Below are 144,179 nucleotides of genomic sequence, written 5' to 3' on the forward strand. Positions count from 1 at the left end.
ATTTCGTCAGAAGATTCATCTCTAATCTGTCATGACGAATCGAGCCGTTCATGGGACTGGTAAAGATTAAATCTGATGACGAGTTTCGCTGGGGGCAGAGCAACAATGAGCGTTTGACGAGATTAAAGAATACCTAACGAAGCCACATGTGTTGGTTCCACCCCAGCAAGACAGACCATTCTATATTTACTTGTCAGTAGCTGACACTTCCATCGCCTCAGTGGTGGTGCAAGTTTATGATGGTCTGGAGAGAGTCGCTTTCTTCCTCAGCAGAAGGATGTTAGATGCAGAGACGAGGTACCCTGAGATTGAGAAGTTGTGCCTCTGCCTATTTTTTACCTGCACCAAGCTTCGTCACGTCTTGCTGTCAGCGGAAATTGTCGTCATATGCAAGTCAGACGTCGTCAAACATATGCTGTCGGCTCCTGTGTTGAAAGGCCGACTCGGTAAGTGGATGTTTGCATTATCGGAATTTGATCTCCGGTATCAGCCTGCGAAGGCAGTTAAGGGACAAGCGTTGGCCGATCTTATTGCTGAATGGATTAACACTGATATAGCAGCACTGTCGGTACGTGCATGGGCCATGTTTTTCGATGGATCGGCTTGTGACGATGGTTGCGGCATCGGCATTCTACTCGTGTCACCCCGGGGGGCGACATATTCCTTCTCCATCCGGCTACCTACCCCTTGCACCAACAATGTTGCTGAGTATGAAGCAATACGCAAGGGAATGGATTTGCTATTGGAAGCCGGGGCAGAAGGAGTGGAACTTTTTGGAGACTCAAAATTGGTGATTTCCCAACTCACGGAGGAATACAAAGTGTGAGAGCGAGTCGCTCTTCCCATTATGGATGCAATGCCGTGAGTTGATGGCACAATTTAGGTACATAAACTTCAATTGGATCCCGAGGTCGCAAAATACTGAGGCCAACGATCTCGCGCAGATGGCGTCAGGCTACAAGGACATAGCAGATGGAGCCGATGTTCAGGTACAGTTCCTGGAACAGGATGACTGGAGAGCCGATATCTTCAATTACTTGAAAGATCCGGCTCGGGGGGCACCTAAACGGATAAGGTACAAGGCCATGAAATATGTCCTTATAGGAGATGACATGTTCTACAGGACTTTGGAAAGGTTACTTCTCAAATGTCTGGGACCAGCCGAGTCAAATCGGCTCTTACACGAGGTACACGAAGGCGCCTGTGGAACTCACCAATCGGCTCATAAGATGAAATGGATGATCAGGCGATCAGGGTTTTGTTGGCCCACCATGCTTGAGGATTGTTTAGGTACTATAAAGGGTGTCAAGCGTGTCAGATGTTTGGGAAAATTCAGACGGTACCCGCATCAGCAATGAACCCCATCATCAAGCCTTGGCCATTTCGAGGTTGGGGCATGGATATGATCGGCAAAATCAATCCTCCATCAAGCAAAGGCCACGTGTGGATCTTGGCCATTACAGATTACTTCACTAAATGGGTGGAGGCCGTCCCTATGAAGTCAGTGAAATCGGAAGATGTTATCAATTTTGTGAAAGAACATGTCATTCATAGATTCGGGATCCCCCAGACTATCATGACCGATGGAGGTTCGGTCTTCATTTCTAAAGAGTTTAGAAAGTTTTGCGAGGACATGGGAATCAAGTTGATCCGATCGTCTCCATACTATGCTCAAGCAAATGGACAAGCTGAAGCGTCCAACCAAAGCCTTATCAAGCTGATTAAGAGGAAAGTCGACGAGCACCCTAGACGTTGGCACGAGGTACTGTCAGAGGCTTTGTAGGCATATCGCATGTCATGTCATGGAGCTATAAAAACCTCGCCATACCATCTGGTCTACGGACAAGAAGCCGTATTGCCCTGGGAAATTACGGCTGGCTTGAGACGTGTTAAGTTTCAGAATGATTTAACAACTGAAGAATATGCAGCCCTGATGAGTGACAGCATTGAGGATCTAACGGTACTCAGACTTTGGTCGCTCGAGAAAATTAAAGAGAACAAAGCCAAGGTAGCTCGTGCATACAATAACAAAGTGAGACCAAAGGAGTTCCACGTTGGTGATCTGGTATGGGAAGCTGTACTGCCATTGGGGACTAAGGATGCAGTGTATGCTAAATGGTCTCCAAATTGGCACGGGCCGTACAGAGTCGGCCAAGTTTTAAAGGGTAACGCATATATGCTCGAGGAGCTGAATGGTGTGAAATTCCCAGTGGCTGTCAATGGTCAGCATCTCAAGAAATATTTCCCAAGCATGTGGGATGACGGACAGTGAAATATGGGGGCCGATGCATGAAATCGGCCAGTAAAAAAAATGTACATACGAATCACAGCCGGTGCACAGACATCGACTTTAGGAAAATGTACAAAGCAACAGGACGCAAAGTACAGCCGATGCACAAACATCGACTTCAGACTAAAAAGCCGATGCCCAGCCATCGACTCTAGAGGTACAAACAATTACGAACAGTTATCAGGGTACATGGATAGACTCTACTGGAGGAATGCCTCGAAGGCACGGAGGGCGTCAGCACGGACACGATCCACCTCGGCGATCTCGGCCTCGTCATCTTCGTCCTTGCCTGTCACCAGCTATTTGTTCACGGCACGTATTTCTGCCAGATCAGTCTTCAGTTGAGCTTTGAGGCCTTCTGCTTCCTCTTGGGAGCGGGCAATAAGAGCTTCCTTATCTTGGATAAGCTGTTTGGTTGCCCGGACCCTCTCTTCGAGGTCCTCCAGTTCCTTGCGCAAGGTCACAAGTTCGGCGCTGCTGACAGAGGTGTTAGTTTTGGCGTCCAAGGCCGCCTTTTTCTCATTGAGCCGCTGACATTTGTCTGCAATATCGGCTTTCAGCGGAAGTTGGGCGTGGCGTAGGTCGATTCTCTGACGAGCCAACTTCACCCTTGACCTGTAGGCGACGTAGTCACAAGCGCCGAGTTTCACCTGCAACGTTACCGGGAGATGAGGCTGGATTTCTTCAAGAACGCTCTTCACTTCCTCGGGGTCCTCAACCAATGTCTCGATCGGGGAGGAAAGCAGGGCTTTGAGGCGCTGGAATTGACCAAGGATGGCGCTGGGTCCTGGTTCATCGCATGCCGTCGAAGGAGCTGGTTCGATGGATTCAGGATCGAATGATAGCAAGCCTGAGAGGTCACAACCCTGACAAGAAACAACGAGCAGTGTCAGTATGCAGCAAAAGGGAAGGGCAAGCCAAACAAAGGGAGCATACCTCTCCTAAGACTAGGGGGACAGCCGATGATGAAGTGATCGGTTCTTGTGTTTCTGCTGTAGGCTTGGCCAAGTCGGCAACCTTGTCAACGACACCCTTAGAGGTTGCTAGATCCAGGTTTGCGGAGGACATCAGTACTTCCTCAACTTCCCCACTAGAAGTGTCATCAGTCTGCAAAGGAAGTGGTTAGCCGATGCGAGCAGCAATGGGTTAGCATGAAATATGAGCCGAGGGGAGTATGGAGAGTAATTACATTTGAAGCCTCTTGGTTTGATGAAGGGGCTTGCGGTTCCTTTCGAGCTCTCTTGATACATCGGCTCTTTGTGCGTAGACCGCTCTGCCCTGCTTTGATTGGAGCTTGGGGGACAACAGGTTCAGGAACTGACCTTTTCCTGGAAGCCGATGGTGGCAAATCTGGCTGGCTTTGCGTGGTGGTTTTCCCAGAGTTGCCCGAGCTCGAATCCCTTCGACTGGACTGCGTTTCCTCGCTGGAGTCGTCTTCGGTGGAGGCCTATAAAAGAAGAGTTAGTAAACACAAGCATGTTGCAGAAGCCTAGAAGGATAGATGAAATCAGTCAAGGCATGGATCAGCTTACGTGTAAACTTTCTTGAGCTGGAGCAGGGTTTTGGCGCTTCAAGGTCTTCCTGGCAGCTACTTTCCTCACTGCTTTTCTCGCCTTGATTGAGGCTCGGGGGGCAGCTGGCCCGGAAGATAATTTGCTTTTGGAAGCCGATTTTGGTGAAATCGGCTGGCTCTGCATCACAACCTTTTTCAAGGGTGGTGAGTTTTTGCAGAAGAGGACCACCGGAGCTGGTGGGAGAAATTTGAAGGGAGAGCCGTCATCATGTACAGGTTCTGGACCATCTTGTTGCTGCAAGGAGACAGAGCAAGGTTATAAAAATCATTGTAAGCCACTGCAAGAAAATTTGTGAGTGGTGGTACCTGTGCTGCAGGGATGTCATATTCAGCATCAAGTTGTTTCAGCAACGGTCCCAGAGCTCTCCTGAAGGCATAGGTCTTCCACATTGGCCACCAGCTCTCAAAACCGTCAGTTGATGAGGTGAAAGAGAGGTTGTGAGGGACTGGGATGGCTAGAGCATCAAAGAAGGAATAACACCTCTGACTGGTGAGGACATCGGGCAAATCAGCTCTGCTTTCTGTCAAGTGGTGGAGGAAGAAGTGTGGAGACACCTGCCCAAGACCAAACTGCCAGGCTGCTACGACCGGCTGATAAGACTCATAACCAGGTTTGATGATCCTGTTTGAGGTGCTCATGCCAACTGGAAGGAAGCAGGGACGGATCATGGTGGAATACAATTGCCGAATGCTGGCGTCATCGGCAAAGCTGTCTAGCCTGAAGGAGACTGGATTTTCGAAATTTTCAGACTCCGTGTAAGGAAAGAAGAGAGGATTGTCTAGGCCTTGGAAGAAAATTCTGAACCACTCTGATGCTTCCTTAGGGATCAGTTTACTGCCTGGAAGGCTGTACAAGGCTTGGCCATAGCTAGTGCATCGGATCTGCTTCCCATTGTCATCTGGGAAGGTACAAGTGGCCAAAGGTGGAAAGTTTGGGATCTGGTTCTGGAAATACAGCTGAGCCCATAGCTGAATAAACCACCAGGGACCTCATGTTTTGACTGTCTTTTGGGAAAACAAATTGACAGACATCAGTTGGAGATATCGATAGACCTCTCCAAGGAACAGTTTGCCAATACCAAGCTGGGTGCCTCTGGCAAGTTCATAGGCCAAGGAAAGGTAATTCTTGGTTGGAGCAAGTGAAGGGCCACAAAATATGAAGTGTTCCAGCCAGAAGTTTAGGAAGGCCGTGTGTTCTTTCTCTGATACAGGGCCTTTGTTTTTCATGTGGCGTCTAAGGTAGGCACCCCAGTTTGTGCACTCTGTTTTGGAGGAAAGTTTGAAAGGGACCTTTGGCATCATGAAAGCAGAGGGGCTGGGGGATGAAATGTCTAGACCAGTGATCATGGCCACATCTAGCAGAGTTGGTGTCATGGGGCCGTGGCCAAACATGAAGCAGTTCAGAGCATCAGACCAGAAGTAGCCGATGGTTTTTAGAAGATTTTCATGCTTCTCAAGGGGATACAGTGATAAAGATAAAGCATCGGCTATTCCGGTGGTTTCCCATTTGGCTTGGTGAGTCTTGGATACTCTACTGTACCATGACACCCAATCTTCAGGAGGGTTAGGCCAGGCTCGTAAGCAGTCGGCCCAAGAAGTTAGATCTAAGTTCTGGTTCACGAAGGGAATTCTATTGGCCTCGCAAGAAATCAAATGGGCAGGACTCTCGACAGAACGAGGACCAAGACAAAGAGAATTTGGAAGAGAAGGATGCGGCAATAGAATGTCTGAAACCTAAAATTAATGGTGAAATAAGGCATTAATTCAGGTGTTTGCTGTTAATTCTAACACTATGCTCGGATGATGAGGAGCAGTTAAGGATTACCTTCAGGCCAGAGACCGTAGCGTTGGCGCTGGATGATTCCGCCATCTGATTTGCTGCAGAGTTGAATCTGCACGATTGGGATCTAGGATTCGCGGGGCTGTAAGTCGAATCTGTTCGATGGGCGATTTGGGGATCTAAGTTTGCTCCTTCAGACAAGGGTCGCAGGTTACCGTTTGAATAGGCAACTGAGTTTGGCCTTACTCCCATTTTATGGAAAAGGGCCGATGCGTTGCCATCGGCTCTTTGAGCGTTGACCTAGTTTGACAATCGGCAAAATCAGCATGAAAACATTCTTCATTGATGGAGAGGGTTTTTTACAAAGATCTACTGCCTAATCTACTACTACTAGCCCTATTCTAGTAGATGCTAATCTAAGGGCCGTCGCTGCCCTCGTCGTCGCCGTCGTAGCTGCCATCGGCGCTGCTGCCGGTGAAGTCCTCGTCGCTGCTGCCGAAGCCCTCGGCAGGGGCTTCTTCTTCCTCCTCCTCGTCGTCGTCGTCGTCCTCCGACCCGGTGCGGAAGCGCTTCGCCGGCGGGTACTCGTCGGAGGAGGTGTCATCCTCCTCTTCCTCCTCCTCGTCGGAGGAGGTGAAGTCGCCCCAGGAGAAGAGGTCATCGTCGCTCTCCGCCTCCAGCTCCCCGTCGACGAGGAACCGGAGGTCATCCTCCCCGTCGGTCAGGGGTTCGTCGTCTTCTGACCCGACGGCGGTCAAGGGTTCGTCGTCTATCCTGACGGCGAAGTCCCAGTCCCTCTCGTCCCAATGCTCGGGAGCGCGGGCCTCGTACACCGCTATCGGGTCGTACTCCGGCATCGGCTCGCTGGAGGAAGAGGACTGGAAGGAAAGACCCGAGGAGGCAGAGGAGGAGGAGGAGGCCATGGTTGCAGAGGAAGGGTTTTTTTGATTGCTAATGTGGAGCAAGAGGATGAAGAGGCGAACTGCTCGATGCGGTTAAATAAAGGGGATATAGTGGAGATGATTCAATGCTCCGGCGGTTCCCGAGGATGTGGTGCCAAAACTGTCAAATCGTGCAGAGAAGTTGAGAAGACAAGGCATCATGATGAAAGGATACTGTGGCGGTTTTGCTCTGCCACGCGTGACCCGACGAAGAAAAAGCAGAGTGGTTTTGGAATTACCATTGCCAAAACCAGGGGGCATGTGTTATCGCCGGATTTTAACCAAGTCAGGAGATGGGCCGTGATTGAGATGGGCTTAGAGGATATGCACGTAAAATATTTCTGAATCGGCCTCATACGAGAGTTTGGGCTAGATTGCCCGTGTATTTGTACATTATGGTAGATTTAGAATTAAGAGATAGAGTTTAGTTCGTACGGAGTTAGGTTTATTCCAAACGTAGAAAGTCCACGGACTATAAATATGTACCTAGGGTTATTGAGAAAGGAGGACGATCACGTTCGCAACAAACCAATGTAGGCGCATCGCCACCCCTTGTTTCGAGGGTTTCTTCCGGGTAAGCGCCATGCTGCCTAGATCGCATCTAGCGATCTGAGCAGCATCTTGTTTATTCGTTGTTTGTGTTGCTCGTACTGAAGCCTTGTTGATGGCGAGTAACACCATTATCATAGATGTGTTAGGGCTAGCGTTGATACTTTTCTAATATGTATGCTTAGTTATGCTGCCCCTAGACATCTAGCTGCCCTTGCACCTATCTTAAGTGTAAGGGCAGCATCTGGCTTAGTCTTTATTTAGTAGATTCGATCTGTTATGGATGTTCCTTGTTCTTCAAGGATTAGTTTGATATCCATATGGTTAGGCCTTGCAAACGGGTTGAATGATCCAGTAGTGCGTAAGGGATGGTTTGCTGATCCTAGAGGAGATGTTCCGGGAATCAACTCTATGTTGGTTTTTAAGCCTTGTCTAGGGCTGGTTTTCTAGTATCTTTCATATCTGCCAGGCTCAATTACGTGTAGGATGTTCCGGTTATGTGGTGAAAACCCTAGACTGTCGTAGATTGATTTAACTTAATATTGATCAAGCAGGACCACCATGTTATCGTAGATCCAATACGAACCATGGGTGGATCGGCTCCTTGAGCCGATTCACAGGATAACCTGAGAGCCGATCGAGGCTCGGATTTAATGTTTACATGTCTGCCATGCAGGAATTTAATCGAAGCAATCCATCACCTTCCTGACCAGGTATAGGTCAGGTGGCACGCCCTTGCACCAGCCAGGACGTGTGCCGGAGTTTTGCGGGCCGTTGCCCGAGGGACCAGGGCCCACCAGCAGTTCTGGGAGCCTCCCGACTCTTCGTGTTGCTCGTCGCTGCTCGCCGGTGGGTTTTGGCAGGCAACAGGAGGATAAAGTTTATTATGACTATACCATGCCTGCAATTTATGATGATTACAATGATGGTTGTGATAGTTTTACTCCCACTATTACTAATAAAATTGATTATGCTTATGTGGAGAGTAATGATACTTTTATGCATGTGAATAAGAATGCTTTATGTGATAGTTATATTGTTGTGTTTGTTCATGATGCTACAGAAAGTTATTATGAGAGAGGGAAACATGGTTATATGCATCTTAATAATATTAAGTTTCCCCTCTTTATGTTGAGAATCTTGAAGTTGCGCTTGTGTTGCCTTTCTATGCTTGTTGCGTTATGCTTACATGACTTGTTTATTTACAAGATTCCTTTTCATAGGAAGTGGGTTAGGCTTAAATTTGTGTTGAATTTGCTTTTTGATGCTCTCTTTGCTTCAACTCTCATTTTTATGTGAGCATCATTAAAATTGCTGAGCCCATCTTAATGACTATAAAGAAAGCACTTCTTGGAAGATAACCCATGTTTTTATTTTGCTACTATTTTGTTGTGTCTTGGAAGTTGTTACTACTGTAGCAACCTCTCCTTATCTTTATTTTATTGCATTATTGTGCCAAGTAAAGTCTTTGATAGTAAAGATGATACTAGATTTGGATTACTGCGCAGAAACAGATTTCTTGCTGTCACGAATTTGAGAAGGATTCTCTGTAGGTAACTCAGAAAAATCTGCCAATTTACGTGCCTGATCCTCAGATATGTACGCAACTTTCATTCAATTTGAGCTTCTTCATCTGAGCATGTTAAGTGCCTCTCAAAAATTCGTCTTTACGTACTATTCTGTTTTGACAGATTCTGCCTTTTATTTCGCATTGCCTGTTTTGCTATGTTTGATGGATTTCTTTGTTCCATTAACTTTCAGTAGCTTTGTGCAATGTGCAGAAGTGTTAAGAATGATTATGTCACCTCTGAATATGTGAATTTTTGATTATGCACTAACTCTCTAATGAGTTTGTTTTGAGTTTGGTGTGGAGGAAGTTTTCAAGGATCAAGAGAGGAGGATGATACAATATGATCAAGGAGAGTGAAAACTCTAAGCTTGGGGATTCCCCCGTGGTTCATCCCTGCATATTTCAAGAAGACTCAAGCATCTAAGCTTGGGGATGCCCAAGGCATCCCCTTCTTCATCGACAACTTATCAGGTCACCTCTAGTGAAACTATATTTTTATTCCGTCACATCTTATGTGCTTTACTTGGAGCGTCTGTATGTTTTTATTTTTGTTTTGTTTGAATAAAATCAGATCCTAGCATTCTTAGTGTGGGAGAGAGACACGCTCCGCTGTTGCATATGAACACATGTGTTCTTAGCTTTACTCTTAATGTTCATGGCGAAGGTTGAAACTGCTTCGTTAATTGTTATATGGTTGGAAACAAAAAATGCTTCATGTGGTAATTGGTATATTGTCTTGAATAATTTGATACTTGGCAATTGTTGTGCTCAAATAGATCATGTTTAAGCTCTTGCATCATGTACTTTGCACCCATTAATGAAGAACTGCCATAGAGCTTGTTGAAATTTGGTTTGCATGATTGGTCTCTCTAAAGTCTAGATATTTTCTGGTAAAGTGTTTGAACAACAAGGAAGACAGTGTAGAGTCTTATAATGCTTGCAATATGTTTTTATGTAAGTTTTGCCGTACCGGTTCATACTTGTGTTTGCTTCAAACAACCTTGCTAGCCCAAGCCTTGTACTGAGAGGGAATTCTTCTTGTGCATCCAAAATCCTTGAGCCAAAACTATGCCATTTGTGTCCACCATACCTACCTACTACATGGTATTTTTCTGCCATTCCAAAGTAAATTGCTTGAGTGCTACCTTTAAAATTCCATTCTTTGTCTTTCCAATATATAGCTCATGGGAAAATAGCTTAAAAACTATTGTGGTATTGAATATGTACTTATGTATCTTATTTCTTATAAGTTGCTTGTTGAGCGGTAACCATGTTCCTGGGGACGCCATCAACTATTTCACCTTTGTTGAATATCATGTGAGTTGCTATGCATGTTCGTCTTGTCTGAAGTAAGGGTGATTTATCATGATCAAATGGTTTGAGTATGCATATTATTAGAGAAGAACATTGGGCCGCTAACTAAAGCCATGATCCATGGTGGAAGTTTCAGTTTGGACAACAATCCTCAATCTCTTATGAGAATGTTATTTTTTGTTGAATGGTTATGCATTAAAGAGGAGTCCATTATGTGTTGTCTATGTTGTCCCGGTATGGATGTCTAAGTTGAGAATAATCAAAAGCGAGAAATCCAATGCGAACTTTCTCCTTAGACCTTTGTACAGGCGGCATAGAGGTACCCCTTTGTGACACTTGGTTGAAACATATCTTATGCAATGATAATCCATGTAAATCCAAGCTAATTAGGACAAGGTGCGGGCACTATTGGTAATCTATGCACGAGGCCTGCAACTTATAAGATATCTTATGCATAACACATATGAATTATTACTACCGTTGACAAAATTGTTTCTATGTTTTCAAAATAAAAGCTCTAGCACAAATATAGCAATCCATGCTTCCCTCTGCGAAGGGCCTTTCTTCTACTTTTATGTTGAGTCAGTTTACCTACTTCTTTCTATCTTAGAAACAAACACTTGTGTCAACTGTGTGCATTGATTCTTATATACTTGCTTATTTGCATTCATCATATTACTTTGTGTTGACAATTATCCATGAGATAAACATGTTGAAGTTGAAAGCAACTGCTGAAACTTATATCTTCCTTTGTGTTGCTTCAAAGCTTTCTACTAAGAATCTATTGCTTTATGTAAGGATATTTTACCGTTATCCATTATTTTGGTAACAATGACACCGTGCTAGAGTATTTGACCTAATACGTTTATAAGGATTATCTTAGGTATTAGGCAAAGAGGCATAAATGGTGTACCAAAGGAACAAGAAGGCTAAAGGAGACCCCCCACTTCAACAACAATCGAAAAGGGGTCTACAGAAGAAATCCGGTCTGTCACCCGGTTGGACCGGGCCACAGACCGGCTGGTCCGGCGCACGGTCCGGTCGACCGGGCGCCAACCGGGCGCCAACCGGGCTGCAAACCAACGCCAGAAGAATCCGGTTTGCCGCCCGGTCAGCCGGGCCACAGACCGGCCAGTCCGGCGCACGGTCCGATCGACCGGGCGCCAACCGGAAGAGCCCCTGGACGAAGAAAAGGAGGATCCGGCTCAACATCCGGTCACAACCGGCTGGTCCGGTCACTGGTCTGGTCGGACCGGATTACAGACCGGACAGTCCGGTCACTGGCCCGGTTGACCGGGTTTGACGAGAAGAAAGCTGAGGTGGCAAGTGACCAATGGCCATATTTCGAAGTACACTATAAATAGGCCTTCTCCTACCTCAGAACACTTAGGCACTACATTACAAACTGTTCTTGAGCTCTCTCTCTCTCTTACTCCATTATTAGAAACACCAAAAGCCTCCGATCTCCCTCCTCCTCCACCCAAACTTAAATCCCTCCGGGGAATCACTAGAGGAGGACCCGATCTACTGTTCTACCAAGCCAAATCTCATTCCCCCTTGTATTCATCAAGAAGCTTGCTTCCTAGGGTTCCTTGGAAACCCTAGGTGGGCAAGAGGAGTCCGGAAGCATCCGGGCTGTGGATTTGCTCCGGGCAAGATTGTGAAGGTTTGGAGGCTACCTCAAAGTCTACCACAAGTGAGTGAGCTATTCCTTCGTGGGATAGGCTCCGGAGAATAGGGTGAGCCTTCGTGGCGTGGGGAATCCTTCGTGGGACCTCCACCCCTCCAAACGTGACGTACCTTCTTGCAAAGGAAGGGAACACGGGAATACATCCTCGTCTCCGCGTGCTATCGGTTATCTCTAACCGAACTCCTTACTTGTGATTTAACTGCCTGAGAGAGCCTTCGTGCTCGAGTTAGTTGTATCCTCATATAGGTTGCTTCACCTAGTTTGTATTAGGCTCACCTTTATATTCCGCAAAGCCTAATAGTGCAAAAAAAAGAATTAAAATCTATAGAAACCTATTCACCCCCCTCTAGGTTTACCATCTCTATACTTTCAATTGGTATCAGAGCCTGGACTCTTATTAAGGGCTTCACCGCCTTAAGAGTGAGATGGATAAACTATTCGAGGGTCTAGATGAAAACTCTAACCTTTCGGTTAAAGAGATGAAATCTAGATTCTTGGCATATGATGCCGAGAAGAAGAAAAAGGAGGATGAGCTACAAAGCCAAATGGCAGAGATGTCTGTCATGCTTAAGAACTTGACTAATGGGTCTCCTAGTACGGCTTCGGCCTCCCTAGGGCCCTATCGTGAAGTCAACTATGACTATCCCAAAAACACTTCACCCATGCCTCATATAAACCATAGTGGGAATGTTCTCCATTTTGATGGAACTCACTTTCCTTTTTGGAAATCTTCTATGGAATCTCATATTCGCAGCTGCAGCGTGGAGTTGTGGGAGATCATTGTTCATGGATACCGGGAGCCTCAAGATCCCATTCGGTTGACCTCCACCGAATTCTACAACCGTCAACTCAACGCCTCCGCACGTGACAAGATTAGGAGTGGCATCAACCGCAAGCTCCTTGATCAAGTCAATGACATAGACTCCGCTAAAGAGTTGTGGGATCGAATCATAGTACTCCAAGAGGGAACAGATTTGATCCAATCCGCTCTTTATGAGACCGCAAAGCAAGAGGCCCATCAATTCATGATTCGAGAAGGAGAGTCCGTGGCCGATGCTTATGCAAGACTTGGTGCTCTTAGAGTAAGGGTCAAGGAACTTGGTGTTGAGAAGTACAATGACGGCTTCGAGATGAATGAAGCATTCATAAAGTCCAAGGTCATTGCTATGATTGCCGTCAAACAAGAAGACACCAATCTCGCACTCAACTTGCAAATCATGACCAAGAGTGCCGACCTCAACTCCGATGATCTAGTCTCCTATGTGGCCGCCAATGAAAACATGGCCAAAGCGAGAAAGAGGCTCATGGCAATGAACCGTGTTGATGAAGCCTCACACAACCATGAAGCGCCACACAACCTTGCTCTCAAAGCTAGGGCCGATCATGGAAGCAAAGAAGACTATGAAATTGAAGAAGAGGAAGAGATGACCTCAACTAGTGATATGGCTACCGACTTTGCTTTCTTTGCCAAGAAGTACAAGGCAAAGTTCCCTATGCTCCTCAATGACAAGAAGAAGAAGAGAACTTGCTACAATTGTGATGAAGATAGCCACTTTGCAAATGAGTGCCCTTATGAGAAAAGGGTGGACAAGCCAAGATTCATCAAAGGGGTCAAGCCAAGATTGAAGCCAAACCCAATCAATGATCGATACAAGAAGAACAAGGGAAGAGCCTTTGTTGGGGCCAAGTACTTGTCCGATGATGAAGAGGAAGATGAGGAGAAGGAGGCCGGGGTGGCCGGTTTGGCTTTCTCTAAGCCCGGGTCACTCTTCACATATGACTACTCCAAGGACTACTCCACGGAGAATGATGTTGGATCCTCCTTCATGGCAAGGATAACTCAAGATGATGACTCCGATGACTCTACCTCATCTACAATCACTGGCTCTTGTTTTATGGCAAGGGAAACCAAGGTAATGGAACCTCCACCTTCCCTATCTAGTGTTCTTGATGATGAAAACGAAAATCAAGATGAATTAATTGTGCTTAAGGAACTCTATGATGTTAGATGCACCCTTCGTGGTGAAGCTCTTGTCAAGTTTGATTTCTTGATGGACTCACTCAAAGAAAAGGATGAGTCCATTGAGGAATTAGAATATCATTTGAATGAGAAGGAACGGAGATTCAATCTCCTAAGACAAGAGCTAAAAACCGAAAGGTGCCTATCTCAAGGCCTTAAGCAACAAATTGAAACTTATGAACTTGATAAAGTTAAGGACCTAGAAACTATTGATAGGGCTCAATTATTGACCCAAGAGCTCAATGCCTCAAAGGAGGAGCTTGAAGTTGCTCATGCTTCTCTCACTAGGGATCTTGACCACCTTGAAAAGGCTAACAAGCTTGTAAAGGATGAGCTCAAGAAACTTGGAGAGAACCATGATCTACTCCAAGAATCCTACAAAAGGCTCTTGGATCAATGAAGGATCCCATTGATGTTGAAAATCTTGCTTGTTCCTCCACTTCCTTTACTAGTGAGCATGCTAAACTTGTTGAGGAACATGTTCGTTTAGAAGAGGAACTTTCTTTGCATGTTGAGACCAATGCATATCTTGAATCATTGGTGACCAAATATGGTCTTGACTATCATCCTAATGAATCTTCTTGTGAGCAAGCATCTATTCTTGAGGAAAATGTTAGGTTAACAAAGGAACTTGCAAAGTTCACCACCGCCAAGAACAAGATGGGATTGGATGACCTCTTGAGTAAGCAAAGGTCAAACAATCAAAAGTATGGACTTGGATATGTTCCCAAGTCCCACAAGAAGAACAACTACAAGAAGGAGAAACCCGCTCAAGATAAGAACAAAAAGGTCACTAATAATGGCAAAGCCTCAAAGGGAAAAGCCACTAGTGGTGACCGCACGGGGCCAAACAATCACTATGCATTATTTGTTGATTATTATGGTGATGTCTATGCTAACTATGTTGGCCCTCCTAATGGCTATGCTTATAGAGAGTACTCAATTTGGGTACCAAAAGATATTGTTGCCATTGCAAAGGAACCCATTAATCGATGGGTTCCTAAATCCTCTACTTGATTTTGTAGGGGTATTCCTCCGGTGGTCCAAAATGGGTGTTTGATAGTGGATGCACCAATCATATGACCGGAGGAAGAGGTGTGCTTGATCAATTCATTGAAGATATCAACAAGAAGTCAAGCATCACTTTTGGTGACAACTCAAAGGGAAAGGTACTTGGGTATGGCAAGGTAGCAACCTCTAAGGACTTGTGCCTTGAGACGGTTATGCTTGTTGAATCCCTTGGCTATAACTTACTTTCTATATATCATCTTGCCGATGCCGGTTACAATTCATATTTCACTAAATATTATGTGCAAGTCTTTAGGAGTGACAATCTCAAATTGGTCCTTGTTGGATATGTGGAGAACAACCTTTACGTGGTTGACCTCTCGAAAGAGAGCCCCTCTTTCTCCACATGTCTAATGGCGGCCAAGCATGACGAAGGTTGGTTGTGGCATCGCCGCTTGGTCATGTTAACATGAGAAATCTTAAACAACTCCTAAAGGGTGAGCACATTGTGGGACTAACCGGTAGTTCTTTTGATAAAGATCGTGTTTGTAGTGCATGTGTAGCCGGAAAGCAACTCAAGAAGAAGCATCCTATCAAGAGTATTGTTACCACATCTAGGCCTTTGGAGCTCCTTCATTTGGATCTCTTTGGGCCATCACATTATGATACTCTTGGTGGGAGCAAGTATGGACTTGTCATTGTTGATGATTACTCAAGATACTCTTGGGTCTTTCTCCTTAAGTCTAAGGACGAGACCCATAGAGAGTTCATCATCTTCGCCAAGAAAGCTCAACGTATGTATGAATCCGAGATCAAGGCAATTATGACCGACAATGGCACCGAGTTCAAGAACTACACTATGCAAGAGTTTGTTGATGATGAGGGCATCAAGCATGAGTTTTACACTCCATACACCCCTCAACAAAATGGTGTTGTTGAAAGGAAGAACCGGACTATCATTGAAATGGCAAGAACCATGTTGAGTGAATTCAACTCACCCCACAACTTTTGGGGAGAAGCCATCTCTACGGCCGTCCACTACTCCAACCGGCTCTTCCTCCGTCCCCTCCACAACAAAACTCCATACGAGCTCCTTATCGGTAACAAGACTAATGTCATGTACATTCGTGTTTTTGGATGCAAATGTCTTGTTAAGAACAACAAAGGAAAGCTCGGTAAATTTGAAACTAGAACAATAGAGGGTATATTTGTTGGATATGCGGAGAACTCTCACGCCTATAGATACTACAACCGGTCCACCGGGACTATTGAAGTATCTTGTGACGTGGTGTTCTTGGAGGATAATGGCTCCCAAGTGGAGCAAGTTGTTCCATGTGTTGCAGGTAATGATGATGATCCATCTAGTGCCATCAAGCATATGGGCATTGGACACATCCGGCCCATGGAAGTTCATAATGATGATCAAGATGATGGAGTAGATGTATCAAGCACGGCTCAAGTGGAGCCTAGCTCAACTCAAGCCGAACCATCAAGTGCAACTCAAGAACCATCCTCTACTCAAGATGAGTCACGTTCCGAAGAACAAGAAGAAGATCCTCATTCCACGGAGCATGACCATGATGATGATCAAGAAACATCCTCAACTCGTGATCAAGCTCAAGTGATCCCTCATGATCAAGCACTAGCAAGAGATGAATTCATTGATCATGAAGGAACCGTTCGGAAGATCAAGGCCGCTACAAGGGCAAGTGACATGAAAGTGGATCAAGTCCTTGGTAGCATCTCAAGAGGAGTGGTAACTCGTACACACCATGCATTACTTATCACTTATTGTCAACATCATACTTTTGTGTCTAGTTTTGAACCACTTAAGGTACATGAAGCCTTGGTCGATCCGGATTGGGTAATTGCCATGCAAGAAGAATTGGAGTACGTGTTTCACTCGTAATGAAGTATGGTCTCTAGTTGAGAGACCCAAGGATCATCGCATCAATGTCATTGGGACCAAATGGGTATTCAAAAACAAGCAAGATGAGAATGGCATTGTCATACGAAACAAAGCAAGGTTAGTGGCGCAAGGGTTTGCCCAAATAGAAGGTATGGATTTTGAGGATACCTTTGCGTCGGTAGCCCGACTTGAAGCTATTCGTCTTTTGCTTGCATTTGCATCTTTCCACAATTTCAAATTATATCAAATGGATGTGAAAAGTGCATTTTTGTATGGTCCCCTAAAAGAAACCGCATATGTGGCTCAACCCCCGGGTTTCGAAGACCCATGCCGACCCAACCACGTGTATTTACTCCATAAGGCACTCTACGGTCTCAAGCAAGCTCCACGTGCTTGGTATGAGTTCCTTAGGGATTTCTTACTACATGATGGGTTTTGCATGGGTACGGTCGATTCCACCCTTTTCACCAAGCGGGTTAAAGGGGGTGGCCTCTTTATATGTCAAATATATGTTGATGATATTATCTTTGGTGGAACTAACCCCAATCATAACAAAGCTTTTGAGCTATTGATGACTAGGAAATTTGAGATGTCCATGATGGGAGAGTTGAAGTTCTTCCTAGGCTTCCAAGTGAGGCAACTTGCAAAAGGCACCTTCATCTCTCAAGAAAAGTATGTGAGGGACATGCTCAAGAAATTCAACATGACCAATGCAAGTCCAATGAAGACACCCATGCCCGTAAAGGGGCAACTTGGCTCATGTGACGGTGAGAAGGATGTGGACATAAAGGTATACCGCTCCATGATAGGATCATTGCTCTACCTTTGTGCCTCTAGGCCGGATATCATGCTAAGTGTAGGGATGTGTGCTCGTTTTCAATCCGCTCCCAAGGAGAGCCATTTAATGGCGGTCAAACGGATTCTAAGATACCTTGTTCTCACTCCTACTCTCGGGCTATGGTATCCAAAGGGGTCAACCTTTGAACTCATTGGCTATTCGGATTCCGATTGGGCCGGTGATAAGGTTGACCGGAAGTCTACCTCCGGGGATTGCCAATTTATTGGCCGGTCATTGGTGAGTTGGTCATCCAAGAAACAAAACTCCACCGCCCTATCCACCGCCGAAGCCGAATACATATCCGCGGCATCTTGTTGCACTCAATTGTTATGGATGAAGCAAACCTTGAAAGACTATGGTGTGTCTCTTGGTACGGTGCCTCTTCTTTGTGACAATGAAAGTGCAATAAAGATCGCCAACAACCCGGTTCAACATTGTCGCACCAAACACATTGACATTCGCCATCACTTCCTATGTGATCATGTTGCCAATAAGGATATTGATCTCACTAATGTGGGAACAACCTACCAATTGGCGGATATTTTCACTAAGCCTTTGGATGAAGCCCGCTTTGTTAACTTGAGAGGAGAACTTGGTATTCTTGATCCTAAAAACTTGGATTGATTAACTTCTTGCACTATATTCTTGCATTTATCTTGCTATCTAGCTTAGAGGCATAGCACATATGGGGATAGTCATCCTACCATGTCTTGGTACGATGCATACCTATGTGTGCAACATAAATAGACCCAATGTCATTATATGGACCCAAGCATGTCTCTTCGAGGTCTCATGACACTTGCGCTTTCACATAGGGGGAGTAATCCCCCGCCCCTCATTGAGCCTTCATTACAACTTGATTTGAGTATATAAGGCCAAATGATCTTATTGCAAACATCATTTCCAAATGACTTATGATTCTTGATATATACTTCGAATCATGCCCATTGTTGCTATTCACATCTTTTTTGGATTTTCTCTCCAATGGGTATGCCTAGAGAACTTTGTGTTTCCAACCCCATGTCTATGCTCATCTCATCTATCTATCTATCTATCTATCTATCTATATGTACATGTCATCATCTGAGCACTCACACACATTTACACAAAGCATAGGGGCAAAACGAGGCAAAACTAGACATATCTGGGGTGGCCGGTCCCTGACCCGGTTTGGACCGGGTTCCTGACCGGATGGTCCGGTTGACCGGGCGCCAACCGGGCTCTGGGCCGGATCAGCTGGCGCCAGGTCCGGTCGACCGGGCGCCCGACCGGCCGCGCGACCTGATATAAATTGGGGAAGGGATACCCCTTGGGGTCATCTTCCCCATTATTCCCCAACTTCCACACCTCCATGGTCGGCGCCCTGCTCACCTCCACCAAGATCTAGGCCGTTCCCACCACAAGAACCCCCCCAAACTCCACCAAACCATACATCGGGCTCTTTGGGACATCTCCACCAAAGGATTTGATCCCTCTTAAGCTAGTTTGGGAATTTTTGGAGTTCTTGGTTTTTCAAGCCCTACCTTGTGTTCTTCTTGTTCTCTTGATCAAGGAGGACAATTTCTTCGGGTAATGTACTCTCCCTTCCTCCCTAATTTCTAGTCCTCTTCACACATTGCTAGTTCTTGACAAGATTTGAGGAGATCTTAGGGTTAGGGTTAGGGGTTGCAAGTCCTCATGCCTTTAGAGTGTCTCACAACACAAAGCACATACTCCACTCTATTGCTATAGTCTATGTTCAAGTTTTTGAGTTTTTGCATGAATTTGTGGTAGAAAATATGGGCAACTCATTACAACTCGACAGATCCGGTTTGCCGCCCGGTCAACCGGCCCCACAACCGGCCGGCCCGGCGTGACGTCCGGTCTGACCGGATTGGCAACCAGCTCGTCCGGTCTGCCACCTGGTTGGACCGGCCTGTGCGCCGGATCGCCCAGTTTTTTCGCACAATCTCATCAATACACTTGAATATATGCTATGCTTTTTGGTTCCCCTCTTATTGATGACATGTACACTTACCCAACTGCTATCGTTGCTCTATTCTCTCATTCACAGGAAGTTGGAGTGGTGAACCTGAACGACGGGGCACTGTTGCCAAGAGAGCCCGTACTACTGAGAATCCTCCCCGCCGGTCTAGTGCTCGCGCACCTCCTGCAGCTCATCAGACTACTGACACTGGCAGCTCGGAGAGGAGAAGAACCAAGTCAGTGGGCGGTAAGAAGAAGGATAAGCATGCCGCCCAAGAAGATGATGAAGAAGTGCCAACTTTCAATCTTGCAGATGCACACCGCGGTGAGTGGTGGGAAGTGAGGTTGGTGAATCCATATCGCCATGAGCGCTGGACTTACATGGGTGGGGACAAGTTCTTCTGGACCAAGACACAAGCAACCCTATGGCATGGTTTCTATGATGATCACGACAGTATGAAGAATGGGACTGTTGTGATGCCCAAGGCCATCAATCCTCAGGAGCTTGCCTTGCATGAAGCCACAAAGTACCGCTTTGTGGTTGAAACCTTGAAGGGTCTGGGCCTATATGACCTTGTGATCCTCAAGCCTGATGATACACAAGAAGATTCCACCTACTGTCCTCTGCTAGTCCGGCAGTTCCATTGCACTATCTACTTTCATGAAGATGAAGACCGCACCATGACTTGGATGACTGGCAAGGAGAAGTACTCTTGCACCTACACACAGTTCTGTGCGGCCTTGGGTTGTGGTGGTGACCGTTCTCCAGGGTACAAGATCCACTCTCGGTCCAAGATGACTAGGGGTGACATCTCCTTTTGCTACCCCACTAACCCAACAGCTGGGCCTCCCACCATCTCCGAGATGTACTATTCATACCTTGTCCTTGCCAAGCTATTCCGTGAGAACCTCATCAGCAAGTCTGGAGATACTAGTGAAGTCAGGAACTATCACCTGAACCTGATGTACTATTGCAACCCTGCCAAGATAAGGAAGATCGATGGGTGTGATCATATTTACTGTGAAATCAAGCGTGCAGTGATGGACCGCATGACTCCAAACTATGCTCAGTATATTCAGCGGCTCATCAACACCATAGCTCCTGCTCCTCTCAACGTTTTTGGTGAAAAGATCATCATGGAACCATTCAGATTCCCTACTCAGGATGGTCGCCAAGAAGTCCCTTCCATGATGCCCAACACTGAGCGCCATTCCAAGGAACTGTTGACTGCCAGAAACCCACCGGCGGGCAGCGACGGTCAACACGGTAGAGCCGGGAACAACCTAGAGTTGCGGCTGGCTGAGGTCCCTCCGAGCGACGGCCCGCAAAGCCTTCTGGTCACACGTCCGATGCTGATTGCAAGGGCGTGCCACCTGACCTATACCTGGTCAGGAAGGTGATGGAGATGCCTCGCTTAGCTTCCTGCATGGCATACACGTAAACATTAAATACGAGCCTCGATCGGCTCTCAGGTTATCCTGTGAATCGGCTCAAGGAACCGATCCACCCATGATTCGTACGGGGTGCACGAATATATGGTGGTCCTGCTTGATCAAGATAAAGCTAATTAGATCTACGACGATTTAGGGTTTTCACCGCATAATCGGATCATCCTACTCCAGGTTGGGCCTCGCGGCCACGCACGGTGATCGTAAGCCGATCCTAAACAAGGCCTAAAAACCAACACGAAGTTGATCCCCGGAACATCCTGTTTAGGACTAGCGAACGACACCCTGCGTGCCGCTGGATCCTCCCCCCCTTTGTAAGGCCTAACTATTGCAGATATTAAACTAATCCTTGTAGAACAAGGAGCAATCGTAACGGATCAGATCTACTAAACAATGATCAAGCGGGGTGCCGCCCCCACACCTAAGATAGGTGTGAGGGCGGCTAGACATGCAAGGGTTGCACTACGATAGCATGTTACGCGAAGAACTATGCTAACCCTAACACATCTATGATAACTACGTTGCTCGCCATCAACAAGGCTTCAGTACGAGCAACGCAAGAACAACGTGGAGCTTGTGCTGCCTAGATCGCAAGATGCGATCTAGGCAGCATGTCGCTTACCGGTAGAAACCCTCGAGACGAAGGAGTTGGCGATGCGCCGAGATTGATTTGTTTGGTTGAACGTTGGTTGTTGTTTATTCCATAAACCCTAGATACATATTTATAGTCCAGGGGACTGTCTAACGTGGGAATAATCCCCACCGTGCACGATACAAACTCTAACTTTTAATCTAAGATACAATCTACCATAATTAAAGATACACGGGCAATCCAGCCCAAACTCCTCGTGCAAGGCCGCTTCAGAGATCTTCCACGTGTAATCTTCCAAGCCCATCTCTCTTACGGCCCACCTCCTGATTTGACCAAAATCTGGTGATAACACATGCCCCCCTGGTTTTGGCAATGATAATTCCAAAACCACTCTGTTTTTCCTTCGAAGGGTCATGTCGTGGCAGAGCAGAGCCTTTTGCAGCATCCGTCATCATTATGCCCTGTCTTCTCAGCTTCTCTGCAAAATTCGATAGCTCTGGCATCACCTCCTCGAAAACTGTAATGGCATTAAATCTCCACCAGGCTCCTTATTATTTAACTGTGCCGATCGATTAGCCCTCTTCATCCTCTGTTCTGGCCATCGGCACCTAAAAAACCCTCCTGCGCCACCATGTCTTCTTCCTCCTCTTCCTCTTCTGGTCTTTCCTATGGGTCTTCCTCCTCCCGCGAGACGCCGCCGGACGTACGCGCACCAGAAGAATGGGACCAGGAGGACCACGCCTCCTCCACCTGGTCCGAGGATGACAAATCCCTGACCAGCGGGGATGAAGATCTCCAGTTCCTAGTCGATGGGGAACTGGAATCGGAAAGCGAGGATGACCTGTTCCCCTGGGACGGCTGCCCCTCTTCTGAAGAAGAGAAAGAGGAAGACGACGACGACTCCCTCGAGGGCTACCCACCGGCGAAACGCCTCCACATGTGGTGGGACGACGACAGCGATGATGATGAGGAGGATGAAGCTCCCGTAGAGGGCTACGGGAGCAGCGACGAGGAGCCCATCGGCAGCAGTGCCGATGAGAGCTCCGAGGATGAAGACGAGGGCAGCGACGGTCCGTAGATAGGATCTACTAGTGTAGGTCTAGTAGTAGCAGTTTGGTCAGCAAATCCCTCTTTTGTACCTCTCCCCTTGAGCAATTGACTCTTCCTTTGTAAGAAATCTTGCTTATTTATGAAGAACTTCTCCAATTTGACTTTGCCGATTCCTTTGAGTTTAATTTAGCCGATTTCTCCTTATACTGATCTTGCCGATTTGTCCCCTTTGCCAATGCGTAATGAGCCAATAGCAACGCATCGGTCCTTTAAAAATCACCCTTCCATCCTTCAACTGATGATTTTGAAATCTGGTGGATAATGTAGAATCTTCAGGGAAGCCTTTGAATTCTTCCAACCAAACCTAATGGTCTTCTTTAATACTCATCATTTGTGAAGAAGGTGGCGACGAAAGACCAGCCGATGGTATCCCAATCGGCTTCTGAACAAAGCAAAACAGAGTATCCACCAGGCCTGCTGCCCCCCAAGCCTTACTCGAGGCGAGAATGTCAGAGAGGATGCGCCAAAGCCGATCACCTCTCTTCCTTAGACAGCCGATACACCCTTTTTGTCAACACGGCTGAACTAGTATCAAAGACTGGAAATCCTCGACAAGAAGGTTCAGGAACCTGGATCGGCTCGAAATAGCTGAAGAAGTTCTCATTGTTTTACTCCACGAAGAAGCAGAAGGCCCCACAGCTGAACTGGATTTGGTGGAGATCCGGTAAACCTCGCATAATTGCACTAGAGTCGATGGCCGCGCATCGGCTTCGTCTCTTAGTTCTAAAGTCGATGCCCTTGCATCGGCTGTAAAAAAATTTTTTTTTACTGGCCGATTTTCTCCTAATCGGCCCCAATATTTCATTGCACACATGTTCTCCTGCACCTGTTCCCATGTTCATCGTGTTTAGGTGCCCCCCGAGCCGAATCTGTCAGGGAATGGCAGATATCGGCTCTGTAATTCGTACGTCGGCTCCTGTAGGAACTAGGACGAACACAAGCAAAACATGTGGTGAGGATAATTTTGGCCGATTGCTGGGATCGGCCTCCATGTTGATTGAAGTGCTGACTGAAGGTCCTGTAATGTCCCTTCATAGATTTCTGTGGACGATCACAAGGATCAGCCTCGCCGCGTTTGCTCGTCGCTTTGCTTCAGTTACATGGTCAGGCCAGTGGATAAAACCAGCTTAACCCTTCCCTTTGTTACGTCGATGCGCTCGCAGTCATCCAAATTGATACCTGAGAGGGGTTCTTGGCCTGCTGCTTCCCATGCGTTCATGCCAGCCATTGAAATTTCGGCTGAATCATCGGCCTGGACGACTTCTACCTCATCTCCATCCCACTGTATTATGCATTGGTGCATCGTAGAGGGAATGCAGCAGTTGGCGTGGATCCAATCTCTTCCTAGCAGAACAGCATAAGTGCTCATGCTATCGACGATGAAGAACGTTGTAGGGATAGTTTTTCTTCCTACGGTCAGATCCACATTCAGAACTCCTTGTGCGTCAGACGCTTGGCCGTAGAAATCGCTCAATGTCACGTTGGTCTTGATTAGATCTGAGCTAGAGCGTCCCAGCCGACGTAGCATAGAGTACGGCATGATGTTGACTGCCGCTCCGGTATCTACCAGCATCTTGTTTACAGGCCTCCCATCGATATATCCTCGCAGGTACAGGGCCTTCAGATGCCGGTAGCTTCTTTCTCGTGGCTTCTCAAAGATAACCGGCCATGGGCCGCAGTCAAGTTGTGCCACAGATGCTTCGTCAAACCCTGGAGCACTGAACTCCGAAGGGAGGATGAACACCATGTTTGTACCAGCCGATGTTTCATCATCGGCTTTCCTCTGCTTTGGGCGCCACTCCATTTTCCGTGGACGACCCTCTTCATCCAGGGTTCGCCGAACTTTCGCGGCCAGATCGGGTCGCGCCTTCCTTAAAGTATGCAAGTACAACCTTTCGGCTTCCTCCAGGCCGCGCAACCGCTGAACCCTGCGCTTTTGGGAACGGCTGAGTCCGTCAGGGCACCACCTTGGCCGGTGGTACCTGTCTTCTTCTTCTCCCTCGTCTTCTGAATCCTCGAGATCTGCCCAACGAGGTGACTCAGCGCGTTTGCTTTGTGGTGGGAGAGGCCCTAAGCGCCTGAACACAGACACGTTGGCTGCCTCCTTCTTCTTCTGGTTGCATTCTGGGCAATTGCCGATTGTGGGCAATCGGCTCATTCCTGAATCCCAGCAGTGTCTGAAGAAGGGGCAGTCCCAGTGCCTGTCGTTGTCGTCTTGCTCCCTTGATTTTTCCGTGGCACGGCGCTCGTGCTCCTCCTCATCGCGATCGTGCCGACGATATCTTCTGGCTTCTCTAGCCAGACGATCTCCTTCATCATCATAGCTGGACCGTCGGCGTTGGTCATACTGCCTTACATACTTGTTGAGGAGGTGATCAGAGAGGGGTCGCTGATATCTTATGTTCTTCACTTCTCCCTCTGTGACGTAGCGCTTGCCATCATGACGGAGCCGATCGCGTGGAGCGGCCTCCTCTGTGTCCTTGCTACGAGAGCAGCTGCCCTCGTCTCCATCTTTGCCAGAGTGGTGCCCAGGTCCTACCATGTTGATGCTGAACGAGGATCCTGGGCTGGCAACCTTCAGGGTAAGTGCAGTCTACCATGTTAACGGCGGGGAAGGGCTGGGTGTCGACCTTCATGGCGTACTGGTTGAAAATTAGACGCCCTTTTTCTATCGCCGCTTGGATGTGCTGACGCCATACCCTGCAGTCGTTGGTGGCATGGGAGAGCGAGTTGTGCCATTTGCAGTATGGCTTTCCGTTCAGCTCTTGCACCGTGGGGAATTTGAGACCTTCAGGAATCGTCAACTGTTTCTCCTTGAGCAGGAGGTCGAAGATTTGCTCAGTCTTGGTCACGTCAAAATCAAATCCCCTGGGTGGGCCTGGTGGCTTTACCCATTTGCAGGACATGGGGGTTCCTCCCCGAGTCCATTCAGCCACTGCTACCTCTTGGTCTCCCGCAGGAACTTCGTCTTCCTCTGCATCGACCAGGACTACTGCACGCTTGAACTTGTCTTGGTACAGGTCCGGGTGGCGCTGTTCATATGCCGATAGTTTCTGAACCATGTGCGCCAGTGAGGGATAATCTGCTTGGGAGGCCATGTCCTTGAGCTGTGTTGCAAGGCCTGCTAGTGCCAACTCGACTGCTTCTTTTTCAGTTATACGAACCGAATAGCATCGGTTCCTAAGATTCCTGAAGCGCTGGATGTATTCTGTCACAGTTTCTCCGCGCTTCTGACGTAGTTGTGCTAGATCGGCAATGCCAGACTCGGTAGCCTCTGAATGGTACTGCATATGGAACTGCTCTTCCAACTGCTTCCAAGTCCGGATGGAGTCTGGTGGCAAAGAGGTGTACCACCCGAAAGCCGATCCCGTGAGGGACTGTGAGAAGAGCCTCACGCGTAGCTGATCCGACACTGAAGCCGGTCCTAGTTGCGCCAAATATCGGCCGACGTGCTCGATGGAGCTGGAACCATCTGATCCACTGAATTTGGAGAAATCAGGGAGCCGATATTTAGGTGGCAGCGGGATCATCTCGTAGTCGTCGGGGTACGGCTTGGAATAGCCGATGGCCCTTCTTTTCGGCACCATGCCGAACTGGTCTCTCAGTATGGTACTGATCTGATCCGCTGTCTTTGGCTGCAGGAGTTGAACTCACGAAGATTCGCCGGGGTGGCGTACTTAGCCAGCCATGTTTGCTTTTCCAGCTCTGAGCCAACTGCAGGAGCTGAGCTCTGGAGGTTCGTCGGGGTGGCGTACTTAGTTAGCCACGTCTGCTTCTCAAGCTCTATCGCTGACGTCCCTCCTGTTTTCCCAGAAGTCCCTGATGTTGTGGCCTGGTTTGTGAGTGCCCAGTTGCCACAATCTGGCACATACGTGCACGTGTACCCGTGAGGGATCTCCTTAGGTGCCTCAGGCAAGAACTGGTAGTCACTAGGGTCACCACCAATCTTGTAGACGACGAATGCCGGTGTAGCCGGCACTTCTGGTGCTGCCAACGCATACGGCAGCGGTGGACGGGACTGGAGTGGCAACTCTCCCTGATGCGTCCCGAGAGCTGGTCCTGACGGCGAGTACTGGTGCCTCATGATCTCCTGGATCACGCGAAGAGCGACACGCCCCAACGTGTTGACCAGGTTCTCAGAGTGACGGTGTAGCGAGTGAGCCACCAAGTAGTTGATCTCCTGCCGCAGGGACCTGGTGCGTTCCTCCGACGGGGCAGAGAGGTCTATCCCATCGAGTGCACCTTGTGGTGAGAACCCCTTCCATCTGATGCCATGTGAATGGGTCCTCTGAAAAGAGCCGATGAGGTCGGCTTCGAGGGTGACTTTGATCTCGTCATACCTCTTCTTGAGCTCGTCGGGCAGCTCCTCGTAGGTGACTGGCGTGCCGTCCGCCATCTCAGATGTAGATGGCGATGTGGTTGATGTAGAAGCTTGTCCCACCGGGCGTGCCAGAATGTGTTGACTGCCAGAAACCCACCGGCGGGCAGCGACGGTCAACACGGTAGAGCCGGGAACAACCTAGAGCTGCGGCTGGCTGAGGTCCCTCCGAGCGACGGCCCGCAAAGCCTTCTGGTCACACGTCCGATGCTGATTGCAAGGGCGTGCCACCTGACCTATACCTGGTCAGGAAGGTGATGGATATGCCTCGCTTAGCTTCCTGCATGGCATACACGTAAACATTAAATACGAGCCTCGATCGGCTCTCAGGTTATCCTGTGAATCGGCTCAAGGAACCGATCCACCCATGATTCGTACGGGGTGCACGAATATATGGTGGTCCTGCTTGATCAAGATAAAGCTAATTAGATCTACGACGATTTAGGGTTTTCACCGCATAATCGGATCATCCTACTCCAGGTTGGGCCTCGCGGCCACGCACGGTGATCGTAAGCCGATCCTAAACAAGGCCTAAAAACCAACACGAAGTTGATCCCCGGAACATCCTGTTTAGGACTAGCGAACGACACCCTGCGTGCCGCTGGATCCTCCCCCCCTTTGTAAGGCCTAACTATTGCAGATATTAAACTAATCCTTGTAGAACAAGGAGCAATCGTAACGGATCAGATCTACTAAACAATGATCAAGCGGGGTGCCGCCCCCACACCTAAGATAGGTGTGAGGGCGGCTAGACATGCAAGGGTTGCACTACGATAGCATGTTACGCGAAGAACTATGCTAACCCTAACACATCTATGATAACTACGTTGCTCGCCATCAACAAGGCTTCAGTACGAGCAACGCAAGAACAACGTGGAGCTTGTGCTGCCTAGATCGCAAGATGCGATCTAGGCAGCATGTCGCTTACCGGTAGAAACCCTCGAGACGAAGGAGTTGGCGATGCGCCGAGATTGATTTGTTTGGTTGAACGTTGGTTGTTGTTTATTCCATAAACCCTAGATACATATTTATAGTCCAGGGGACTGTCTAACGTGGGAATAATCCCCACCGTGCACGATACAAACTCTAACTTTTAATCTAAGATACAATCTACCATAATTAAAGATACACGGGCAATCCAGCCCAAACTCCTCGTGCAAGGCCGCTTCAGAGATCTTCCACGTGTAATCTTCCAAGCCCATCTCTCTTACGGCCCACCTCCTGATTTGACCAAAATCTGGTGATAACAGGAACAGCATGTCCTGCAGCAGGCCCCAGTTACACTCGGCGCCCTCAGCGTGGTGCCGCTCGCTTCTTCACTAGCATGTGGCAGATGTGCAAGAACACCAATGATGTTGCACATCAGAGTCTTGCCATTAACCAGGAGACACGGAGGAGACAGAGTGAGTTCATGGTTGCATGGAATGCTCCTGTTCCTCCTTCTGGCCCTGAGATGGAGCCTGTGGTTGCACCAGCTTGGGAGATGCCTCCCATTACCGATGAGATGCTCCAGAACTTTGACTTCTCCATGTATGCTCATGGTGGCCCTCCTCCTCGGACTGCTCATGCTCCCTCTCCTCCTGCTGATGATGATGATGAGGATGGCCGTGGTGCGGCTGCGCGCGATGATGACGAGAGCTCCTACTCCGTCGGGCATCAGTTCTATTGATGGGTGCGGTAGCTTCTCTCCTCTTTTCTTTGCCTTTTTGGTGTCCCGATGCCAATGGGGAGAAGAGAGTAGAGTCTAGGACTACGAGGTTCCTTGATTCTCACAAGCCATGGGAGTTGCTTTATTTGGATCTTATATGGCTTGTGCTTATTTGTTTCGATTTCTCGAGAATCATTTGCTACTTTGAATAATTTGTGTATGGACGTGTATGGACGATTATGTGTGTGCTTATTCACTCTATTAGGATAATCATGTTTTATGCTTATATATCTTGATATACTTGTCCATACCATGCTTGTTTCCTAAAGATATTGGGGGAGCTTCTCATGTTACACATATGGTGCACTTTGCATTCAAACGCAAACTCTCCAAGTGCACACATTATGGGGGAGCTGTCATAATATCTTATATGGAGTCAAGGTTTAGAGCTTATCATAAGATCTATATGTGACTCTAGCTCGGTTTGTCATCGTATACCAAAAAGGGGGAGATTGTAAGGGTATTTTACCCTTATTCATTATTTTGGTAACAATGACACCGTGCTAGAGTATTTGACCTAATACATTTATAAGGATTATCTCAGGTATTAGGCAAAGAGGCATAAATGGTGTACCAAAGGAACAAGAAGGCTAAAGGAGACCCCCCACTTCAACAACAATCGAAAAGGGGTCTACAGAAGAAATCCGGTCTGTCACCCGGTTGGACCGGGCCACAGACCGGCTGGTCCGGTGCACGGTCCGGTCGACCGGGCGCCAACCGGGCGCCAACCGGGCTGCAAACCAACGCCAGAAGAATCCGGTTTGCCACCCGGTCAGCCGGGCCACAGACCGGCCAGTCCGGCGCACGGTCCGGTCGACCGGGCGCCAACCGGGCGCCAACCGGAAGAGCCCCTGGACGAAGAAAAGGAGGATCCGGCCCAGCATCCGGTCACAACCGGCTGGTTCGGTCACTGGTCCGGTCAGACCGGATTACAGACCGGACAGTCCGGTCACTGGCCCGGTTGACCGGGTTTGACGAGAAGAAAGCTGAGGTGGAAAGTGACCAACGGCCATATTTCGAAGTACACTATAAATAGGCCTTCTCCTACCTCAGAACACTTAGGCACTACATTATAAACTGTTCTTGAGCTCTCTCTCTCTTAGTCCATTATTAGAAACACCAAAAGCCTCCGATCTCCCTCCTCCTCCACCCAAACTTAAATCCCTCCGGGGAATCACTAGAGGAGGACCCGATCTACTGTTCTACCAAGCCAAATCTCATTCCCCCTTGTATTCATCAAGAAGCTTGCTTCCTAGGGTTCCTTGGAAACCCTAGGTGGGCAAGAGGAGTCCGGAAGCATCCGGGCTGTGGATTTGCTCCGGGCAAGATTGTGAAGGTTTGGAGGCTACCTCAAAGTCTACCACAAGCGAGTGAGCTATTTCTTCGTGGGATAGGCTCCGGAGAATAGTGTGAGCCTTCGTGGCGTGGGGAATCCTTCGTGAGACCTCCACTCCTCCAAACGTGACGTACCTTCTTGCAAAGGAAGGGATCACGGGAACACATCCTCGTCTCCGCGTGCTATCGGTTATCTCTAACCGAACTCCTTACTTGTGATTTAACTGCCTGAGAGAGCCTTCGTGCTCGAGTTATTTGTATCCTCATATAGGTTGCTTCACCTAGTTTGCATTAGGCTCACCTTTATATTCCGCAAAGGCTAATATTGCAAAGAAAGAATTAAAATCTGTAGAAACCTATTCATCCCCCCTCTAGGTTTACCATCTCTATACTTTCACTTTTTGAGTTAACTCTTATGCAAGACTTATTGATGCTTGTCTTGAAAGTACTATTCATGAAAAGTCTTTGCTATATGATTCAGTTGTTTAGTCATTATCTTTACCATTCGTCTCATATGCTTTGCAATAGTATTGATCAAGATTATGATAGCATGTCACTTCAGAAATTATCTTTGTTATCGTTTACCTACTTGAGGGCGAGTAGGAACTAAGCTTGGGGATGCTTGATACGTCTCAAACGTATCTATAATTTCTTATGTTCCATGCTACTTTTATGATGATACTCACATGTTTTATACACACTTTACATCATTTATACACATTTTCCGGCACTAACCTATTAACGAGATGCCGAAGAGCCAGTTGTTGTTTTCTGCTATTTTTGGTTTCAGAAATCCTACAAAGGAAATATTCTCGGAATCGGACGAAATCAACGCCCAGGGTCCTATTTTCCACGGAAGGTTCCAGAGCACCGAAGAGGGACCAGAGGGGAGCCAAGGGGGCCCCACCCCACCTGGCGGCGCGGCCAAGGGGGGCGCCCCCCTATGGTGTGGGTCCCCCAGGACCCCTACGAGGCTGCCCTTCCGCCTACTTAAAGCCTCTGTCGCGAAAACCCTAAAGAGATAAGCCACGATACGGAAAACCTTCCAGAGCCGCCGCCTTCGGGGGACAGAAGTCTCTGTTCCGGCACGCCGCCGGGACGGGGAATTGCCCCCGGAGTCATCTCCATCGACACCACCGCCATCTTCATTGCCGTTGCTGTCTCCCACGATGAGGAGGGAGTAGTTCTCCCCCGAGGCTGAGGGCTCTACCGGTAGCTATGTGGTTCATATCTCTCTCCCAAGTGATCTTTATGTGATCATGAGCTTTGTATCACTATTAATCTATGTGCTACTCTAGTGATGTTATTAAAGTAGTCTATTCCTCCTCCATGATGTAATGTTGACAGTGTGTGCATCATGTAGTACTTGGCGTAGGTTATGATTGTAATCTCTTGTAGATTATGAAGTTAACTATTACTATGATAGTATTGATGCGATCTATTCCCCCTTTCATAGCTATTGTTGACAGTGTGTATGCTATGTTAGTACTCGGTCTAAATTGCAACGGTCTATTATGCACTCTAGAGGTTACTTTAATATGAACTCCGGATGTTGTGGAGCTTGTTTACTCCGGCTTGAGGTGTGCTTTTATAGCCCTACACAATGGATGGTGTTTGTTATCCAACAAGAGAGTGTAGAGTAGTTTTATTATGTGATCATTGTTGAGAGTGTCCACTAGTGAAAGTAGGATCCCTAGGTCTTGTTTCCAAATATCGAATCACCGTTTATTTACTGTTCTACTACATATTTACTTGCTGCCATATTTATTTCAGATTGTTACTACCACTCATATTCATCCATATCACTTGCATCTTACTATCTCTTCGTCGAACTAGTGCACCTATACATCTGACAAGTGTATTAGGTGTGTTGGGGACACAAGAGACTTCTTGTATCTTAATTGCAGGGTTGCTTGAGAGGGATATCTTTGACCTCTACCTCCTTGAGATCGATAAACCTTGGGTATCCACTTAAGGGAAACTTGCTGCTGTTCTACAAACCTCTGCTCTTGGAGGCCCAACACTGTCTACAGGAATAGAAGCGTGCGTAGACATCAGGGTTCTAATGATGTTCACCTAATGGCATATGGTTTGGAACTCAAATGTGAACTAGGTTTTTGTTTTTGATCACCTAAATGATGCACAAACTAGGGTTTAGTCTTCCCTATCCATGATAAGGTGGTTACTTGCTTAATAGTTGATGTTCTCCTTTAGTTACTAAGGACTTGAGAATTAGTTTTGTTTTCTCCCAATCAATTTATCATTAAAGTAACTAAAGTGGTTATGGTTCTTTTTATAGTTAACTTTGGTTATATGGATGAATGGTTTCTCACCATATAAAGTATGGAGTTTGACTCTAAGGTTTTCTTAGGTCCTTTAATTTAGGCATAAATGGAATATAGATGTGATAGGGTTCTACTTATGATCACCAAGTGATTCACAAGTTAAGGTTGGGATAGAAGCCTAGGGTTGCTTACTAGTTACCTCCCTAAGATTTCATGTGGTGAATAATATCTACTTATCCTTTTAGGATTTAACTTATCTTCACATACCTCAAGAGTATGATCATGTATTAGACATGATCAACTTATTCTTAATGGCTTCTACTTCAAGTTCTTAAGGTTTATGATCATTACCCAATGGTGATGATCATGCATGGTATGGGCTTCCCAAAGTATCACTATAAGTATTTGGCTATGGTTATACCATTTACCCCACTCACTCCACAAGTACTTGGATTATTATCTAAGGTTCTACTCAAGGAATGATGATGTGATTAGCTACATATGTGGTCTTCCTAAGAATTCTACCTTGCTATCTTCTGTAGCTTGTTCTTCAGGAATTCTGATAAACCTGCATCTTGTGGCATGCCTCCACCTCCTAGCTGCTTCATCTTGATCCTGACTATTTTATGGAGTGGCTCAATGTGTTGGTTTTCTTGCATCATGGTGCAAGATGATGAAATGGATGAAGTGTGAGGCTCCCTTTTATAGGCTTGAGAAAGCTCTAGTATCATGACACATAGGTGGGTGGCTCTTGTTTTGATTTGATGAGTAAGGTGCTTGGTTGTCAAGCTCTCATCCATAGCAATCCTTTAAGCATGAGGTGGCATAGCTTAGGATTCAAGTTATGTAGATATTTTCATCCTATGTGGCATGGGTATTATCCTCTCATGTGATTTGTTTTTGGAGAGCCAAGTGGCTTTTGTTAATACAAATGAAGCTCGGTGATCACATGGGTACATGAGCACGCTTTCACTATCCGACACGTGTCTAACACTGTTTGTTTTTCCGTTAGTTCATAATCATCAGGTGGGAACGAGAATATGATCCTAAAATAAAAAATGGTCTGCTTCTTGTCCCCTTTCCTCTTCCACATACGCACACGGGACCATCCATGCGCCGCCGGCCGGCCGAACCTACTATTCCTGCTGATCTCCCCGCGCGCCCCAGCTTCCCTTCACGCCACGGCCGACTCAGGATTTAGAGGAGGCCTCCCTCTCTCACCTGGTCGACGCCGGAGATGCCCTGCTCTGGTGCGGTTCCGGGGCACGCGGCGCGGGCGATCCGGAGAGCGCGATGGGCGTAGCAGAGCCAGCCAAGGCCGCGCGGGCCATTGCCGGCCAGGGCGGCGCGCGAGACCCGACAGGGGGCGCGGTAGGTGGGCGCACGGGCCGGCGCCATCACCCCAACCGCTGGGAGCATCCGCGTCCGCCTCCGGGAGAAATCGCACCCAACCTTTCCGCCACTGGGAGAAATCGCATCAGCGCCACCGCAAACAACGCGTATCGATTCACCTACTAGCTAGGTTGCTTAATTAGCTAGCTGACTTTCCGCACGCGCATCCAATCAAAAGAGAAAAATCAGCAGTACAGGCAGAGCCAAACCCAAATCATCTTGTTTTCAGCAGCACCAGGAAAATAATTTTCCTATCTAGCTTAACCACCAATGATTAGCTACCAGGAGTGGGGCAAGGGCGGCTTGGTTGCTGGCGCTGCTGCGCAAGCTAGCTCGCATGCGCTACTGCTCATGCTACTTTTTGTTGCTGATGCGCTATGTAGAAACGGAATCGCGCATAGGCGAGGGGAATCACGAAAGCTGACACCAGAAATCGCTGCTATCCAGAGGAGGGGCGGAGATAGGAGCTGATTGGGTTCGGCGGCGGGTGTGGAAGCCTATTTTGGTGTGGATATTGTCGTTGAGCTCGAGTCCATAGGAGCTATTCGTCCAGCTCGATTCAACGGGAGCTCGTCTTATCCGTCGGGATCCATGGGCGATGATAGCAAGAAATCAGAGATCCCCTGTCCACTCCAGGATGGTGGCGAGCGATGAGATGAGGTGGGGCACTCCGGGAGCAGGAGCAGGTGGAGGAGGCTGAGGCGCGCGACGGCCTCCGCGCGGCCGCGGCGGAGGGCGGCAGTGTGGAAGGAAGCAACGTTCCTTGGGGCCCTCTGAGTGGTGGTGCGCTCGTTTCTACCAAACAACAGCTAAAAAAATCATTAACGCCGTATGGTGGCCGTGAGGCAGAAATTGAATCTCAACGTTGATCTAACGGTAGCTAGGGCGTGCTCACGTACCCCCTGGTCACCAAATCCACTCTCTTAATCATTTACCCCCCTCCCCCGATTAGATCATGGTAATCATCGCAGTTCTTATCCAAGCATGGGCTCTTTGAGAAAAGTATTCCCGTGTGCTAAAATGCTATTATTTCGCCATTTACACTTTTGTAGGTGCTTGACTTTGATGTAATTAAATGCATCGCGTGACATTATTTGGACTCTCAAAATTGGAATGTGATGAATGGTTCTCTTCAAATGTATTTCTTGAGTTGTTTTGAGGGGGAGTGTGACTTTCGAGCGGGGCTAGAGGAGGAACACAACTTGGTCTCTTCTTACAAGATGAGGGAAACAGTTGGAGGCCTGAGGTTAAAGAAGAATGAATTTTATAAAACAAGATGCCTTATACATCCGTGACAATGCACGGGCATTCAACTAGTATCAATAACATTGAAACCAATCCAATAATATTAGTAGGCAACACCTCACTATATCCTGGATCCATAGGGAGATCCAAAGTAATTAAAATAGATAAAACAACTAGATAAAAGCTAGAAACTAAACCTATCAAAATCTCTCAAATCCTTGCTACTGCAAACTACAATGCATAGCAATAAAATCATAAAAAGGACAGGAATAAATCTGGAAACCGAAACAAATAAAGGAAAACACCAAATGCTTACTGGCATTGTCCAAAATAGATTAGATGATAGGAAAATAGGTAGCAAACCGACCTTCCATCTTTTGCAAGTCACTAGGAGTCAAACCTTTGAGTCAATTGACCACCGAATTCATTCACCTTAGCACATAAGTTAAATCAGGAAGTCACTAGAACTAGCTAAGTCAAATAAATGCATGAGCTAGGTGTCAACACTACAATCACTTAGGAACACTACAAATAGAGGGGCTCAGGCAACCCCATAACTCATAAACATACTCACTAGTTTAGACTAGAAACACTCACATAGCTCTTTAGACAGAGATTTGTGAGAGGTGGAAAGGAAGAACTGCAAGGAGCAGCTGCATGAGAAGGGCAAGCATCAACTACTCATCAACAATTAGGAATAAGAAGTGATTTAATCTATAAAGGTTAATTTATAGCCCTAGGATGGAGCCTTATGTAATATCCCAGGATTTGGGGTTACAAAATAGAGGAAACAGATGTGTGCATTGCATTCATGCATAGAAAATCCGGGAAATTTTCGCGCTTTAAAGTAAAACAGTCACAGTAACTGAAGTTTCACTTGACCTTGGTGGAATTGAAGTAGCTCATCAAGTCCAGTGCTATAAATCTCAATGTGACTTTGTTAAAACCTTGATTTGGGTAGAGATGATTTGATCTAAGGGGTTAGATCAAATGGAATTAAAACCAACACAAGAACATATTAATCAAGGATCAACTACTTGATCTTATTAAAGATCATAATATGGTATTCCTTGCCATAACATATGAACATCTATTCAATTGGAAATCAAGTAACAATAAAATGGAGAAAACATTCTTGACTTATCTCTTCCATGTCTTTAACAAATAAATATTCCTACCATGAACCTCATGGTATTTCTTGAACTAAACTCTTGAACTTAACACCAACAAAAGCTTATCATTAAACCCTAGAGATGGGAGAGGTATATAACCATCAAAGAGATAAGAAGCAAACTCTAAATTATTAACACTTAAAAGTTAAGAAACTACCTTGAGGTACAATTGAATTCACTTTAAAACTAAATACCAAATATAGCAAAACACAAGGACCTAAGTATTTGAATAAAATAAAATATGAGTACTTTGAAACTAATATGATCATGCCTTGGTGAAATCAAACATCATCATTCAAAATTGAGGTATAATTTTTATTCTTGACATTTTGATCCCAATTATAATATAAATACAATCACATATGATATAGTGACTCACCCATAAGCATAAGATCATTCATAAGACACTTATTAACAAAGAGAGTGGATTTGGTGACCAGGGGGTACGTGAGCACGCCCTAGCTACCGTTAGATCAACGTTGCGATTCAATTTCTGGCTCACGGCCACCATACGGCGTTAATGATTTTTTTCGCTGTTGTTTGGTAGAAACGAGCGCACCACCGCTCAGAGGGCCCCAAGGAACGCTGCTTCCTTCCACACTGCCGCCCTCCGCCGCGGCCGCGCGGAGGCCGTCGCGCGCCTCAGCCTCCTCCACCTGCTCCTGCTCCCGGAGTGCCCCACCTCATCTCATCGCTCGCCACCATCCTGGAGTGGACAGGGGATCTCTGATTTCTTGCTATCATCGCCCATGGATCCCGACGGATAAGACGAGCTCCCGTTGAATCCAGCTGGATGAATAGCTCCTATGGACTCGAGCTCAACGACAAGATCCACACCAAAATAGGCTTCCACACCCGCCGCCGAACCCAATCAGCTCCTATCTCCGCCCCTCCTCTGGATAGCAGCGATTTCTGGTGCCATCTTTCGTGATTCCCCTCGCCTCTGCGTGATTCCGTTTCTACATAGCGCATCAGCAACAAAAAGTAGCATGAGCAGTAGCGCATGCGAGCTAGCTTGCGCAGCAGCGCCAGCAACCAAGCCGCCCTTGCCCCACTCCTGGTAGCTAATCATTGGTGGTTAAGCTAGATAGGAAAATTATTTTCCTGGTGCTGCTGAAAACAAGATGATTTGGGTTTGGCTCTGCCTGTACTGCTGATTTTTCTCTTTTGATTGGATGCGCATGCAGAGAGTCAGCTAGCTAATTAAGCAACCTAGCTAGTAGGTGAATCGATACGCGTTGTTTGCGGCGGCGCTGATGCGATTTCTCCCAGCGGCGGAAAGGTTGGGTGCGATTTCTCCCGGAGGCGGACGCGGATGCTCCCAGCGGTTGGGGTGATGGCGCCGGCCCGTGCACCCACCTGCCGCGTGCCCTGTCGGCTCTCGCGCGCCGCCCTGGCCGGCAATGGCTCGCGCGGCCTTGGCTGGCTCCGCTACGCCCATCGCGCTCTCCGGATCGCCCGCGCCGCGTGCCCCGGAACCGCACCAGAGCAGGGCATCTCCGGAGCCGACCAGGTGAGAGAGGGAGGCCTCCTCTAAATCCTGAGTCGGCCGTGGCGCAAAGGGAAGCTGGGGCGCGCGGGGAGGTCAGCAGGAATAGTAGGTTCGGCCGGCCGGCGGCGCATGGATGGTCCCGTGTGCGTATGTGGAAGAGGAAAGGGGACAAGAAGCAGACCGTTTTTTATTTTAGGACCATAGTCTCATTCCCACCTGATGATTATGAACTAACGGAAAAACAAATGGTGTTAGACACGTGTCGGATAGTGAACGCGTGCTCACGTACCCATGTGATCACCGAGCTTCATTCGAAATGATTAATCAAATGAGAAACCAGGGTTGTCAAGATCCAACGATAAAATATCTGAACCAAGTTTTTGTAGATGATTGATTGCCTACCGTGAAGATTTCCAACCTACAAAATAAGGGCAAAATAATCAGTGTGTGTGTGTGTTCTATTCTATGATATTTATATACAATGTTATTCCTAACTCAGCTTTTCCTTGTGCCCTTCTATTGTTATTGATTTTTTTCGGGGGTGGGGGGGGGGGGGGGGGGAGGGTAAATGATAATCAAATGAGAAGCCAAATTTGTCAAGATCCAATGATAAAATATCTTGACCAAGTTTTTGTAGATGATTGATCGCCTACCGCGAAGCTTTCCAACCTACAAAATAAGGGCAAAATAATCAATGTGTGTGTTCCATTATATGATATTTATATACAATCTTATTCTTAACTCTAGTCTGCAGTTGCTGCTTAGTATAACATATGGTACTTGAAAAAAAATCAATAACAATAGAACGGCACAAGGACAAGCTGAGTTATTGCCATAGTCGCTCTTGGAGCCACCTAGTGAGTGCATTTGAAATTTATACATTGAGATGAATCACTCCAGCTAACAAATTCATCTTCAGAAGCACTGCACTAATTTGAATTTTTAGTTCAGAGAACCGTATAATAAAGCTGCATGATTGGAGTAAATTACCATATCTTACATTTCTTGGAAGATTTTGTGCAATCGTCCTCATTCGTACCCTGCATATTTTTAGCACACTTTAGACAAACTAATATGAAAATTAGATCAGAATTTTCAAATGTCATGAACGATAAGAAGAAGGCAATTAAAAGCAGTACAATATACCAGTTTGATCAGCCAAGTTAAGCAAACGGGAAAGTGGGAGAGATATTGATACCCATGTGTCGCTATACGACAATAAAAATATATGCATGAAGTGACAAAGATAATTACATTGTGAGTATGCAAATTGAGACGGTTACTTGTTTTTTACTCAAAACCCTCTGGCTATCATCCTCGTCATCACACCTCTCCTCATGTATGATGTGCTGTTGTATTCTTCAACTTCCTTAATTCTAGTTCGACAACATATTTCAACCCAACAATTGTCTCCCCTTCGACATCCCTACTTAATTTATGTTAGGAACAAAACATGTCGTCAGGGACGCCAGTACGAGAAAGAGGAACAACTCTTGACTATTATAGAGGATCAACAACATTATTTTTTTCATGTACCTACATTTTGCATTGTAATTCTTGTGTTGCCGCTTCCCACGGCAATCGGCATGAGCCACAACCTTAAGTTTGTTGTTGTGCTTGTCTGCAGGCTACTCTCATTGACGGGATATTGGTTTATTTTTAATGGTAAAGTATAAAGACAATCTAGGAGTTATAAAACTGCTACTCCACAAGTTATGAAAGTGCTACTCCGCAGGTAGATCTACATTCTGTGGCATAACACTTGTACTATACCCTCAGTGCTTGTTAATACGTACAAGACTTAATAACCTTGGCATGGTGCTAATTACTCGAAACTTAAGTGAATAAGTCCTCGACATTCACCAGAATATGTCGCAAAGACGGTCTAGTGCTTTCCTGCTCCAAGACCAAGAACCAATAAAATCAATCAATAATCACACAAAACCCTGATTTTTTAGAAGTAATTTATGTTGTCACAGTTGGCAAGCCGAGCATGAAAGAATAAATAACAGAGTACTACGAACTTTAAAAAAAATCAAAGAACAATGCAATTGTTTGTGATCTTCCCAACTAACTTGGGCATGATTGGATCATGCATAACAATTTTGTCAAGTACCAGGTGTGCACAAGTATTGCCACTGGCTGCAGGCAATAACATGATTATTTCATCCTATTATGGAAAAATCGTGAGCAAAAGTAACACAAATTAAATTTAAATACTCAGTAATCGACCTTGGTAGTTCATAGCTACACATGAGCACGGGGAGGTTAATCACACTGATCTTCAGCCAATCGTCATATGCAATTTTTATCTCTCTGACTCCTCCCCCCACTCGCTACTACTTCCCCGAGTTTTTATATTCCTGACACGTCAATGAAAAACCTTGTGTCACCTCGATCCTTAGCCTTTTGGCATCTTATCAGTTCCAAAATCTCCAGAATACTCACCATGGACTCATGGTTCAAATTCACTTGGTACCTGAATTCAGATGGGATTAGTTCTTACCGACGGGCAAAAGCAACAGGTTAATAAGAAGTTAGCTAAGAAACTCAAGACCTGAAGGCCTTTAGCGCTTTAGATTTTTAGAAGGTTCTTGGGTTATCTAAAATCAATAAGATACCATAAAGTAACTACAAGGCCAAGCATCTGGTCATGACATATATGTGCGAAGAAAGCATCAAAGGCTTTTAGAACTTGTCGATTGTAGACTGTATTCTCTCGATCTGTCCGACAGAAGTACATAATGATCCACCCACCGACAACGACACACATCAGCGAGAAGGACCTGCCACGGTGCAGACTGACACTCCCGGGAGGGTGTCGATGTCGGCGCGTTTGAAGGCACCACTGCTCCCACATCGTCGCGTCGCTCCCTATGGCGGCACTGGTGAGTTGAGGGTGCGCCCCGTGAGGTTCCACACTGGTGTCATCAAGGTGATGATCTGTTGGCGACAATGACAGAAGTATATTTTTTTATACAAGATGTTCAACTTATTTTTGCATTTATGTTAATCTCAAGTTGTACTATTTAGAAAACAATGTTTTTCCCACGGGCTAGGATTCTGAAGTTTTTTTTATTGAAGCATAAGACATGAGAAGAAATTTGAATGCAAATATGACCGTGTTCCATCTCTGATATCATTTGCAGGCTTTCTAATCGAACCAAATAGAGGCTGTAATTGAGTTTTTGTAAACTCCAAATTGCCAAAAAAGAAACAAGAAAATATGACATGCGATGCTGGTTCCTCTTACAGTAGATGTCGGCACTGCATCGAGGAAGATCAACCAACATCTTTTATGTTTTTTACAGAAATATTAACAAGCAAAAACTCAGTGATAGAAAAATTCTAGGTTTTTGTATACCAATGAGTTGGTTCACTTGCAGCGAGTTCTGTTTTTAAGAACGAGCATGATAAAGGCCAATTTCAATGAAAGTAGACTGTAATAATATAGATTTGGGACCATGTTTTATAAAGAAATTCTCCGATCCATAACTTTTCAATTTGCGAGCGAGATTAAAGTATGGATGCATGGAAAATAGAAACTACTCCATGCAGATTGCAGGAGGATATTTCTTTCCTTGTGTGTCATAGATATTAATTACCGGCGATTTGTGAGGGCTAATAATTAAGTTTCTTTTATAACGCGAGGCATAGTGGGAAGCGTCAAGCAATTTTTGGCAAGTATTTTAATGCTTATGAGGATTATCGTGCCTAAGATTGTTTCCTAATTAGATCAGATGAAGGGGAGCCCGTCAGATTAACTGGACGGACACGATGCTCTGAATTTCCTTCACCAAACGCGTTGTACGACCTACGACCAACTCCAATATAATAGTATAGACTTAGAAAATTTCCTATTGCATTCCTAGGGTGTTTTGTTGTAGGGTTTGTTGTCTTATGGTTAATGCTATTTGTTTTAGTTCTGGTCGATTTTCCTATATATACTTGGGCATTCCTATGGATGTTACTGCTATCAGTTACAACTCTAGCCTATGGCTATTCCTAGCATTGGTCTAAGTCATGGTCTACTGTCAAGTTTTACTATATCAACATTTGATCTCTCTCAAATTCAGGTTCTTCTTCTTTGCTTATTACGCTCACTAATGCTCCAGAAACTCTTTCCTGGAACATCTACTTGGATCCTATACGAAATGGATTCACCTTAGGGCAAATCCAATATTGTAACTATGGTAACAAGTTGCTCGTGTGGTGGATGATCAAGTGGTGACAATAATGTTGGATGTGGTGGAGTGACAATGGTGGTGTTGGTGGTGATGCCAATGAGGTGGTGATGAGAGTGGTGAAGTGATGGTGGTGGTTGTGACACTAGCGTCGGATAGTCTAGGTTTTCTATTTTTAGTTTGTTTTTTTTTGAAAGGAGAAGCCCCTACATTGATTTTGTTTTTTTAAATAATAAGAGCCCAAATTCGCGTCCCTGTGGACTTGAACGTGGGTGGCTGGGTTGTACACCCACTTCCCTAACCGAGTGAGCTAGGCTCACTTCTTTATTTTTAGTTTGTATTTAGGTTACCTTTGTGTTCTTTTGATTTTTTGTACAAACAAAAACTTGTAAATGACTTTGTAACCGTTTAGTGATCAATAAAGAATATGTTTGTGATCATTTTGATACCAATTATATATTTTTTGATTATTATTTATTTAGTTATGAATTTTTGAATCTAGCCCTTATTATTGTTCAAATTCAAATTTTGAAATTTGAATTCTATCTTTCAATATTACTTGTATATGACTGAGTTAAGGTTTGGAATGGGACAATATGTTTGAGATAGTTGGTTTAGGAGTATTTGAATCAAAGTTTAAATTTTGATTCCGAATTTTAAATTCAAGTATGACCAAAGTCAAATCTCTATTTCTCAATGTATTGTCTAGGTTTAAGTTGTTATCACACAATGTTTTAAACACTCAAAACAAACAAGGTAGGTGTTCAAGTTTTAGGTCTACCCCATATTTAAAAAGTTTAAGGTTGTGTCGAATTTGAATTTCAAATCCCACTGCGTGAGTTAGATCAATTTCGACACAGAAGATTCAAATATGACCACTTTGGTTCTTAAAAGTAGAAGTCCAAAATTCCCCTATTTTAGAGATGCATGTCATGCACAAATTCAACATGGGTGGTTCTAATTCTTGGAAAAGGAAATAGATAGACTAGTATACGTAGTAGAATTGGGGATGTGGTTCTGCTTTTAGACCGTGATTTGATGTAATTGTCCATAGCTCTCGCTGATTAACACACAAGCATACGGGTTCAGAATATCCTATGTTGACCCTCAACACCTGGCACTATGCTATGCTCTCCTTTGCACATACCAGTATAAAACACTCGTATTCGTATCGCAGCTTATCTTCTTCGCTCGTTCTTGCCATCAATCATTGTGAGCCAGAAGTGGGCGTACATGTCCCTTCGCCGTCTCGTCGAGCCATCGAGATACGGGAAGCTTGGAGATGCAACCAAATGGTATACAAATACATCTCCGAAAAAAGAAATGGTTGTATACAATAATGATGCGCATCTCGAAAAGTATTTAATTTCTCCTGCATCTTTCGAGTGGATCTGCCTGGCTTTCATGTCAGCCGTCATGAAGCTAGATATGGACCACCATTTGGCGAAGGCTCGTGTCGAGCTTCCCACTCCGGAGCTAGCCGCGGCGGCGGCAGGGCCACGCGCCGCCCCTTGTTTGTATGGCCGGACACATGCGCCGCACATGTCTCGGAAGGCCAAATATTGTTGCTCCATTTTCATCATACATCCAGGATAACTTGGAAATTCAGGCTGGAATCTGAGCCCCGCCCATTAATCGGCAGCTAGATCGATCGTTGTTTTGCGAACGGGAAAGCGGCAACGGACAGGAGCAGCGGTTGGATTGGATCGTCCAAGTTGGGCACGGGCGCCGCTGCGACACTACGGACGCTACGCTGTTCGTGATCGCGAGGTCTCGGTCGGACTCGGAGAAGACGACGATGGAAATCGATCCGCACATCAGTTGTCCGGATCATCTCAAGCAGCACGACACGCCCAGTCGGCACGCTTTGCTTGGCTCCGAACGCAGAAGCTGGCAGAAGCTCACCCATGTTGCTTTCAGGCAGGCATGCGCGCCAGCATCAGAAAGGAACCTCACGACTCAGCACTCAGCAGATGGGATTCGATGTTGAGCTTGAAATACTGGGCATGATCTGACTGTGATCCCCTAAGGTACGAATACGATCCGGCGACGCGGCCACTTCTCTCAGCTCTACTTGTATCGTGCAGGCCGTGGACTCAACTGATTCTTTCCTGAAAAAGACAACATCTCGCACGATCCAACTGCGGAAAGGAAAAAAATGCAAAACAAATAAAAATATGGTCTCGATTTACTCCTTATCGGAGAGGGAACTAATCGGTGCATTTTCTAATTGGCAGAACTTTTCTGCACCACGCACATTCTATATTAATTCTTGAAGGCTTAGATGATACATCAAATATGTCTGCACCTAAAATCAACGACACTTGTACCTCTAGTGCTAGGAAGTTAGGACATCTCCAAGTGCGACCCATCCCGTCCGCGTGTTCGGATGAGTCAAAATCTGTGCCTCATTCGTGTGGCCGCGGATACCGGGGTTGGCCGCCCGCGTCCTCCTCTGGCCTGCATGTCTGCTCCCAAAACACAACCCCCTCGCACACATCTTCCCCCGCTCCGCCGCCACCCCAAGATCAGCGATTTGGGAGCGCCGTCGACGCTAGCCACCGACGTCGAGACGCCAACAAGTGGTGTGGAAGCATAGGATGCGGCTCAGCGCTTCTGTGTTGTGCTTTCGCGGCCTCGTAGCAGAGTCGGAGTACACTGTTGCCGACTGATACGCGTACAGCACGCGTCCGTTGGGAACCCCAAGAGGAAGGTGTGATGCGTACAGCGGCAAGTTTTCCCTCAGTATGAAACCAAGGTTTATCGAACCAGTAGGAGCCAAGAAGCACGTTGAAGGTTGATGGCGGCGAGATGTAGTGCGGCACAACACCAGGGATTCCGGCGCCAACGTGGAACCTGCACAACACAAACCAAGTACTTTGCCCCAACGAAACAGCGAGGTTGTCAATCTCACCGGCTTGCTGTAACAAAGGATTAGATGTATAGTGTGGATGATGATTGTTTGCAGAAAACAGTAGAACAGTATTGCAGTAGATTGTATTTCAGTAAAGAGAATTGGACCGGGGTCCACAGTTCACTAGAGGTGTCTCTCCCATAAGATAAACAGCATGTTGGGTGAACAAATTACAGTTGGGCAATTGACAAATAAAGAGGGCATGACCATGCACATACATATTATGATGAGTATTGTGAGATTTAATTGGGCATTACGACAAAGTACATAGACTGCTATCTAGCATGCATCTATGCCTAAAAAGTCCACCTTCAGGTTATCATCCGAACCCCCTCCAGTATTAAGTTGCTAACAACAGACAATTGCATTAAGTATTGCGCGTAATGTAATCAGTAGCTACATCCTCGAACATAGCACCAATGTTTTATCCCTAGTGGCAACAGCACATCCATAATCTTAGAGATTTCTGTCACTTCCCCAGATTCATGGAGACATGAACCCACTATCGAGCATAAATACTCCCTCTTGGAGTTACAAGCATCTACTTGGCCAGAGCATCTACTAGTAACGGAGAGCATGCAAGATCTTAAACAACACATAGATATAAATTGATAATCAACATAACATGGTATTCTCTATTCATCGGATCCCAACAAACACAACATATAGAATTACAGATAGATGATCTTGATCATGTTCGGCAGCTCACAAGACCCGACAATTAAGCACAATGAGGAGAAGACAACCATCTAGCTACTGCTATGGACCCATAGTCCAGGGGTAGACTACTCACACATCACTCCGGAGGCGACCATGGCGGCGTAGAGTCCTCCGGGAGATGATTCCCCTCTCCGGCAGGGTGCCGGAGGCGATCTCCTGAATCCCCCGAGATGGGATTGGCGGCGGCGGCATCTCTGGAAGGTTTTCCGTATCGTGGCTCTCGGTACTGGGGGTTTCGCGACGAAGGCTATTTGTAGGCGGAAGGGCAGGTCAAGGGGCGTCACGAGGGGCCCAGATGACAGGGCCGCGCGACCAAGACCTGGGCCGCGCCGCCCTGTAGTCTGGCCACCTCGTGGCCCCACTTCGTCTCCTCTTCGGTCTTCTGGAAGCTTCGTGGCAAAATAGGACCCTGGGCGTTGATTTCGTCCAATTCCGAGAATATTTCCTTACTAGGATTTCTGAAACCAAAAATAGCAGAAAACAGCAACTGACACTTCGGCATCTTGTTAATAGGTTAGTTCCAGAAAATGTACGAATATGACATAAAGTGTGCATAAAACATGTAGATATCATCAATAATGTGGCATGGAACATAAGAAATTATCGATACGTCGGAGACGTATCAGCATCCCCAAGCTTAGTTCCTGCTCGTCCCGAGCAGGTAAACGATAAACAAAGATAATTTCTGGAGTGACATGCCATCATAACCTTGATCATACTATTTGTAAGCATATGTAGTGAATGCAGCGATCAAAACAATGTATATGACATGAGTAAACAATTGAATCATATAGCAAAGACTTTTCATGAATAGTACTTCAAGACAAGCATCAATAAGTCTTGCATAAGAGTTAACTCATAAAGCAATAATTCAAAGTAAAAGCATTGAAGCAACACAAAGGAAGATGAAGTTTCAGCGGTTGCTTTCAACTTATAACATGTATATCTCATGGATATTGTCAACATAGAGTAATATAATAAGTGCAATATGCAAGTATGTAGGAATCAATGCACAGTTCACACAAGTGTTTGCTTCTTGAGATGGAGAGAGATAGGTGAACTGACTCAACAATAAAAGTAAAAGAATGGTCCTTCAAAGAGGAAAAGCATCGATTGCTATATTTGTGCTAGAGCTTTGATTTTGAAAACATATAGAGAACAATAAAAGTAAAATTTTGAGAGGTGTTTGTTGTTGTCAACGAATGGTAGTGGGCACTCTAACCCCCTTGCCAGACAAACCTTCAAAGAGCGGCTCCCATTTTATTTATTTTTGTGTGGCACTCCTTCCAACCTTTCTTTCACAAACCATGGCTAACCGAATCCTTCGGGTGCCGGCCAACAATCTCATACCATGAAGGAGTGCCTTTTTATTTTAGTTTTATTATGATGACACTCCTCCCCACCTTTGCTTTCTCAAGCCATGGCTAACCGAATCCTTCGGGTGCCGTCCAACAATCACATACCAAGGAGGAGTGTCTATTTTTATTAATTAATTCGGGACTGGGAATCCCATTGCCAGCTCTTTTTGCAAAATTATTGGATAAGCGGATGAAGCCACTAGTCCATTGGTGAAAGTTGCCCAACAAGATTGAAAGATAAACACCACATACTTCCTCATGAGCTATAAAACATTGACACAAATCAGAGGTAATAAATTTTGAATTGTTTAAAGGTAGCACTCAAGAAATTTACTTTGGAATGGCGGAGAAATACCATGTAGTAGGTAGGTATGGTGGACACAAATGGCATAGTGGTTGGCTCAAGTATTTGGATGCATGAGAAGTATTCCCTCTCGATACAAGGTTTAGGCTAGCAAGGCTATTTGAAACAAACACAAGGATGAACCGGTGTAGCAAAACTCACATAAAAGACATATTGAAAACATTATAAGACTCTACACCGTCTTCCTTGTTGTTCAAACTCAATACTAGAAATTATCTAGACCTTAGAGAGACCAAATATGCAAACCAAATTTTAGCATGCTCTATGTATTTCTTCATTAATAGGTGCAAAGCATATGATGCAAGAGCTTAAACATGAGCACAACAATTGCCAAGTATCACATTATCCAAGACATTTTAGCAATTACTACATGTATCATTTTCCAATTCCAACCATATAACAATTTAAGGAAGAAGAAACTTCGCCATGAATACTATGAGTAGAGCCTAAGGACATACTTGTCCATATGCTACAGCGGAGCGTGTCTCTCTCCCACACAAAGAATGCTAGGATCCATTTTATTCAAACAAAAACAAAAAACAAAAACAAACCGACGCTCCAAGCAAAGCACATAAGATGTGATGGAATAAAAATATAGTTTCAGGGGTGGAACCTGATAATGTTGTCGATGAAGAAGGGGATGCCTTGGGCATCCCCAAGCTTAGACGCTTGAGTCTTCTTGATATATGCAGGGGTGAACCACCGGGGCATCCCCAAGCTTAGAGCTTTCACTCTCCTTGATCATGTTGTATCATCTCCCTCTCTTGATCCTTGAAAACTTCCTCCACACCAAACTTAGAACAACTCATTAGAGGGTTAGTGCACAATCAAAATATACATGTTCAGAGGTGACATAATCATTCTTAACACTTCTGGACATTGCACAAAGCTACTGAAAGTCAATGGAATCAAAATATCCATCGAACATAACAAAACAGGCAATGCGAAATAAAAGGCAGAATCTGTCAAAATAGAACAGTTCGTATTGACGAATTTTATCGAGGCACCAGACTTGCTCAAATGAAAATGCTCAAATTGAATGAAAGTTGCGTACATATCTGAGGATCACTCACGTAAAGTGGCATAATTTTCTGAGTTACCTACAGAGAATTTCGCCCAGATTCGTGACAGCAAAGAAATCTGTTTCTGCGCAGTAATCCAAATCTAGTATGAACTTTACTATCAACGACTTTACTTGGCATAACAAAACACTAAACTAAGATAAGGAGAGGTTGCTACAGTAGTAAACAACTTCCAAGACACAAAATAAAAACAAAGTACTGTAGTAAAAACATGGGTTGTCTCCCATAAGCGCTTTTCTTTAACGCCTTTCAGCTAGGCGCAGAAAGTGTGTATCAAGTATTATCAAGAGATGGTGCATCAACCTTACCTTGGGCTTTACCCTTACCTTTCTTATTGTTTTTCTTTCTCTTTGATTTAGGAAATATATGATTCCCCCCGGTGTAGAGGTGAATTCCAGGGTGCCTTCTCCCACATCTATGACTGCTCCCAATAGTTTCAGCAGGGATCTTCCGAGTGTGATTTTTCCTGTCCCTACACATTCAATAACAAGATAATCAATGGATATTGTTCTTCCAAGAATGGTTGTATGCACACCTGCGGCTATTCCCTTAGGAATTATAACAGAGTTATCAATGAGAGTTATTTCTTCTCCTCCTTCATCAACTCCCCAAAGTTTCAAAGATTTATAAATGCTCTCAGGTACAAGGCAAAATTCAGACATAATATCACAATTGGCATGAAGAGTTTGATCTCCGATAACAATTTTAACAGTAGGATCCCATAATGAAGGTTCAGAGTTCACTAAAACTTGTTCAAGACGATTACGAACATAGCGATAGTTGTCATCCAAGCGAGATGTACTTATCTCGAGATTGTTTAATCTATTATAAATGCTAATGAGGGCTGAATCAAAGTTATTAGCTGAATCATGTGATGCAACCAACTTCTTTATGGCATTAAAAGCTTGATCCCCATTGCTATGAATGAAATCTCCTCCCACTAAAGCATCCAAAGCATATCTATAGCGAATCATTAGACCAAAATAAAAATTACTAAGGAGCAAACTTAGAGTCATTTGAGGTTCAGTTTTACGATAAGAAGTAAAAATTCTAGACCAAGCATCCTTAAAACTCTCCTCATCCCCTTGTTTAAAAGTGAAGACTAATTCTTCAGGCGAAGAAGTAACAGGTTCAGAGCTAGACATTGTAATAAAAGTAACTAATTTTTTTTGTATTTTTAATATAGAGTGCAAGACAGTAAATAAAGCAAACTAGATAAAGTAAATGCAAGTAACTAATTTTTTTTTTGTGTTTTTGATATAGCAAACAAGATAGCAAATAAAGTAAAACTAGCAACTAATTTTTTTGTATTTTGATTTTGTGCAGCAAACAAAGTAGTAAATAAAACTAAGCAAGACAAAAAACAAAGTAAAGAGATTGGGATGTGGAGACTCCCCTTGCAGCGTGTCTTGATCTCCCCGGCAACGGCGCCAGAAAAAGAGCTTGATACGCGTACAACACGCGTCCGTTGGGAACCCCAAGAGGAAGGTGTGATGCGTACAGCGGCAAGTTTTCCCTCAGTATGAAACCAATGTTTATCGAACCAGTAGGAGCCAAGAAGCACGTTGAAGGTTGATGGCGGCGAGATGTAGTGCGGCGCAACACCAGGGATTCCGGCGCCAACGTGGAACCTGCACAACACAAACCAAGTACTTTGCCCCAACGAAACAGCGAGGTTGTCAATCTCACCGGCTTGCTGTAACAAAGGATTAGATGTATAGTGTGGATGATGATTGTTTGCAGAAAACAGTAGAACAGTATTGCAGTAGATTGTATTTCAGTAAAGAGAATTGGACCGGGGTCCACAGTTCACTAGAGGTGTCTCTCCCATAAGATAAACAGCATGTTGGGTGAACAAATTACAGTTGGGCAATTGACAAATAAAGAGGGCATGACCATGCACATACATATTATGATGAGTATTGTGAGATTTAATTGGGCATTACGACAAAGTACATAGACCGCTATCCAGCATGCATCTATGCCTAAAAAGTCCACCTTCAGGTTATCATCCGAACCCCCTCCAGTATTAAGTTGCTAACAACAGACAATTGCATTAAGTATTGCGCGTAATGTAATCAGTAGCTACATCCTCGAACATAGCACCAATGTTTTATCCCTAGTGGCAACAGCACATCCATAATCTTAGAGATTTCTGTCACTTCCCCAGATTCACGGAGACATGAACCCACTATCGAGCATAAATACTCCCTCTTGGAGTTACAAGCATCTACTTGGCCAGAGCATCTACTAGTAACGGAGAGCATGCAAGATCTTAAACAACACATAGATATAAATTGATAATCAACATAACATGGTATTCTCTATTCATCGGATCCCAACAAACACAACATATAGAATTACAGATAGATGATCTTGATCATGTTCGGCAGCTCACAAGACCCGACAATTAAGCACAATGAGGAGAAGACAACCATCTAGCTACTGCTATGGACCCATAGTCCAGGGGTAGACTACTCACACATCACTCCGGAGGCGACCATGGCGGCGTAGAGTCCTCCGGGAGATGATTCCCCTCTCCGGCAGGGTGCCGGAGGCGATCTCCTGAATCCCCCGAGATGGGATTGGCGGCGGCGGCGTCTCTGGAAGGTTTTCCGTATCGTGGCTCTCGGTACTGGGGGTTTCGCGATGAAGGCTATTTGTAGGCGGAAGGGCAGGTCAAGGGGCATCACGAGGGGCCCAGATGACAGGGCCGCGCGGCCAAGACCTGGGCCGCGCCGCCCTGTAGTCTGGCCACCTCGTGGCCCCACTTCGTCTCCTCTTCGGTCTTCTGGAAGCTTCGTGGCAAAATAGGACCCTGGGCGTTGATTTCATCCAATTCCGAGAATATTTCCTTACTAGGATTTCTGAAACCAAAAACAGCAGAAAACAGCAACTGGCACTTCGGCATCTTGTTAATAGGTTAGTTCCAGAAAATGTACGAATATGACATAAAGTGTGCATAAAACATGTAGATATCATCAATAATGTGGCATGGAACATAAGAAATTATCGATACGACGGAGACGTATCACCGACATTGTTGCCGACACTGTTGTCCTCTCGCCGTCCCGAGACCTTTCGCCGTCAGCAGCTTCGCCGTTGCCGCCAGAGGTGAGCTCTCGTGCACCGTGCTTCCAGGCCGCAAGTCGGTCGGGACGGGCATTGCATGCAGGTCCCTACGGACGCATTGGATTGCCTCCGCCTGCGAGGTGTTCGATGAAATGAGCGAACTAAAATTTGTCCCATTTCAAGATCATGGTGGACAGCGAAGACGGGTTCTTCTTCAAGAACTTCATCGACACGTCGTCAGACGAGGAGTCTGATGACGACTTTCTCACGAAGGCTGTGTTGACCATCCACGGGCACAATGTCGCACAGATCGCCGTGTACCGAGGGCCCATGCCGGGGCGAGCGGCAGCCTTGGACCGCAAAAGAGAACGCGGCCACGACATGCTCTTCAACGACTACTTCTACCGCAAGGCATTGTTCACACCGGCCATGTTTCGCCGTTGTTTTTGGATGTCCAGACCGTTGTTCACCCGGATAATGGATGGTGTCAAGGTCTACGGCAGCTACTTCTGCGTCAAAGTGGATGCAATTGGTAAGGTAGGCCTCTCTTCTTATCAGAAATGCACGTCAACGATTAGGATGCTCGCATATGGTGTTGCCGATGATTTCATAGATGAGTACATACGCATGAGCAAGTTGAGCTGCTTGAAAGCGATGTACAGGTTCTGCAGAGTAGTGATCGGTGTGTTCGGAGAACAATATCTGCGCCAACCTAATGCAGACGATACAACCCGTCTGTTTTCAATCAACACTTCTAGAGGGTTTCCTGGGATGCTTGGCAGCATAGACTGCATGCACTGGGAGTGGAAAAACTGCCCTTTTGGTTGGCAGGGGACGTACACCGACCATTCTAAGGGGTGCACAGTGATTCTTGAAGTTGTTGCTTCACATGACACATGGATTTGGCACTCATTCTTTGGCATGGCTGACTCACACAATGACATTAATGTGCTGCAGCGCTCTCCGGTGTTTGATAGGCTGGCGCACGGTTAGTCCCCTGATGTGGATTTTGAGATCAATGACCATCACTACAACAAGGGGTACTACCTTGCTGATGGTATGTATCCACCTTGGGCTACACTCGTGAAGACAATCCGACGTCCCAACTCAGAGTAGGAGGCAAGGTTTGCAAAAGAGCAAGAGACAGTCCAGAAAGATGTCGAGCGGACGTTTGGCATCCTCCAAGCTCCTTGGGCTATCGTCACACCCTGCTAGAGCCTGGAGTGTGCAAACTCCGTGGGAGGTGATGACCGTTTGTGTAATCATGCATTACATGATTGTTGAGTTAGAGCAGGATGATTCATTGTTTGATAATGAGTGGGATAGCTAGGGAGAGTTGGTTACTCCTCAAGGTGGTCCGGCATCATTCCAGGATATCCTCCATGTGCAACACAAAATTCGGGTACACAACCAGCTCGAGGCTGATTTGGTTGAGCACATGTGGGCGCATGTTGGCAACAATACTGCAAAAAACAACAATAAACAAAATCCCGAAGAAAACAATGCCTAGGACATTTGTATCATTTCACATTTTTATTTGAAAAATACTTTTTCATTGAATACATCGACAATAATCTTATGTAATAAATCTTGAGCATTTAAACTTATTTATATATTTTAATGATTTTTTATATTTTATAGTGAATTTAAAGACAAATACCAACTTCTGTGGCCACGACTCAAATCTGACCGCGGTGGGCGCAGCGCGCGAGTCAAACGGACACGCGGACGCAAAGCTCTGTTCAAGTGTCCGTGGCTACCCAAACAAATCAAAACGGATGGCCCAACACGTTTATTTGGGTCGTAGCGTTGAAGATGCCCTTAGTTTCGTTCCAGCTTTGCGCGTTCCCTCATTCGTAGGTTTTATTCTATGTGGAGGAAAGAGAAAAGAGAAGAGAGAAGAAAGTGGCGCTACAAGATTGAGAAAGTTATTTCCGTTGGAGCAGCCACAAATTCTCCTTCCACAAATTCCCTCCGTTGCCACCACATATACCAAGCTCCAATCAAAATCAACTCCTTCAAGTCATGTATCTCCATTGTAGTATGATATTTTAGGTTCCTGAGCACTTCTTCAATGACCACCGAACCCGATCGATCAACTAAAACGACTGAGTTGATTAATTATAGAAAGGAGCCCCAACGATTGCCAAAGTAGTTTTGCTCTTTGACACTTAAATGTCATGTGATGAATATCTTCAGGACAAATGTTGCACATCGGGCATTGAGAAGAAATCAGAATGTGTCTGCCAGCTAAAGTAGCTAGCACTGGGAGGTGCCGTGTAAAGCTTTCCATGCAAATATCTTTATATTGCTTGAAGTTTTCATTTTCCATAGTATATCCCATACTGGATTTTTCGAAAGATGGTCCATCGTTATTTGCTCTAGTTAAATGTCTCCCATTGCTATGATTCCATTCACTGTAATAGAATGATTAAAAAAATGAATTAGTGCTAGGAGAAAGTAGACAATAAATGATATAGTAGAAGCGGGACCTCGGCGTGAGAATTCCAGAAATTCGTTCATGACAGGATTCAAACTCTGGTCGTTGGGGTGCGCCACTGCGACCCCAACCACTGGGCTATGCCCACGTCCTCGTAATAGGATGATTTGACGGAAAAGTATGTGATTTAGTGAAGTGCCATGCAACAAAATCTTCATCCATATTCATACTCAGAGGTATCCGCAGAATCCTAGCAACATCAAGATAATGCAAGATATCGTTCAGTAAAACCTCATCCGATTCCATAGTAACATGACTAATGAGCTCATCAACTGTTCTCAGAAGGCTTTGACCTATTGGTGTCCCAATCATGTGGTCTGGACTAGATGGTACCTAGGGATCCAGCCAAATATTTATCATCTGACCCGAACCAACTCTCTATATAAAACGTCTCTTGAAAGTATATTAAACCAGCGATGATACTTTGCGAGGTATATAATGCACCTTTTTTGGGCCCACCTTTAAAAGATCACCATTAGGAACGTATTTAGCTCTCAAAAGTTGGGCACAAAGTGAATCTAGTCTTGTGATAAATCTCCAACTTTGTTTTGCCAACATTGCTAATTTAAGGAGTGTGGAGATCATGAAATCCCATCCCTCCCATCTTCTTTAGGACACCCATCTTCCACCAAGTCATCTAATGCATCCTTTTCCCCTCTTCATTATCTCCCCACCAAAAAGCTTCCACATAACCTGTCATTGCTTTGCAAAGCTTCTTAGGGATGTTAAACACTGACATCTGACAGCTCATAGACCAGGATAGATTGAATAATAGCTTTAAGCAGTATTTCCTTCCCCCATAGATTTTTCTCTCTTTCCACCCTTCTAGTCTTATAATAACCCTTTCCAGAAGATATTAAAAGCTATGTGGCCTATCATCCCAAACAAGTGTCGGGAGTCCCAGATATTTATCAGCAGTCATGATGTTCAAATCAGTGCAAATTTGTACCCGTTTACCAGGATCCACATTTGGACTGAAAAAGACGCTGCACTTTGCTTCACTCACCAACTTTCCTAAGCTTGCACAGTATTGGTGAAGTAGCTGAGGTTGCATTAGTCAAATAAGCTTTCATAAGGATTAGGTAATCATCACCAAAGAGCAAATGAGAGACCGATAGTGCATTTATGCAAAACCTGACACCTTCCATACCACGAACCTCCACTCTACGAGTCACTAGGATTGACAGCCCCTTTGCACAAAGTAAAAACAAATATGATCAAAGGGGATCACCTTGCCTTAATCCTCTGTGGAACAAAGACATGTATCTCTTGATCCTTAAACCTCACTTTGTATCTAACCGGCCACACACATGCCATAAGCAAATCAACAAACTCTTCGTTAAAACCTAGCCGAGCCATTATTTTTTCCAAAAAGTTTTGAGATAGCTAATCCAACGACGGAGTTCCTCTCACAGTATTTTTTATTCTTAGATTTTTCTGAATTTAAAGATTTTGCAACCTCTCGCAGTAGAATCCAAATAAGAAAGATAACGAAAGGCTGCTTAAGAATTAGTAATGGAAAGCCTTTTGGAGGCCCATTCTGGCCCATCAAACCAAAACCACAATATAGACCCTTGGAGGCCACGGACAGCAGCTCCTCCATCTCTGAAACCCTCCAAACCCTCGCCGCAATGGCCAGGAAACCCTCGCCCTCCGCCGCCGCCGCTGCCGCTGAGGCGGCCGGCAACGATTCCGTCGTCGCCAGCGCGAAGCCCGCCAAGCTTCTAGAGGCAGCGGCCAACTGCGACGGTGTCCAAGGGCACGCCCTATTCTTCGACGCCATCGTCCAGCTTATCCCCCCGCGCTTCTACCTCTCCGTCGACGACGAGGATCGCCCCTACTACCAGGGGCTCTCCAAGTCCGCCAAGGCGGCCATGAAGGCTCAGTCCCGCGCCAACATCAAGGCTAGCCGCCGAGCCCGCCTCGACCCCGCGGGGCCGCCTTCCTCCACCCTTGACCTACTCAAGAAGTCCGTCGCCAACCAAGAGGCAGAGGACCAAGAGGAGGAGGAGCAGGATAAGTCTCAAGACGAAATCCAGGAGACCGAGGACGAGGCAACCACAGAGGCTGACGATGATGGCAACGACGATGATGAGGAGGAAGAGGAGGATGATGACGAGAAGGAGGAGATGCTGATGGCCCCGGCAGCACTTGTTTCCGAAGACTGGTCGGTGACTTACGAGGAGCTTCGGGAGCGGCTTCATCGCCGCATCACGGAGCTCCGTGGGAACCGGTGCACCAGGCCGGAGTTCCTGAATAAGCCCCAGAAGGAGAAGAGCAAGAAGGTAAAGGGTTCTAAAGTGAAGAATGGGAAGGACGAGGGTACAAAGCGCAAGCGTGAGGACGCTGATGACGCAGAGGGTAAGGATGGGAAGAAGCACAAGAAGGAGGCCGATGGGAAGGCTCCGGATATCGTGTATGGCAACGTGCTGGTTGATCCAAAGGATGCGAGGCGGAGGAAGAAGAGGAAGATCAAGAACAAGAAGAAGGAGCTGGAGCAGGCTAAGCGGATGCAGAGGGCGAAGGAAGATCCTAAGAAGGCTACCAAGATGGCCTGGGATTTGGCAACAAGACGTGCTGCTGGGGAGAAGGTACATGATAACCCAACGTTGATTAAGCAGAGCATGAAGAAGGATAAGAAGAGGCAGCAGAAGGCCGCGCAGCAGTGGAAGGATAGGAAGAAGACAGTGGACAGCAAGAGGAAGGAGAAGCAGAATACACGGACGGAGAACATCCGGGAGCGGGCACAGGAGAAGAAGGCGCGCAAAATAGAGAATCGTGAGAAGAAGCTTATGCGCCCTGGTTTCGAGGGTCGCAAAGAGGGATATGTCAATAAGTGAGATCTTCATTGGAGGTGATAAGGACCGAGGAGTAATTGTATCTGCTTTATGTTGGCAAGGCTGCATATGTTGATGTTGGTACTTGAAATAGGTATCCCAGTCGTGACTGTCATACTTAGTTATAGCTTGAAATTGGAATGTTTGGCAGGCTGTCTAGAGAAGATTTTGTGGTGTTCCTTCAGCTGTATTGTCATTCTGCTTAGATAAAATTGGCAAACAAAAGTTTATATTTGGGTATTGTTTAAATTATGCTTCAGTGGGTGCTGTTTTTTTGTTTGCCTGTTCTAGCAGTGGCCTGATTGGTTATGCCAAATTATGCATATATGATATTATGATGGTAGGTCTTTTCTAATCTTTGATTGATAAATTAGAATCCGCAATGCCAACTTCTTATCATGTTATGCATACGTGGGATGTCAATCATCTATGAAGCTTGTGTTGCCAAACTTCTTATCTTGTTATGCATACGTTGGATGTCAATTACTACCTCCGTTCTGAAATATTAGCCTTTCTAAAAAGAATTATATTTTGGAGCGGAGGTAATGTTACAAAGCTTGTGTTGCCAAACTTACTGTACTAGTAATCTACTATGTCTATTTTATCAGCAAATGTGATGTTGAGTTATAATGCAGTACCCCTTGTTAGTTTACTTTCTGCAGTGCCACTTGTATTGAAGTCTCTACTGACAAGTGGAATTTTTTCCCTGAAAATCCGATAGGCTCTGTCGCGTCTTTCAGTATATCAGTGCCTCTACTTCAACTGGCTCTATTGGTGATAGGTGTCTCATCAGCTTATGCATTTGATACTTAATTGGTTGCTATTACACAGATTTAACAGCTGTTTTTCATTTGCGTGCTTTCCTTAAGAAAATGGATCATATTGTACCAGTTGAGGAGCAGTTTGAAGCTTATCTGCCATGCTGTGCATCTTTTCACAATTGCTTACCTGCAGTGTGATCCAGTTCCAGGCATGCTAAATTCAGTTCGGTAGTTATGAGCTGTGGGTAAATAGCCTACCCTGCTCCGGACGGAGGAAAAACTGTAGGAAAACCAAAGGAAAGCTGTTCCAAAGGAATTAATGCCTTTCCAGCCGTTGGGAACGAAGGAATCTCGTCCTACCAATACTATGCGAAGTTTCGCTAGCCTGTGTTTTCATGGTCATACTAAGTTATATCTTGAAATTGGAATGTTTGGCAGGTTGTCTAGAAAATATTTTTTGGTGTTCCTTCAGCTGTATTTTCATCATTGAGCTTAGATAAATTGGCACAAAAGTTATGTTTGGCTTCATTGTTTTCTGTAGCATAAGACTGGAAACGTTAATGTTAAATTATGCTTCAGTGGGTGCTGTATTTTTTTTTCTTCCTCCGTTAGTTCTAGCATTGCCTGATAGATTGGTTATGTCAAAGTTATGCATATGATGTTCTGTGACTTCTCATTTATGCTTACGCTGGATGTCTCACGTCAGTAATCTATCAACTTTGTTTCTTCAAACTCAGGGAATCTATGATGTCAGTTTTATCGGCTAATATGTTTTTGAGTTATTAGTGCACTATACCTTGTTAGTTTACTTTCTGCAGCGCAGATTCTATTGAAATCTAGTGACATGTGGTAGGAGTACTTATTTTCCTGAAAATCTGATACACCCTCAGCTTATCTATTTTATTTTGAACTGTAGGACATGTTTTTTCCTTTCTTTATTTCCATAAGAATCTAGATCACATTATACTGGTGTGATGGGGAGGGAACTGTTTGAAACTTTATTTGTCATGCTGCACCTTGTGATCTATGCTGTCTAGCATAGTTAATTTAAGTTTCCCGATGCCAGATCTGTTTTTGGTTGAGGTTTGTCTCAGTTCATACACCATGCAGCTAAATGCAGTTAGTAAACCTTTCTGTTATGCCCGAGTAAGAAAGTTCACATATAGTTCATACATCATGTCACAATGTTGAATTGCAGAATTGGTGCGGTCCAGCCAAGAGGCCTGTCCAATTTAACATACTTCTACCTTCATCATTGACAAGGCATGGCAGCACGACGAATTTTGATAAGTAATTGAGTATACAGATGGCTTTAACTGATGGCCTCTGGCTGAACTGAAGTGCGGAATATGAGTTGCAGGCCGAATCGCCTGGGATGTTGGAGTTGTTTGTTTTCTCAGTAAACTTGAATTAGATGTGACTACATCATGAGGTAACAAATCTGCGGTACAATTTCACAGTTTTTTGGATGTAGAATACTTTCGGGATATGTGTTCCTCAACAGTCTCCTTCGTGTCTTTTAGACGAATACTTTTTGAAGGTGTTCCTGAACCTGAACACAACCACTCATACCCGCATTTAATTTTGACGTTTTCTCTCAAATCCTGATTATTTCTCTGTACTCTTCTCCCGCTTTCATGACTAGTCTGCTTGCTAAAAAGCGCACTACATTTTCACACTACATTCTCGGCCTCAATGGCTTCACCGCCCTACCAAAAAGCACTGCCTCACCCTGTGTTGCATAATGTTCGCACCAGCGGCGGTTCTGGTCAGCCTTGTGAGATACTTTGTGCTAGAGATGGTGCGAAGGTTCATACCCATTCCCGCGGCCATGGTGGTACCGTGCTATGAATACTAGATGATTACCCGCGACATTGCTGCGGGAATTACATTGAACTTGATGGTTAAAACTGTTCTAAGTTTAATAGAAGGCTCAATATTTTTTTGTAATGACAATATCCCAACACATTAAGTGATGCATAAATGTTTCATTCAATATACTTTGAAACAACATGATTAATTTATTAAATGATCAGACGATTTACACATATAATGTAAAATATTGTGCACAGTAAATAAATAAAAATTATGGCAAATGCCCAACAGGTCCTTTTCAGGGGAAAAAAGATATGGAAAATAGGTGTATATAGTTTTTTTATGAGTTGAAAAGGTACTTCTGAAACTTAGAATAACAGATAATTTTTTTATGTTAAGTATAGATAAAAAAGAATGTACTTGCATTACATATCTCGGAAAAAAACTGAGATTTTCATACCAGCCTCATGGTTGCATATAAGTTGAAGGTAATCAGTTGACCAAATGTTGCGCGTACCTGCACCACATGGTCGAATTGAGCAACCCTCTCTACAGTAAAAATAACAACACAATATACTAATGTACGAAATAGAATTGACAAAAACTCAGTGGACTTGGCAGGCGTGGCTCTGCTTGCAGCTAGCTAGTTTAGCAAATCTTGCTTTCTTACTTTGAAGGAAATTAGCGACGTTGCTACTACAAATTGGTGGCAATTTGTGATCTTGCCAGGCCTAACTGAAGACGGGAAGGCACAGGATGCTGCCGTGCCGGCACTTGCTTCACCAAAGAAAGCCAAAACAGAAACACAACACGGTGATAGACGATTGGCCAGATGGGAACTACACACGTGGAATCTGCAAACGCCTCCTCTTTTTTTTTTTTTTTTTTTTTTGAACAAGGGGGGCCCCAAAGGGGCTAGAGTCTGCATTTATGCGGCGGTGGGTACAGAATTACAAGAAGGACCTTAAAGAAAGAGAAAATTATAGCACAGTCCATAAATTTTGCATAGAGCACCCTAGAAAGAGTCCCAAAAACGCGATCAAGGACAGGTTCGCCGCCGACGAAGACAGGCAACTCGCCACATCCATCCTTGCTCCCACCGGGGACAGCACCACTTGGGGGAACACGAACTTGCACAGACGCGACGAGGCCTTGAAGATTCCTCCGATGGAGGTTGAAGATCCTCAAGCAGACAAGCTCGAGGGCAGCAGGGCCATTCCCATGGCCAGAGATAGCGGCGGCAAAAACGTGCCGTTGCTTAGAAGCTGCTGCAGCAGGAGCAGACTCCACCGAGCCCCTGCCTCTCATCTCCCTTCGAAAGGCCACCGAGCTACTCTTCTCCTTCCTCCCGCCACCATGGCCGACCAGAAAGAGCAGAGAAGATCCGTTGCCGACGAAGAAAGAAGACGAAACCGGGTCCAGCACCAGCACCACGGCCTTATTGACGGAGCGGAACTCCACCTTGCCCAACCCCATCATCTCCGACCGGAGGATCATCTCGACGAAGACAAGCAGGAGAAGCCAGCAGCAGATCTGGCCAGCAAGATCTGCTGTTAAACTCCCGGCACAGCGGCCGACTACGGCACGGCGGCCAACTACGGCATAGAAGCCAACTACGGCATAAAGCCAGCTACAACAAGAAAAACAACCTAAATCTACCCCGGCGCCACTCCTTTGCCGCCTCCGGCCAGCTAATCCGGCGAGAGGGGCTCGAGAGGAGCCCGGTCCTCCTGAAAAGACTCTCAAAACACTGTAGCGGGCTGAGAGCTATCTGGGGGGAAAAGAGAGTGCTTCACCCAAACACCTCCTCTTTGAGGACTATCATGTGGGGGCAGACTTGGTATCACCTGTTTGGGGTGACGTGGAGGCATAGATTTGCAGAGAAATATAGCAGTGGGGGATTGCTATTTAGATAGAGACTAGTACAAATGCCCGTGCGTTGCCACGGGTCTTTAGATTTCATTTCTCAATACATATACACAAATCATAACTGGCAAGAAATAAAAGTAATAAAATAAAACACAAAGCAAGAAAAGAAAAGAAAAGAAAAAGAAAAAAAAGGAAATGGCATGGGATGGATGCGTATGGACGGTTAAGATTTACCCGCCGCTCCATCACCGTGCCGCCTCCTCGTGCGCGCGACGATGCCCCCCCCCCCCCCCCCCGCGCGAAGGGATTTCGTAGGGGTGCGCCACACAGCCCACCGCCTTTTGCGGCTGGGCGCCGCCGCCACCGTCTGCGCCGGCCAGGTAGGGTCGCGACACACTCTTTTAGGGTTTCGTGGTTGTCTCCGGAGTCGCCCGCGCGAGCGACCTGGGCGGCAGGGGAAACTCGTAACCAATCAAAGGGTTTCAATAAAGAAGATTGTTATCATTTCACCTTTAACAATATGAATGGACATATGTTTTTTTCAATGTCTCAATGTGTGCTTGTTTCAACAATGAAGCGGCGTGCTTTACAAAAGTATTCACACCAGGTCTAAATACAGACCGGTATGGTTAATTGGCCAAGTATAGTTGGGACACACCCAAAGTGTTTGTCTAGTAAAAAAATATCCCAAGTATACGACACCACCACGAAAGAATGTGGCTGTAATATCATTCGTTTGTTACAAAATCCAGTATCCCATTCTTTAAAGCAGTATACATTCAGCTGCAGGAGTCTTACACCCCATATGACCTGGACAAGATTCTAACTGCTGATAAGCTAGTCATAGATGACCTCACGAGGTTTTCATAACTCTAAGCATACTCACAGAGAGAAAAAATAATCCTAAACCAATAGCAGCATCACCATAAGATTCACGCTTGTTTTCTAAAATACAAGACCAGAAGAACTTGTTAAAGACATGAGATCATGGTAAAGAAGTTCCAGTCCTTGATCCAGGATTGAGATACCTAGATTACTCATTTACAGAAGCAAATTGATGAAGAAGAAATTGAAACAAAGGGGCATGTGACAAAGCCGAGACCTCATTGGCAGTAAGGCCCCCTGTATTTGGTCAGAAGGAAAATCCAAGGACCCCGACCCCGCGTCGCTCCCGCACGGGCGACACGGGGAAACCCTAGCCGCTGCCCGCGGGCTCCCCTTTCCGGCCACATCCCGCCGCCGCTGCCGCCATCTCCCTCTCCTTACGAAGCGGTGGCGGCGACGCCCTTGCCGCCGAAGGCTGTGGGGGCGAGCTGTCGTGGAGGCATAGATGCGTGGTAGAGGTCTTCGTGCCGGGCTCGTCGAAGGCGCTGGTCGTCGGTGCAGCGTCGGGGCGAGCTGGGCGCCGGGGCGGCGGTCCCAGATCTCGCGGTGGAGGAGGCGGCCGTTGTGGCTACGCGGGCAGCACGATGGTCGGATCTCGGCTCCATGCCTGCCATGGTGTTGGTCGGCCGGGGTGACCCCGTAGGCTGCGGTTCCTGTGGTGGCCGGTGAGTCCTCCGCGCACCCTCCTTCCGACGGCTCATGGCCTTCTTCGGTTTTGGGGGTGGCGGTGGATGGCAAGGATGGATCTACCATATTTTACCGGCTTTCTTCGACCGTTAGGTCAACATTTTGATAAGTAGTCACTCCACTTCGATAAAGTCGTCATTATACTTCAGTAAACCCGGCATTGACATTAATTTTGACCAAGGTTAACAAGTTTAATGAGTAATTCGTTAAACTGGATCTTTAAATCAAATGGGTAAAGGAGGAGCAACAAATAATGTATTGACCTGGTAATAAATATTGGTTTTATTTTATACAAGTGAGTTGTGGACATAGTACAGGCGCTGCTACACTGCTACCCAATGATGCCATATCAAATAGTACAAAGTCTTCGAGAGATGTACACAAATTTATCCGAGCACAACCCTCATATCATTATAATCTGTATATGTTGATAATTTGTTGAGGGTCTGACCTGACTGTATGCTCTCCAGTCTTAAAAAGTGGTCAAACCATGACAGATCTTTTAGCTCACAACTTCGTTCATATGCACTATAGAGTAATAGAGGTCTTGCAAGGCTCTTAGATCAACAACCCAAATCACAATTGGACCTCTTGATGCGTCCATCTGTTATGCGATTTATCAGATCACACACGTCTAATTAAAAAAGATGAAAGGAGAAAGTGTTGACGCGCATTAGCTTCAAAAGAAAACAAATCACCTTACCATACATATATGTATGCAAAAAAGATCTAGATATAAGGAAACATTGTACGAACTCCAAAATGCTTCAAGTAGTAAAATGTTGTGTCAAGCTCTTCTCTAAAACATTCTTGCAATCTTACATTTTGTACTACTAACAATGGCACAACTTGCAAAACAATAGCATGGGTATACATGGGTAGTTATAAATGTTGATTTTCCAAACCAAGATATTTGCACAAAATGTACACAGCCTGCAGGTGACCTTCTCGTCGATTCATCTTTAATCATTGGCAACACCCAAATCAAATTAATTTATCTACCTGATGCCCAAGTCTATTCAACTTTACGATTCTTTCATTCTAAAGCTCAACAATCTACAAAAGGACATGAGTACTTGTAGCTAATCGCCCAAGAATTACAATCAAGAACAAAATTGACAAATCTTAGGAAAAAAATAGCGCGCTATAACAAAATAGCGTCGGCTGAAAAATACGCTATTAGCGTGCTATAGCGCGCTATAGCACGCTATAGCGCCAAAATGATGTAGTGTGGCGTGTCCAAAAACGCTATAGCGTGCTATTAACGTCGAAATAGCGCGCTATTTTTTCCATGTCTTAATACTGTATCCCATTACAACAATAAAATGCTAAAAAATATTAAATGCATGCTAAGTAATAAGTCCATGCAACATTCTGAATCAAAATAAATATTGAAGATGCCCATCTTAGTAAGTATTTGAGAATACAACTGTGCATACGGGTTAATTTTTATTAAATATTTTCTTCACTACCAGAAAATAACTGACAAAAAAATGAATATATCTAGAGGAAGTAGAACATATATACTACACGTTCCTTCACTACTAAATTTGAAAATAAATATTTGCTTCTCTTTGTTCTACCCATGATTTCCAATCTATCTTACTGTTGAAGAAAGAAAATATGACACCTTTTTTTTATTTGTACCAACAAAGAAGAGCCGTAGAAGGCATTGCCTAACCAACGTATCTGAAGTTCTCTAAGTAAATCAGTTGAGATCAATGGAAGAAGTATGAAGACTCCAATATTTTGATGTGAAATATGAATAAGATTGTGGCATTTTGCACACCAAAATTAGGTGTACGGTGCATGCTTTAACCTGACGATAGTTATGTAAATTAGTACTCCATATTCGTGCAAACATATATATGCACCCATCATCATGGAGCCACGCATGTAGCAGATAGAATGCATGCACCTGAAAAGCCAATGTGTAGCAGATAGAATGCATGCACCTGAAAATCCACGCATGTAGCGGATAGGAACCTGCCTCACTGTAGTTTGTAACTTGAAAATAATTAGCTTGTGAGCAAAAGATTCAGGTTAAGCACTTACCTGCAGTTGCACTTGGGGCACCTCCGCGCGACAATCCTCAACAACAGGTCCACGCAACCGTGATCACCGTCGTCTTGTCGAGACACTGGTGCCCGGTGCACTCGAACGCCCCAAATCTTCTGAAGTGCTTGATGGTTGAAGTGCAATATAGAATGATTGCATGTTATCTTAGCTAGTTGTTCAGTTCATGGCTTCATGCCTCTGAATTTACTGTGGCGATTGCGCCGCCGTCCTGCATCAGCGACCCAACACGTTCTGGCCGACGGCCATGGGCATCAGCGACCTGTCGGACAACGTACACTCTGTACCACCTCCGCCTCCGACTCTGATACCGCCACCGCACACCTAGATGCACTGTTCTCCTGGTGAACCCCGAATTCTGCCGCCATCTTCCCCTTCCCACTGTCGCCAGCGCGGCGGCCAGTGATGGAGCGCCGGCCGATGTTGCTTGTCCCTCATCACACATTGCAGACGGATGGGAGGAAGGATTTGTAGCCCTCCATATGCTCCCCATCTCTGTTTATTCTGTTGCGCCTTCCATATCATCACGTCGGGCTCGAACATGTCGTTGGTCAGGTGTTGCCCCCACTGAAACACCCGGTGCAAGGCGTACCTGTGGATCAGAAGTTCAGAAGTATTAGTCCACGATGGCACCGTCACCATTCGGGACTGCAGCAGCAGGGATATTTCTGAATTTAGCGACTAAATCAACATTACCATGTACAATTAGAAGAACACTGCAGAGTAGCTCCTGGGATGAGCTTGCAAAAACCGGAAGCATGATGTTATTTTTGATTCCATCGACAGTCGCTAAATCTTGTGACCATCGATAGTCCAAGACCAGTGCATAGCGATTCCATTCATCCATTGACCTGCCGCAGTTAGAAAATTCAGAGAGAAATAGAGACGAGTTGAATCATTACCATGGAAACATATTGATGATGCGCTTGGCCTAGTGGATGAGGTGTAGAAATAAATATAGAGAGAAGAAAACCTAATCGTCGCGGAGTTGAGACAACTTTGCTCTGGTAGCTGCAAATTGCTTTTGACTCTATACTGAACTGCAATAGTGCTTCTTCTCCAAAAAAGCACAACCATGTCCAACGAAGCTACCTGAGAAGCGAAAATAGGAGCAAATCGATAGAGCACTCTGAAGCAGAATCAACTACAGTAATTAATTTCTCTACAGAATCACATGGACTGGACGGGCTGGCGGCGGAGGAACTGGATGTAGGGAGGGCGGGGACTGATTCTCGCTATTTGTCTCCCAGCAATAGTTTTGCCGTATGTTTAAGAAAGTTAAACAGGGAAAATTACCAAATTTGCCAGTAAAATTACCACCGCGTGGTGATGTCGAAGCCCTCGCCGTCGGATTGCTCTCCTCGCCCATGACCCCTGCTCCTCGAATCGCTCAGATATCTCCGAGATTCCAATTGTAAGGTTGGATCGATTTGATGCAGATCATTCCCATATTGATGGCGATCTTCTGGAATCGATGCGGTTCCCCAGCCTGCTCCAGAGGGTCCGCATACGCGACGAGGATAATGGGTACTGGGCGTGGGTTGTGGAACTGGTTGAATCGCCAGGCCTCAAGCCCTCAGAGTCCAGCGGCGCTATGGTGGCTGGCGGCGCCGTGGACATTGCTCGGGATGGAGCAGGAGATGCTGACGGCCGTCCACTGCAAGATGCATTCAGGCCGTTGCCATGGCGGGGGCGCATCGCGACATGAGGTGGATGGCGCGGGGAGGGACGTTGGAGGCTGAGAGGTGGATGAGGGAGCCGGAGCTGCGGGCGGCGTTCCGATTGGAGCGGAGCTGTATGGGCGTGGTTGGGGCCTGATTGTGGGGAAAGTTTGACGACGCATTTCTTTCGCGAGGCGTGATTTGCGGGACGGGCGAAGCTACTTGCGAAGGTTCGACAGACGACGACCAAACGTAACGGGAGGACGACCAAACGTATTGTGACGGCAGAATAAGGAACCACTTTAGTCTTTTTAAGTAGTAGAGAAGATATAGCTGAACGAAAAGATTTGCTGATTATCCTTAAATAATAATTTAAATGAAAAGACATGCTATTTGCTGATGTGGTGGGCTGTTTAGGTGGCATACTTGCATGTTGAGAGAAATCACTTAGTGGGTTGCTACTATTTAGTTATTATAGCGCATAAGGGCGAGTGGAGTAGTGTTGAGTGGGACTATGGTCGCATCATTGTACACCCACGGCGTTTGTAAACACCACCGAAATAGTGAAGTTTTGCTGGCTGGCGCCCGTGGTTTTTCCCTTGTGTGTTGCAAGGGTTTTCCACGTTAAAATCTCGTGTCCCCTGCAGTGTTTTACTTTTCGTTCTTCGTTTATTGTACATCTCGATCATAACAAGTGGTATCAGAGCACAAGGCTTGAGATCGATCCGCTGCCCCGGGAGACTTCTCTGCTCCTGGGGCAGCACCGCGCGATTGGATTATCGGCCGCAATCTTGCGGTCTTATGCAGCTTTGCCGAATCAGATCCAGTCTATAAAATTAGATCTAGAAGTTTGCAGTTTTTCCGTCGGCATCTGTGCACCGTTTTTTGATGATTTGATGAGTCACTCTGTTCCGCTGCTTTGCATCAGGGAGAAGAAAATTTTCAGCGTCCGCAGAAATCCGCCGCATCGCCAAGTCACCGATCCGCTTCGTTGTTCCTTCCAGACGGAATTGAGATCGACTGGTGTGGTTTCCGATCGGTGTTAATCGCTGCTGTTGTCCGCCGATTGCAACGTGAAGCTGAGCTTACGTAATCAATCTTTGATCACGCATGTGAAGCACATCATATGATCAATCATCTACGGATCAAGTTCCCAGGTATCAAAAGAATTTTGTTTTGCTGCCGCACTAGTGCTACTTTAGGTGAAGTCTTGAAAACAGTACTAGTTCCGATTTCCTTTCATCTCTGATTGCTAAGCCTATCCGAGACAGTCCCATGTCCAGTTTATCTCAGATTTTTGCTCTGCAATTTTGTTTTACAAAGAATTTTTTCGTGGCTTGTACTACTTTGTGATCACAGTTTTATCGACTCATAGATATTATGAAGTCCGATGTTCAGCTGTTGTATTATGACACAAGGTTTTCTTGGCAAGTCAAGATGCGAGCATTGTTCGGCGCAAGCCAATTATGAGGATGCACCAAATAGTTTTGGAAATAAGCATGTTGTTGTTTGGACTAGCGAGGAGAAAAAGAAAGGATTTCCACGCCACCTATGTTCGATGATTTGCTACTGATATGATCATCAGTTTTTGATAGTTTTCAGTTCAAGGTGGAGTTGAATTGTAGCCTGCTGGGATATATTATAGATCCGAATTTCGGATATTATGTTGCTGCAATTATATGAAGAACACAATTCAGATATTAAAAAAATATGGAGGAGGTAATTTTTATGCCTGTTGGTAGCCAGCATTATACTCTTTGCTCTCCGAGTTTTTTGCTGTTATGCATGTGAAGGTTTTGCTTTGTTACTCAAGTTCGTGATGAGGATTATTTGAGGTGCAAGTGGAGATTGTTTTCTGCTAGATACTACAACATTTAGTACTGTAAGTTTCAGTGTAATTCAGTTGTCTATGCTCTTTCAAGAGGGGTCTATTGCAGAGTTGATGCTCCATTGCATGTTGAGGTTCCTTCATCCGACAGTTGTTCTACAAGGCAGTTTTTGACCATGTCATGGATTTTCATTAACCATTATGAGTCGGCAGTTTTTGGTGTACGTTATGCCCTTTGTACCAGATGCTCTTGCATGAGTATGTTTTGCCGAGGTTTGTGCTCTCTAGTTTGTAGCACGTTCAGATTCCATGAGATGAGTTCTTCACAATGTTATGTGCACCGAGATGTTGCACTATGAGCTATGCGCTCGTTCAGGCACCACAGGAGATATGATGACTTATGCCATTTGATGTTTGAGCAGTTTCAGTTTTTCTTTGAGGTCAGTGGCACAGACTCAGACTTTTGATGGGGTTTTACAGGATGCCCAAGTTCATATGTCTGCTTTGTTGACAGCCATGTTGTTTTCTGGACGACCCAAGATAGATTTGCTCAATTTGACTTCATGAGAAGTTTAATAGTCCTATGGACGTTTCAAGGCACAAGGTTTACTTGTGATGACTTTAGTTGAGGAGTTGAATGCTATCTATGACTATTGCAATGGATTTCGGCTCAAGGTGGAGTTTGTTGTATTGTGTTCCGAAATCTGTTTACCTGTTGTACTATGGAAGGAGTCCTAACGGACTACGGCGTGCCAACCATGCTAGACGTAGCACATAACAACTCTATTTCGTGTCCACCAAGAAAGAGAGTTGTTTGCCCCTATATATAGTTCAAGGTAGTCATAGAATAGATGAGAGAGAGTTTCTCCATATTGATAGCACGTAGAGGGTCTGTCCTCTCGTGTATTGTAATATTCCTCCAATTATAGTGATACGTCGCCGTGCGTTTCGTGGTTTTTTCCCTGTTTGGATTTTCCACGTAAAAATATGTGTTCCTGTTCTTCGTTTGATCTACTTTTATTTGCGCGGTTTTATAACAAGCGCGGACTGATTGAGTTGCACCACACAGATGAAGGATGAATCTTTGCAAAGGAAAGCAGTGTATTTATGCATGGAAGTCGGCGCAGAGTGAGATGTGGCTACCTGATGGCCTGCCTCAGTTATTAGTTCCGCCTGGTAGCCTATCTCACTGATTAATTCTGGGGACGTCTCGTTTCCAAATTCCAATGCGGAGAGTCGGGAGACGAAAAGTAAAGTGCTGCCAAGAAGACAATATGGCTGCCACTTTGGAAAATCAAAGAAAACATAATAAATGATAGCATCCGATTGCTGTATGCATTGATATTGTGGGACCGATGAGGTGGCATGCTTGCATGTTGAGAGAATTCAACTTAGTGGGTTGCTCCTATTTAGATATTATAGATAAGCAACTCTAACAAATCTTCCATAAGCCTAACACGAATATTTCAGATCACGAAGCTGGAAAAATGTTTTCCAACACAAGATATCTTGCGCCACAGCAGATCCTGAAAATTAAACTGTATTTTTTAAACAATAGATTCGTGGAAGATTTTCACTAGAACGAGTTCATCATCAACATAATTTACATACACAAAAAAAAGTTTATTACATTCATAGGTTAGTAAGACCCCTAAACCTGGGACCAAAAGGCGCCGGTGGCACTTTATGGGAGACTAAAAGGCGACGGCACTCTACTCCTCGTGATCGGAGGAGTCCGCCATGTAGACCTGGATCTCTGTTTAAAATAGCCCGCTATAGATCATGGCTATAGTTTTTCGAGACGCATGCCGCTACAACTAGATCTTTTAAAAGTTAAAATAGAAATAGCCGCTAATAGTGCGGCCATAGCTATTTAGCCACAGTTTAGCTCAATAGCGGCTATCTTCCCGCTCAATGTGTCCAAAAAATATTAACCCAAAATTTACAAAGCGAACCAATTTATAGACACCACCATATCATGAACTGCTGCTATTTAATGATGTTGTAATATTTGTACATAACTATATCCTTAGCTATATGTGAACTATGTTTTGGATCGAACTATATGTAAACTATATTTTAATTATGTGCATCTCTTACGTGACTATGTTACCTTGCGATGCATTTGTGAATTATTGATGTATGTACTATATATGGTTATATGGTGCTGAAGTATTGAATTTTTTTTCATAAATCGTCTATATAATCTTAGCCCCCTATAGTCTTTTGTAGCCCTAGAAATCGCCGTGGCTATAGGCGTTATTTTAAACAGAGGCATGGATGCACCACGCTTGGTGGTTCGCCTCGTGCTGCTTGGAGGCTTCCTAGCTCCAACTGTGCTGCGTTGTACACCACGGCATCGTGACATACCATCGCATCCCTCGCCTCCGTGCGCACGGCGAGTACCCAACGGAGCACTTCTCATCAGGCTCGAACACGGGCATGGCCTCCTCCTCATCAGAGTCTTCGTCGATCTCCACCTCCTCGAAGTCGTCGTGGGCCTTCACCTCCTTCTCGGAGGAGGAAGATGATGACACCTCAATCGTCTACTCAGGCGGTGGCGACGCGCCGCAACCCGGGAGCTCTCAGTTGTCATGCATTTCCTTGCTTCCTCCACCAATTTCTTGCCGCCACCCTATTTTTGCGCTCAAAGTTGCGCCACCATAGCCAGTCCTAGCTGTGGGGCTTGGAGATAGATCGAAGTTCGCGAGGATGGCAAGTGCTTCAAGAATGGGTAGGGGAAATTATGTTTATAGTTTTAATTTCTCGATTTTCACGGTGAAAAGTAGCAAATTGTTAGATAAAGAAAGTTAGTGTGGCGTATTGATGCCTATATCATATGTCCGACTTTGAGTTTCAGTCTCGTAGAGATCAAAACCATGAATTCAAATGTGGTGTGTAGTGAATTATAAGCTCTCCCAGGAAGTATGTGGTGTCAAAGGTTTTACTCTCTGAGATAAAAGATGCTATGGGTCGACTGCTTTTTAAATGAAATTGGATTTCTATTATGTTTCAGTTGACTCCTTAAACATTTGATTTGCACCATGATTCGTGTTAATATGATAGTTGCAGGTGGGTTGCAATGAGGTTTTCCTAGTTACAAGTGGGTTGCAACTAAGGTTTTCTTAATTGCAAGTGAGATGCAAATGCAATAAAGATTTTCTAAATTGTATGAATGTAAAATGCATACATGAACTTTGTCTTTTATCATATTAAGTTCTCACATATTTGCAATATATATGATGATAATACCATGTTTTAGAATGATTTATAGGGATTTACAAATTATCTCCTTTATTTGATTTATTACTCTGCAGAACAAGAAAAGTTGTTTTGTGTATTTTTCACTTTCAGAGACCTATACGGAGTCAAATTGACCTGTAATTTTTGGAGCATCATTTTTTCATCGGGAGAAGCACCCTGGGACCTGGAAGCACACCTGGATAGCCTTGAGGCCTAAAAGAGCCCAGATGGTGCGCCCAAACATCTATGGCACGCCACTTGACCTCTTTCGGCCACCGATAGTCCAAATTGTGTGATCTTTTCGCCCACCAACGTATTTTGACCTAAAAGTCAATATATATGGCCTCAAAGAGCTATCGGGAGAGATGATTGGAGGGGGAAAATAAGTGAGCATAGGTCGTTCGGTTAGGGAAGTGGATGTACAACCTAGCCACCCAGGTTCAAGTCCCCATGGACGCAGAATTGGGTTCTTATTATTAAAAAAAAAACCACTGTAGGGGCTTCCCCTACCGTATTCCTTTCAAAAAAAAGATTGGAGGGGAAAACTCTGCCGCCAGAGGGATCTCCACCTTCTCCAACATCTTCATCATCATCACCATGACCAAAGGAGAATAGTCCACCTCTGGACTACGGGTTTGTTGCAGTAGCTTGATCTATTTCTCTCATGTTCTTCATCTTAGTGCCATATGAGCGGCCTCACTTGATTATGGTCATATTTGTAATACTTATGTGGTGGATCCTTATTCTATGATATCTGATCGTATTATGTGTAAGATGTATTGATAGATGCATATTATGTACCCCGTTCTTAAGTAGTTGGTCTGATTTAACATCTATGTAAGAGCGTGTGTGGGGTGATGTGTGTATTAATGGAGTAGCATGGTTTTAGTGATTGAATAATGACAATAAATTCATGATCTATTATGGCTTTGCCTTTTGTTTTGCTACCTTACTAGGGATGAAGTGAATGCATGTGCTATGCTCCTCACGTGACAAAAGTGATGATCTTGTTTGGTCAAGGTAGCATATTTGACATTCAAACATCATGTTAAAGTATTTATGGCTATACTCTGTTAATTCTTAATACAAGATTGCATGAAGTTTTCCCTTTCTTGTGGAGTATAAGAGAGATGTGTTGCATCATCTCTATGTTAGGACATGATACCCATATGAATGCGTATCTTATTCATATTATTGTTTTGCATCCTTATATCTCATTTATGAATTACTATTTGTCCACTACAATTTAAAATAGAGAATAGTCAAGTGAACCCATGAACCCCGGTCCACTTTTTAACGTAAGAAACACCTTTAAATTGCTTTTATCTTATTTTCTATTTGTTGCACTATTTTAATATGAAAATATAAAAATATTTACTTTTCTTATTTGCATCCAAAACACCGATAAACAATCAACCTTTTTACAGTTTTTACTTAGTTACTTTATTTCATCTAGTTCTACTCATTTTATTTTTACTTGTGTTTATTTACTTATGTGAAACCTTGTGCTTGATAACCACACGGTGGAGTTGGGGACAAGGTTTATTGATGCCTCCCACAAGCTCAGCACGCAAGATCAGTACATGAGTCCATCTATTTCGTTAATGGATGGGAGAACACTGCTAATGTCATGGTGCGACTGTCTACACAAACTAAAGAGAAGATCAACAGTTGACTGAACCAATAATGCATTCTCAGTTGGATCGACGACCTAAACATCCACTAATTAATTTGCAGAGGTCGGAAGGTCCAAACTGAGTTAGACCTGTCAGTCCCCAACATTGAGAACGTAGCTGGTAGTATATACGTGCACAAGAAAGTAAGGAAAAAAAAAAGCTAGATGCATGTGACGAATAAATAAGACTAGATAAGGAAGGCGACGAGGATAGTAATATCATCCTGCTTCCCGCCGCGGCATCGGTCTCCTCGTAGCTTGCGGCTGTCGGAGCTGTAGGGCGAGTCCGTGGAGCCGCTCATGGATATCTCGTAGGCGACGCCCGCGACGACGTCCGCCATATTCTTGGGAGAGAAGCCGAGCGCGGTGCCCATCCGCACGAGCCGCTCCAGGTCGGCGTCGAAGACGTTGTCGAAGAGCCCGTCCGTGCCGACCACCAGGACATCCCCGTGCCTCACAGCAATCTCGCCGACGTCCGCCTGGGTGATGCTGTCCCCGCTCCCGCGGCCATTGAGCTGGAGCGGGCAGTTGAAGCGCTTCTGCTGGCGCTGCGAACGGTGCAGGAGCGCACCGTCCCGGAACACGGCGAAGGCGCTGTCCCCGAGGTAGGCCCACTTGAGGAGAGCCGTCCCGGCGACGGCGAGCGAGAGGATGACCGCGGTGGATCCCCCGGTGGCGGCGGACGCGACGGTCTCCTCGTACGCCCGGTCCAGCAGCGTGTAGGGGCGGCAGACGTACGGGCGTGCCGGGCTCGGCCGTCAGCACCTGCTCGAAGGCGCTCGTCATGTAGGAGTACTAGTTGGGTTGGGGAGCCGGAATCCAGGTTGGAGGGGTCCATGTTTAATCGATGGGAGGTGTGAACGGAAACAAATCGGCAGACCCATCGATCGCTCCCATTCCGACGTGGGCGCGGATGCTCACCCGCGCGAGCGCGCATGCATCCGCCAGCTAAGCGTAATTAATGCTCTCCATCCCTGGTGTGGTGAGCGCGCCTTTCCATTCACGCCGTGCAGTGGGCGGCCTCGTGGACGGTCGCGCCTAGTACAACCGTGTGCGACTCGTACGTATGACACGGTCGATCCATCACGTGCGCGGCGCACAAACTCCCCCGCCCCGCTTCGATTAATTCCGTGTACTAGTACGTCTTTGCTCACGCGCGCATGCATTAATTAAGAACTCCGGGGCTGCTGCCTGCCCGCCGTCATTCGTCGGCTTTTCATTTTCTTCATTCCGCAGCACAACCATTCATCCATTTCCCACGTGGCCAAAGCCTGACCCACGTTTTATACCCAGATTTATTTGAGGCTTGAGCCAAGAAAATACTATACACGCAAAATTTAACACTTGTGACGCATGCCTTCACTTCCAGTTGGTTCTGTTTATCCTCAACGAGTGAGGAGGATACCTCCCGGGTCGCCACGCACGGGCGACTCCGGAGGCGATACCCACCAAACACTAGAGCGCCGCCGGGATCCCCTCCTCCGGCCGCTGCCGCCGCCAGGGCCGGCGGTGGCGGCCACGCCTGGCGGGTCCCCTACGTGCGGAGGCGGGACGCCATGGGCGGCGCGGCGAGCAAGTGCGGTCAGTGGCGCGGGGGCTTCTCGGGCTCTGCGATGCACGGCGGAGGTCCGGGGAGGGATGCGGCGCGGCGCCACATGGCGGAGGCCGACGAGGCCTGCAGCGGAGCGGAGCAGGAGCGACGTTGGGAGGCGCTGGGCGTGGCCGGTGCGGGAGGTGGTGGCGCGGAGAAGCTCGGCCAGGGAGAGCCTCGGCGAGCTGAGGTCCGCCGCCTCAAGTCCGGCGCGGTCTACGTCGCCCGACGGTGGAGAGAGGAGGATGGAGTGCATGCCCGATCTGGGTCTGCTGGGCCGGGGCGAGCTGGACGTGGGTGGGCGCCTGGAGTGGGCGAGGTCCACCGCGGGCAGCGTTGCTCTGGCTGGAGGGGAGCGTGGAGGCTGCGGTGCCTGGTCGAGATGGAGGTGGAGATGGAGTTTGACCTGATCTTCGGCGTTGCGGGGTGTGTCGGAGTGGTTTCCAGTTTTTTGCGACTTCATCGTTGAGGCGCTGTGGCGATAGCGGTGAGAGGCTCAAAGGGGCTCTGCCCATGCTCTAGGTTTCGGAGATGGTCGACGACTCGGATGAAAGTCTTGCCCGGCTTGGGTCGGGCCGGTGGCGACGGCGCCCGTGGGCGTCGTTCCCCTCCTTGGAGGCGTCGCCGTGGAGTGTCGACATCTCCCTACCCTGTTGGAGTTTGGGTGTCTTCGGGCGAAAGCCTCGATCCGGTGCGGATCGGCACGATGGCGGCGTCGTCTACGTCATGACTCTGTTGGGAGCTTCGTGCGAGAAGACACGATGCAGAGGTTCCTTGCGGCTTTAATCCGGTGGCGCAGCGGTCCGCGGCAGTTTTCCAGGGCGCTATGCACGTCTTTGCTGGCATGTTCTTGAGGACATCTTCTTGGGTCCGACCAAGTCCCGTCATTGATCTCCTTCGGATGGTGCGTCGACAAGGAAGGTCTTTCCGGAGTTGTTCATCTACGGAGGTGCTCAAGCGTCGGTCGAGACGTGGCTTGGTTCTTTACTTAGGACAGGTGCTTTGTGTTGTGGTTGTTTGGTCTGTAGCCGGTGTTGCGTGGGGTTACCCTCGTTGCTTATAGCGAGTGGTGCCGTTCTTGTACTCAAACCTCTGCCTTCTATAAAGATATGGTACTCCTTTGGCGTACTCTTGATTTTTTTTAAACACTTGTTAAAGAAAAAGAAAAGGAAAAAGAAAACTTTTGTCATGTGTTTGTTCTTCGCCAAGTGAATTCGTCGTGTGTTTTATGCTTTGTACCCCGCGTTTTAGCACTATGCAAAGACGTAAATACACACAACAAAGATCTCATTTTCCTTACTAACAGTGTTCAAAACATTGACAGAACCTTCTCAAATCTTTACGAATTTTCGATGAGATAGAACCTAATAAATGCATCTAACACCTTTAAACAACATGGATACCTCCCTACCATCGCCTGAGCCTGACGACCCATCTCACAGCTGTGTTTAGTCACGCGCGCATGTGTGCATGCGGTGCACTCGTGTGTTAACTAATTCGCCAAATTCCGTTGGCGCGTATGTAAACATGCTCACCCGCGCGCATGCGCCGCCGTCCTACCACGTCCATCAACTTACCCTTATTAATTCCTGGGCTTGACCTCAAATTAACAAACAAAACAGAAACCGTTCATTCATTGATCCATCTCATATCATACCGAGCTACCTGCTCACATGCATCCTCCACGCCAACTGATGAATGAATGAAAAACAAAACAATCCCCATCCATCTGGATTATATATATGCTCACGCACCAAACCGTATTTACAAGCTAGCCAGTTCCAACTCTCAGATCGGGTCTTTATTTGCCATGTGTTTGTTCTTCGCCAAGTAAATTTGTCGTGTGTTTTATGCTTTGTACCCCACCCTTTAGCCTAAATACACACAACAAAGATCGGGGTTTCCTGTAGCGAGAGCGTTCAAGAAATTGACAGAACCTTCTCTAACCCTCGACAAATTTTCGATCAAATAGCACCTGATAAATGCATCACCTTTCTGCGACTTGGATACCTCCCTGCCGTCACGCGGCTCCACGAGGACGTCTGCCCTGCAACAACAACGACGAAGGAGACCGGTACGTGAGCAAACCTGCCGGCCACTGCGCCATGGTCTGTGTTGCCCAGGCTTTCTCCTTCGCGAGTCTTGCAAATGAGAGTGTTTCCTTTAGATTATTCATTTTAAAACTTGTCATTGTTACCTAAGCTACATGCTTTCAAATTTCGATATGAAAAATAAATAGCACTCACGTACATACGTGCATCCTCTACATGCCAAAAAAATTATTTTGATTTTTTATTTTGAAAACCGAGGCAAACCCTTTACCCCATCCATCAATTAAGCATAAGGTGCCCAACTTTTAAAAGAAAACTGGGCGAAAACATACAATAACAGGGCTAAGCCCACACTCGCATCCACCCACACGCCGCGGTGTGGGGCACAATCGGCCATCATATGGCACCGTGAGAAGAGGCTGGTATAGTAGCTCCAGCACCGAAGATGGGCCTTGGAGAGGAGATGCGCAAGACCCCCGTCGAATAGGACCTTCACCGCCGTACCGCCCTCGGAGGTCATCGCACACTGCCCAATGTAGCTTCGACTTCGCATCAAGAGAAGACCAGCACAAAGACACTCAGACATGCCGGAATGGAGCCGACAACATGATCTTGCCGCTCACAAACCTTGCTCATCACCAATGTCGTTGCCTCACTAGCTTCCCACCATAACTCCCAAGTCACCCATCGCCCAACACTCGGGGCCGCCGCCCTATCATTCCGTTGCTCCGCCACGCCCTGCACGGTCAACCAAGACTACCACCTACCGGGGCCGCCGCCCCGACATACCGCCGCTCACTCTCGAGCTGTAATGTCGCACGAACCAGCAGCCCGTAGCCCAAAGCTACCAAGAGCAGTCGGCTGCAGACTACAAACATCACACCAACTCATCTGGGGCTGCCGCCCAGACATAAAATCCGACCGTTCCCTCTAGGACGCACCAGCACGAGCTGACTTCCCTGCCGCCCTCATAGCCAAGGTCACCACCCAAGCCGTGACAAGCTGCAGCCATGCACCATATAGTTGCAGCCGCACCGCCTTCCGGGGCCGCCGCCTCAGCGCTCCGCATCCCGCTCAAAGCCGCCGCCTCAACATCCTCAATCCCCACCGGCACGATGACACTGGATGGCAAACGTACCACCGCTGCCCAACAAGGCAGTGCTCTCCAAGACGACGCCTCCAAGGAGGATACGATGGAGACCGACGCCATCGCCCACTCTAGCTGAGGCAGGAACTTGTGTTTTCACCCGGAGTGGGTGAAACCTTTGTGGCAAGGGAGGTATGAGCCCCACAACGATGCCTCCAAGGAGGGGTATGAGTGCACGATGTCCAAGGACGTCGTCAACATCGGCACCGACCCAAGTCGGAGCTGAGTTCTCGGAGCAACATCTGCCAAAGCCAGGGCAGCCGGAGCCTCACAATTTTTTTCCGATAAAGGGCACTTTATTACGAAACACCCGGCCTCTGCATAACTATGATACACACAACCGTCCCAACATAGTACAAGTTCTCAAAAAGTAAATACAATAGTTCTGAAATTCATGAAAGAGAAGCTAGTTACACCAACGGTGCTGCAATCCTATGATTATGCAGCCAGCCATGTTGGGTAATAACCTCCTTGACCGTATTCTCTAACCGTGTAGACACCTCCTTAGCCGGAGCCTCACAAGAGCACCAATGCCACCAGGAGTCGACACCTCACCGGCCGCCACCCACGCCAGCCAACAAAGGCAGCAGGCCATGATGTGGATCACCAAGCTCCACCGCAAGACCATCCACGGCAGCCCCTCACGCCGCGGCAAATGCCATGCCTGGCCTCGCCGAGAGCCGCAGCCGCTGCTGCGGGGTCGCCACAGACCCAGATTCCGTTGGATCGTGCTGCTATGTATTTTGATTCCAACGCCTCCATGATAGCCTCAATCGAAACTCATCATACTCACAAGCTCGCGGAAAAAGATTTCGATGGAGAAATCTCCGGGCATCGAAAATCCTAGCACACCGCTTACATGCTAGTTCCGTCGTTCCGCAAAGATAGGAGAAAAAGAATTGAGCGTATGAAGTCTTTTCTCCTCGCGTTTGTTACCAAACGACATCTTTCCGGATCTCTCTAGTTTTAACGAACAAAATCGAAGTCACATGTATTCCATCAATCAAGGGCCTTCGGTCCGCAAATTCTCGCGCGTGGGTCCTCGTCTCGTCGGTCGTCGCGTTATTGACCATGCAGAGCTGGGATGAACTGACCTCCTAGCAATACATTTCAACTCTAAACATGACCGTGATGCAATTGATCCATCTGATTCTGTCCACTTGCTCACGTATTTGCCAGCTTGTAGATGCAACATTCGACATGCAGCATGCTCACGTATTTGGACATCAACATGCTCCTCCACTCCAACCGCATGAACCATTATTCATCCATCTGGGTTCTGCGTGCAGCGTGCTCTCACAAAATCATACTACTCCGTAGTAGCTAGCTGCATTTCGTTGCTGAAGGCGACAAATAAATGCAGTGTCTTAAGTAATGTACGCATTTACTCGGTCGTGGCAGAACATATACTGAGTATATACATACAGTGTCGTAAATAATGGCTGTCTTTACCAGTGTAATTTTTTTAACACTTGCTAAAGAAAATAAAAATCTTTTGCCATGTGTTTGTTCTTCGCCAAGTGAATTTTTCGTGTGTTTTATGCTTTGTACCCCGCGTTTAGCAGTCGGCAAAGACATCAATACACAACAAAGATCTCATTTTCCTTACTGCCGGTGTTCAAAACATTGACATGACCTTCTCTAATCTCTACGAATTTTCGATGAGATAGCACCTGATAAATGCATCTAACACCTTTCTACGACATGGATACCTCCCTACCATCAAGCGGCTCCACGAGGACGCCTGCCGTGCCACACCAACGATGAATGAGACCGGTGATCATGCCGGGAGTTGTTAGCCTAGAACAACCAAATTCTCCGCTAAATGTCTATTTTAGTACCACTTTGTGTCCCGGGAACAAAAAAACTACCACATTTTACCAAGATTTTCGCAAAAAAAACACTAATCGCTAATTCATAACAAATTGACACAAAAACTGATAGGTGGGACCCACCTATCACTGTTGTTTTGCTGATGTGGACCGGGACCAGCTGCTCACATTAAGAAATTGAAAATACCGTTGCGCAAAGATGAGGAGAAAAAGGATTTTCACGTATGAAGTCTTTTCTCCTCTCTAGTTTTAATGACAAATCGACCATGCAGAGCTGGGATGAACGGGCCTCTCCTAGCAAATCGCAATCTGGCCATTTCGACACTAAACCGCCTAAACATGACAGTGATGCAATTGATCCATCTGATTCTGGCCACTTGCTCACGTATTTGCCACCTAGTAGATGCAACATTCGACTTGCAACATGCTCACGTGTATTCGGATATCGCTGGATCGACGTGCTCCAGGCCAAAACAACATCAGGCAGCAGTCGACCATACTTGAAAAACAGGCAGCTCCCAGGTACAGTGCCTCAATATATGTCTACCCAAAACAAAAACAAATGGCATTGGGCTGTGCTCCGGTGTCCCCCCTGGCGAATGACGTTCAGGTGGTAAACGTGTGTTTGGTTCGTGACCAGAAAATTTGGATGATCCCATCCCAAAAGCCGAATATTTCCGAGAAAGGCTGGACCATAAGATCCGTGAATTTCATGACTAATCTCACTAGCCGCCTGAGAATCCATGGTCATCGACGCGACTCCGACACCTGCCACCGTCGTATGTGTGGCTCCCTAGCTCAGCGGCGGCCACCATGTCACGGCGAGCGGTGGGCTTGCTTTTCCACGTGGCTCCCCAGCTCGACATCGGCGGCCTCTAGGGCGCGGTAAGAGGCGGGCTTGATTTTCAACGTGGCTCCCTAGCTCAGCGGCGGCGGCCTCCATGGCGTGGTGAGCAACAAGCTTGCTACGTCTGCGCCACACCCAGTCGACAGAAACGGCCTCGCTAAATATGTGCGGGTAGTGACCTTGCTAGGCACGGGTAGGCGGCCGCCCGCTAGGTCCGGCCTCCACCACAAAGGGAAAAGGACCCGTTAATTACATATTAACCGGTGTGTTAATGGCATATTTATCTTTTTCTATTAATCGTTAATTAAACATATTTTACCCCATCCCATCCTGTATATGTTTGCCAATGAACCAAACACACATGTTAAGTCAACCCACGAAGGGGTATCAGCAGATCCTAGCCGTCTAAATAGAACAAAGTTTAGAGGAGGGGGGGGCACACCGGAGCAATAGCCAATGGCATTAACACTGAATTTCTCTCACAAACAATGAATTTGTCTGACAACATTAAGAAAATATACCACATATATAATAACCAATTGGTCTAACAGTAAAGCGTGACCAAAGAGAGAAATTATACTTTTTCCTCGAAACGGGCTTTCGCTCCGCTTTATAAATAAATCCACACACACAACCAAACCGAGACAAGGTGATGAAAAGAACCTCTTATAAAGCAGATCAAGGATAAAGAAACAACGTACAACAAAAAGGCAAGACTTGCCACCAAAAGCCAACGAAGCGAAATCGAGGGGGGTCGGATCTCAACGACGACACCCCCAAGAGGGTAACGACGCACACGCCACCGCCGCCGAGACCACAAGGTCAGGGATTTTCACCCGGAACCATAGAGCAACGAAGATAGCCACAACGGCGCCCCCAAGAGGGTTACGGCATCCGCAGGCACTGTCACCGTTGGCGTTGAAACGCTGAGCTTTCACCGGTAAAAATCTTCGCACACACCCGATATCTCGAGCCGTCTAGAGTCTTCGAGCTCAAGCTTCCGAACACGATCTGGGAGAAGCCGGTATGCCACACCGTCACCTCCTGGAACCCCCACCGCCTGCTTGTCGCCATCCAAATGACCAAAGAACAAGGCCACCACCGCCACCACGTCGCTCACTAGGTAGGCCGGTGACGAGGAAGCCCGCAGGGGTGGAAGCCACAACCAACCAGAGGAGAAACGTCCTCCACCGCCATAGGCGGTTGCCACACGGACGAAGCTGGGCCTGTCAGGGCCAATCAGGCCTAGACCACGCCTAGGTCAGGCCCAGATCATCCCAACTAGCCCCGTTGCCGCGCTGCAACGCCATGGCCGACACCAGCAACCTACAGGGCGAGCTCCACTACCTACCGCACCTCCATTGCTGTCGGGGACCCAACGGTATGCCGCCGCCATTCGACCGTAGTGTTGAGACCTCCAGGACTAGACTACAACGAGGCCCACCCAACCCAGATCGGGCCCGGAGGGCCAAGATCTGGGCCTGCTGCCCTAAGCCACCATGGCAGCCTCTCTGGACGACCTCCACACCGTCGGTCGTCCACACCTACCTGCCACCAACACCCCAGGCGCGCAGCAGAGCGGCTCTCGGCCCTTTTCCGCCGTCTAGGTCGCACCATCGCCGGCCGATGGTTCCCCATGCAGCCCTCCGCGTGCACGGGTAAGGGAAGGTCGCCGGCACCGCCCAAGCTTAATTTGCCTGTCTGCTCAAGCCGGCAGCAGCGGAGGGGAGGAACTGGAGAGAGTGGAGTAGGGTTTCGCCCCGCGTCGCCCGCGGGGGACAAAGCAGGAGCCCAACAAATTCTACCTTTTGGGTGCCTGTTTTGACTATCTCCTGGACTGGAGCATCGAGGTGGCCATTGTGGGCGTTGGCGGCGTGTAGCTCAACCTTGTTCAAATCCAGCAGCTCAGATTAATACTTATTCAAGGATATAACAAGAACAATACATTCATACTTACGATAACAAAAAATAACTAGAAATAAAATATAATTGACAAATGCGTTTTTTCAAGAGATCAAAACAACTACCGATCAAATCAACAACTTAACCATGGCGAGGATAAAAGAAGCACTCACTTGAGTGGTAGGTTGTAGACGAAACAAGCATAGCACCACCGCCACACAGCAGCGGCCTACCACTCGGGCATGCGGCAACTACCGACGTAACACATAGTTGCAGATCTCTTATCCTGGCCAGGCATGTCTAGGTCATCGTTCCTTTGCGTGTCACCAGTGTCTTGCAGATGTCGTCAATGATAGTCTGCTTCCTCCGCCTCGTCCTAGTTCCACCTCTGACCTCCATTCCAATGAATAAAGCGTCCTCTCTATTGTGTTTTTCCTTTGATAAAAAATACAAAAATTATATAAAAAATGATGGTATAAAATTAGCATCATTAGAAAGTATGTTTCAATACGAATCCAACGATAATTACTTAATATAATCAAGAGTTTGTTGCTCAATTTTTGCGGTCAAAATTCATCTTAAAATGCGCGTGCGTTTATTCATTGAAACGGACTGCAACATCCCGCTGCCTAGCACACAAGATGTTCATCCATTCATTCAATTCATACAAGTTCTAATTGTTTCATAGGCAGCAAAAGAAATGCTTCAATTCTTAGTTTCTTATACACGCACTGCCACCTATTCCCACAAGTTATATTCCACACAACATGGAAAAAAGAAACAAAACTAGTCAAGATTGCATGGAGCAGGAAGCGGAGAAGAGAGAACTCAACAACGTGGGCAGCATGTCAGGGACGTGGCCGGCGAGGAGGAGCTCGGAGAGGATGGCTCTGCCCTGTCATGAGCATGAACCGACGACGGGGTGGAGAGGCAGCAGAAGCATCCCTCCGTTGCAGTGGGATGAGGGCAACATCAGTCCAGTCACCCACCTGACGCACGTGGATGGAGCAATCTCGGCATCTCGGCGTCGCTCATCCTGGCGTCCATAGCCTTCCCCACGGGAAACCAAGAGCAGGCGTGGCTCGGTTGTTGGTTCTTAGCCGAAGACACATAGGGGAGCAAGGCAAGACATCCCCAGTATGTCAGAAAGCCGAGGATGGGAACCGGGGCTACTTCGGAGGTGCTTGGGGAAGCGTGTAGGAGGGAGGCCATGCTAGTCTTTGGTCGACGACCGGGCTAGGCATTGCATGCGCAACGTGATTGGAGGCGAAACAGAGGTGTCAGTTGGGGGGGGGGGGGGGTCAAGCGGGGATTAGGGGTAGGTGATATGGCGGTGAGCGGCAGAGCTGTAGATGCCGAATAGCTTCAGCGATGGTGGCGGCCGACGCGAGAGACGAAAGCCCGGAGCTGAGTTGATCGAGAGAGAGAAGCAATAACACTATGTCTGACACCACCGACGTAGCACAATTGTGGAGAGGAGGGGATAGGGCATACTGCACCGTGTTTTCTTGGAGAGGTCAGGAGTCATTGGATCAGATTGCACGAATTGAAATGTCTGGAATTACATTGATAAGATGGAATCTCTCTCCACTAGTTATTACATTGTGGTTAATCTAGAAAGTTGACGGAAGCATTTTACACTATCCGTTTGGCATTATAATTCCAGAGAGCATTTTAAATTCATTAGAGGTTATAAGATCTATCTTATTATGGCCCTCTCGCTTAATGCATGTTCATTTTTTCTCTCTTCTCTTATGCATGTGAAAATATTGATGTATACAGTGATTAATAATGAAAGTTATGAACTTTCTTGGTTTTTATGAATTGGCTCTAAGGCCTTATAATCCTGGACATAGGGAGTATATTAGAGATAAAATAAACGGCTGTGTCGGAAGAAATGTAAAAAATGAATTTATTAATTTAAAAATATTTTACTACTCCCTCTGTTCCTATAAAGGATGTCCGAGGATTGTTTACATTTTGATAGTGGCTAGACACATCCAAATTTAAATCTAAAACATCCTTTGGGCCTCATTTGTAAACACTGAACTCTTATGATTTAGTGTGTATAATCCAACATGTTTTGGGTGAAAACACTAACATCACCCGATTCCCTTCTCACGCCCAAGAAACACGAGAGTAATAAAACACGGCATGCACCTCGTGTCTGAAAAACTAGTCAATCCGATGTGCTTCTATTAATTTACTCGGACTAACAAGACTATAAACCAGGTTGCCAAGCGGGTTGAAGAGTGTATTTTCGAGTAATGGGCTAGGCTGGTAAAATACACATGTATCCACCTAGAAACCAGGCTGCCAAAAAAAAAAACTTATGGGGCGGAGGGGCTATTGAAAAGGTATCCACAATGGTCGTTTAATATTTTGTGCTAACGAAGAGCTGCCACCTGAAATGGACAAGCTCGCACTGCTGCGACCTTACCTTGAGCTCGCACCACCCGGACCCACCACTAGCCCTCGTGATCCATGGTTTCCTTCGTGGAGTGGGGTCCTATCTCGTGGAGCTAGATCGGAAAACTCGAGGGAATAGTAGAATTTCCTAGTCATGGCCCTTCGGAACCATATACTACGTGTATAGTAGTTTCGTCACATCCTTGTTCATACTTTTTCGTTGATCAATATTTGGCACGTGTTCAATTTTTATTGTCCTTGTACATATATTTGCATGAGGGAGATGTGTGGATTGTATGTGCCAACTAATTGCATAGTTAAGACGCTAAGTACTACCTTCGTACCAAAGTATAAGTGTTTTAAATTTATCTAGATATGGATAAATCTAGACAAACTTATATTTATAGTACATCCAAATTCAATTCGGCTCCCGGGTGTGTATGCTCCCTCTACCAAAAAATCATATTTCGAAATGTCGAAAAATTTGGACAAAAAATTCTACATGTACATCTCCATAATATACGTGCGTTCATCAAGTTTCACGAAAAATTAATATTTTGTGTGGTCTATATAAAAAAGAGAAAGTTTATCTTGTGAAAAGCATTATTTTTAGCACTGAATTTTGTCTTTTTTACACACGTCACATGATAAGTCGATTTTTTATGAAACGACTTTGTGAGCATGTAGCACGTAAAGATGTGCGTGCGAACTTTTAGTTTCAATTTTAAAAAAAATTAAAATATATGTAAGATGTATTTCGAAATATAGGGAGCATATGCACCCATGTTCCAAAACACCGCTCCCGTACGTATCTAGGTAAAATTACAACACTTATTTTTAAACTGAGGAGAGTAGCCTTGTTCTAACTTTTTTGAAATTTCCGTTTTACCCTGCGTTCTGAACTCGTTGCCAGTTAATTCCCTATTTTCCCCCCAACGGTTGTCTTCCGAAGCATTAAAAAACTTTCGCAAATCACTCGCCTCCCACTTGTTTCCCTCGCCTCTCTCTGCTTCGTGGACTTCACCCTCGCGTCCATCTTCTTTCTTCCCTCCGGACGACTAGACAAATCAGACCACACTACCGGCGAATTGATGGACGACGAGGACCAACCGCTCATCGTGGAGAGCAGCGCCTGCGTCAGCGACGACTAGCTGAATGAGCTGTGGTTTTTGGCAGAGGAGAGTGCGCAACCAGAGGATGACAAGCTAGTCGTCGAGGCATGTGTGCTTCAGCTCCGCCCCTCCTTCCGTAAAGGCCAGATGCGCGAGGTGGATGGCCATGGCCTTTCGTCGCTCGGCAACGACGAGCCGATGGAGATCCCTGTCGCAGCACGCGCCGAGGATGCGAACCTCGTCGGAGTTCACGAACTCGGCCAGGCAGGCAGCGCACTCGAGTGCGCCTTCATGTCGCCGTGATCGTGCGGAAAGATTGCACCTGCATGCAAGCCAAAAACAGATGATGATTAGATTAGTCATGAAGAAACAACGCCATATCATGATTGGTAATGCTGAAAGAAAGTCGTGGAATGCAGGAAAACCTACCATCTCGTGTGTCCATGATCGTCATCTCCACCATGCTCCCATTGTGGCCATGCCCACGCTCTCCATCGCCCAGTCACCCGACCTTGTCTCCATCGCGCGTGACCGCTGTTAATTTGGCCAACTTCGACTTCGCCCAGTCCAGCACCTCATCCACCATCTGCTCCTCGGCTGCGAGCTAGAAGAAGAAAGGCAAGGAAGGAATGAGAAGGGATGGCTTCCATTCTTTTAGCATCGGGAGGATTTATAGAGGGGTAAATTAAAGTTCAAACAGAAAATGCCTAAAGAAGTAGCGCTCTAAAACTGGACCAAAAATTGGCTTCTAGCAGCATATTGTGTGATTGTTGTCTAGCTTTAAAGTCTACACACTAGATGATGGAATTTCTGATGGGATAGCTAGCTGGTGTGGCCATGGCTTTTCTGAACGATGCATATGCATCTGTTCAGCAGTTAATTTGCTAAGACGTACGCTATACCGCAGCACAAGCAGACGCACCACTATGTCGCCGGTGCAAAAGAGTGTGAAACCGGAGTCAGTTACCTTCACCTGTGGTGTCTTTGATACTGATGTTGGCATGTTGCTATCATCTCAACTAAGGCACACACCTTGCGGCCTCAAATCTCATCGGCATGACATCCCACGCCGTCGTCAAGATTATAGGACTACCCAAAGCCGACATATCAAGCCACGTCATAGCACTCGGTAGAGGAGACATAGCGGTGGGCAAAAAAACCGGTGACTGAAACCGACCGAACCCAAAAAGACCGAGACCGAAATAACCGATAAAAAATTGGGTAGAAAATTTTATAGATCGAATTTAGTTTTGTCAATTCGGTCATTTCTTCCAAGTAACCGAATAGACCGAACTGACCGAATTTTACGTGAGAGAATTGTCCCAATCTTTAGAATTGTGTGAGGTGCATGAGATGTGGTATTCTTAAATGTAGATCAAACTTCTCTAGAATTGTTACTAGATTGTTCAACGTTTATTTCCGCCATTTGATAATATATGCGTGGAAAACATCCAAAATTCATCTAAAATGTTGCCAACTTATTACTAAATAATGTTTAATATTAGTGTTGACAACATTGACCATGATGTTCGGTGATACGTCTCCAACGTATCCATAATTTCTGATGTTCCATGCTTGTTTTATGACAATACTTACATGTTTTGCTTGCACTTTATAATGTTTTTATGCGTTTTCCGGAACTAACCTATTAACAAGATGCCACAGTGCCAGTTCCTGTTTTCTGCTGTTTTTGGTTCCAGAAAGGCTGTTCGGGCAATATTCTCGGAATTGGACGAAATCAACGCCAAACCTCCTATTTTTCCCGGAAGGCTCCAGAACACCGTAGAAGAGTCGGAGAGGGGCCAGGGGGCCACCACACCACATGGCGGCGCGGGCCAGACCCTGGCCGCGCCGGCCTAGGGTGTGGCGCCCCCAGGTGCCCCCCTGCGCCGCCTCTTCGCCTATAAAATCCCTTTCGACCTAAAAACGCAGTACCAATTGACGAAACTCCAGAAAGACTCCAGGGGCGCCGCCGCCATCGCGAAACTCCAATTCGGGGGACAGAAGTCTCTGTTCCGGCACCCTGCCGGGACGGGGAAGTGCTCCCGGAAGCCATCTCCATCGACGCCACCGCCTCCATCATGCTCCGTGAGTAGTTCCCCCATGGACTACGGGTTCTAGCAGTAGCTAGTTGGTATTCTCTCCTCCATGTACTTCAATACAATGATCTCATGAGCTGCCTTACATGATTGAGATTCATCTGATGTAATCGGTGTTGTGTTTGTTGGGATCCGATGGATGATACATTATGATTATTCTATCTATAAAGTTTGTGAAGTTATTGTTGCTGCAATCTTGTTATGCTTAATGCTTGTCACTAGGGCCCGAGTGGCATGATCTTAGATTTGAGCTTTATAATTATTGCTTAGATTGTATCTACAAGTTGTATGCACATGTCACTGTCCGGAATCAAATGCCCCGAAGTGGCAAGAATCGGGACAACCGGAGGGGATGGTAGTGATGTGAGGATCACATGTTTTCACGGTGTGTTAATGCTTTGCTCCGGTGCTCTATTAAAAGGAGTACCTTAATATCCAGTAGTTTCCCTTGAGGCCCGGCTGCCACCGGCTGGTAGGACAAAAGATGTTCTGCAAGTTTCTCATTGCGAGCACGTACGACTATATACGGAAAACATGCCTACATAATTAATAAGCCTGATGTTCTGTCTTAATGCTTTGATTCCTATCAATTGCCCAACTGTATTTTGTTCACCCAACACTTGTCACTTATTGGAGAGTTACCACTGGTGTAGATCGCTGGGAACCCCGGTCCATCTCTCATCATCATATACTTGTTCTACATGTCATTGGAAGTAGTATCAACTATTTTCTGGTGCCATTGCTCCTGTGTTACTATTACTGCTGCTGATTTACTGTTACTATTGCTCTCATATCACTGCTACTTTTACATCACCCCTGTTACTAGTGCTTTTCCAGGTGCAGCTGAATTGACAACTCAGTTGTTAAGGCTTATAAGTATTCTTTACCTCCCCTTGTGTCGAATCAATAAATTTGGGTTTTACTTCCCTCGAAGACTGCCGCGATCCCCTATACTTGTGGGTTATCAAGACTGTTTTCTGGCGCCGTTGCCGGGGAGGCATAGCTCTACTCATAAGTTCACCTGGGGAGTACACTCTACCTCTCTCTCTGTTTTTAATTTGTTCTATTTTGCTTTGCTTAGTTTACTTTTGCCTAGTTTATTTGTGCTTAGTTTATTTCTGTCTAGTATTATTTTGCGTAGTTTACTTTTGCTTAGTTTATTTTTGTCTTGTTTTATTTGTCTCCTATACCCAAAAATCCATAAAAATTTGAAAACCAAAAAATTAAAAACTGCTGTTATGGGAGAACCTACAACCTACTTGGAGCTTATAGAATGTTATAATAATTATAGAGAATCAAGAACTGGTAAAATAATGAGTGCTATGATAGAGAAATTAAATACAATTGCTAGAATCTTGCTTAGACGCCATGATATAAACTGTTGCTCTCAACAGGATACTAAACATCTTAAATTTCAATGTGGCTTTAGTGAGGAATTTTTTATTAAGAACTATAACCGGAATTGCTATATTCATTATGGGTTCGAAGAGGTAGAACAATTTGTCTTATTTATGGGAGCCTCCGAGATAGAATCCTTCATGGTTGAGAATTATGAAACTTGTGCTATTTGTAAGGATCTTAAAGATTATGTCTCTACTATCCTTAATTCTTGCATAGAATGCTACAGTAGGAATCCTTATATCCTTGATTATAAAGAGAGACACATTAATGCACAAGAATGCACTCACAATTTGCAGGAACCAGTGGAAGAAGAAATTGATGAACCTGAAAGCTCATTGGATGAGAAAGAAGAGGAAATTGATGAACCTGAAAGCTCATTGGATGAAAAAGAAGAGGAGAGTGACGAACAAAAGGAGGAAGAATGGATTAGCTACCCATGCCAACCTTCTAATGAGAGTAACTCTTTATCTCTTACACTATTTGATTGTCCTCCATGCTTACCGAAAGAGGTTGAATGTTATGTTCCTGTGGATTCTCTTGAAATAGTACCTATAAGTAAAACTTGTGAGAATAATTATGCTACTGTTATATATGATAATCCATGCTACTTTGATAAATCTTATGATAATGCTTTGTTTGTGCCTGATGTCGAAATGCATGGTACTAAAGAATTTTGCTTAGCAAATGTTTATGATAAATCTCTAGATGATGGTCCTATGTTACTTGATAAAATTAATTGTACTACTAATGAAAATGGGATTGGAGAGTTCTTGACTTATTCTATGAGTCCCATATCTCTTGAGATTGATCAACTACCTTGTTATATTATTAATAAAAGTAAGCTTGAAAGTTTTAATTCCACTATTCTTGAGATTGATAAAAATTATGAGTTTGTGGATCATGAAAAGTATGCTGCATGTGATAGTTATATTGTTGAGTTTGTTCATGAAGCTACTGAAAATTATTATGAGAGAGGAAAATATGGTTGTAGAAATTTGTATGGCACTAATACACCTCTCTATATGCTTAAAATTTTGAAGTTACACTTGTTCTATCTTCCTATGCTTGTTACTTTGCTTTTCATGAACTTGTTTATTTACAAGATTCCTTTGCATAGGAAGCATGTTAGACTTAAATGTGTTTTGGATTTGCCTCTTGATGCTCTCTTTTGCTTCAAATACTATTTCTTGCGAGTGCATCATCAAAACTGCTGAGCCCATCTTAATGGCTATAAAGAAAGCAACTTCTTGGGAGATAACCCATGTGTTATTTTGCTACAGTACTTTGTTTTATATTTGTGTCTTGGAAGTTGTTTACTACTGTAGTAACCTCTCCTTATCTTAGTTTTGTGTTTTGTTGTGCCAAGTGAAGCCTCTAATCGAAGGTTGATACTAGATTTGGATTTCTGCGCAGAAACAGATTTCTATCTGTCACGAATCTGGGCTGTTTTCTCTGTGGGAAAATCAGAAAAATATGCCAATTTTCATGCGTGTTCCTCAGATATGTACGCAACTTTCATTAGTTTTGAGTTTTCTGATTTGAGTAACGGAAGTATTTTATTAAAATTCGTCTTTACTGGCTGTTCTGTTTTGGCAGATTCTGTCTCTGTTTTTTGCATTGTCTCTTGTGGACTTTAAGCGAGCTTTTCTAGACATAGAGAGCTGTAGCTAATGTTTTATTGAGTTCTTGCAATGTGCCATTACAGGACCAAGGTGGATTCAAATTTTTTGAGTACTAACCCCTCTAATGAAGTTTATGAGAAGCTTGTTGTGAAGGAAGTTTTCAAGGGTCAAGAGAGGAGGATGATATATGATCAAGAACAGTGAAAAGTCTAAGCTTGGGGATGCCCCCGTGGTTCATCCCTGCATATTTCAAGAAGACTCAAGCGTCTAAGCTTGGGGATGCCCAAGGCATCCCCTTCTTCATCAACTTATCAGGTTCCTCCCCTGAAACTATATTTTTATTCGGTCACATCATATGTGCTTTACTTGGAGCGTCTGTGTGTTTATTTTCGTTTTGTTTTTGTTTGAATAAGATGGATCCTAGCAATCCTTGATTGGGAGAGATACACGCTCCGCTTTTTCATATGAACACTTGTTCTGCGTTTTACTTTTAATGTTCAATGATAAAAGTTGGAAGCTACAATACTTATCTTTATTTGGTTGGGAAAAGAAAATGCCTCATATGTCTTGGATAATTTGACACTTGGCAATTGTTTTGAGCTCTCAAGTAGATCATAAGTTTTTGCATGTAGTTTGAACCTATTAGTGGAGAACTACCGTAGAGCTTGTTGAAATTGGTTTGCATAATTGATCTCTCTTAAGGTCTAGATATTTTCTGGTAAAGTGTTTGAGCAACAAGGAAGACAGTGTAGAGTATTATAATGCTTGCAATATGTTCTTATGTGAGTTTTGCTGTACCGGTTCATACTTGTGTTTGCTTCAAATAGCCTTGCTAGCCTAAGCCTTGTATCGAGAGGGGATGGTAGTGATGTGAGGATCACATGTTTTCACGGTGTGTTAATGCTTTGCTCCGGTGCTCTATTAAAAGGAGTACCTTAATATCCAGTAGTTTCCCTTGAGGCCCGGCTGCCACCGGCTGGTAGGACAAAAGATGTTCTGCAAGTTTCTCATTGCGAGCACGTACGACTATATACGGAAAACATGCCTACATAATTAATAAGCCTGATGTTCTGTCTTAATGCTTTGATTCCTATCAATTGCCCAACTGTAATTTGTTCACCCAACACTTGTCACTTATTGGAGAGTTACCACTGGTGTAGATCGCTGGGAACCCCGGTCCATCTCTCATCATCATATACTTGTTCTACATGTCATTGGAAGTAGTATCAACTATTTTCTGGTGCCATTGCTCCTGTGTTACTATTACTGCTGCTGATTTACTGTTACTATTGCTCTCATATCACTGCTACTTTTACATCACCCCTGTTACTAGTGCTTTTCCAGGTGCAGCTGAATTGACAACTCAGTTGTTAAGGCTTATAAGTATTCTTTACCTCCCCTTGTGTCGAATCAATAAATTTGGGTTTTACTTCCCTCGAAGACTGCCGCGATCCCCTATACTTGTGGGTTATCATTCGGTCATGACCGAACCCGAACCCGAATTATTGGATACCTGAATTTGTCGGTTAGTAAAACAAGCAAGTATATTTTGATTTTCATTTTTTATTGACCGAATTCTAAATAAAATAAAATACAGAAACCGAATTGTTGGTCATGACCGAATGCCCACCCCTAGACATACCTATGGCGTCGTTGCCAAGACTAACCCATTCTTTTTTTTGAAAGATCATCAAATGATGGCTTTTGATGTATTAGCAGAGGGAAATTCGTTCAACGGATTGTATAACAAGAGGCCGGTGTCGCCGTACAAAATTACGTCCAGAGAAGGGGAGCAAAGGAGAGAAAAGAAAAAAATCAGGAACGAGCCAACCACCCTCGTGGCACTGCTCCGTCACCCCTGCGAACATAACCACATCCCATGCCTCATGGGACATGGAGGCATGGCCGAATCATGTTCTGAGGCCGCCGCCTTGGCATCCAACCGCCGTCCGGGGCCGCCGCCCAGCGCCTTTCGACCTTGCCAACGAAGCCACGCTGCACGACAACCGAGACTCCCAGAAAGCACCAATGATTTCACGGTGGTGTCTTCAAGAAGATAGCGATGAGGGCGCTGCCACCGCTCACTCCATTGGAGTTTGGGTTATCGCCTGAAGAAACCTTGGCCTTCATGGTGTGGGAGGGGCGGGTTCCACGACAATGCATTCATGAAGGAGTAGCGACGCCTGGAGACATAATCATTGTCGACGCCAGCCCAAGGCTGGTGCGAGGCTTTCGCCCGGAATACCGACACCCAACTGAGCTCCGAGGGGTGCCATGCCACACGAGTCATATACATGCGTAGCGATGACCTCACCGCCGACCGCCAACTGCGGCAAATATAGGATCAGCTGCGGCACCTCCTAACGCAGCTGATGTGTGCGTTGAACTAGAGCACCTATATGCTGCATTTCGGGGCCGCCGCCCCGGCATCTCAGAAACAAAGACCCACAAATTACTGCAGGAACACGTCGTCTCCCATGCCGCACTCCTCTGAGACGGAATGCTCGGGCCCGGCAAGCCTAGATCTAGCCCGCGCGGGTCCAGATCTGGCGAGCCACCTTATCGTCGGAATTCATTCAAGGCGAGAAGACACCAACATAACCAGCTCCACATCAGTCGTGGGACGACTACATCGGTTACGCCAATGGAGTTTATACGGGCTGATCATATAGTCATGCCTAAATAACTTAATACCATGAGGGGTCTCGATCGATCTAGGGAACCGGGAGGGAGACTGGGTGTGATTGCGCTTTTTGGCCCACACCGTAAGAGTTTACCAAGTTGTAAAAACTCGGACACTCGACACATTTTTTTGGTAGATCCAACCCTAGACCTAACCCAAAATTTAAACTCAAAATCCAAACCCTTTACTTAAACCCTATATTTTTGCCCTAGACCTAAACCTTACACATAACTCGAGGTTCATCTACAAGACAACCCTAGCTATTCGATGGGCCAAGCCTTGTCTCCCCCAATCTTCTCATCGGATGTGGTTAATCCATGTGATTTTTCTCTTTATATTGCCCTTATATACCCATATGCAAGATGATTAGAATTTGGACCCTTCCTAGGGTTGTTCAGAGAGACCCTATTTTGTGGGCCCAATGACATTTACCCCATCGCTTCCCACCGAATGTGGTGATTCCATGTGATTTCTCTCTCGAATCCACCCTTATAGACCCACATTAGGAACCCATGGAAGAGGGTGAAGATTTCCGACCATTCCTATCGCCGCTTAAAGACAAACCTCCTACCTTTCCATCGGAAGTGGTGATTCCAAGTGATCTTTATGTTTACAACACCCTTATATACCCATATTAGGACACCCTCCCCACCCACACACACAATGCAAGAGTGGGACATTTAGGACTCTTCCTCATCTACCGCCTAGCTTTCCATTGACATTGGTGGTCCCATGTGGTTTTTCAATCTACACCACCCTTAATTATATGCCCATATTAGGCCACCACAAACTGATATATTGTCTTCGTTGTTGTCTGTGTGGTCTAAAGACGAGGCCTAGCGGCCAACCACAAACAAAACATGTGGTGGTTTGTGTTCGTCTGCCCTGCATTTCCTGCCCAAATTTGGGCTGGGTTTGCGGATGCCGTGGAAAGTCCGCGCGACCGCGCATGTCCTCGCTAGACTTCCCCAGGCCCATGCGTAAGCGACCGAGGGAGGCGAGGAGATGTGGGTCCACACGGTCCTTATTAATGGGGAGACGTCGTTCTCCGCTAGTCCCATCAGTTCCCAACGCGCCACCTCGTAGCCTAGTCCTACTCAAAGCTGCCAAAACCCTCGCGCTCAAAACCCTCACCATGGAGAAGGGAGGTGGCAGGTGCCCCCCGCGATCGAATCGACCATGATGTGAGAGTGTTAGATGGATGAGGCAATGGCGGCTGTAAGCTCTTCCGCGCCTAGGGTGGCACAGCCACCTCCCATGCCACACTCAGAGCAACGTGTGTATGCCGAGGCGGAGACGGCCCGCGCGCCAGTACGCCAAGGCAGGCGTGCCCTTGCTGTGGTCTGATATGGACCACCCTCACCCGAAAGGCACGACGCTTGGTGCTACCACTTCCACCGCCAGTACGATGCTCGGCACCGGAGCATCAGCGCCCACCCGAAAGGACTCGAGGATGACAACATCGACTATGAGGCGCCGAAGACGCACGAGCAGCCTACGACGCCTTCCTAGATGCCGCCGCAGAGGGCGTCCCAGATAACACCGATCAAGACGGAGGAGGATGTTCCATAGGAGTGGCCGGGGTACGCCTTCCCCACCATGCGGCCAGGCCCACCCTAACTGGTCGCAATACCGCGGTTCCGGCACGTCGGCCCGCTGCCTTGGCTGTCGGTGCATTGTCACACTTCCAGGGCGCTGCTAAGGACCCACCGGAGGATGAGAACCTCGACTACAAGCCGACGTAGGAGGAGGAGCTCATGGAGGAGGCGGCCATCGCGCGCCATGGAGTTGTCCAAGCAGGACAAGCTTACCAAGTGGGTTGGCCTCGAGAAGGCCATCCAGCTCTTGCAGCAGGTCGTGGCGGCCCCAACACGGAGCAGCTGCCACCCCGTCCTCCGGTGGCCAATATTCAAGTTAGCATGATGGCATGCACTGTGCCATAAAAGTATGGTGCTAACTGTTTGAACTACTATGCCCTGCGCGTATATAAGGAGGAATACAAAGCACACAAGGAAATCTTTACAACCGATCGATCTTGCAACTGGATTGCAACCTCTTCATCCTCCTACCCTCTCTTTCCTCCTACCCTCTCGGGCAAGGCGGCAAGCCGGCAATGTATATGCTAGAAGCATCAGTTTTGATACGGTGCGTGGGCACACTCAACACTCATGCATACACAACGTACTCCAATTAGTAAACAAAGATGGAGGATCGATACATGCATGCATACAGTATGCGATCCATGTTGCAGATAGGAAAGAAATCCATGTATCTCCGCTGCTAAAGCAAGTCAATTAAAATCCCGTGTATGCCGCGGCCTTCTGGATTTCTTCTCCTGAAAACCAGCGGCAGCAAAGCCCTGATCCGGCAATCCTTCACTCCCCCATCTGATGGCTGCCGCTTCACCTCGGGTTCGTCACGCAGATCGTGCTCCCATCCGTCGTCTGTGCGCGTTCCCCGCTCGCCTTCCTTCTCATAGTCGATCGCCCTCGCTCTATAAATTCCCTACAATGTCGCTCTGCTCTTCATCCTCCAACGAAGCCGTGTTCTTCCTCCACCACAAACTCCGTCATCTTCAGATCACGAGTCCCATGTAGCATATGTCATGCACCTTTCGGGCGGGATAGTCCGGCAGAAGCCGGACACAGTCGTGGTGCACGGCATGTCCCGGAAAGGCCATGTCGGCGGACAAGACGCATGATGCGAAGACCTCTGTGTTTTCTTGATCTAACTTCACTGTAATTGTGGTGGTGTCACCTAGGCTTGTTTTGTTTTGGGGTATATTGCTTAACCATTTTTTTGTTTTTGGGGATATGTCGGTAGCTGCTGGAGGTGCAAACGGAGATGCCTGCATGTATGTTCCTGTCCTCGCCGTCGTCCACCACTTGCGAAGCAGGGTACGTAGGTTGTGCCTTCTTGTTTTCTGATCTTTTGTTGTAAGTATCCTTTTCCCATTTGACTTGATTGGATCTTAAGCATGACTATGTAGGAGATGGCATCCATATACTAAGGGAGCTTAATGAGGGATCATCAAAAAATAAATAGATAAATAGCCAGCAGCTAACTGAACTTTGTAAAGTCTGAACTTTGTCAGTTTCCATGGATATAAAACTTAATCTCCATCAATTTAAAAAGTCTGATTGGATCCTGAGATTCAGCTATGCACGATTACAATGTTTGTCCAAGTCATCTCCATCAATTTTAGAACTCATACATTAAGTCATGTGGTTTCCGTAATACTGTAGCCTGGACGTGCTTAACAGCTAACTGAACTCGCAAGTCCGAACTCTGCGTTGTAAAAAAAAAACGTTATCAACACAATGTTTTTCACTAACGAACCCGCGACCTGGAATCTATTTGAGGGTAAGCAAACAAAAGAGCAGATTTGCTCTTCTGGATGAATAGCATACGGTATTGTATCAGTTATGATCTGGTTATCTCACTGCTTCCTTTGTAAGAAAAAAACAAAGACGAGAAGAGAAATGGATATGTGCGCTTGCTGGGCCAAGGTCCAGCCGAGAGAGTACAAGCCCAGTCAACCCTAACCCGCTGCTTCCTCCTCCCATTCTCTCTCTCGCCTCTCACTTCCTGTCTTGCCTATATCTCCAATCCCTTGCAACACCTCCGTCGGCGCTGCTTATCACCTCGCCGGCGTACCCTCTGCCGCCGCCTTGTTTTCCCCAACCCCGACACAGATTCACCTCTTCCCATCCGCCCCAGTTCCTCCCCCACTCTCTACCCCGCCAAATTATGGTCCATGAGAGAGAGGTGGCGTCGCCTTGCAGCCGTGGCGTCGAGGCATGCTTGTTTGCTGGTGCGTGGCGTAGTCGAACTGGCATGGCCGTACGGTTGACTTCACACCGGCGAGGATGGGTGCCGGCAACGAGGACACAGCGGTGCCAACGATGCGAGAGCTAGGTTTTTTTTTTAGATAACAGGTAGCATGAAATGTCTAACTTTAAATTAATAAAGCCAGAGGGTTTAGTTCAACACATGCTGGGCCTACAGCTTCGCCAAAACGACCAAAAAGCACATCGTACAACATAAGAGCATCTCCAACAGAGGCTGTAAACTGGACGCGCGCTAAAAAAACTGTCAATATACAGCGCCAAACGCGTGTTTGGGTCCTCCAGCAGACGCTGTAAGATAGGTCGCGCTGTAAATATTTTAGCGCGTGCGGTAGTTTGCGCTATCCAAAGCGCTATATTTGATGCGTCGACTGGCGCGCGCTGTAAACTGATTTCTCCATCGCGGGAAGAAAACAGACGCTGAAAAGCCAAGCCACGCCATGGACGCCCCGCCCAAGCTCCGCCACCCGCCGCGCCATGGCCTGCCCCACCCGACCTTCCCCATGGCCGATGCGCCCGACCTTCCCCATCTCCCGCCGCGCCAGGGCCGCCGCGCCATGGCAGCCCCGCCCGACCTCCCCCATCTCCCGCTCCACCATCTCCCGCCGCGCCCGACCTCCCCCCATCTCCCGTCGCCCCAGGGCCTCCGCGCCCGACCTCCACCTCCCGCCGCGCCAGGGCCGCCGTGCCATGGCCGCCGCGCCAGGGCCGCCCCGCCCGACTTCCCCCATGTCCCGCCGCGTCATGGCCACGGGCTGCAGGGACACGACGGGCTGCACCTGGAGAGCCACGGGATGAACACGGGGACGAGCTGCTTTTGCTGGCCGGAGTTCCAACGCCTCGCCGGAGCAAGCTCACCGGAGCTGCCTCGCTGGAGTTGATTTTTAGTTGATTTAGTTGATTTTTTTAGATTTATTTGTGGCATGTTTGATCTTGTTTGTTGCATGTATGTAGAAGAAACTTGTTTGTGGAGCTCTATTTTACAGCCTCTGGTGAAGGGCTGGTTTTTGGCTTGTTGGTCGCGCTGTAAAATAGAGCCTCCGGCGAAGCTCGCGTCGGCTCCGCGCGCTATATCTAGATCGAGCGCGCTGAAAACGACTTTTTACAGCGCCAAATTTTAGAGCCTCTGTTGGAGATGCTCTAAAACGGGGTCAGCCTCCCCACAGACATGCCGAGACACGAACAAAGGCCGGTGAAGGCACACCCTAGGGCCTCATCTTGTTGGCTTCAGAGACACGTACAACTCCCTTAGCTCGTGCGCCATCCAGCTTAGTCCCTCCTTTTCTCTTGCCTCAAACTTTAGACTCCACATCTGCAAAAAGATAACATGCGAGCCAGATAGGGCCGGTACATTTTTTAAGTTTTGATCCTTGCGCCGGTAAGTTATATGAGCAAATGCCCTTCCAGCAGCAGATGCTCAATTTTGATGGAACTTTTACCATTGTTGTGCGTATTTTAATTTCACCTTGCAGGTATTAATTGCGATACTTAATCACACTGTTGTGGCTGGTATAAATTAAGACAACTGTATACTACCTCCATCCCAAGGCTTAAGGCCTATATTTTTTTTAGAAAGTCAAACTATGTTAAGTTTGACTAAGTTTTTATAAAAAAGTATTAACATGTCAAATATAAAATTAATATTATTAGATAGATAATGAAATATATTTTCATGTGCTATCTACAAAATATCATATTTATTGATAGTTTATTTTAAAATTTTAGTTAAACTTTACTTGCTTTGACTTTTCTAAAAAACTATAAGCCTTAATCTTTGGGATGGAGGTAGTATATACTAGTATCATGTCATTTTATTATGCTTATAATGGAAAATGTTAAAAAATAATCTCTCTTGATGTATAGTGCCACAGGCCTTAATTTCGTTTGCTCACTTTTATAAGTGATTCTGCTGTTTGATGATTTAAGCTAGTAGTTATATACAGTTCAAATGTAGTACGTAGGACCTTTAACAAATCGTTTGACGCTTACTCTACTATCGTCTATCAACTGATACTGTGCTACTCGTGTAACTGATGCAGTTTTCCTTTCATGCTAGGCTTTGGGTGAATATTTCATGCCTTTTGTTCACTTCTTTCTGCCTGGTGTAATTGCTTCATAAGGTGCATGTATGTAAGACCTTTCAGCTAGTGAACTTCTGTTATTAGATTAAGTAACACCACTTTTGTTGCGAAAATACTGTAGTTTTGGTTATTCAGTTGTGACCATTTTATTTCATAAATGCTTAGATAAATTAGTTGAAGTATGTAGCATTTTGACTATTGTGCTGTGATCATAAGCTGAGATTCTTACTGATTGCATCTCTATTTTATTTCAAGCAGGTGTACAAAGAAATGTCCCAGAAAAGAATTGAACACTTGAAGTACCATAAGAAGAAGCCTCATTAGTTGACCATTTTAGTTAAAGGAATCACACAGTCCGTAGATGATGGTGCTTATGGGTGTCGTGCTCTGAAAGCACTATCTCTAGAGGATGGACGGCAGTGTTCGGTGATGAGCTGTCGATTCTAGCCTAGGTGCTTGCCTGGATCCTCCGCAGATGATGTTCGATGACCGACGTCTTTGCGGTGGCGGCCGACGACAGACTCGGAGCTCGGAGGCCGTGGATACGCGGCTGGGGGCTTCCACGTCATGTAGGAGGGAGGTCGAGCTGCCCCTAAGCAAGTAGCCCGTCGACATCGGTATCCAAAGGTACCAACTATAATGAATTGCTGCTCGATGCAGCCGCTTTTTGGTTCTGCCTTGTTCGTCAACATTAATTCTACGTATTCAGTACAACTCTGTTTAATTTGGATACACTGCTTTATTTAGCAGTTGCGGCTTATTTTTACTTATCTTAGACTTTACGTCCACATATAGATAAATTTACGCCATAAATATAAAATTCAGTTCTTTTGATTTATTTCTTGAGTGTTGAGCAAAAGAATTGGAGGCGCCAGATTTTCTCAGAACAAGGAATCTGGGAATAAGCTTGAGTTACATCCTTGTAAAATCTTCTCCATCGAAATCCCTACCATCTTGTCCTAGTTTTCTAATTCATCTTATATGTTTTCTAGTGTCACTAGGAAGAGTAAACGGAAGCTCCACTTTCAGAGGAACACCCACCAACTCTATGCAAGTTGTATTACTGGCTTCAATGGTTAGTGTGATTTTCATGTTACGCCGGTGCTACCTTATGTTTCTTCCTATGAAAGTGGTATTACTTTATGTGCACATGGAAGTATAACCTTTAAAACGGGAAATGTGAACGAGAAATTTTTCTTTGCTTTTTGATCATTAGTTCACTGATTTGAAATATAAATTAAATGCCCATAATTGATTTCTTTGTTAAAAAAAGATGTTAATAAAATCTAGCACCAACGCATGTCTTTAGTCATTCGCTGAAATTATCATTTTGTACACTAGTGTAATTTTATAGACTGTGTATTTGCATGCACACCAAGGTGGTTTGGACTGCACCAAGCGGTGGTTCCAGAACATGCTCAAGGAGACACGCGCCGGTGACACTGCTATGCATATGCTTGTCAATCAAATGTATACAACAGCGGCTATGGCATCAACAAGAATGAGAACAAGGTGAGCCCTTCCATTGCTTTTGCTCTAGATTTATGTGGAATCTGGGGTGGAAAGAGATGTCTTTTGCAAACCCAGAAAGCACTGAGGCCAAACAATATCAATCCAGATATTTAGTTAACTGGTCTATAGTTGTTTCTGCCCTGGTCATTGGAGTGAAAATTGCAGATTTCGATGTGTTTTGGTTTTGTTGTTTTGTCAGACAGAAAACTTGCGAGTCTGACAGTCGAGGACAAATGTTGTCTACCATGACTTGTTGGTAGCTCATTATAGCATGTGATGTTACAAGATTATTGCCATTTAGAATCATAGTTGTTCATGTGATGTTATTTGGGGTAAGGTAACTCGAGCTCTTGGTGTATGCCGCAACGCTGCCGCTGTCCAAATGTTTTGCTCCCTCAAATCTTCTTTCATGCTTACTCATATGATATTGTAGTGCTTGGTGTTTTTTTCTTCGCCTATTTAGGCTATGTTTCTCTAGTAATCATGTATGTCTATGTTCCTTATGGGATTAGCATTATGTCGTTTCTGTTGGTGCAGACTTTGTCTTGATTTTTCCTAGCTTTGTTGTGGTACAAATGCTAGCTTCAGTTTGCAGCAACTCTGTTAATATTTTGTGTAGATCCCTGTTGTAGGTTGCTGTTTTTCTTGCCGTTCTACTTCCACAATAGGTGATTCTCCTATGTAAACCTTGTTATTAGCCATTCATACATGAACGGTGCTCAGATTTCTGGTAGATCCACTTCTTTCTCTATAGTAGCTATACACTATTCTAACTTTGGCATGATAGTCTTCTCTAGTAGCTACAAGCATTGGCATAGGATCTATGATTGGCCCTAGAATTAGTTTTCATATATTGATAGTAACCTGATTGTTGTGAATAAATTCCCACTTATTAATGCATAACTAATTTAATTGAAATTGATTTTTACTAGGAAAAGGTGGTGATGATGATAAATTTAAGTCATGTTTGTCAAAACATCTGCAATGTTGAATAAGACCCTTTTCACCTTTCCAGGCTTGAGAGCTAATGCTTCTAATTACTTTCTTAGATTTATGCGCCTTTTATTTTCGCAAGTTCATATTTCTTGTTCGAAATTAAATTTATCAGTCTTCATTGTAATTTCAAGTGACTCTTGCATTGCAAATGATAAAGAAAATCAAGGCTTATTTTTCAAAACAATTGCAGTTGCTACCTGAGAGCTTTCGCCCTGCCAAGCTTGAGAGCTAATGTCGAAGAAGAGTCACATCTGGACTGAAAACACTCAAGCACCACACTGGCTTCACCTACATCTAATGTAAGTCATTGACTCCTCAATTGTTCTGCATCAGTTGGATGTGTTCGTGCTTGCCTGATTATCTTGGTTGAGCTGGAATTTGTGAAAATCATATATGCTTGTATATGGTGGTTTCAGGTATCCTGAAAAATTACTTGTCATCTCGCACATTGCTGCCCCTCATAGAAAATTGAATGCCCGCGGGTTAGACTACTTCCCGCTTCACGTCCCCTCTCAGTGTTGTGTGATGGCGATGAGTTCACAGCACCGCCACCATGGCAGCAGTGGCCTCTTCTTCATCTCATGGTTCATGTGAGTTTCTGCTTCTTTCCTTCTCCTTTCCGTGTCCTTGTAAAGTGTTAACATATTTAATTTTATTGTAAATTGCGGAGTAGAGCTTCTATTTGCTAATTATTGATCATACTACATCATGCTTGCTTAAAGGTGGAAATTTTTTCACTCATGGTAGTTTGGGAAAACTCATCTTTGCTGCGGTACTTCTCCATGAGATATGCTTGCGCTAATTGTATATTTTGGGGAATGATACCACAACACACGATCACATATTTATTCCTCTTAGAGCATCTGCTAGAGTACTTCAGTTATTCTTGATAAGTTTCTCCAATATTATGCATGATATCTTGGTGGTTCTTATTTGCAATGACAATTGACTAAATCCCTCTCTTAACTCTAATGGACATGGAAAATGGTAACGCTTATGTTGAACACTAAATGACTGGGAACATTAATCGAGTACTTAGTTTGTTCCTCCTCACCCGTGAGATTTTGTATTAGGGATGGTACTGGCCATTCTACTGGTTGTAGAAGGCAATCTCCTGATTGTTGCTCGCATGGGTGAGTTCTCACAAGCCTTGCTGAATTTTTGCTATAATTGCGAGAGGTTGTACTCTCTGTTGGAATATCTTGCATGAGGCAACTCTCTCGGTTGTAGCTGGTATTCTTCATTTTACTGAGTTGGAAATTTTAGAAGTGAAACAGACTTTCCTTTACATGAAGATGACATTTTCCGTTGTCGAATTTATACGAGGTGTTCGACTACTCATTACATAGTCTGTTAGTTTATTGTGGCTAGCTATTCTCTCCACTCCTTGATTGATTCAATTTATAAGTATGTTCTTATATTCCACATAGTAAGATTTTCTTTCCCGCTGGTACTATCAGAAATGTTTACCCCTTCACAGTATTAATTATTTTATTCATGTGCAGGTTTCAATATATCATCTTACCGATTAATTTGTTGATTAGGTGTTAGGATCCAGAATCTCAACTGGAAGATGAATTAACTAGATGAAATTTTATATGTTCTTATTTACCAAGCGAATTTATGTAGAGTTGTATAGTTACTTTAGCCAAACTTCAAAATTTTCCGGGAGCTTCAAAGTTTTGATTGGCGTAAGGGTATTCTCTCCCTTTTCATTGTCTCGTGCACTTTTTTCTTGGGAAACTAAATTCTGGTGTTATTCAAATATGAGCTAAAACAGACAAGAGAAGAGAATTAGATCTTTTTTTAGTTAATCTGTAGCTTGAAGTCGTCTCCTAAGCTTTTTTTTAATCTAATGTTGTATCTAATCTTTTTGTGAAATCTTTTGGTCGTTTCCATGTACGTGGTTGATTTGACAATGTTGCTAAACTCGTAGCTGCCAAATTTGTGTCTTTCCCTTGTGATATATTTATGCTCCATGTTATGCTACTCGTTTATGAAGTGTCCCTGTAGTGTTTGTTAGGCATTAAGAATCTGAGGTACCCATATTTGTGGCCGAAAGATGATCATATTCACTTTTTTATCACTCACGATAAAAATTGAAGTTATTTTCTCAAGGTGTATGAGGAGAAAACCTCCTATGATTCTTTTGATGTCGATGATATCACCAAGGGTACATGATGTAAGTAGTTTGTGCCACCTTTTTTGTGTCGGCCTGATGAGGTTCTCCAGATGCATTTCAAGTGTAATATGCATGTCCTGGCCAGATACATGTATTGTGTACACCAAGAGTATTGCAGATTGATATACAACTTACAAAAGCCTGATACCCGATCAGTTCTTTGTTTTTTTTGCTCTGCATGATCTAGGGCTTAAATCAATTGCTTGAAGTGTAAATTTCTCTTATTTTGTAGGTCTTTGAAGCCTGTGAAACCGGGAGCATATTTGAGTGGCTTCTGCTGAATGGCATCGGCACCTAGAAAAATAAATGAATAAAGGAATGCAAGGACTAGCCCTTGGTAGCTTTGTTTTATAGAAGAAGCACCTGGCGAGTCCAGGACTCGAACCAGGGCGGTTGCGTGAGCACCTGTAGTTATAGCTACCAGAATGACGCTCTGTTCTTGACATTGGCATCTACACGCGCACCGCTACAAACGCAAAGGAGAGCACTTGGGTGATGTACTACCCGGCGAGTAACCAGACCCTCCTTCAGAATACGTCACATGCTTGGGTGAGTTGTACATTAATTCTTGGATGGAAAACATGCACTTATTCCTCGTGTTTGTCGGTTGTTCTTGTCGTATTTTACTTCATTTATTTTTCACATGGTAAAATCATGTTCCGGTAGGGTATGTTTGAACACATAGTACTTTCCTGGTACCATCCAGGTGTGTTTTCCGGTATGATTAACCAGTAGTATATGGCATTACCTGCTTTCTTTCTTGATTTAAGTAAGACGCTGGTGTTAGGCAGTTGTTTTCTGAACGATTGTGATCTTCATATGTTGTTTACTTTTAGGTGCACATGCATTGCAAATTTTTTGACTATCAAAATAAAATAATAAATGGCAGCATGATTTTGCTAAACTAGGTTTGGCCTGGCAGCGCGAGGCGACGGTGGCCTTCCTGCCTCCTAGGTTTAGGTCAGTTTCTGGTTTTTATCCTTTTTGTTTTAGTGCTCTGTGATGCCCCATCCATGGAGTTGTGGTTGTGATGTGCTCCACCATCGAGCCGATGAACCGCGGGTTTAGATTATAGTGGTGGTGGGATGGTTTCTAGGATTTGCTCATGGCATGATATTGTTGTTTTGCTGCTATTAATCTGGTTAATGCCTACTATTCGTGTTGTATAGTACATTCTCTAGAACTAAGTTTTTCATATTATATAATTTCGTAATTAAGTTCACACTGTTATTAGTCTACTTTGGATGGTTGTGATTAGAATTTCAAACTCTAATACTATTAGCAGTAATTCTCTTGCAATGCTTAGAATGATCCGTAGTATGCTTTTGCAGCCATCAGACATCGCAAGTACAGGAAATTATGAACACCTCATGATTATCACATTCCGAAGTAACGTTGCTTGCTACACCTCATGATGCTATTGTTCTTTGTTTTAGTAAATTAGTTGCGTTAGTACAAAAATCAAGTCAAAGTAAGATCATAGATTGACACACCCTCTGCTATCATGGTGCATTTTCGAGAAACAAAAAAAGATTTAGCTTCTAATTGGCTGCCTTGTTCATTTTCCATTTCCAGATTACATTTCTCCCCTAATGGTTGATTTCTCCACTAACACACGCTAAAAGAGTTGAGGTGTGTCACGAAACACTTGGTGACTATGTATCAGCATACCAAAGAAAGCTATGCAGTATTGTCTGCATCTACAAATTTTCATTCTGAGTACGCGTTTTCCTTTAATTTGAAGAGTGTAAAGCAGATAGCATCGTCTAGCTCCTACATATTCCAACATGCATGTGTTGTTATGTTGAGGATACCTACTTATTTAGGAATTGTTAGCTCCAACTTAAATCACTACATTAGCTGAGCTAAAACATTGCCAATATCATCTTTGTGGACTTAATTGAGAAGGACTTATAGTCCTGGATTACTGAAGATAATGAGCAAGAGCTTTCGAAAAAAATATAATTAGTCAACCAGCGAATGGTAAAGCTGATATCTGAGCTTTTGAGGAACATGATAACCCAAGAGCATTCGTAATTGTTGCTAATGCTTCAGCCTTGTGTTTTGTCCCGCTTGCGAATGGTGAAGCTTGCACATTGCCTCAACTAGACATAGCATCCATTCATAAACTTTCCTCAAGAAATAGCATGAACATATAATCCGTTTTACCTCGTTGTCATTAAAGAAACATCCATTTATTTCATTACTTTAGAAAGTTGTATCTGCTGACCAACATTCATCTTGCGATCTTCTAGAAGTAAGAGCGAGGGTTGCTATTCATCTTATCGTTGAATGGGGAGGTCCAGGTAGGTGTAGCAGTTGCTCTCAAATCTGCTAAAGGTACGCTTTTTTGTTGAATTTCACCGATGTTGCCGCAAACGCAGTCGTCATTCATGATGCTAACTCAATGTGGCATTGCAATTTCGTCCAACGTCCAACCTACCATCCGCTGCCTTTCCGACATATTGAGTAGTGGCCAATAAATGACACAAAGAAATCATTCGAGGAGAGCAGAGGAATGAGCCCGAGTTACTGGCGCGTGGCATAAGCATGATGAGCTGGCAAGCGGATGTCAATAGATGCAAAGAGTGGAAGCCCACAACCTGGATACTGAACAATAGTTTATCACTTCCATGTTTCGTCTGATTATCGAGAAGGCACTACATGGATCTTAAAGTTGTGTTGAGATACCTGATACTGTTTGTACTAGTTAAATGTGTTTATATCTTTGTTGGGCGTTCCGTAGCTCTAATTAGTAGTTTCCAATCTAGTGAGTTTTCCCCTCGAGTGGTTTTCTCTGTAATAGTAGAAACCTGGAGCGATATCACTCACTAGTAGAAAAGTGAGTTCACAGAAGTGTCACTCATTGGAATCCTGTGTGTGCAAGGAACCTGGGCATGTATGCCACAATTTGAGGAATGAAAATTAACTACCTTTAAATTTAAAGAAAATTAGTGGCATGACCAAGATTTTAGTCGCCAATGTCAACTGCAATGCTTGTAAAATATTTATTTGAGAGTTTCTGGTGCTGAGGCAGAGCAAACAGGATAATCTGCATCTTCATCCATCCTAGAGAGCTTGATGATTTCAACCATACATATATTACAATAGTTCATACCAAAGAAATAAAGAAGCAATCGAATCAGAATAATTTTCTCTCTCTCCCTTGTGAGGCAATGAAGGAAGCATGTATTTACCAATCCATTATTACTCAGTTAACCATATACATCGCTCACAAGGACTTCTTCCATCCGCTAGAAATATATGCGTCCATCCTCAATCAACGCTCTTGCCTTTCCTGCAAATTGGACTGCCCATGATTTCCTCACCTCAGTAGATACGGAAGGTTTGGTTTCTCAAGTGCCACCTCATCGATCCGTGGGAGTAGTACGCATCTCAGCCATCCATGCTTAGAAACACATATTGATAATTCCGGCCTAATTTCACTCCCTCAAAATTCGAACCTACCCTTCTTTCAACCAATTAGCTCTATATATACTGGGAGGGGTGGATCTTACGCGTGCGTTGCGTGTGACTTAGACTTTGACTCTTGCTCGGAGAGGAGAGGAGAGGAGAGGAGAGAGGGCACTCTGTCGACTCAATCTTCGGCATGCTGACTTCATCGTCGATTCGGTCACCGCCACCAGGTCATTCTACCGACTTCATTTCTCGGATCGGAGAGGAGGTATGCCAGATCTTGTCATGCCCTATCTTTCTCCTTGAGCGGGTGTGTACTTATTGCTGCTGATTGGATCTCTACTTTTTGGTTTATCCATCAGGTGACTTGGACGCATGCATGAGGGTGTCCCGTGGGGAGCGTGCGGTCTCCGTCATAGACGAGGACGAGGTGGCGGCGGCATGGATGAATGCTTTGGACGGGATGGGTCAGTTGTTTCTTCCGTTTTGTTTGGGATCCCATATATAGTTAATTAGCACACGCAGGTCCATGGCACTAGCTGATCTTGTTCCGCACACCTACTCGCGTACGAGCACACTGGGAGGCCTCTGCGTCTTCGTTTTCACCTTAGCATGTCACGAACAACTCAGCGCCACCGATCTGTGGCCGACGTCATCGTTCCGTCGCCGATGCGCCAGCTCGCTGTTTTTATTCAGTTAACCTGTCGTTCTCGTTTTTCAGTAGATTCTTTTTCCGTAGAACTTAGCCACAAGTACTGTGTTTCCTGTAGTTTTCTCACAATCGATCCTAGCCCAGCTGGTTGTTGGCTTGATCCGGTTCCCAGGAGAATCAGATCCCAGGTTTTGCACGCGTTTCTTTTTCTTTTGCAGCCTGATGTTCAGTTCTGAAACCTGATTGAGTGGTTGGGTCAGGAGTGTTTGTTAGCAATTAGGGACCATGTGTATGTTAACTGGGGTGCCACAGTGGCTCCTTACGACCGTCATGTCGCTAGAAATTATGTGACAACGGAAGGGAAGGCTGCATTGCCCTACCACATCCCTTCCATCAGACTAACAACAACTAACAAACGGAACACAGAATACAGTTGGCCAGAACTTTCTCTTTGTGATTGGCGACGGTGAGGTCACTGGTGTTTAGCAGGGCAGAGTCATGGCATGTAAAGGAGAGCTATTGGTGTAGGTCATTTAGGCATCTCGCCGACGTCCGCTTTCGCGACGCTGTCCCCCTTCCCGCCGGCACTGATCTGGAACGGGCAGTTGAAGTGGCTTTGCTGCGCCCGCGAACGGTGCACGATCTTGCCGCCCCGGAGCACGGCGAAGGCGCTGTCTCCGATGTACGCCCACTTGAGCGTCGCGCCGGCGAGCGAGAGGATGACGGCGGTGGAGGCCCCGGACGCGGCGGACGCGACCGTCTCATCGTACGCCCGCTCCAGCAGCGTGTATGGGCAGACGGCCATGCCGGGCTCGATCGCCAGGACGTGCATGAAGGCGCTCGTCATGAGCCCTCGTGAGAACGCGGCTGCGTCCACGCCGCGATTGCGGTACGATCCCACGCCGTGCGCCACGCCGAGGACGCCGGCCTCGTCGTGCCCGAAGTGTGCGTCTTCGTCGTGGTCCGGTAGATAGCAGGAAGCCCACTCCATCCTCAGCACCTTATTCGTCGCGTCGTCCTCGGAGGCAGTCGATGCGAGAGGCACTTCGTGGAGTTCTGAAACCAGTGGTGGCGGCGGCAGCACGGAGGCGGCGAAGCTAGCGACGCGGTCTTCCTCTCCGGGTGCTGGCGCAGGCGAGACGCGGTGGCCGAGGCTGAACGCGACGCGGAGGGCGTCGGGGGTTCGATCGTCGATCTCGCTCAGGGTTTGCTGGATCTGCTCCAGCTTCTCCATTGTGGCCGGCCTTCCTCCTCTTCCTCTTCGTGATCGCTCTCCTGGAGTCCTGGCCGCTGCATATATATATATATATACTCGCCTCAAGTCGAAAACCTGGTGAATCCGTTACGCGCAGATCGACTGCAGCACGTTTAGGTTTTGAGGTGTTCCTTTTCCGAGTCTGAAATCTAAAGTACTCAGTATACGATACGGTCACGTACGGGGAAACTGGAACTAAACTAAGTCCAATGCGGTATCCGTGCTATGAATATAAGCAACTCTCTAACAAATAATCCAGAAGCCTAACACGAATATTTCAGATCAGGAAGCTGGAAAAATGTTTTCCAATACGAGATACCTTGCGCCACAGCAGATCCTGAAAATCTAAACTGTATATTTGAAACAATAGTTTCGTGGAAGATTTTACACTACAATCATCGCTAGTTCATCATCAACATAATTTACATACACAAAAAATGAGTTTTTTTTTTGAGATAACACAAAAAATGAGTTTGCTACATTCATAGATTAGTAAGACCCCTAAACCTGGGACCTAGTTTTTTTAAAAAAAATCCTGGGACCAAAAGGCTGCAGTGATGGCCTACATATACGTGGGCGTCCCGGTTCTATCACATACCGTATCCACTTAGTCCAGTTTGCATTAAGATGCATGCTCTATGTATTTCTTCATTAATAGGTGCAAAGCATATGATGCAAGAGCTTAAACATGAGCACAACAATTGCCAAGTATCATATTATCCAAGATATTTTAGCAATTACTACATGTATCATTTTCCAATTCCAACCATATAACAATTTAAGAAAGAAGAAACTTCGCCATGAATACTATGAGTAGAGCCTAAGGACATACTTGTCCATATGCTACAGCGGAGCGTGTCTCTCTCCCACACAAAGAATGCTAGGATCCATTTTATTCAAACAAAAACAAAAAAACAAAAACAAACCGACGCTCCAAGTAAAGCATATAAGATGTGATGGAATAAAAATATAGTTTCAGGGGAGGAACCTGATAATGTTGTCGATGAAGAAGGGGATGCCTTGGGCATCCCCAAGCTTAGACGCTTGAGTCTTCTTGATATATGCAGGGGTGAACCACCGGGGCATCCCCAAGCTTAGAGCTTTCACTCTCCTTGATCATGTTGTATCATCTCCCTCTCTTGATCCTTGAAAACTTCCTCCACACTAAACTTAGAACAACTCATTAGAGAGTTAGTGCACAATCAAAATATACATGTTCAGAGGTGACATAATCATTCTTAACACTTCTGGACATTGCACAAAGCTACTGAAAGTCAATGGAATCAAAATATCCATCGAACATAACAAAACAGGCAATGCGAAATAAAAGGCAGAATCTGTCAAAACAGAACAGTTCGTATTGACGAATTTTATCGAGGCACCAGACTTGCTCAAATGAAAATGCTCAAATTGAATGAAAGTTGCGTACATATCTGAGGATCACTCACGTAAATTGGAATAATTTTCTGAGTTACCTGCAGAGAATTTTGCCCAGATTCGTGACAGCAAAGAAATCTGTTTCTGCGCAGTAATCCAAATCTAGTATGAACTTTACTATCAACGACTTTACTTGGCATAACAAAACACTAAACTAAGATAAGGAGAGGTTGCTACAGTAGTAAACAACTTCCAAAACACAAAATAAAAACAAAGTACTGTAGTAAAAACATGGGTTGTCTCCCATAAGCGCTTTTCTTTAACGTCTTTCAGCTAGGCGCAGAAAGTGTGTATCAAGTATTATCAAGAGATGGTGCATCAACCTTACCTTGGGCTTTACCCTTACCTTTCTTGTTGTTTTTCTTTCTCTTTGATTTAGGAAATATATGATTCCCCCCTGGTGTAGAGGTGAATTCCAGGGTGCCTTCTCCCACATCTATGACTGCTCCCAATAGTTTCAGCAGGGATCTTCCGAGTGTGATTTTTCAACATGGATGGTTCTAATTCTTGGAAAAGGAAATAGATAGACTAGTATACGTAGTAGAATTGGGGATGTGGTTCTGCTTTTAGACCGTGATTTGATGTAATTGTCCATAGCTCTCGCTGATTAACACACACAAGCATACGGGTTCAGAATATCCTATGTTGACCCTCAACACCTGGCACTATGCTATGCTTCTCCTTTGCACATACCAGTATAAAACACTCGTATTCGTATCGCAGCTTATCTTCTTCGCTCGTTCTTGCCGTCAATCATTGTGAGCCAGAAGTGGGCATACATGTCCCTTCGCCGTCTCGTCGAGCCATCGAGATACGGGAAGCTTGGAGATGCAACCAAATGGTATACAAATACATCTCCGGAAAAAGAAATGGTTGTATACAATAATGATGCGCATCTCGAAAAGTATTTAATTTCCCCTGCATCTTTCGAGTGGATCAGCCTGGCTTTCATGTCAGCCGTCATGAAGCTAGATATGGACCACCATTTGGCGAAGGCTCGTGTCGAGCTTCCCACTCCGGAGCTAGCCGCGGCGGCGGCAGGGCCACGCGCCGCCCCTTGTTTGTATGGCCGGACACGTGCGCCGCACATGTCTCAGAAGGCCAAATATTGTTGCTCCATTTTCATCATACATCCAGGATAACTTGGAAATTCAGGCTGGAATCTGAGCCCCGCCCATTAATCGGCAGCTAGATCGATCGTTGTTTTGCGAACGGGAAAGCGGCAACGGACAGGAGCAGCGGTTGGATTGGATGGTCCAAGTTGGGCACGGGCGCCGCTGCGACACTACGGACGCTACGCTGTTCGTGATCGCGAGGTCTCGGTCGGACTCGGAGAAGACGACGATGGAAATCGATCCGCACATCAGTTGTCCGGATCATCTCAAGCAGCACGACACGCCCAGTCGGCACGCTTTGCTTGGCTCCGAACGCAGAAAGCTGGCAGAAGCTCACCCATGTTGCTTTCAGGCAGGCATGCGCGCCAGCATCAGAAAGGAACCTCACGACTCAGCACTCAGCAGATGGGATTCGATGTTGAGCTTGAAATACTGGGCATGATCTGACTGTGATCCCCTAAGGTACGAATACGATCCGGCGACGCGGCCACTTCTCTCAGCTCTACTTGTATCGTGCAGGCCGTGGACTCAACTGATTCTTTCCTGAAAAAGACAACATCTCGCACGATCCAACTGCGGAAAGGAAAAAAATGCAAAACAAATAAAAATATGGTCTCGATTTACTCCTTATCGGAGAGGGAACTAATCGGTGCATTTTCTAATTGGCAGAACTTTTCTGCACCACGCACATTCTATATTAATTCTTGAAGGCTTAGATGATACATCAAATATGTCTGCACCTAAAATCAACGACACTTGTACCTCTAGTGCTAGGAAGTTAGGACATCTCCAAGTGCGACCCATCCCGTCCGCGTGTTCGGATGAGTCAAAATCTGTGCCTCATTCGTGTGGCCGCGGATACCGGGGTTGGCCGCCCGCGTCCTCCTCTGGCCCGCATGTCTGCTCCCAAAACACAACCCCTCGCACACATCTTCCCCCGCTCCGCCGCCACCCCAAGATCAGCGATTTGGGAGCGCCGTCGACGCTAGCCACCGACGTCGAGACGCCAACAAGTGGTGTGGAAGCATAGGATGCGGCTCAGCGCTTCTGTGTTGTGCTTTCGCGGCCTCATAGCAGAGTCGGAGTACACCGTTGCCGACTGATACGCGTACAGCACGCGTCCGTTGGGAACCCCAAGAGGAAGGTGTGATGCGTACAGCGGCAAGTTTTCCCTCAGTATGAAACCAAGGTTTATCGAACCAGTAGGAGCCAAGAAGCACGTTGAAGGTTGATGGCGGCGAGATGTAGTGCGGCGCAACACCAGGGATTCCGGCGCCAACGTGGAACCTGCACAACACAAACCAAGTACTTTGCCCCAACGAAACAGCGAGGTTGTCAATCTCACCGGCTTGCTGTAACAAAGGATTAGATGTATAGTGTGGATGATGATTGTTTGCAGAAAACAGTAGAACAGTATTGCAGTAGATTGTATTTCAGTAAAGAGAATTGGACCGGGGTCCACAGTTCACTAGAGGTGTCTCTCCCATAAGATAAACAACATGTTGGGTGAACAAATTACAGCTGGGCAATTGACAAATAAAGAGGGCATGACCATGCACATACATATTATGATGAGTATTGTGAGATTTAATTGGGCATTACGACAAAGTACATAGACCGCTATCCAGCATGCATCTATGCCTAAAAAGTCCACCTTCAAGTTATCATCCGAACCCCCTCCAGTATTAAGTTGCTAACAACAGACAATTGCATTAAGTATTGCGCGTAATGTAATCAGTAGCTACATCCTCGAACATAGCACCAATGTTTTATCCCTAGTGGCAACAGCACATCCATAATCTTAGAGATTTCTGTCACTTCCCCAGATTCACGGAGACATGAACCCACTATCGAGCATAAATACTCCCTCTTGGAGTTACAAGCATCTACTTGGCCAGAGCATCTACTAGTAACGGAGAGCATGCAAGATCTTAAAAAACACATAGATATAAATTGATAATCAACATAACATGGTATTCTCTATTCATCGGATCCCAACAAACACAACATATAGAATTACAGATAGATGATCTTGATCATGTTCGGCAGCTCACAAGACCCGACAATTAAGCACAATGAGGAGAAGACAACCATCTATCTACTGCTATGGACCCATAGTCCAGGGGTAGACTACTCACACATCACTCCGGAGGCGACCATGGCGGCGTAGAGTCCTCCGGGAGATGATTCCCCTCTCCGGCAGGGTGCCGGAGGTGATCTCCTGAATCCCCCGAGATGGGATTGGCGGTGGCGGCGTCTCTGGAAGGTTTTCCGTATCGTGGCTCTCGGTACTGGGGGTTTCGCGACGAAGGCTATTTGTAGGCGGAAGGGCAGGTCAAGGGGCGTCACGAGGGGCCCAGATGACAGGGCCGCGCGACCAAGACCTGGGCCGCGCCGCCTTGTAGTCTGGCCACCTCGTGGCCCCACTTCGTCTCCTCTTCGGTCTTCTGGAAGCTTCGTGGCAAAATAGGACCCTGTGCGTTGATTTCGTCCAATTCCGAGAATATTTCCTTACTAGGATTTCTGAAACCAAAAAACAGCAGAAAACAGCAACTGACACTTCGGCATCTTGTTAATAGGTTAGTTCCAGAAAATGTATGAATATGACATAAAGTGTGCATAAAACATGTAGATATCATCAATAATGTGACATGGAACATAAGAAATTATCGATACGTCGGAGACGTATCAGCATCCCCAAGCTTAGTTCCTGCTCGTCCCGAGCAGGTAAACGATAAACAAAGATAATTTCTGGAGTAACATGCCATCATAACCTTGATCATACTATTTGTAAGCATATGTAGTGAATGCAGCGATCAAAACAATGTATATGACATGAGTAAACAATTGAATCATATAGCAAAGACTTTTCATGAATAGTACTTCAAGACAAGCATCAATAAGTCTTGCATAAGAGTTAACTCATAAAGCAATAATTCAAAGTAAAAGCATTGAAGCAACACAAAGGAAGATGAAGTTTCAGCGGTTGCTTTCAACTTATAACATGTATATCTCATGGATATTGTCAACATAGAGTAATATAATAAGTGCAATATGCAAGTATGTAGGAATCAATGCACAGTTCACACAAGTGTTTGCTTCTTGAGATGGAGAGAGATAGGTGAACTGACTCAACAATAAAAGTAAAAGAATGGTCCTTCAAAGAGGAAAAGCATCGATTGCTATATTTGTGCTAGAGCTTTGATTTTGAAAACATATAGAGAACAATAAAAGTAAAATTTTGAGAGGTGTTTGTTGTTGTCAATGAATGGTAGTGGGCACTCTAACCCCCTTGCCAGACAAACCTTCAAAGAGCGGCTCCCATTTTATTTTATTTTTGTGTGGCACTCCTTCCAACCTTTCTTTCACAAACCATGGCTAACCGAATCCTTCGGGTGCCTGCCAACAATCTCATACCATGAAGGAGTGCCTTTTTATTTTAGTTTTATTATGATGACACTCCTCCCCACCTTTGCTTTCTCAAGCCATGGCTAACCGAATCCTTCGGGTGCCGTCCAACAATCACATACCAAGGAGGAGTGTCTATTTTTATTAATTAATTCGGGACTGGGAATCCCATTGCCAGCTCTTTTTGCAAAATTATTGGATAAGCGGATGAAGCCACTAGTCCATTGGTGAAAGTTGCCCAACAAGATTGAAAGATAAACACCACATACTTCCTCATGAGCTATAAAACATTGACACAAATCAGAGGTAATAAATTTTGAATTGTTTAAAGGTAGCACTCAAGCAATTTACTTTGGAATGGCGGAGAAATACCATGTAGTAGGTAGGTATGGTGGATACAAATGGCATAGTGGTTGGCTCAAGTATTTGGATGCATGAGAAGTATTCCCTCTCGATACAAGGTTTAGGCTAGCAAGGCTATTTGAAACAAACACAAGGATGAACCGGTGTAGCAAAACTCACATAAAAGACATATTGAAAACATTATAAGACTCTACACCGTCTTCCTTGTTGTTCAAACTCAATACTAGAAATTATCTAGACCTTAGAGAGACCAAATATGCAAACCAAATTTTAGCATGCTCTATGTATTTCTTCATTAATAGGTGCAAAGCATATGATGCAAGAGCTTAAACATGAGCACAACAATTGCCAAGTATCACATTATCCAAGACATTTTAGCAATTACTACATGTATCATTTTCCAATTCCAACCATATAACAATTTAAGGAAGAAGAAACTTCGCCATGAATACTATGAGTAGAGCCTAAGGACATACTTGTCCATATGCTACAGCGGAGCGTGTCTCTCTCCCACACAAAGAATGCTAGGATCCATTTTATTCAAACAAAAACAAAAAACAAAAACAAACCGACGCTCCAAGCAAAGCACATAAGATGTGATGGAATAAAAATATAGTTTCAGGGGAGGAACCTGATAATGTTGTCGATGAAGAAGGGGATGCCTTGGGCATCCCCAAGCTTAGACGCTTGAGTCTTCTTGATATATGCAGGGGTGAACCACCGGGGCATCCCCAAGCTTAGAGCTTTCACTCTCCTTGATCATGTTGTATCATCTCCCTCTCTTGATCCTTGAAAACTTCCTCCACACCAAACTTAGAACAACTCATTAGAGGTTTAGTGCACAATCAAAATATACATGTTCAGAGGTGACATAATCATTCTTACACTTCTGGATATTGCACAAAGCTACTGAAAGTCAATGGAATCAAAATATCCATCGAACATAACAAAACAGGCAATGCGAAATAAAAGGCAGAATCTGTCAAAACAGAACAGTTCGTATTGACGAATTTTATCGAGGCACCAGACTTGCTCAAATGAAAATGCTCAAATTGAATGAAAGTTGCGTACATATCTGAGGATCACTCACGTAAAGTGGCATAATTTTCTGAGTTACCTACAGAGAATTTCGTCCAGATTCGTGACAGCAAAGAAATCTGTTTTTGCGCAGTAATCCAAATCTAGAATGAACTTTACTATCAACGACTTTACTTGGCATAACAAAACACTAAACTAAGATAAGGAGAGGTTGCTACAGTAGTAAACAACTTCCAAGACACAAAATAAAAACAAAGTACTGTAGTAAAAACATGGGTTGTCTCCCATAAACGCTTTTCTTTAACGCCTTTCAGCTAGGCGCAGAAAGTGTGCATCAAGTATTATCAAGAGATGGTGCATCAACCTTACCTTGGGCTTTACCCTTACCTTTCTTGTTGTTTTTCTTTCTCTTTGATTTAGGAAATATATGATTCCCCCCCGGTGTAGAGGTGAATTCCAGGGTGCCTTCTCCCACATCTATGACTGCTCCCAATAGTTTCAGCAGGGATCTTCCGAGTGTGATTTTTCCTGTCCCTACACATTCAATAACAAGAGAATCAATGGATATTGTTCTTCCAAGAATGGTTGTATGCACACCTGCGGCTATTCCCTTAGGAATTATAACAGAGTTATCAATGAGAGTTATTTCTTCTCCTCCTTCATCAACTCCCCAAAGTTTCAAAGATTTATAAATGCTCTCAGGTACAAGGCAAAATTCAGACATAATATCACAATTGGCATGAAGAGTTTGATCTCCGATAACAATTTTAACAGTAGGATCCCATAATGAAGGTTCAGAGTTCACTAAAACTTGTTCAAGATGATTACGAACATAGCGATAGTTGTCATCCAAGCGAGATGTACTTATCTCGAGATTGTTTAATCTATTATAAATGCTAATGAGGGCTGAATCAAAGTTATTAGCTGAATCATGTGATGCAACCAACTTCTTTATGGCATTAAAAGCTTGATCCCCATTTCTATGAAGGAAATCTCCTCCCACTAAAGCATCCAAAGCATATCTATAGCGAATCATTAGACCAAAATAAAAATTACTAAGGAGCAAACTTAGAGTCATTTGAGGTTCAGTTTTACGATAAGAAGTAAAAATTCTAGACCAAGCATCCTTAAAACTCTCCTCATCCCCTTGTTTAAAAGTGAAGACTAATTCTTCAGGCGAAGAAGTAACAGGTTCAGAGCTAGACATGGTAATAAAAGTAACTAATTTTTTTTGTATTTTTAATATAGAGTGCAAGACAGTAAATAAAGCAAACTAGATAAAGTAAATGCAAGTAACTAATTTTTTTTTTGTGTTTTTGATATAGCAAACAAGATAGCAAATAAAGTAAAACTAGCAACTAATTTTTTTGTATTTTGATTTTGTGCAGCAAACAAAGTAGTAAATAAAACTAAGCAAGACAAAAAACAAAGTAAAGAGATTGGGATGTGGAGACTCCCCTTGCAGCGTGTCTTGATCTCCCCGGCAACGGCGCCAGAAAAAGAGCTTGATACGCGTACAGCACGCGTCCGTTGGGAACCCCAAGAGGAAGGTGTGATGCGTACAGCGGCAAGTTTTCCCTCAGTATGAAACCAAGGTTTATCAAACCAGTAGGAGCCAAGAAGCACGTTGAAGGTTGATGGCGGCGAGATGTAGTGCGGCGCAACACCAGGGATTCCGGCGCCAACGTGGAACCTGCACAACACAAACCAAGTACTTTGCCCCAACGAAACAGCGAGGTTGTCAATCTCACCGGCTTGCTGTAACAAAGGATTAGATGTATAGTGTGGATGATGATTGTTTGCAGAAAACAGTAGAACAGTTGCAGTAGATTGTATTTCAGTAAAGAGAATTGGACCGGGGTCCACAGTTCACTAGAGGTGTCTCTCCCATAAGATAAACAGCATGTTGGGTGAACAAATTACAGTTGGGCAATTGACAAATAAAGAGGGCATGACCATGCACATACATATTATGATGAGTATTGTGAGATTTAATTGGGCATTACGACAAAGTACATAGACCGCTATCCAGCATGCATCTATGCCTAAAAAGTCCACCTTCAGGTTATCATCCGAACCCCCTCCAGTATTAAGTTGCTAACAACAGACAATTGCATTAAGTATTGCGCGTAATGTAATCAGTAGCTACATCCTCGAACATAGCACCAATGTTTTATCCCTAGTGGCAACAGCACATCCATAATCTTAGAGATTTCTGTCACTTCCCCAGATTCACGGAGACATGAACCCACTATCGAGCATAAATACTCCCTCTTGGAGTTACAAGCATCTACTTGGCCAGAGCATTTACTAGTAACGGAGAGCATGCAAGATCTTAAACAACACATAGATATAAATTGATAATCAACATAACATGGTATTCTCTATTCATCGGATCCCAACAAACACAACATATAGAATTACAGATAGATGATCTTGATCATGTTCGGCAGCTCACAAGACCCGACAATTAAGCACAATGAGGAGAAGACAACCATCTAGCTACTGCTATGGACCCATAGTCCAGGGGTAGACTACTCACACATCACTCCGGAGGCCACCATGGCGGCGTAGAGTCCTCCGGGAGATGATTCCCCTCTCCGGCAGGGTGCCGGAGGCGATCTCCTGAATCCCCCGAGATGGGATTGGCGGCGGCGGCGTCTCTGGAAGGTTTTCCGTATCGTGGCTCTCGGTACTGGGGGTTTCGCGACGAAGGCTATTTGTAGGCGGAAGGGCAGGTCAAGGGGCGTCACGAGGGGCCCAGATGACAGGGCCGCGCGGCCAAGACCTGGGCCGCGCCGCCCTGTAGTCTGGCCACCTCGTGGCCCCACTTCATCTCCTCTTCGGTCTTCTGGAAGCTTCGTGGCAAAATAGGACCCTGGGCGTTGATTTCGTCCAATTCCGAGAATATTTCCTTACTAGGATTTCTGAAACCAAAAACAGCAGAAAACGAATCGGCACTTCGGCATCTTGTTAATAGGTTAGTTCCAGAAAATGTACGAATATGACATAAAGTGTGCATAAAACATGTAGATATCATCAATAATGTGGCATGGAACATAAGAAATTATCGATACGACGGAGACGTATCACCGACACTGTTGCCGACACTGTTGTCCTCTCGCCGTCCCGAGACCTTTCGCCATCAGCAGCTTCGCCGTTGCCGCCAGAGGTGAGCTCTCGTGCACCGTGCTTCCAGGCCGCAAGTCGGTCGGGACGGGCATTGCATGCAGGTCCCTATGGACGCATTGGATTGCCTCCGCCTGCGAGGTGTTCGATGAAATGAGCGAACTAAAATTTGTCCCATTTCAAGATCATGGTGGACAGCGAAGACGGGTTCTTCTTCAAGAACTTCATCGACACGTCGTCAGACGAGGAGTCTGATGACGACTTTCTCACGAAGGCTGTGTTGACCATCCACGGGCACAATGTCGCGCAGATCGCCGTGTACCGAGGGCCCATGCCGGGGCGAGCGGCAGCCTTGGACCGCAAAAGAGAACGCGGCCACGACATGCTCTTCAACGACTACTTCTACCGCAAGGCATTGTTCACGCCGGCCATGTTTCGCCGTTGTTTTTGGATGTCCAGACCGTTGTTCACCCGGATAATGGATGGTGTCAAGGTCTACGGCAGCTACTTCTGCGTCAAAGTGGATGCAATTGGTAAGGTAGGCCTCTCTTCTTATCAGAAATGCACGTCAACGATTAGGATGCTCGCATATGGTGTTGCCGATGATTTCGTAGATGAGTACATACGCATGAGCAAGTTGAGCTGCTTGAAAGCGATGTACAGGTTCTGCAGAGTAGTGATCGGTGTGTTCGGAGAACAATATCTGCGCCAACCTAATGCAGACGATACAACCCGTCTGTTTTCAATCAACACTTCTAGAGGGTTTCCTGGGATGCTTGGAAGCATAGACTGCATGCACTGGGAGTGGAAAAACTGCCCTTTTGGTTGGCAGGGGACGTACACCGACCATTCTAAGGGGTGCACAGTGATTCTTGAAGTTGTTGCTTCACATGACACATGGATTTGGCACTCATTCTTTGGCATGGCTGACTCACACAATGACATTAATGTGCTGCAGCGCTCTCCGGTGTTTGATAGGCTGGCGCACGGTTAGTCCCCTGATGTGGATTTTGAGATCAATGACCATCACTACAACAAGGGGTACTACCTTGCTGATGGTATGTATCCACCTTGGGCTACACTCGTGAAGACAATCCGACGTCCCAACTCAGAGTAGGAGGCAAGGTTTGCAAAAGAGCAAGAGACAGTCCAGAAAGATGTCGAGCGGACGTTTGGCATCCTCCAAGCTCCTTGGGCTATCGTCACACCCTGCTAGAGCCTGGAGTGTGCAAACTCCATGGGAGGTGATGACCGTTTGTGTAATCATGCATTACATGATTGTTGAGTTAGAGCAGGATGATTCATTGTTTGATAATGAGTGGGATAGCTAGGGAGAGTTGGTTACTCCTCAAGGTGGTCCGGCATCATTCCAGGATATCCTCCATGTGCAACACAAAATTCGGGTACACAACCAGCTCGAGGCTGATTTGGTTGAGCACATGTGGGCGCATGTTGGCAACAATATTGCAAAAAACAACAATAAACAAAATCCCGAAGAAAACAATGCCTAGGACATTTGTATCATTTCACATTTTTATTTGAATAATACTTTTTCATTGAATACATCGACAATAATCTTATGTAATAAATCTTGAGCATTTGAACTTATTTATATATTTTAATGATTTTTTATATTTTATAGTGAATTTAAAGACAAATACCAACTTCTATGGCCACGACTCAAATCTGACCGCGGTGGGCGCAGCGCGCGAGTCAAACGGACACGCGGACGCAAAGCTCTGTTCAAGTGTCCGTGGCTACCCAAACAAATCAAAACGGATGGCCCAACACGTTTATTTGGGTCGTAGCGTTGAAGATGCCCTTAGTTTCGTTCCAGCTTTGCGCGTTCCGTCATTCGTAGGTTTTATTCTATGTGGAGGAAAGAGAAAAGAGAAGAGAGAAGAAAGTGGCGCTACAAGATTGAGAAAGTTATTTCCGTTGGAGCAGCCACAAATTCTCCTTCCACAAATTCCCTCCGTTGCCACCACATATACCAAGCTCCAATCAAAATCAACTCCTTCAAGTCATGTATCTCCATTGTAGTACGATATTTTAAGTTCCTGAGCACTTCTTCAATGACCACCGAACCCGATCGATCAACTAAAACGACTGAGTTGATTAATTATAGAAAGGAGCCCCAACGATTGCCAAAGTAGTTTTGCTCTTTGACACTTAAATGTCATGTGATGAATATCTTCAGGACAAATGTTGCACATTGGGCATTGAGAAGAAATCAGAATGTGTCTGCCAGCTAAAGTAGCTAGCACTGGGAGGTGCCGTGTAAAGCTTTCCATGCAAATATCTTTATATTGCTTGAAGTTTTCATTTTCCATAGTATATCCCATACTGGATTTTTCGAAAGATGGTCCATCGTTATTTGCTCTAGTTAAATGTCTCCCATTGCTATGATTCCATTCACTGTAATAGAATGATTAAAAAAAATGAATTAGTGCTAGGAGAAAGTAGACATTAAATGATATAGTAGAAGCGGGATCTCGGCGTGAGAATTCCAGAAATTCGTTCATGACAGGATTCAAACTCTGGTCGTTGGGGTGCGCCACTGCGACCCCAACCACTGGGCTATGCCCACGTCCTCGTAATAGGATGATTTGACGGAAAAGTATGTGATTTAGTGAAGTGCCATGCAACAAAATCTTCATCCATATTCATACTCAGAGGTATCCGCAGAATCCTAGCAACATCAAGATAATGCAAGATATCGTTCAGTAAAACCTCATCCGATTCCATAGTAACATAACTAATGAGCTCATCAACTGGTCTCAGAAGGCTTTGACCTATTGGTGTCCCAATCATGTGGTCTGGACTAGATGGTACCTAGGGATCCAGCCAAATATTTATCATCTGACCCGAACCAACTCTCTATATAAAACGTCTCTTGAAAGTATATTAAACCAGCGATGATACTTTGCGAGGTATATAATGCACCTTTTTTGGGCCCGCCTTTAAAAGATCACCATTAGGAACGTATTTAGCTCTCAAAAGTTGGGCACAAAGTGAATCTAGTCTTGTGATAAATCTCCAACTTTGTTTTGCCAACATTGCTAATTTAAGGAGTGTGGAGATCATGAAATCCCATCCCTCCCATCTTCTTTAGGACACCCATCTTCCACCAAGTCATCTAATGCATCCTTTTCCCCTCTTCATTATCTCCCCACCAAAAAGCTTCCACATAACCTGTCATTGCTTTGCAAAGCTTCTTAGGGATGTTAAACATTGACATCTGACAGCTCATAGACCAGGATAGATTGAATAATAGCTTTAAGCAGTATTTCCTTCCCCCATAGATTTTTCTCTCTTTCCACCCTTCTAGTCTTGTAATAACCCTTTCCAGAAGATATAAAAAGCTATGTGGCCTATCATCCCAAACAAGTGTCGGGAGTCCCAGATATTTATCAGCAGTCATGATGTTCAAATCAGTGCAAATTTGTACCCGTTTACCAGGATCCACATTTGGACTGAAAAAGACGCTGCACTTTGCTTCACTCACCAACTTTCCTAAGCTTGCACAGTATTGGTGAAGTAGCTGAGGTTGCACTAGTCAAATAAGCTTTCATAAGGATTAGGTAATCATCACCAAAGAGCAAATGAGAGACCGATAGTGCATTTATGCAAAACCTGACACCTTCCATACCACGAACCTCCACTCTACGAGTCACTAGGATTGACAGCCCTTTGCACAAAGTAAAAACAAATATGATCAAAGGGGATCACCTTGCCTTAATCCTCTGTGGAACAAAGACATGTATCTCTTGATCCTTAAACCTCACTTTGTATCTAACCGGCCACACACATGCCATAAGCAAATCAACAAACTCTTCGTTAAAACCTAGCCGAGCCATTATTTTTTCCAAAAAGTTTTGAGATAGCTAATCCAACGACGGAGTTCCTCTCACAGTATTTTTTATTCTTAGATTTTTCTGAATTTAAAGATTTTGCAACCTCTCGCAGTAGAATCCAAATAAGAAAGATAACAAAAGGCTGCTTAAGAATTAGTAATGGAAAGCCTTTTGGAGGCCCATTCTGGCCCATCAAACCAAAACCACAATATAGACCCTTGGAGGCCACGGACAGCAGCTCCTCCATCTCTGAAACCCTCCAAACCCTCGCCGCAATGGCCAGGAAACCCTCGCCCTCCACCGCCGCCGCTGCCGCTGAGGCGGCCGGCAACGATTCCGTCGTCGCCAGCGCGAAGCCCGCCGAGCTTCTAGAGGTAGCGGCCAACTGCGACGGTGTCCAAGGGCACGCCCTATTCTTCGACGCCCTCGTCCAGCTTATCCCCCCGCGCTTCTACCTCTCCGTCGACGACGAGGATCGCCCCTACTACCAGGGGCTCTCCAAGTCCGCCAAGGCGGCCATGAAGGCTCAGTCCCGCGCCAACATCAAGGCTGCCCGTCGAGCCCGCCTCGACCCCACGGGGCCGCCTTCCTCCACCCTTTACCTCCTCAAGAAGTCCGTCGCCGACCAAGAGGCAGAGGACCAAGAGGAGGAGGAGCAGGATAAGTCTCAAGACGAAATCCAGGAGACCGAGGACGAGGCAACCACAGAGGCTGACGATGATGGCAACGACGATGATGAGGAGGAAGAGGAGGATGATGACGAGAAGGAGGAGATGCTGATGGCCCCGGCAGCAGTTGTTTCCGAAGACCGGTCGGTGACTTACGAGGAGCTTCGGGAGCGGCTTCATCGCCGCATCACGGAGCTCCGTGGGAACCGGTGCACCAGGCCGGAGTTCCTGAATAAGCCCCAGAAGGAGAAGAGCAAGAAGGTAAAGGGTTCTAAAGTGAAGAATGGGAAGGACGAGGGTACAAAGCGCAAGCGTGAGGACGCTGATGACGCAGAGGGTAAGGATGGGAAGAAGCACAAGAAGGAGGCCGATGGGAAGGCTCCGGATATCGTGTATGGCAACGTGCTGGTTGATCCAAAGGATGCGAGGCGGAGGAAGAAGAGGAAGATCAAGAACAAGAAGAAGGAGCTGGAGCAGGCTAAGCGGATGCAGAGGGCAAAGGAAGATCCTAAGAAGGCTACCAAGATGGCCTGGGATTTGGCAACAAGACGTGCTGCTGGGGAGAAGGTGCATGATAACCCAACGTTGATTAAGCAGAGCATGAAGAAGGATAAGAAGAGGCAGCAGAAGGCCGCGGAGCAGTGGAAGGATAGGAAGAAGACAGTGGACAGCAAGAGGAAGGAGAAGCAGAATACACGGACGGAGAACATCCGGGAGCGGGCACAGGAGAAGAAGGCACGCAAAATAGAGAAGCGTGAGAAGAAGCTTATGCGCCCTGGTTTCGAGGGTCGCAAAGAGGGATATGTCAATAAGTGAGATCTTCATTGGAGGTGATAAGGACCGAGGAGTAATTGTATCTGCTTTATGTTGGCAAGGCTGCATATGTTGATGTTGGTACTTGAAATAGGTATCCCAGTCATGACTATCATACTTAGTTATAGCTTGAAATTGGAATGTTTGGCAGGCTGTCTAGAGAAGATTTTGTGGTGTTCCTTCAGCTGTATTGTCATTCTGCTTAGATAAAATTGGCAAACAAAAGTTTATATTTGGGTATTGTTTAAATTATGCTTCAGTGGGTGCTGTTTTTTTGTTTCCCTGTTCTAGCAGTGGCCTGATTGGTTATGCCAAATTATGCATATATGATATTATGATGGTAGGTCTTTTCTAATCTTTGATTGATAAATTAGAATCCGCAATGCCAACTTCTTATCATGTTATGCATACGTGGGATGTCAATCATCTATGAAGCTTGTGTTGCCAAACTTCTTATCTTGTTATGCATACGTTGGATGTCAATTACTACCTCCGTTCTGAAATATTAGCCTTTCTAAAAAGAATTATATTTTGGAGCGGAGGTAATGTTACAAAGCTTGTGTTGCCAAACTTACTGTACTAGTAATCTACTATGTCTATTTTATCAGCAAATGTGATGTTGAGTTATAATGCAGTACCCCTTGTTAGTTTACTTTCTGCAGTGCCACTTGTATTGAAGTTTCTACTGACAAGTGGAATTTTTTCCCTGAAAATCCGATAGGCTCTGTCGTGTCTTTCAGTATATCAGTGCCTCTACTTCAACTGGCTCTGTTGGTGATAGGTGTCTCATCAGCTTATGCATTTGATACTTAATTGGTTGCTATTACACAGATTTAACAGCTGTTTTTCATTTGCGTGCTTTCCTTAAGAAAATGGATCATATTGTACCGGTTGAGGAGCAGTTTGAAGCTTATCTGCCATGTTGTGCATCTTCTCACAATTGCTTACCTGCAGTGTGATCCAGTTCCAGGCATGCTAAATTCAGTTCGGTAGTTATGAGCTGTGGGTAAATAGCCTACCCTGCTCCGGACGGAGGAAAAACTGTAGGAAAACCAAAGGAAAGCTGTTCCAAAGGAATTAATGCCTTTCCGGCCGTTGGGAACGAAGGAATCTCGTCCTACCAATACTATGCGAAGTTTCGCTAGCCTGTGTTTTCATGGTCATACTAAGTTATATCTTGAAATTGGAATGTTTGGCAGGTTGTCTAGAAAATATTTTTTGGTGTTCCTTCAGCTGTATTTTCATCATTGAGCTTAGATAAATTGGCACAAAAGTTATGTTTGGCTTCATTGTTTTCTGTAGCATAAGACTGGAAAAGTTAATGTTAAATTATGCTTCAGTGGGTGCTGTATTTTTTTTCCTTCCTCCGTTAGTTCTAGCATTGCCTGATAGATTGGTTATGTCAAAGTTATGCATATGATGTTCTGTGACTTCTCATTTATGCTTACGCTGGATGTCTCACGTCAGTAATCTATCAACTTTGTTTCTTCAAACTCAGGGAATCTATGATGTCAGTTTTATCGGCTAATATGTTTTTGAGTTATTAGTGCACTATACCTTGTTAGTTTACTTTCTGCAGCGCAGATTCTATTGAAATCTAGTGACATGTGGTAGGAGTACTTATTTTCCTGAAAATCTGATACACCCTCAGCTTATCTATTTTATTTTGAACTGTAGGACATGTTTTTTCCTTTCTTTATTTCCATAAGAATCTAGATCACATTATACTGGTGTGTTGGGGAGGGAACTGTTTGAAACTTTATTTGTCATGCTGCACCTTGTGATCTATGCTGTCTAGCATAGTTAATTTAAGTTTCCCGATGCCAGATCTGTTTTTGGTTGAGGTTTGTCTCAGTTCATACACCATGCAGCTAAATGCAGTTAGTAAACCTTTCTGTTATGCCCGAGTAAGAAAGTTCACATATAGTTCATACATCATGTCACAATGTTGAATTGCAGAATTGGTGCGGTCCAGCCAAGAGGCCTGTCCAATTTAACATACTTCTACCTTCATCATTGACAAGGCATGGCAGCACGACGAATTTTGATAAGTAATTGAGTATACAGATGGCTTTAACTGATGGCCTCTGGCTGAACTGAAGTGCAGAATATGAGTTGCAGGCCGAATCGCCTGGGATGTTGGAGTTGTTTGTTTTCTCAGTAAACTTGAATTGGATGTGACTACATCACGAGGTAACAAATCTGCGGTACAATTTCACAGTTTTTTGGATGTAGAATACTTTCGGGATATGTGTTCCTCAACAGTCTCCTTCGTGTCTTTTAGACGAATACTTTTTGAAGGTGTTCCTGAACCTGAACACAACCACTCATACCGACACCAGCATTATAGATGGAATGATTATTTCTCTGTACTCTTCTCCCGCTTTCATGACTAGTCCGCTTGCTAAAAAGCGCACTACATTTTCACACTACATTCTCGGCCTCAATGGCTTCACCGCCCTACCAAAAAGCACTGCCTCACCCTGTGTTGCATAATGTTCGCACCAGCGGCGGTTCTGGTCAGCCTTGTGAGATACTTTGTGCCAGAGATGGTGCGAAGGTTCATACCCATTCCCGCGGCCATGGTGGTACCGTGCTATGAATACTAGATGATTACCCGCGACATTGCTGCGGGAATTACATTGAACTTGATGGTTAAAACTGTTCTAAGTTTAATAGAAGGCTCAATATTTTTTTGTAATGACAATATCCCAACACATTAAGTGATGCATAAATGTTTCATTCAATATACTTTGAAACAACATGATTAATTTATTAAATGATCAGACGATTTACACATATAATGTAAAATATTGTGCACAGTAAATAAATAAAAATTATGGCAGATGCCCAACAGGTCCTTTTCAGGGGAAAAAAGATATGGAAAATAGGTGTATATAGTTTTTTTATGAGTTGAAAAGGTACTTCTGAAACTTAGAATAACAGATAAATTTTTTATGTTAAGTATAGAAAAAAAAGAATGTACTTGTATTACATATCTCGGAAAAAAACTGAGATTTTCATACCAGCCTCATGGCTGCATATAAGTTGAAGGTAATCAGTTGACCAAATGTTGCGCGTACCTGCACCACATGGTCAAATTGAGCAACGCTCTCTACAGTAAAAATAACAACACAATATACTAATGTACGAAATAGAATTGACAAAAACTCAGTGGACTTGGCAGGCGTGGCTCTGCTTGCAGCTAGCTAGTTTAGCAAATCTTGCTTTCTTACTTTGAAGGAAATTAGCGACGTTGCTACTACAAATTGGTGGCAATTTGTGATCTTGCCAGGCCTAACTGAAGACGGGAAGGCACAGGATGCTGCCGTGCCGGCACTTGCTTCACCAAAGAAAGCCAAAACAGAAACACAACACGGTGATAGACGATTGGCCAGATGGGAACTACACACGTGGAATCTGCAAACGCCTCCTCTTTTTTTTTTTTTTTTTTTTTGAACAAGGGGGGCCCCGAAGGGGCTAGAGTCTGCATTTATACGGCGGTGGGTACATAATTACAAGAAGGACCTTAAAGAAAGAGAAAATTATAGCACAGTCCGTAAATTTTGCACAGAGCACCCTAGAAAGAGTCCCAAAAACGCGATCAAGGACAGGTTCGCCGCCGACGAAGACAGGCAACTCGCCACATCCATCCTTGCTCCCACCGGGGACAGCACCACTTGGGGGAACACGAACTTGCACAGACGCGACGAGGCCTTGAAGATTCCTCCGATGGAGGTTGAAGATCCTCAAGCAGACAAGCTCGAGGGCAGCAGGGCCATTCCCATGGCCAGAGATAGCGGCGGCAAAAACGTGCCGTTGCTTAGAAGCTGCTGCAGCAGGAGCAGACTCCACCGAGCCCCTGCCTCTCATCTCCCTTCGAAAGGCCACCGAGCTACTCTTCTCCTTCCTCCCGCCACCACGGCCGACCAGAAAGAGCAGAGAAGATCCGTTGCCGACGAAGAAAGAAGACGAAACCGGGTCCAGCACCAGCACCACGGCCTTATTGATGGAGCGGAACTCCACCTTGCCCAACCCCATCAGCTCCGACCGGAGGAGCATCTCGACGAAGACAAGCAGGAGAAGCCAGCAGCAGATCTGGCCAGCAAGATCTGCTGTTAAACTCCCGGCACAGCGGCCGACTACGGCACGGCGGCCAACTACGGCATAGAAGCCAACTACGGCATAAAGCCAGCTACAACAAGAAAAACAACCTAAATCTACCCCGGCGCCACTCCTTTGCCGCCTCCGGCCAGCTAATCCGGCGAGAGGGGCTCGAGAGGAGCCCGGTCCTCCTGAAAAGACTCTCAAAACACTGTAGCGGGCTGAGAGCTATCTGGGGGGAAAAGAGAGTGCTTCACCCAAACGCCTCCTCTTTGAGGACTATCATGTGGGGGCAGACTTGGTATCACCTGTTTGGGGTGACGTGGAGGCATAGATTTGCAGAGAAATATAGCAGTGGGGGATTGCTATTTAGATAGAGAAGATATAGCTGAACGAAAAGATTTGCTGATTATCCTTAAATAATAATTTAAATGAAAAGACATGCTATTTGCTGATGTGGTGGGCTGTTTAGGTGGCATACTTGCATGTTGAGAGAAATCACTTAGTGGGTTGCTACTATTTAGTTATTATAGCGCATAAGGGCGAGTGGAGTAGTGTTGAGTGGGACTATGGTCGCATCATTGTACACCCACGGCGTTTGTAAACACCACCGAAATAGTGAAGTTTTGCTGGCTGGCGCCCGTGGTTTTTCCCTTGTGTGTTGCAAGGGTTTTCCACGTTAAAATCTCGTGTCCCCTGCAGTGTTTTACTTTTCGTTCTTCGTTTATTGTACATCTCGATCATAACAAGTGGTATCAGAGCACAAGGCTTGAGATCGATCCGCTGCCCCGGGAGACTTCTCTGCTCCTGGGGCAGCACCGCGCGTTTGGATTATCGGCCGCAATCTTGCGGTCTTATGCAGCTTTGCCGAATCAGATCCAGTCTATAAAATTAGATCTAGAAGTTTGCAGTTTTTCCATCGGTATCCGTGCACCGTTTTTTGATGATTTGATGAGTCACTCTGTTCCGCTGCTTTGCATCAGGGAGAAGAAAATTTTCAGCGTCCGCAGAAATCCGCCGCATCGCCAAGTCACCGATCCGCTTCGTTGTTCCTTCCAGACGGAATTGAGATCGACTGGTGTGGTTTCCGATCAGTGTTAATCGCTGCTGTTGTCCGCCGATTGCAACGTGAAGCTGAGCTTACGTAATCAATCTTTGATCACGCGTGTGAAGCACATCATATGACCAATCATCTACGGATCAAGTTCCCAGGTATCAAAAGAATTTCGTTTTGCTGCCGCACTAGTGCTACTTTAGGTGAAGTCTTGAAAACAGTACTAGTTCCGATTTCCTTTCATCTCTGATTGCTAAGCCTATCCGAGACAGTCCCATGTCCAGTTTATCTCAGATTTTTGCTCTGCAATTTTGTTCTACAAAGAATTTTTTCGTGGCTTGTACTACTTTGTGATCACAGTTTTATCGACTCATAGATATTATGAAGTCCGATGTTCAGCTGTTGTATTATGACACAAGGTTTTCTTGGCAAGTCAAGATGCGAGCATTGTTCGGCGCAAGCCAATTATGAGGATGCACCAAATAGTTTTGGAAATAAGCATGTTGTTGTTTGGACTAGCGAGGAGAAAAAGAAAGGATTTCCACGCAACCTATGTTCGATGATTTGCTACTGATATGATCATCATTTTTTTATAGTTTTCAGTTCAAGGTGGAGTTGAATTGTAGCCTGCTGGGATATATTATAGATCCGAATTTCAGATATTATGTTGCTGCAATTATATGAAGAACACAATTCAGATATTAAAAAAATATGGAGGAGGTAATTTTTATGCCTGTTGGTAGCCAGCATTATACTCTTTGCTCTCCGAGTTTTTTGCTGTTATGCATGTGAAGGTTTTGCTTTGTTACTCAAGTTCGTGATGAGGATTATTTGAGGTGCAAGTGGAGATTGTTTTCTGCTAGATACTGCAACATTTAGTACTGTAAGTTTCAGTGTAATTCAGTTGTCTATGCTCTTTCAAGAGGGGTCTATTGCAGAGTTGATGCTCCATTGCATGTTGAGGTTCCTTCATCCGACAGTTGTTCTACAAGGCAGTTTTTGACCATGTCATGGATTTTCATTAACCATTATGAGTCGGCAGTTTTTGGTGTACGTTATGCCCTTTGTACTAGATGCTCTTGCATGAGTATGTTTTGCCGAGGTTTGTGCTCTCTAGTTTGTAGCACGTTCAGATTCCATGAGATGAGTTCTTCACAATGTTATGTGCACCGAGATGTTGCACTATGAGCTATGCGCTCGTTCAGGCACCACAGGAGATATGATGACTTATGCCATTTGATGTTTGAGCAGTTTCAGTTTTTCTTTGAGGTCAGTGGCACAGACTCAGACTTTTGATGGGGTTTTACAGGATGCCCAGGTTCATATGTCTGCTTTGTTGACAGCCGTGTTGTTTTCTGGACGACCCAAGATAGATTTGCTCAATTTGACTTCATGAGAAGTTTAATAGTCCTATGGACGTTTCAAGGCACAAGGTTTACTTGTGATGACTTTAGTTGAGGAGTTGAATGCTATCTATGACTATTGCAATGGATTTCGGCTCAAGGTGGAGTTTGTTGTATTGTGTTCCGAAATCTGTTTACCAGTTGTACTATGGAAGGAGTCCTAACGGACTACGGCATGCCAACCATGCTAGACGTAGCACATAACAACTCTATTTCGTGTCCACCAAGAAAGAGAGTTGTTTGCCCCTATATATAGTTCAAGGTAGTCATAGAATAGATGAGAGAGAGTTTCTCCATATTGATAGCACGTAGAGGGTCTGTCCTCTCGTGTATTGTAATATTCCTCCAATTATAGTGATACGTCGCCGTGCGTTTCGTGGTTTTTTCCCTGTTTGGATTTTCCACGTAAAAATATGTGTTCTTGTTCTTCGTTTGATCTACTTTTATTTGCGCGGTTTTATAACAAGCGCGGACTGATTGAGTTGCACCACACAGATGAAGGATGAATCTTTGCAAAGGAAAGCAGTGTATTTATGCATGGAAGTCGGCGCAGAGTGAGATGTGGCTACCTGATGGCCTGCCTCAGTTATTAGTTCCGCCTGGTAGCCTATCTCACTGAATAATTCTGGGGACGTCTCGTTTCCAAATTCCAATGCGGAGAGTCGGGAGACGAAAAGTAAAGTGCTGCCAAGAAGACAATATGGCTGCCACTTTGGAAAATCAAAGAAAACATAATAAATGATAGCATCCGATTGCTGTATGCATTGATATTGTGGGACCGATGAGGTGGCATGCTTGCATGTTGAGAGAATTCAACTTAGTGGGTTGCTCCTATTTAGATATTATAGATAAGCAACTCTAACAAATCTTCCATAAGCCTAACACGAATATTTCAGATCACGAAGCTGGAAAAATATTTTCCAACACGAGATATCTTGCGCCACAGCAGATCCTGAAAATTAAACTATATTTTTTAAACAATAGATTCGTGGAAGATTTTCACTAGAACGAGTTCATCATCAACATAATTTACATACACAAAAAAAAAGTTTATTACATTCATAGGTTAGTAAGACCCCTAAACCTGGGACCAAAAGGCGCCGGTGGCACTTTATGGGAGACTAAAAGGCGACGGCACTCTACTCCTCGTGATCGGAGGAGTCCGCCATGTAGACCTGGATCTCTGTTTAAAATAGCCCGCTATAGATCATGGCTATAGTTTTTCGAGACGCATGCCGCTACAACTAGATCTTTTAAAAGTTAAAATAGAAATAGCCGCTAATAGTGCGGCCATAGCTATTTAGCCACAGTTTAGCTCAATAGCGGCTATCTTCCCGCTCAATGTGTCCAAAAAATATTAACCCAAAATTTACAAAGCGAACCAATTTATAGACACCACCATATCATGAACTGCTGCTATTTAATGATGTTGTAATATTTGTACATAACTATATCCTTAGCTATATGTGAACTATGTTTTGGATCGAACTATATGTAAACTATATTTTAATTATGTGCATCTCTTACGTGACTATGTTACCTTGCGATGCATTTGTGAATTATTGATGTATGTACTATATATGGTTATATGGTGCTGAAGTATTGAATTTTTTTTCTCAAATCGTCTATATAATCTTAGCCCCCTATAGTCTTTTGTAGCCCTAGAAATCGCCGTGGCTATAGGCGTTATTTTAAAAAGAGGCATGGATGCACCACGCTTGGTGGTTCGCCTCGTGCTGCTTGGAGGCTTCCTAGCTCCAACTGTGCTGCGTTGTACACCACGGCATCGTGACATACCATCGCTATGCACGTCTTTGCTGGCATGTTCTTGAGGACATCTTCTTGGGTCCGACCAAGTCCCGTCATTGATCTCCTTCGGATGGTGCGTCGACAAGGAAGGTCTTTCCGGAGTTGTTCATCTACGGAGGTGCCTGGCGTCGGTCGAGACGTGGCTTGGTTCTTTACTTAGGACAGGTGCTTTGTGTTGTGGTTGTCAAACCTCTGCCTTCTATAAAGATATGGTACTCCTTTGGCGTACTCTTGATTTTTTTTAAACACTTGTTAAAGAAAAAGAAAAGGAAAAAGAAAACTTTTGTCATGTGTTTGTTCTTCGCCAAGTGAATTCGTCGTGTGTTTTATGCTTTGTACCCCGCGTTTTAGCACTATGCAAAGACGTAAATACACACAACAAAGATCTCATTTTCCTTACTAACAGTGTTCAAAACATTGACAGAACCTTCTCAAATCTTTACGAATTTTTGATGAGATAGAACCTAATAAATGCATCTAACACCTTTAAACAACATGGATACCTCCCTACCATCGCCTGAGCCTGACGACCCATCTCACAGCTGTGTTTAGTCATGCGCGCATGCGTGCATGCGGTGCACTCGTGTGTTAACTAATTCGCCAAATTCCGTTGGCGCGTATGTAAACATGCTCACCCGCGCGCATGCGCCGCCGTCCTACCACGTCCATCAACTTACCCTTATTAATTCCTGGGCTTGACCTCAAATTAACAAACAAAACAGAAACCGTTCATTCATTGATCCATCTCATATCATACCGAGCTACCTGCTCACATGCATCCTCCACGCCAACTGATGAATGAATGAAAAACAAAACAATCCCCATCCATCTGGATTATATATATGCTCACGCACCAAACCGTATTTACAAGCTAGCCAGTTCCAACCAGGGCCGGCCCTAGGGGGGGGCGGGCGGGGCGACCGCCCTGGGCCCGGGAAACCAGGGGGCCCCAAATTCCTGGATAGTCAAGGTAGCAGCAGAGGTTATGTGGCGGCGCCATTGGAGCATGGCAGAGTTTTAAGATCTTGTAGTTCCGAAGAAGATGGAGAGCGAAGCGTTATTCTGCCTACTGGGCTGGAAAGGCTCTTTTTATTTGCTTATACGTACTGGGCTTTATTTGCTTGGTCAGCTTGGGCCCCTTTCCCCTTGGGATCAGTAAAGAGGATTCACAACGTGAAAATAATTCACGCTAGGAAAATATGAATTCAAACAATACTAAGGCTGGTTTTACTTTATTGGTCCACACGACCAAAACATCCATCGACCCTCGTTCAACCCCTAGTTCCCCTCGTGGCTTTGTGTTAATATGTGACACTAATTTGTTTAGAATATTTAAAAATCAGTATTATCCTTCCATATTGTGCAAGGTTTAAAAAATCAAATTGAAAAGTGCAGATTTCTTATTTAGTCTTGCAAAGCGAGAGTCAATGTAGGTCGACATACTTGCTATGTAATCCGCGAGAGTGCTTTCGTGTTTTCTACCGTCCATTAGACTATACATATTCATGGATAGAAGATTGCACTACACCGTCCACCATCGGCACATCGTGGTTCTTGTGAGAGTGGATGCGTTTCGGTAAGATAGATATTGACAATCCCTCACCAACAACTTTTCATCTTGGAATATCAAAACTTTAAGACTATAAACATTATTTGGCATCAGTATTGATTTTGTATGATTCATGAACTCTTAGCACATATGTCTTTTACAAAAAAAAAATGAAGATGACGCAATGGGGTATTTTCCCACTATTTTTCGCTAAAAATAATTTAAATATTTATCGTTAATATTTCATATGTACATATATAAATTATTATTTGAGGTTTTAGGGCCCTAGGTTATAGTTTCGCCCCGGGCCCCAAAAATCTCAGGACCGACCCTTGTTCCAACTCTCAGATCGGGTCTTTATTTGCCATGTGTTTGTTCTTCGCCAAGTGAATTTGTCGTGTGTTTTATGCTTTGTACCCCACCCTTTAGCCTAAATACACACAACAAAGATCGGGGTTTCCTGTTGTTGCGGTCAGAAACCCACCGGCGAGCAACGACGGGCAACACAGTAGAGCCGGGAACAACTTAGGGCTGCGGCTGGCCCTGGTCCCTCCGAGCGACGGCCCGCAAAGCCTCTGGAACGCACGTCCGATGCTGGTGCAAGGGCGTGCCACCTGACCTATACCTGGTCAGGAAGGTGATGGAGATGACTCGCTTAGTTTCCTGCATGGCATACACGTAAACATTAAATACGAGCCTCGATCGGCTCTCAGGTTATCCTGTGAATCGGCTCAAGGAGCCGATCCACCCATGATTCGTACGAGGTGCACGAATATATGGTGGTCCTGCTTGATCAAGATAAAGCTAAAGCGATCTACGACGATTTAGGGTTTTCACCGCATAATCGGATCATCCTACTCACGATTGGGCCTCGCGGTCACGTACGGTGATCGTAAGCCGGTCCTAGACAAGGCCTAAAAACCAACACGAGGTTGATCCTCGGAACATCCTGTCTAGGGCTAGCAAACGACACCCTACGCGTCGCTGGATCCTCCAACCCTTTGTAAGGCCTAACTATTGCAGATATTAAACTAATCCTTGAAGAACAAGGAGCAACCGTAATGGATCGGATCTACTAAATATTGATATATCGGGGTGCCGCCCCTACACCTAAGATAGGTGTAAGGGCGGCTAGATGTATAAGGGTTGCACTACGACAGCATATGATACGAAGAACAATGCTAACCCTAACACATCTAAGATAACTACGTTGCTCGCCATCAAAAAGGCTTCAGTACGAGCAACGCATGAACAACGAAATAAGCTTGTGCTGCCTAGATCGCAAGATGCGATCTAGGCAGCATGATGCTTACCGGAAGAAACCCTCGAGACGAAGGAGTTGGCGATGCGCCGAGATTGATTTGTGTTGAACGTTGGTTGTTGTTTATTTCATAAACCCTAGATACATATTTATAGTCCAGGGGACTTTCTAACGTGGGAAAAATCCCCACCGTGCACGAGACAAACTCTAACTAACCGACACGTATCCTACTATATTACAGATACACGGGCCAACTAGCCCAAACTTTGCATAACAGGCCGATTCACGTATTTCTTCCATGTATATTCTTCAAATCCATCTTGATCGCGGCCCACCTCTGACTCGGTCAAATTCTGGTGATAACACCTGTAGCGAGAGCGTTCAAGAAATTGACAGAACCTTCTCTAACCCTCGACAAATTTTCGATCAAATAGCACCTGATAAATGCATCACCTTTCTGCGACTTGGATACCTCCCTGCCGTCACGCGGCTCCACGAGGACGTCTGCCCTGCAACAACAACGACGAAGGAGACCGGTACGTGAGCAAACCTGCCGGCCACTGCGCCATGGTCTGTGTTGCCCAGGCTTTCTCCTTCGCGAGTCTTGCAAATGAGAGTGTTTCCTTTAGATTATTCATTTTAAAACTTGTCATTGTTACCTAAGCTACATGCTTTCAAATTTCGATATGAAAAATAAATAGCACTCACGTACATACGTGCATCCTCTACATGCCAAAAAAATTATTTCGATTTTTTATTTTGAAAACCGAGGCAAACCCTTTACCCCATCCATCAATTAAGCATAAGGTGCCCAACTTTTAAAAGAAAACTGGGCGAAAACATACAATAACAGGGCTAAGCCCACACTCGCATCCACCCACACGCCACGGTGTGGGGCACAATCGGCCATCATATGGCACCGTGAGAAGAGGCTGGTATAGTAGCTCCAGCACCGAAGATGGGCCTTGGAGAGGAGATGCGCAAGACCCCCGTCGAATAGGACCTTCACCGCCGTACCGCCCTCGGAGGTCATCGCACACTGCCCAATGTAGCTTCGACTTCGCATCAAGAGAAGACCAGCACAAAGACACTCAGACATGCCGGAATGGAGCCGACAACATGATCTTGCCTCTCACAAACCTTGCTCATCACCAATGTCGTTGCCTCTTTAGCTTCCCACCAGAACTCCCAAGTCACCCATCGCCCAACACTCGGGGCCGCCGCCCTGTCATTCCGTTGCTCCGCCACGCCCTGCACGGTCAACCAAGACTACCACCTACCGGGGCCGCCGCCATGACATACCGCCGCTCACTCTCGAGCTGTAATGTCGCACGAACCAGCAGCCCGTAGCCCAAAGCTACCAAGAGCAGTCGGCTGCAGACTACAAACATCACACCAACTCATCTGGGGCTGCCGCCCAGACATAAAATCCGACCATTCCCTCTAGGACGCACCAGCACGAGCTGACTTCCCTGCCGCCCTCATAGCCAAGGTCACCACCCAAGCCGTGACAAGCTGCAGCCATGCACCATATAGTTGCAGCCGCACCGCCTTCCGGGGCCGCCGCCTCAGCGCTCCGCATCCCGCTCAAAGCCGCCGCCTCAACATCCTCAATCCCCGCCGGCACGATGACACTGGATGGCAAACGTACCACCGCTGCCCAACAAGGCAGTGCTCTCCAAGACGACGCCTCCAAGGAGGATACGATGGAGACCGACGCCATCGCCCACTCTAGCCGAGGCAGGAACTTGTGTTTTCACCCGGAGTGGGTGAAACCTTTGTGGCAAGGGAGGTATGAGCCCCACGACGATGCCTCCAAGGAGGGGTATGAGTGCACGATGTCCAAGGACGTCGTCAACATCGGCACCGACCCAAGTCGGAGCTGAGTTCTCGGAGCAACATCTGCCAAAGCCAGGGCAGCCGGAGCCTCACAATTTTTTTCCGATAAAGGGCACTTTATTACGAAACACCCGGCCTCTGCATAACTATGATACACACAACCATCCCAACATAGTACAAGTTCTCAAAAAGTAAATACAATAGTTCTGAAATTCATGAAAGAGAAGCTAGTTACACCAACGGTGCTGCAATCCTATGATTATGCAGCCAGCCATGTTGGGTAATAAACTCCTTGACCGTATTCTCTAACCGTGTAGACACCTCCTTAGCCGGAGCCTCACAAGAGCACCAATGCCACCAGGAGTCGACACCTCACCGGCCGCCACCCACGCCAGCCAACAAAGGCAGCAGGCCATGACGTGGATCACCAAGCTCCACCGCAAGACCATCCACGGCAGCCCCTCACGCCGCGGCAAATGCCATGCCTGGCCTCGCCGAGAGCTGCAGCCGCTGCTGCGGGGTCGCCACAGACCCAGATTCCGTTGGATCGTGCTGCTATGTATTTTGATTCCAACGCCTCCATGATAGCCTCAATCGAAAGTCATCATACTCACAAGCTCGCGGAAAAAGATTTCGATGGAGAAATCTCCGGGCATCGAAAATCCTAGCACACCGCTTACATGCTAGTTCCATCGTTCCGCAAAGATAGGAGAAAAAGAATTGAGCGTATGAAGTCTTTTCTCCTCGCGTTTGTTACCAAACGACATCTTTCCGGATCTCTCTAGTTTTAACGACAAAATCAAAGTCACATGTATTCCATCAATCAAGGGCCTTCGGTCCGCAAATTCTCGCGCGTGGGTCCTCGTCTCGTCGGTCGTCGCGTTATTGACCATGCAGAGCTGGGATGAACTGACCTCCTAGCAATACATTTCATCTCTAAACATGACCGTGATGCAATTGATCCATCTGATTCTGTCCACTTGCTCACGTATTTGCCAGCTTGTAGATGCAACATTCGACATGCAGCATGCTCACGTATTTGGACATCAACATGCTCCTCCACTCCAACCGCATGAACCATTATTCATCCATCTGGGTTCTGCGTGCAGCGTGCTCTCACAAAATCATACTACTCCGTAGTAGCTAGCTGCATTTCGTTGCTGAAGGCGACAAATAAATGCAGTGTCTTAAGTAATGTACGCATTTACTCGGTCGTGGCAGAACATATACTGAGTATATACATACAGTGTCGTAAATAATGGCTGTCTTTACCAGTGTAATTTTTTTAACACTTGCTAAAGAAAATAAAAATCTTTTGCCATGTGTTTGTTCTTCGCCAAGTGAATTTTTCGTGTGTTTTATGCTTTGTACCCCGCGTTTAGCAGTCGGCAAAGACATCAATACACAACAAAGATCTCATTTTCCTTACTGACGGTGTTCAAAACATTGACATAACCTTCTCTAATCTCTACGAATTTTCGATGAGATAGCACCTGATAAATGCATCTAACACCTTTCTACGACATGGATACCTCCCTACCATCAAGCGGCTCCACGAGGACGCCTACCGTGCCACACCAACGATGAATGAGACCGGTGATCATGCCGGGAGTTGTTAGCCTAGAACAACCACATTCTCCGCTAAATGTCTATTTTAGTACCACTTTGTGTCCCGGGAACAAAAAAACTACCACATTTTACCAAGATTTTCGCAAAAAAAACACTAATCGCTAATTCATAACAAATTGACACAAAAACTGATAGGTGGGACCCACCTATCACTGTTGTTTTGCTGATGTGGACCGGGACCAGCTGCTCACATTAAGAAATTGAAAATACCGTTGCGCAAAGATGAGGAGAAAAAGGATTTTCACGTATGAAGTCTTTTCTCCTCTCTAGTTTTAATGACAAATCGACCATGCAGAGCTGGGATGAACGGGCCTCTCCTAGCAAATCGCAATCTGGCCATTTCGACACTAAACCGCCTAAACATGACAGTGATGCAATTGATCCATCTGATTCTGGCCACTTGCTCACGTATTTGCCACCTAGTAGATGCAACATTCGACTTGCAACATGCTCACGTGTATTCGGATATCGCTAGATCGACGTGCTCCAGGCCAAAACAACATCAGGCAGCAGTCGACCATACTTGAAAAACAGGCAGCTCTCAGGTACAGTGCCTCAATATATGTCTACCCAAAACAAAAACAAATGGCATTGGGCTGTGCTCCGGTGTCCCCCCTGGCGAATGACGTTCAGGTGGTAAACGTGTGTTTGGTTCGTGACCAGAAAATATGGATGATCCCATCCCAAAAGCCGAATATTTCCGAGAAAGGCTGGACCATAAGATCCGTGAATTTCATGACTAATCTCACTAGCCGCCTGAGAATCCATGGTCATCGACGTGACTCCGACACCTGCCACCGTCGTATGTGTGGCTCCCCAGCTCAGCGGCGGCCACCATGTCACGGCGAGCGGTGGGATTGCTTTTCCACGTGGCTCCCCAGCTCGACATCGGCGCCCTCCAGGGCGCGGTAAGCGGCGGGCTTGATTTTCAACGTGGCTCCCTAGCTCAGCGGCGGCGGCCTCCATGGCGTGGTGAGCAACAAGCTTGCTACGTCTGCGCCACACCCAGTCGACAGAAACGGCCTCGCTAAATATGTGCGGGTAGTGACCTTGCTAGGCACGGGTAGGCGGCCGCCCGCTAGGTCCGGCCTCCACCACAAAGGGAAAAGGACCCGTTAATTACATACTAACCGGTGTGTTAATGGCATATTTATCTTTTTCTATTAATCGTTAATTAAACATATTTTACCCCATCCCATCCTGTATATGTTTGCCAATGAACCAAACACACATGTTAAGTCAACCCACGAAGGGGTATCAGCAGATCCTAGCCGTCTAAATAGAACAAAGTTTAGAGGAGGGGGGGGGGGGGACACCGGAGCAATAGCCAATGGCATTAACACTGAATTTCTCTCACAAACAATGAATTTGTCTGACAACATTAAGAAAATATACCACATATATAATAACCAATTGGTCTAACAGTAACGCGTGACCAAAGAGAGAAATTATACTTTTTCCTCGAAACGGGCTTTCGCTCCGCTTTATAAATAAATCCACACACACAACCAAACCGAGACAAGGTAATGAAAAGAACCTCTTATAAAGCAGATCAAGGATAAAGAAACAACGTACAACAAAAAGGCAAGACTTGCCACCAAAAGCCAACGAAGCGAAATCGAGGGGGGTCGGATCTCAACGACGACACCCCCAAGAGGGTAACGACGCACACGCCACCGCCGCCGAGACCACAAGGTCAGGGATTTTCACCCGGAGCCATAGAGCAACGAAGATAGCCACAACGGCGCCCCCAAGAGGGTTATGGCATCCGCAGGCACTGTCACCGTTGGCGTTGAAACGCTGAGCTTTCACCGGTAAAAATCTTCGCACACACCCGATATCTCGAGCCGTCTAGAGTATTCGAGCTCAAGCTTCCGAACACGATCTGGGAGAAGCCGGTATGTCACACCGTCACCTCCTGGAACCCCCACCGCCTGCTTGTCGCCATCCAAATGACCAAAGAACAAGGCCACCACCGCCACCACGTCGCTCACTAGGTAGGCCGGTGACGAGGAAGCCCGCAGGGGTGGAAGCCACAACCAACCAGAGGAGAAACGTCCTCCACCGCCATAGGCGGTTGCCACACGGACGAAGCTGGGCCTGTCAGGGCCAATCAGGCCTAGACCACGCCTAGGTCAGGCCCAGATCATCCCAACTAGCCCCGTTGCCGCGCTGCAACGCCATGGCCGACACCAGCAACCTACAGGGCGAGCTCCACTACCTACCGCACCTCCATTGCTGTCGGGGACCCAATGGTATGCCGCCGCCGTTCGACCGTAGTGTTGAGACCTCCAGGACTAGACTACAACGAGGCCCACCCAACCCAGATCGGGCCCGGAGGGCCAAGATCTGGGCCTGCTGCCCTAAGCCACCATGGCAGCCTCCCTGGACGACCTCCACACCGTCGGTCGTCCACACCTACCTGCCACCAACACCCCAGGCGCGCAGCAGAGCGGCTCTCGGCCCTTTTCCGCCGTCTAGGTCGCACCATCGCCGGCCGGTGGTTCCCCATGCAGCCCTCCGCGTGCACGGGTAAGGGAAGGTCGCCGGCACCGCCCAAGCTTAATTTGCCTGCCTGCTCAAGCCGGCAGCAGCGGAGGGGAGGAACTGGAGAGAGTGGAGTAGGGTTTTGCCCCGCGTCGCCCGCGGGGGACAAAGCAGGAGCCCAACAAATTCTACCTTTTGGGTGCCTGTTTTGACTAGCTCCTGGACTGGAGCATCGAGGTGGCCATTGTGGGCGTTGGCGGCGTGTAGCTCAACCTTGTTCAAATCCAGCAGCTCAGATTAATACTTATTCAAGGATATAACAAGAACAATACATTCATACTTACGATAACAAAAAATAACTAGAAATAAAATATAATTGACAAATGCGTTTTTTCAAGAGATCAAAACAACTACCGATCAAATCAACAACTTAACCATGGCGAGGATAAAAGAAGCACTCACTTGAGTGGTAGGTTGTAGACGAAACAAGCATAGCACCACCGCCACACAGCAGCGGCCTACCACTCGGGCATGCGGCAACTACCGACGTAACACATAGTTGCAGATCTCTTATCCTGGCCAGGCATGTCTAGGTCATCGTTCCTTTGCGTGTCACCAGTGTCTTGCAGATGTCGTCAATGATAGTCTGCTTCCTCCGCCTCGTCCTGGTTCCACCTCTGACCTCCATTCCAATGAATAAAGCGTCCTCTCTATTGTGTTTTTCCTTTGATAAAAAATACAAAAATTATATAAAAAATGATGGTATAAAATTAGCATCATTAGAAAGTATGTTTCAATACGAATCCAACGATAATTACTTAATATAATCAAGAGTTTGTTGCTCAATTTTTGCGGTCAAAATTCATCTTAAAATGCGCGTGCGTTTATTCATTGAAACGGACTGCAACATCTCGCTGCCTAGCACACAAGATGTTCATCCATTCATTCAATTCATACAAGTTCTAATTGTTTCATAGGCAGCAAAAGAAATGCTTCAATTCTTAGTTTCTTATACACGCACTGCCACCTATTCTCACAAGTTATATTCCACACAACATGGAAAAAAGAAACAAAACTAGTCAAGATTGCATGGAGCAGGAAGCGGAGAAGGGAGAACTCAACAACGTGGGCAGCATGTCAGGGACGTGGCCGGCGAGGAGGAGCTCGGAGAGGATGGCTCTGCCCTGTCATGAGCATGAACCGACGACGGGGTGGAGAGGCAGCAGAAGCATCCCTCCGTTGCAGTGGGATGAGGGCAACATCAGTCCAGTCACCCACCTGACGCACGTGGATGGAGCAATCTCAGCATCTCGGCGTCACTCATCCTGGCGTCCATAGCCTTCCCCACGGGAAACCAAGAGCAGGCGTGGCTCGGTCGTTGGTTCTTAGCCGAAGACACATAGGGGAGCAAGGCAAGACATCCCCAGTATGTCAGAAAGCC

At 45.6% G+C, this 144,179-nt stretch overlaps 3 protein-coding genes and 1 long non-coding RNA gene across 8 annotated transcripts; 2 read left to right on the plus strand and 2 right to left on the minus strand.

The window, feature by feature from the left end:
* The first annotated feature begins 55,430 nt into the window (after positions 1-55,430).
* On the plus strand, positions 55,431-56,870 carry LOC127318294 (uncharacterized). The gene has a single exon (XM_051348768.2). The coding sequence runs from the start codon at positions 55,431-55,433 to the stop codon at positions 56,637-56,639; it is 1,209 nt and encodes a 402-aa protein (XP_051204728.1). The 3' UTR covers positions 56,640-56,870.
* Positions 56,871-62,886: 6,016 nt separating this feature from the next.
* LOC127318298 (uncharacterized) lies at positions 62,887-66,597 on the minus strand. Of its 5 annotated transcripts, XR_007861778.2 has the most exons (4): positions 66,026-66,597; positions 65,703-65,821; positions 65,426-65,580; positions 62,887-65,321 (listed from the first exon to the last, which is right to left on the minus strand). It is a non-coding gene; the product is annotated as an uncharacterized lncRNA (long non-coding RNA). The 5 variants fall into 5 exon arrangements; XR_007861777.2 differs by having other exon boundaries at positions 65,426-65,821; XR_007861776.2 differs by lacking the exon at positions 66,026-66,597 and having other exon boundaries at positions 65,703-66,011.
* Positions 66,598-73,324: 6,727 nt separating this feature from the next.
* LOC127318296 (putative protein phosphatase 2C 24) lies at positions 73,325-109,754 on the minus strand. The gene is made up of 2 exons (XM_071822084.1): positions 109,146-109,754; positions 73,325-73,684 (listed from the first exon to the last, which is right to left on the minus strand). Exons 1-2 carry the CDS (start codon positions 109,752-109,754, stop codon positions 73,325-73,327), a joined length of 969 nt encoding a protein of 322 aa, XP_071678185.1.
* A 14,610-nt stretch (positions 109,755-124,364) lies between these two features.
* On the plus strand, positions 124,365-125,863 carry LOC127318297 (uncharacterized). Its single transcript, XM_051348771.2, has one exon. It carries the CDS (start codon positions 124,398-124,400, stop codon positions 125,604-125,606), a length of 1,209 nt encoding a protein of 402 aa, XP_051204731.1. The 5' UTR covers positions 124,365-124,397; the 3' UTR covers positions 125,607-125,863.
* The last annotated feature ends 18,316 nt before the right edge of the window (positions 125,864-144,179 follow it).

The sequence above is a fragment of the Lolium perenne genome, chromosome 6, assembly GCF_019359855.2.
Source record: "Lolium perenne isolate Kyuss_39 chromosome 6, Kyuss_2.0, whole genome shotgun sequence".
NCBI classification, from domain to species: Eukaryota; Viridiplantae; Streptophyta; class Magnoliopsida; order Poales; family Poaceae; genus Lolium; species Lolium perenne.

What these genes read in the sequence shown, in the direction of transcription:
- LOC127318297 (XM_051348771.2), top strand. Translation starts at nt 124,398, where the DNA reads ATGGCCAGGAAACCCTCGCCCTCCACCGCCGCCGCTGCCGCTGAGGCG.
- LOC127318296 (XM_071822084.1), bottom strand. Translation starts at nt 109,754, where the DNA reads ATGGAGAAGCTGGAGCAGATCCAGCAAACCCTGAGCGAGATCGACGAT. An exon ending in AGATCGTGCACCGTTCGCGG is followed by an intron (nt 73,685 to 109,145) that starts GCGCAGCAAAGC and finishes CACCGTTCGCAG; the next exon opens with CGCCAGCAGAAGCGCTTCAA.
- LOC127318294 (XM_051348768.2), top strand. Translation starts at nt 55,431, where the DNA reads ATGGCCAGGAAACCCTCGCCCTCCGCCGCCGCCGCTGCCGCTGAGGCG.